The sequence below is a fragment of the Larus michahellis genome, chromosome Z (assembly GCF_964199755.1).
Source record: "Larus michahellis chromosome Z, bLarMic1.1, whole genome shotgun sequence".
Classification (NCBI taxonomy): domain Eukaryota; kingdom Metazoa; phylum Chordata; class Aves; order Charadriiformes; family Laridae; genus Larus; species Larus michahellis.
This window is the reverse complement of record NC_133930.1, coordinates 68310663-68454841: the sequence shown is the minus strand read 5'-3', so window position 1 is coordinate 68454841 and position 144179 is coordinate 68310663. Positions and strand designations below refer to the sequence as shown.

Below are 144179 nucleotides of genomic sequence, written 5' to 3'. Positions count from 1 at the left end.
TAAACAATAAGATACAGAATGTGTGACAATTTCATCAGGAAACTAAACTCATGTCTCTTTTGATCCTTAAAATATAGCATCTTCCACACTTGAGGGTTTAAGCCTGACACCGGTAAAATAGGTGTCAAAAAGGTTTTACTAAGCTAAAAGCTAAGACAACGTTCTGACTCCATATATGTGGACCTAGTGAGCGGTCACTGGTAATTGGCTGCCTCAGAGAGTCAAAGACCACCACTGACTCCACAGCCGGGACTCACAGCAAGCATATATAATCCACATGGTCTTGGCAGATTGCCAGCATGCAGAGGCCCCTTGAATATTTTCCTCTTGTAATTTCTTTAAGTAACATTTAACTTTAGATACACATGGACAAATAGCAGGTTAAGAAAAATAGTGCAAACAAAACCCCACATTTTAAAAGTTGGAATAATGATAGTGAATCTATTGAAATTCTTAGAGTTGAGGACAACTGAAAAGTGTCTATTATTGTGATAATTTCATTGTTACCAAAGGAAGTAAAAACATTATTTGGGGTTGTTTATTTAGATACATTGTCCAATTTCCCAAATGATACCAGTTTTGTATTCTTCCAATCCCAATTAATAATCTAAAATTATTTATTGATTTTGAGTTCCAAGAGCATCTACTAGATGTTGTGACCAGAATGATCAAGACATATAAACATAAGATTTATAGATTTATTACAGTGAATATATACTTGGGGGGGAGGGTGGGGGGAGATTTTTTTCATGCCAAGAACACTAACTGTTAAATTCTTTAATGTCTGTGAAGTTACCACCAGAACACTGGAAAATACAGAAATACTTTTGTAGAGGTTATAGTAGAAATTAATTCTTTTCAAATTTAAACAGGAAATGGGGAAACAGAGGCCAATGTGGTTAGAGGATATAAAAAGTTAGTATAAGCAATAAGCAGGCGGCTTTTAAGTAACACAAACAATCTGGAAAGGGAAAGCATAGGGAGTTATAAAAAAGTCAAAAGGAAGCAGTGAGTGTAGAATTACCAGGGATATTTCAACCAACTATAAAGATTTCTTTGAGTAAAGTAAAGCATATTTGCAGTGAGCAGAAGGAAACTAAAATAGGCAGGAAAGTAAAAATTGACTAGTAAAATAGCTATGGAAAATCCAGCAGAAGAGACAAAGAAACGGTAGATTTCTTAATGTTGTTTTCTTTCACAAATAACAGGATAAAGCAATTGGATGTATTTAAAATCAGGATTGTTTGATCAGTACAGTCAATTGGCTAATGGGGATGCCAAGGAAAACAATCTGCAACATTAAAACCGAAGCAATAGAATTTTTATTATTTGAAAAAAATCTTCTCAAACGTCTGAACTAGATATTAGTGGACTTGTCTTTGGTCAGTGTTTGGTTGTGGTACCTGAAGATTGCACCAGAGAGGACTGTGGACAATTCCTGGCAAATCCTTTCACAGCTGAGGGGCAGTAGGAACCTTTCTCAGTACAGAGCAAGACATTTTGCTGATCCTGCCCAATCAGGGAATGAAAATATGTATTTCTAGTTCCTATTTATTGGCCAATTATTGTTAGATACTTGCATATAAACAAGCAGCCTGCCTAAAGCAGTCTGTAACAAAAATCTCCTTTTCATCATGTGATCTGACAATACTGGACTTCCTAAATGTAAATTCAGTAAGTAATTATTACTAATTATTAAATTACTGATTGCTGATTACTAAATGTAATCCTCACATGTGTGAGGACTTCTGGCACAGCTAAAGTTGTGCTGCAGCTTGTGCCGTGTGACTTCTTCTTCCCCTTTGGATTAAGTAATCTGTTAAAACAGTTTGCATAATTTAGTTTTGTGCCTACAGAGTATGCTCTAGAAATGTTATACGTTCAGGCAGTTAATTAAGCTTTCTTAAGGATATTACTCCAATTCTGAATACCTTGCTATTCAGAAACTATGCCCTCTACCAGTTTGTGTTTTCCAGATTTAATTTTCACGTGTTCTCAGTTTTCAAGTTTTTCCAGTATAACTATCCCAGTATATTCTGAACACTCTCCTAATATGATTGAAATGATCGTTTACTCCTAAATGGTTCACAGTCAAATCCCAGAAGTTGATTTGTTTGTGCGTTTGTTTGTTTAATGACTCCCATGACTAATGATACTGATGTATGTAGCTTTCACATGCACCTTTTAGACCACATGTGTCTGAGAGATATTATAATGCATTTTGGAAAAACTCAGTGAATTCGAGACATTTTTATGGAAACCAAACACGAGTATGTTTACCTGCCAAATGTCATTGCAGCTGAACGACTTTTGGATTATGAAAGGAAGAAGCTAGTTAACATGTTATGTGTAATTCTATGCAGAGCACCAAGCTTTTCAATTTCAACTTTTTCTTACTATGACTAAAGACAAACTGCCACTTCATATCTGCACATTCACTTCTGTTTGACTTACACGGGAAACTATTTCTCTTTTCTTCCCCTGTAAACATCCTCCAGAAAGGCAAATAAAAGCTTTGATATGCAAGGATTGCAATCCCTTCAAATGTACTCGGACTTTTTCCAAACAAATAATGTTATAGCTGTATCTTATGCAAGTCTACCAAACTGCAAGATACGTTGCATTATCCCCAGAATAGACATTCACCAAGTCTGTCATCTCCTGATTTAAAAAGACAATTAATTCCATATAGTTTCATGCACTGAATCATGTTTTACTTAAGAGATCTTCTTTTTTTAGAGCAACTATTAAATAAGCACAGTTTTTATGTTTTCATAATCTGGATAGTGTGATAAAATAAAAAAAAAATCTAGTCTATAAAGTAATCTGATTGATAAGCAATCTATATCGTCTTAAATCCCTCAAACACGTCACTTTAAGTGGTGATCATTTGATATGCAGGGCAGAAGAATTATGTTTAACTGACAGAAAAATCTTTCTTGCTTCTCACAGAGTGATTTAAAAGACTTTTGTACTAGGAGTAGAAGGCACACATAAGTCTCAAAATACTTCAAAACTTTTTCTGGTTTTGTCAGTTTTTTTGGTTGTATTCCTGTGCTCAATGCCAAGGCTAAGCCAAGGTTTACATACATTTTGAAAAGCATAGCAGGTTGTGTCATGTCATGAAAAAGGGACTTCACGTTCAGTGAATGTCCTAGAAACACAGGCTCCCAAGATGCAGCTCAAGCTCACAGGGCAGGGACCAGCAGCGCAGGTCTGTGCCCTGGACCGGAATTCTGCATTGTGCACTTATTTCTCCTTTGCAGCCTGGAAGGGACATTAATAACATGGGGTAAGCGCAGTAGGTTATGAGCACTCACACGGTCTGTGCTGTAAATCTCTGACTCTGTTTTTGTGTAGGGTTCACAGAACTGCAGGCTTACTCGAAATCTGACTTCAAATGTGGGAAAGGAAAAATCAGCTTTCTGGCCCCGAGGCTTGCTCCAGTGCAGCTGTACTATAAGCTAGCACAAAGCAGGTGCCTGGAGTGTACACTTGCAGCATATTGAGTCCTGCCAGGTTGAACCTGATCTGTGAAGGGATGGAGCTAAACTGCCTAGATTACAACTGTTTAGATGCCTGCTTGATACAGCAGTTGACAATAAAGTGGATTTCCTGTGACATGGATTCCTGTGACTTCTGCCAGGGGTTAAATGAGACAAATTAGTTCCGTCAAATATTACATGCTAAAGTAAGTAAACCACTGTAACTCTATTGCTAACTGATATAAGTACAGCTGGCTCTCTATGTCTTTGATTCCCTGATTTCTTGTGTTCAGATCTGTTGTGTCTGGAAGGAATACCCACTGTGCTGTTGTAAGTACAACATTTGCACAGAAACACTGAAATTAAGGCAGAATATGTTCAGAATACTTTACAAATAGGGATCCTGAGCAATCCGTCTTTGTGGTGAAAGATTTCTCTACTGTGTCTGGGAGTGTGAGAACTTTGACAATGTCGCTACATGTTTTCACCCACAGGACATAGCACAGTGCGTTCTCAGTCCTGACTCATATCTCTGCGGTTGAACTGGAACTATTTGTCACTAACAGCTGAGATACTATGTCTTTGCTTTTCTTCGAAAAATCTTCGCTGCCATGTGAAGACAAATTGCATGTCTGACCTGAGGGAAACTACCACAATGCTTTGCATAATGTCTTTCTCATCAGTTCGCTCTCATGGATGATGTGACTACCCCTAAAATCACATATTTTAGGGCAAGTCAGGGGACTCATCTGCCCTAGATAGTCAATTACTAACCATTCGATAGTGGCTTCATGTAATATTAGGAAAATAGTCATAACATGGCTTTTTTTTTTCCAAAATGTGATCCAGCATTTTCCCTGTCAAACTTACTATTTTCAATTAAGCCATCATTTTTCACCAGAAAAAAATCTTTCACAGGAGATCTTCTGGTGTTTTCTGGAAGACAGTGCCAGATGCTTTCTCTAATAGAGTATTGCACTTTACATAAAACCTTCATCAGCCTATTGGTTGGGATAACATCTTTACCCTGTAACTGTCTGTTAGTTTTATCCAATCCGTCAAAGAAACATTTGTATGCGACATGGTGCTGCTTGCAATAACTCAATCATATAACTGAAATATATCACCAATGATGAAAACAGGTGCTGGATCTGATTCATAACCCTGATAAATCTTTTTTTAAACATTGCAGAGCTGTAATATTTCATATTTCCATAGCACTTTCCATGCTGTGGGCTGTGAAGGCTAAAATTTCCCAACCAGGAAGGCAGAAAACACAAGCTAAATGAAGAATCAGAGGTGAAGTTCTCTTCAGTTTCAGTCTGGAGGAGAGTGGTTACTTCTGTGTATATTATTAAAAAAAATCACTGTATGATAGCCTAATTACCATTTTTATCATGTTTAAATGTAAAGTTTCAATAGTCTTGGTGGCAGTGGAGTCTGGATCATTATATGTGGAAAAGTACAATTTCCTGTAAAATATTGCTTGATTTGACGTTGTCTAGAAAGCAGTTTTTTCATATTCTTACATAAGAAAACAAAATCTGGTTTACTTTTACAGCTTTTTTCTGCTTTCTGTTAATATGTGGAAAGAAGTCAATCATGTCTGTAAGCTTAGAAAAAATGTTTTGAATTTCACTCTGCTCCAAACAGATTTATCTCTCTCCAGTGTATACAGAAGATTTCATTATGGGTAGCTGCAGCTGTCTGTCAAAAATATCTTTATTCTAGAACTCCCTCTCCGTGTTTTTTTTTTTCTTGTTCTGTCTGGAAACAAAATAGTTAACAAAAACTATACACAAGCAAGAAGTAGTCTACTACCACTACTGTAAGGTTGTAATTCCTCTGCAGAATATTTATTGACCTAAGATTAATTTGGTGCCTTGTGTATTATTTTACTAAGATGCTAAGTTGGTTTTTAGCTCACCACAGATGATCATAATGAATTGCGCTTGTCCTGTTCCCATGCTCAGTCAGAAGTGACTTGCAGCTTACCATCCATTTCAGCAACAGGTGTCTAGATACTTTCCTAGAGGATCAGAGCTTCCTGGCTAAAAGCCAATGGTATATTCAAGTATTCTACAGGAAGAAAAAAAAAATTAAAAAAAAGCTAATTCAGAGGCCATTTTGAAGAGAGATAAAAATCCAGTCCCATGGCCTATCTCTGCAATTTCCACACTTCAAAACTTTTTTTTTGGCCAAAAAACCCCCACCCAAAACACTATAAATGAAAGTCCCCCACAGATTTTTTCCAATTTAAATATTATTATTCTGCATTAAGATGCATTTCCTAGTATATTTCCATGTATATTTCAATGTCTATTTCAGTCTGTCTAATAGCATGCAATAGTAAAAGAACAGGGTCAACATGTTATTACATAATAACTTTAAAATATTCTTTTATATTTGAGATGGATAGAATCTATCCACAGCTTTGAGCATTTCCATGTGACATGTCTGTCAAAATTAGAAAAGTTTCTTTTTATTGATATTAGTTTATTATTTGGCTAGGCTGGAGTGTTACTAACGCTGGAGTGTACTCACACTGGAGTGTTAGTACCACGTCATGTTTTCATCTCTTTTTAACAACCGTGAATATCAAAGACAGCATATTACACAAGGAGAAAGGACCAACATCCTTCAGATCAGTGAAGCCTCCTCTCTATTTCATGGTCATGGCATTTATTGCACTGCTGAAGCTTACCTAGCTTATGTGCAAAGACAGCATGCTAATATACTGTCTTTTAGGTCAGCATCAAGTAAAAAGTATCAGACTTGGAAAGATTAAAATTTTCCCAGCCTAGTCAATATGTGCATATGATTCTGGGGCAATAAAATAGACAGTTTATTCTCCAACTGTACGAACAATCTGTATTAGTGTAATTATTCACTAATTCTACCAGACTACTTGCTGAGTAATCATTAGTGTCTTGCCAAAGATTCACAAGTTTGAAACGCACATTAAGCTGAGTATAAATACTTTCTCAGAAAAGTTAATCTCTTTACCCAACCCCACTGCTTGAAACACTTGCAGCAACACGGGTAGATGTGTTAAGAAAAATAACAAAGGCAGACAGATTATACAACCTGTTGACAAATAAACAACCTTATTTTTCTTCCCCATTCTATAAATTCCCTAGTGCTCAGGCTCAAGAATAAATGACCACTGATTTCCATTTGACATCATCTCTTCCCTAACAGACTGCTGCTGTTTGCCTTTTTCATACCCAGCAATTGAACAGAAGTCGTGTGTTTTCTACTCCAAAGCAGAAACAGAGAAACGAATACTTCATTTGGAGTCACAGAGATTCCTTAAAGACAAAAAATGGGCAGTCTCTTGGAAGCACGGCTGCTTTTGAGAATGCAAGAATTCAAACTTTATCCTGAAAATTGTTGGTGATGGATGGTTTGGGGTTTTGTTTTGTTTTTTTTTACATTGTAAGTATTTTTCTCCTGAGCCTCTTCCTTTTAGATTAGATTTAATCTTGCCAGTGCTCTCCATTGCTTAAATTCTAATATAATTCCTTCTCTCTCTAGAGGCTATAAAAATCAAAGTAACCTTCTAGCTTCAGAAAGATTTTTTTAATGGAATTTAGACTAAAGGGGAGAAGAAAGGAAGGAACAGTACAACAGTCTCTCCTCAGCACAGGAGTGTTTAATTCTAAAGACTGTGCTGATGGGAAAAAAGCCATACTACAGACTCAGTAACTGTAATTTCTGTTTGAGCAAAGACATATGTAACTAAGACAGAGACAAGAGCGCTCTATTTCACTCCGTCTGTGATTCAAACTCAGTGCTGATTCTGGGGACTATGCAAAAAACCTTCCCATTTTTTCAGTCAGTATCTATGGCAGACAGGATCACAAAAGCTTCAGTTTCTGATAAAAAAGGAGGGGAGGGAGACAGATGTTGATATTGGCTGTTGATATTCTTTTCCTAATTTGATTTTTTTTTTCTATTTCATTTCAAGTGTGTGGATTTTATTAATCATAATGATATGTGTGGCTCGAGATTGTTGACTTTCGTATGTTATTTTGTATTACACTTAGAGAAAAAAAAATCAAAACAGGGATTACAATAAGCATTTGTAAGATACAGGAAAACTGCAAAACCTAAAGTTAGGGGGTAATGTTAAGCTGTATGAAGTCCCAAAACATTAAATTTCCACTATTGAGGCATAAGGGAAGCAACTTGTATTTGAATGTGAATTTTCTGTCAATTTGTAGCCTGTCCCAAGAAAGGTTTCACTCTTTCTTTTTTTATTTCCATTTACAGCGGAAGGAGAGAAAATATGTCTAGTAGGGAAGCATTGAGAATTTTATTCTTTGTGATAAGCAAGTCTTTGCTTTCTCCCAGCTCTCAATCTGCCTACCTGACTAACTGGTGTGACACTGAAGAGGTCTTAAGACAAACAGATTATGAACCTACTTCAAAGATACTAAAATTGGAATGGGAAAAAGGGACAGAATCTGCTTTTGATTTCTGGTACTAAAGGATGAATTCAAGAAAACAACAAAGAAATTAATGGGTTTGAATTCTCTTGAGTTGTGGGGTATTTCTTTATAACGAAACTTCCAATGGGAAGAAATTTCCGTTTTTCATTCATCTCTAGCATTCAAGTACTTACTGAGATTCTAAAAGATACTGACATCTCTAACTTTCATTTCCTGCAATGTTAATTCTTTTTCTCAATGTATACGAGTATTTCTTGAGTCATCGATTTGTTTTTTGAATATCTAAATATCTTTTAAAACTGGCCCAGTAACACATGTAACCGTGTATTATCCCTTGATGTTTAAAAGGCCTTGAGGTACATCCATTATTTGGATGCCTGTTCATCAGTGTGATTAAACTTCCATATTGTGCTCATAGTATTATATTTCTGAGGAACACAATGCACTGTGAAAACAAACATGAATATTTGACAATTGACAAATTTGAATATTGACAAACACCAATATGTGATGCCACTGATGTGACAGCATGTTTGAAGAGATCAGTCTTGACAAGAGCCAGTAATAGTGGTCTGGGAAGGTGGGAGCTGTGACTACTGAAAAACTAGCTAGTGAAATGTATCCCTTCAGTCTGTGTGAGAGCAAGGTAAATATGAACGCATTTTACTTGTTCATAAGTTGAGTCAAATAATATTCATATTCTAGAGTTAGTCTAAAAGAGGAGGGAAAGCTATAATGGAAGGTGTACATCTAAGTGGGTCTGTCTAAAGAAGCTGGGCTCTGCGGTGTGGCCAGATCAATGCTGATACTATGGGAAGTTATATGAAACAGGAACTTATGAGATGAAGCATTTCTGAGAGATGAAGCGAGAGGGGAAAGAAAATTATGTCTGGCAAGTTTTTAAAAGCAGCAGGTGAGCTGCTGGCTAGTGAGGAACCTGAGTGCAGAGTGCCTGCAGGTCAGAGCTTGGATTCAAACAGGGCTGAAAGGAGAAACCTGCTCTGGGGACATCAGAAGTTGTCACAGTAAATGACTTTCATTTGAATTCCAGTTACTTTTGCTGAGCATCACTACTGATGGTTGTTATGCTGTGGTGTTTCCACCAACCGTCCTTCCATAGTCTTGGAAGGAATTCTGGGGAACGCTGTTGGTAACTAAAGCTCCGAGTGGAAAATCCCGTGACGGAAAAGCCAAGGCCGTGGCGGTATGTTTTCCTTTTGTTCTGTGTGATGCCGCTGTGAGATACATAGCATAGCTTAAACCAGATTTAGTGAGGATGAAATACATTGCAGAAAACAAATCTCAGTTCTACCCTTAAGAAGACACATATGTGTGTTCACACACAGGGATGTTTGACTGGAGTTGGGGGCTGGTTGTTTTCTGGAACTGTTAAACTCTTCGGGAATTTTAAAACACTTGCTCTCTTCCTTCTGCTCCCAGTCCTTTCACTCCCTCTCTGACTTTTGTGGTCGCAATAATGCCATTATGCTAGTTTCCAGTAAGTACGACAAACTGTTCTAATTAAGTCATTTAAAACAACAGTTTTATTGCAAACATATGTGAAACCAAATGTGTTCTTAAATTAATTTTCCACTGCTCTTTTGTGCAAATTAGATGGCTTCAATCATTGTAAGTGTGATTTAGGAAAGCTGGAGTTGTTGGAACTCACTGTTTTGTGACAAGAGGATGCATTCCTTGTTTATTGAAATATATGTGCTAGTAATATGTGTTTACAAAGAATACATTCAGTTTCTTGAAGTTTAATTCAACTAACATAAATATTTTACATAATACTGCTTAAAATACTTTAACTTAAGGAAGTAGATAACCTGTGACTTTCAAATGTAAAAGATCTTGCCTTGTTAATTCAAGAATTAAAAATATTTCTTCAATTTGTATTTATGGCATGACACAGCTATTGTATTACTGTATTACAAGTATTAATGTAAAAACTTACTAATGCTTGCAGTATTATTTTTTTAACACATTTTTAATTTAACCTCATATTTGAGATAATCTGTTTAAATCTGCTTAGTAAATATTTCACTTCTGTAAGTACAGTGTTTGGTGATATAGCTGTCTGCAATCAAGATTCTAGACATAAAAAGCAAGGTTTTATCTAAACAAAAGCTTGTTTAAGTATCAATTGGAAGTTCAGGAGGTCTGCAAAAACAATTTAACCTCAGCATGGCAAAAAATTAATGGAAGGCTCCTAACTCTGCCATAGAAACCACTGGTTTGGGTTCGGTGTTCAAAATCCCTATTCAATATTTAGGCACAGGGAAGCATTTGTGAGGCTGGTACTCAACAGTTCATTTGCTAAATTGGGAGGCGTTTAGTCTTCATCTGTACTTCTCTCTATTAATTCAGCGATTTGCTCCAGCCTACACTTCTCTCAAACAGGAATTCAAAATCTGAACTCTTTTCGAAGAAAGGCATACAAGCAAGATGCTTATCCCACTTTCATTCACGCAGAGATATGAGAAGCCTCTTTCATTCAAACTGTCTCTCTGCCTGAGGATACTTAAACCCAACCTGTCCTTCTGGGGCAGGTGTTGGAAGCCAGGTCTTTCAATTTCTTGAGTGAATGTGAATGATCCTTGTGCTGGGTTTCTAAAGAGTTTACAGCAGTTATGTTCTCAAATCCCTAGCTGAAATGGGTCTAATTTTGTGTGATATAAACAGCACAGGGAGAATTCCTTGTCCAAAATCAGTGTGGTAGTGAATGGAGGACATTAGTGACAGGAAAGAGGGATTTGGTCTCTCCTCTTACTTTAAAGTGAACCACAGCCACTTGCAGCCCCAGAAATGGCAGTACTTGCTTTCACAAAGCAACTCTATCGGAGCTCATAATAGCGTCTTTTCCCCTGCCCTCCTCAGCACTCACATCAGAGCCTGTGGCAAATTCTCCTCCTTCAAGCCCCAAAGTGCCACAGTATCCTGACAGATCTTCACGGGAGGCCCCCAGGGTGCACCTGCAACCTTCCAGCTGCTGTTTGCAGAAACACAGAATGAGGATACAGTACGTGCCTCCAGATCTTCTCATCTGGGTTGTAAGCACACTCCCTGGCTGCTGGCACTTACTGCCACTTTATCCATGGCCACGGAGGTCAACTAAGCCAGCTTTTTAACCTGCAACTTGATGTGCTTACTGGCTCTCCCCACAGTAGCCAAATTCTATCTTCTTTTCCTGGCAAGAATTGAAAAAAAAACCTCAGGCACCAGCCTAACCTGTTAAAGAGCTGTCAGAGGGCAAAAACCAAGGATATGTCTAAAAAGATAAATGCACCATCTTAGGAAGAACTATATATTCTTGCACTTGTTGAAAACAAGAATGTCTTTAGAAAGGTTGAGAACCACTAGTAATTAAACTGTATCTTCACTTCTGTCTTTTCGTAATACCCATCACTCTGCTCAATGCACATACGCTACATGTAACATGTTCACAAAATAACATTTACTTTACCTGTTAACTCAGTTTTATTAGTTTTTGTGTCTTTAAATCTTGGGTATGGGTTAAATACACTTGCTTAAATCATTTGTGTGTAACTTAACAGCTAGGGCAATTGAGTGTGTAAAAGATGAGATCTCTGTTCAAGTCCTGTCTGGTTAAGAAAAATATTTCTAAGAGGTGGAGGCTTCTCTGCAAATAAATGCTTTTATCATTACGCATGTGTGATTCTCAGTCCTGGATTTTCTCTCTAGATAACAAATATAATTATTCTAAGTGTTCAGACAGTTTTAACAGAAAAGACTGATTTCCATAGGTTTCAAAGATCAGTGGTATGTAGTGTCCACCGGCACAACAGTACATACAATTTGTTATGCCACCCCTGTCTGGACAGGCACAAACTGCAGTTGGAAGAACTCCTTTGGCAGCTCATCTGTCGCTAGACTCCTGGAGATTATGGGTCTGTCCCTCCCAGTGATGCAACTCACATCTTGTGACTGTTGTGCCTTGCTGGAGCATTGTTGGGCTTGCCCAAAACATCAACCAAATTAGGTACCATAACACTGTGACTGATACATCTCTTATAGAAGAACAGGCCAACAATGTTATACGGATTGTACAAGCTCTGCAGTCCTGCCAAAAAGAGAACAAGGGAGATAAGATTATTTAATATTTGCTATTAATGCTAAGAGAGCAGTAGTATGTGAACATCCGTACCAGACTGCAAGTATAATCTAAGTGACAATATTACAATCATTAATAGCACACAACAATAATTATTGTGGGAAAGAATTAATGAAACCTGAAACAAGATGGCAGATGGGAACGAGCTACCAGAAACAGAACATTTTCTCTGATTTGCAGCCAGTCTACAGCTCGTGTCTAAAAAAGGAGGAGACCAAAAACGGGCAGCCCTAGTGTTTCTGTCTATACTGGCACGTTACTGAGGATCTTTAACATGTGCATGATGTAGAAAAATGAAGTAAATGCTTGTAACAGGTTGACTGAGAAATGTTGACTATATTGTACGTACAGTGCATCACCAATTCCCCACCTGCAGTACACTTGGCCTGTATCTTCAGGGCATAAAGTTTACTGTTTGTTTCACCCACAAATTTATCCATGAGAGATTCTGTGGCTTGAAATGGAAGAAAGCTTGAGGACTACAACATCAAGTCAGAAATTTCCAGATATGTCCAACAGTGGAGTGTCCAATCAACTTTAACATTGGGAAGTCAGACAAACGTGCAACAACAGCTGTTTTCTGAAGCCCTTCTGATAATCTAACAGCAGACCTGAAACTTGCATGTACATGACAGTCAACAGCTTATCTGATATATTTTAATGCCTTAATGGGGTTTCACCTCTACGGACTTTAAGGCAACTTTGCTCCATCAAGACAGATTCCAAAGACATTCCTGATCTGTTTTCATCTGAGTACCCTTCGATATGGGTAGTGAGACAGAGCACAGGTCAGAAAACTATTCTGATAATTGTTGCTTCTCCTCAGCTTCTATCTTTCTCCCTTGCGACAGAATAGACCTACCCAATAATGCTGCTAAACATATGTCTAACTCCTGAGAAAAATGTGAAGCAACAAAAGTTTGAGCATTGTGACATTAAATACAAGATATCTCTGTGGAAGGGAGACCAGAAGTCACTGTGAATTGCAGGGGGATTCTTCTGTGTTTCACAGAGAAAAAACATATAACCATGCTCCCAGAAGAGCTACGGGCTAACCGAAAGGAAATACTAAGGACAGGGCTGTGTCCCACGAAAATAACAAATAGGAGCTACCATCTGCTGGAGAACCACTCAAGAAGGTATGCCATTGTGTCTGCCTATCAAAGAGCAATGCAGGACCATTAGGATTTAAAACATTGCTAGACATGGTGAGCTGTTGCATATTTTGGCTACGAGTGTTCAGAGAACTCACTCAAGATGTTGAAGACCATAAAGTCTTCCTGACTAAATTCAGATTAACACTTTTTTGCCTCATATGGAAATATCCTAAGGAATCGGGGAAGGAAGACGTGACATTGGGCAGAAAAAAAACCAAGATTCATAAGGTCATAAGGAGGAGATATTAGTATGATTTCAGGTCCTGCAGAGAAGGGCAATGACCTGCTCCTCATTGTCAAAGGACTGTTCTGTATGTTATTCTATATTTGATATAACATATTCATAGATTGCCAATAATTTTGATTTAAAGTATATGCTTTTATTCAATAGAGTTTTTAAAGATTATAGCTTAGTCATTGCGGTTGTATGAATTCAATTTTAGTGTAGATTAAAATTTATACCTGTGATCAATCTTGATTTTTTTCTCGATGTGTTACCTCATCTCAACCAAAGATAATTGTAACAGGTTCTTTTTTGGAGAGATTCCAATGTACAAACTGGAGCCCACACAAATTAAAAAAAAAGGTTAACTCTGCTTTATTGTGAAACCTTGCTACAGAGAAAAAAACCAGTGAACTAAGCTTTATTGTGAAGCCTTGCAAAGTGGATCCCAAATGCCCCAAAAGTTACTTGAAAGAGTCTTACCAACCCAGTAGACCGTAGTAGCACTGCCGAGCAGCAGGATAACGAGGAGACACATCGGTACGGCAGAGGGAGGCAGGCACAGCACTTCAGGGCATCCCCTGTTTATCTTCAAAGTGCGCTCACGTCTCTCCCTCCCTCCAGCCCGAGACACCCCCCCTGTATCCTGCACTGGATTGAGTGGAAAAGTACAGGCTAGCATTGCTGCACGCGTGGCCAGTGCATGCAGCGAGCCTCACCAGACTCATGATCCAGCTTTGCTAGCAGCAGCTGTCTGATACCTGACTACATTGTTGTACTCCTTTCCTGTTACCTTCTTCTTTGAAGATCTCATGGATACACACATAGTCTTTGCAGCAACAGAACTGAGGTCCTTTTTCTCGGCATGTATACTGGGTTTGGTTCAACTAGTAGTTTTCCATTGTGTCTCACTCGGACCATCCTCTGTTCTCCCTTACACAATAATGTATAAAAAGTCTCAAAAATTATTACAATGTGGACACACGCAACCTCAAGGCTTATTATTCTTCTTAAGGACTGAAAATTCTGGATGAGAATCAAGTCAAAAGGAAAAAAAATGGATAAATAAAATAATTTTGGAAGACAGTAGTACTGTCCTAAGAGCTAAACAAAAAGTGACCCTGTGTCTGATGCAAGAAAACTTTATACACTTACTGAGTAAACCTTTTCAGGTCTTGACTGTGGCAGGAGTATGCTACATGCCAGCTGGAATAAAACACGAGTACTTTGGACATATTCCAAAGAATTATGTGCCAGGATATTGAAAGTTCCAAGTATCCCATCTTGCTACACAATTGAGCCAACACTTTTTCCCCTCAACTCACCATTTTGTATCTAAGAGAAACAGAAATTTAAGAATGGAAGTGAGTCTGGTCTTAGCCAAAAGTGATGTCTATGTGTTTAGGTCCTCATATGGTTCCTATCACTTAGTATTGAGTGCCAACCAAATATTTAAGAATACTGATTGGACTGGCAGACCTTCTTCTCACTTTAGAGACTGTTCCTCTCAACTTTTGAACCTATCAGAGTATGGCAATAGTATCTGAAATGTTTGACAAATGACAAAAAAACAGACTATCTTTTTAGTTTCATACAGCTCCATTTCTCATTATCCAGTTTTAAGAATTAAACAATTTTTGAAAGATGCTTCCTTCTTGCATGAATTTAAGAGAAGCCAGGTCTTTAAAAGACAAATTCACCAAGCACTGGATTGTTCACCCACTAATAGGGGATGTGAGTTGGGCTAGACCATCATGAGACAGGTTAGTTTTACCCTTCTGATGTGTTGTGGAAAAACAAATTTTGGGCTTTTGCATAGGTTGCAATTTTTAAATCCAACATTTCAGAAATTTTAACCACTGAAGCTAAGGGAAAATAGATCAACAAGAATGTAAATATTCACTTCCACTTATTTCCACATATAATAATATATATTTCCTTTTGCCAGGTGCCAGCCAAATGTGGGTCTGTTGAGTCTCAAAGATCTGTACTTGCTCAGAAGCCTCACACCAGACGGTGGAATTGGTATCATTAGGCAACTGCTTCCTGCTCGAGCCCTGCCTTCGAGCACAGCACACCTCCTGAGGCCAACAGACACGTAGCATGTAAATGCATGTAGCAATAGAGGACTACTATGTCCCTTCTTTTTTCTGGTGGTCTAAGACAGCCTTATGCCTCACTGAATACTAGAGCAGATCCTCTGTCTCAGTGGATTCAGCACATGGTTTCTGTGTGAGAAGGCCTACTCACAAGTCCAAAGTGCACTTTTCAGTAGACTGGAGGACTGAGCAGTGTTTAGGCTGTCTTGAAACTTTCTAAATTTCTAAACTGGGATTTCTAAATATCAGTTTCCAGTTTGTAAACCTTAGTTAAATAGGCATTCACAGCTTGCGTGAGTTTGATCGTATAGATCAGAATTTCTTGCTAGGAGTGGAAAATCTGGTGTCTGATAGAAACAGGGAGTAGTCCAATGGCTAAAACACAGCTATGGTAGTAAATATGTTAACAAATACTAAGTAAAAGCAACAGTAAATACAAGAACTTAAAACTCTGAATCTCATGGCTTATCATGTTTATCTTTTATAAGATAAAAAGTAAACAGAAACTGAGTTACCAAGCCTTCTAAGGCTTGATTTGGCAGTGCTGCAGAAAAACAAAGCTGAGTCACCTTACTCCAAACGATACATAAGCAAGCCACGGCAGTTAATTCTGCACAGAACCTTTTTGTACCATTATTTGGGATTCTTGCTTTTGTATCCATATGTGTATGAAGTCCTGTAAAAGACAATGCCAAATCAAAGAGATGATTTTTTTATGTTTACCTCTGATTATTCTATAGCTTATACTCACCTTTTACTTCTTAGCTTGGTGAGTGCAAGGATTTAGAATCTGTGGCACGCTAAAAATATTTCATCTTTAATAATCTGCTGTACTGCATCAACAGACTCTAAGTAATCAGAAAGTCTACCAACTTCAAAAGACATCACATAAAAGGCGAGGTTTGATAAAAACTTCAACACTTTAGAATAATTGATCATTGGAGAGGATTCTGGAAGTGGGGATGCATTTTTCCCCACTTCAATAAACATCCAGAATAATTGCATCCTTCCTGCTGCAGAAAACAGAATCAAATGTCAAAAATCTCAAACAAGGCAAAAGTCACAAGTTTCTGTTTCTCTCCCTACTGATTGAAATTACATAGATGAATTGACTTCCTTACATAACCTGCACAACAGTCAAAGGACTTCTGTCTTGACTTGGGGGTGCTCTGTGAGAACAAAGCAGTATCTAAGTATGCCCCTTCTACAAATCTGGAGAAAGGATGGTTCATCTGATGGACCTTGAGACCTCAGGTCACCCTTTGGCTCCTATGCAAACAGGATTGAGGATATAAACCCAATCTTTTTAAAGGAATCTCTCCTCTGAATTTAGATTACTTGCTTTGTACAGTAGCAAATCATTAAGAAAGCACTAAATGTTTGGATCCCAGAATGACAAATGCAAGTAATAAATCCAGCAATTTCTGTAAAACTTGGATTTACATGTGAAATTAAGAAAAGGCATAATCACATGGAAATTCAGGAATGGGATTATAGATTCCGGAGCCTGTTAAAGCAAGAAGACAACTCCCTTGAACTTCACCAAGAAAGATGAGATGCTTTCAGTAGTAGGCTAAGGCAGGCCAAACTAGCTATAAAACAGCTGAACTGCTGGCTTGATTTTCCATTTTATCAGATTACATAGGTTTAGGATTGTATTTGCTTTCGGTGCCTCTAGTTTAAGCATCTTCCAAAGTAGAAGGTTAGTGCTGTAAAGTATTTATGGAAACTTTAATCAACACTTCACTCCAAACAATCTGCAAAATTGAATAGAGTTTTAAGAAGTTTTAAGAATTTTCTAGAATCCTTTGTAACTCTTCCTTTGTTGTTTGGTTGATTGGTTGATTGGTTTTTTAATTCAACTACTGACAAGGTTGTTGAAGTCCCAAATTTACAAAGGTAAATTATACTAAATGGGGCTTGTTGGGTTTGTCAGGCACACTAGTGATGCATTATTTTTCAAGAGCAGAAAAAAGAATGGAAATTATCAGAGGCAAACAAATGAACATGTTTATATTAAGCCTTCAGATCTTTCCTGTTTTATCTCTATGTGAAATCTGAGTTAAAGAAACTTCAAAATGGTGCTAACCATGCAAATAAGGTATCTTCAAATGTTAAGTGCCTGAGCAATAGCAAGAGCAAAAGAAAATTTTTCCTTTAGTAATCTCTGGATATCAGAGCACCCTAGGTTTGGTGTTCCTATACAAAATAATGCATATTTTAAAGCAAGGGACAAAAAATTGGATTTTCCCACCTTTCAGACTGTAAATGATATGTGGGAATATCTTTTCATTCACTGTGCTAACACTTTTTAAAGTTCTTTTCAGAGTAGAGTTATTCTATGTAAGATCTTCTAAAGCAAGAATATTCAATGCTAATTAAATTTAGCATTTTTCAAAGCTAAAAAAAATCAATACAGGAGATTCATATGGCAATTTACTAAATATGGTACTTGACACCTGTACCAAAAGTAATTTAGGTATAGTTATTGGCTAGATAGAAGTATTCAGCAATATAATTTTAGAGTGGCACTATAGGTTGAGACCTCAGGAACAGAAGCGCATGTGTGTTGGGTAAGGCATAAGCTCCTTCTAGCAGAGTGGCCTGTGTCTGGTATTGAATTACCACAGAACCAAATGACAGTAGCATAAAAATAACAGCACATCCCAGGGAAACTAAGATACAGAGTTTTCTTGTGATCCGACTTTCTTAGATAGAAGTTATGTATTTCTGCTAAAAGATAAGATTGGATATACTGAAGAGGTGCCACAAAACAAATTTACAGATGTTTAGACCAAACTGTCTCACTTTTTAAAGGAGGCTTGTATACTGTGGGTCAAGCCTTCAGGTAATATAAGTCAAGCATGTTAGTTATAAGTTTAATTATGGGAGCTTTTCTGAAAGTAGAACTGGCCTCGTTTTCTCCTTATATGTTACCTACTTAATAAAGTATTTAATGGCCTGGCTTGTCAAAAAAACAGCCGGTATTAGAATGGAAAAATTCAGTCTGATCTGTATTCTGTTCCTAAGCTTTTACAACATTACATCTTGTTAAAAAATAAAAACAAAGAAATCATAAAAAAGAGTAAGGGAGAACTTCTTTTTGCTGTCACCTGAGTGCTACTAATTTTTCCTGATGCTTGCTAAAAAGATCAGAAACTATTCCACTGTTTTGAAAGAAAAGAGACATTCAAGGTCATGAAAAAAATAAAGATCTATCGCTATGTTGGTTTTGTACCTTTCAGCTGGGATTACTGTCCAGAGTGCATAGGCTCTAGAGCTCCTTTTTCTGAACAAGCAGCTAAAAATGGAATGGTGGTAATTACCAAGGAAGCAAATGGCACGCACTTGATTCTGAAGATTTCTGTTAGTAATAGTTCTTACCTAGGGAGAAGGGAAGTTGCGAGTTTTCCCTCCACAGCTGCACAGAACTGCAAATTCTCCAGAACAAATTCAAAGCTGAGGTAAGCAAGAACATCCACTTTGAATTACTGGTGGATGAGACATTTGGATATCCACTGAAAATATTACTTCCTTGAAAATACCTGGCATCACTTCTCAAAGAAGCATTAGATGAAATGCACAAACTGGAATGAGTCACTGTGCAACTGACGTTTTAAAGACAGGTCATAGGTCCTGACAGACTGCTAGAAATGATGTGACTGATTCCAGGTAAATTGTGGGAATTTGCAAGGAGGTGGTTTCATAGAAAATATTGTTTAAAATAAAAAAAAAAGCATAGTGGAAAAGCAATGATGTCCAAATTAATAATAGAAGACATTAACGTTACATAATAATTAGTGAACACTGAATAATGAAGAGATCGCATATTTTCAATTATAATTACCTGAATTTAGGAGTGGAATATGGGAATATTTTTCTACAGTTTGTAAGATTCTGACTGGTGCCCCTGGGTGCTTGGGTCTGTAATGTTATGGGCCCAGTTCAGCAAACCATGGACAGACCAGTGTGTTCTCACGCCATCACTTGGAGCACAGTCAGTACCTCAAGGGACTACTTGGCACTCACACAATCCAGTCATATGTCCATCAGTGAGTAATGGATTCTTCCCGTTTATGTTTCTGGCTTCTTTCTCTAAGTTTGTACCATGGCTTTTAACATAATTTGAATCTGGGGAGTAGGGGAGGAAGTGGCAGAGATTCATTGTCTGTCGATACGTTCATCAGTCTAAAATGAAAGCCTTGAACGTGCTAATGTTCACCTTTGCTTTACAGTGTATGACACAGAAAAAATAGTTTTTTAATTGCAGTAGCTGGAGCAGGCTTTGAGATAGAGGCTGTATAAATCCACTGTAGGCCTGCAAGAATTGCATTTTTTACCTTTGTATTCTTGCTACTGCTCTCTAGTTATTTTCCATGTTTGGGTTGCTCATTTAATCTGGCAGTTCTCTTGCTCAGACTATTCTGATTGAGGTGCTTTAGGAAAGAATCTAGACTGTTTTTCTTGTGTGCTCCAGATGTTTGCAATAACATACTACTGAGGTGAATGCCAGCAGTAAAGGGATATTCCTCCACAGGAAATACTTCGCATCTGACACCAACCAATAGCTCCTTAGGGAAAAAAAAGGCACCAATTTGTTAGCTGACAGTTAACCAGTAAACAAAAAAAGTAATCTTGGTAAAATTAGATGAATTATGTAACTTCCAGTAACTGAGTTTGAAAAACAAGCATAAGAAATGACTAATACAAACTATTGCTTCAGGATTACTGCAGAAACATATTCGGTCACCATCCTCCTTTCAGTCTTACCACCTGTTTGCTTTTCAGTTTTGAAGAGAAAGAAACTTCTACTCTTTCCAAGCAATTATGGAGAACATATTCAACAGAGAAAAAAACCCCAATTATCTCCCATTATTCCTATACTTTAAAAACATGTTGATGGATATTTGCAAGAGAGATGCAATTAGCACTGTATAATCGTGTTTTTCCTTCCCTGACCCATTCCCTATTTATTTTTTGTCATATATAATGTTCTATCAATTTGCATTAAGACAGCCATTTTAGTTTATTCTCTCCACCAAGAGTGGACATTGAACTGCGTGTTTGCTGTGAAAGCGAATACATTTCTGCATCTTTCAAGGATGCGTATGCATATAGTTCAGTTTTCTTATTCTCCCACATTAAATTAATAGATTTTTTTTTTGCTTGCCTAGCCAGTGGGTCATTGTCCATTGTCGAGTCAAAGCATTGCACAGGAAATTATTTATGCAATGTTAGAAGCCATTGTATAATATAAATGGACAAAGTTCACATAACTTGGTCAAAGTTCATAATATCACATCACTTCCGTGTACTTGTATTCTGACTGAATTTGGTTTTATTATCCTGTCTTAGTAAATCCATAGGCTGTATTGTGGTGAATTTTACACTGAAAACTGAATCTTTCTTGAATTAAAACAAGTCACAGATATAACTGATACTCATATTGTTTTAGGAAGATGCTCCGTTTCTTTCTCTAGGTTTTGAGGGACTAGTGTGCAGAAAATAAATAATTTAATTGCTTTCTCTTGTGTACTTTTCATAGCTTTTGACATTTTTGGAGAAATATCACTTGTTAAAATCTGACAGAAAAAAGCCCACTGCAATTTCGTGCCTGGGGAATATCCCAGATAGAGGATGGTTCATTTGCTACAGTTGTTTTACAGCTCACCAAAGAAGCCTAATAGAACACAAGTGGTTCAAAGAGGACTTAGTTTCAGCAAGTTTATCTTCCAGCTTGGTAGTATTTCTTATTACCCTGTGAAGCAGTAATAAATCTTGGGAGTTGGCATTCCAATACAGAGCCATTATACAGATTTTTCTTTGAACTGTGTTAACTAATGTGACGCTCCATCCTGAGCAGATTGATGGAACTGAACGTGAGTTATGCATGGGAGACATTTTATTCATATTTAATAGAGAAATTCTTGCATATATTTTTTAAGTTAGGACAAAATAACTAAGTAATGTCTCTCCACAACATCACTCAACAAAGGATTTGCCAGATAAATAACTTTTATGGCCATCCTGAACAGACACATGACGAACAACATGCAATGAAAACAGATTTGGATTCCATAAAACTCTTCTTTACTTTTACTTCTAAAGGAGAAAAACATACTCTAAGCTGTCTATTCACTTTCTTAAAAGCTTAGCTCCACACTTAGAGTTCTGCTCTACAAATAATCAGCTCTGTACCGTCTTTACCAGTATGTAAATCTTTATGAAAAATATGCGCGGATTGTGCATTTGATTGAAAGCACAATATAACTAGTTTCATACATATGGTATGCCTAATTTTAAATCAGTATCAAGAAGAAAAAGGTTGGAGAAGACAGACAAGAACTTGCTGCAAAAAGTGACTTTGCCTTAATCCCGACATCCATTATGTCTGCTAGTTACCGTCTGGAAATGAGACAATTTAATTCAGAAGTAGGTAGTTTATTTTTTGAGATCCTGTGTTTCTTTTTAAGGGAATAACTTGTTGTTTTTAAAGAAGTGAAAGAACATAATGGAATTTAATTATACCACACTTCAGAAAGTGTTTTTAATTTTTCCCTTTAACTGAAGAGTCTTTCAGCCTCTTTCCAAATGAACACCAACTCTATAGTTAGGAGCATACACAGCCAGAGTGACTTCCTCAGCACAACTGTTAAAGAATTGTTTAAGAATTAAGAAAAGAACACCATATTCAGTTAAATATGGGAGCATTTTGGAAAGAGATTAACCCACTATTCTTTTAGGACAGAAAAGATAAAAGATGAAAACCTGTGTTTAACAAGTACCTGGAATGTATGTTAGTGCCATTGTACTGTAGCTTAACCCATTGATTTAATTTTACTTACGATCAATTTTGAAGATTTCAATGGCTATTTTAACTAGCACATGTCCAATATGCAAGCCTGTGGCAATTGAATTAAGCTTTCTTCCACAATTTCATTTTTGGATGAAAAAGACATGTTTACTGTTTCTGTGCTTCCCTGTCTTGTATGTGGAATATTTCCTTTAGAGAGAAATTCAGAAGAGGTTTTTTATCATTCCCCAAATTAGTCAGTTCAGCTAGGTATCTTTTTCCTTTGCAAATTCTTTAATTTTGTTTGGAGAGTTTAAAAATTTTGAAAATAAATAAAAAACATTCAGATTTTTTTTTTTACCTAGGTGACTTTGTTCAACTTTTACCTTTGATAAATAACACAAATCCTAAAAAAAATACCTTCAACAGGCCACCACAAATTAATTTTTAATTAATCTGTCTGAAATACTAATGACTTGGAGAAAGTGGGATGTAGTTCTACATATATAATTTGTAAAGTGCTCATTTGGTTTCTATTCTCATATAAGAATAGGTATGAAAGTTTCATAGTACTGTATCAGCCCCTCCCAGGTAGGTAAGCATCTGGGGCTTTTCTTGGTGGGTTTTTTTTGGTTGTGTTTTTGTTTGGGTTTTTTTGGTGTTTTTTTTTTTTTTTTTTAAATAAGAGAGATGTTACTAAATTTAAATTTCTGTATTTCTGATATGACTGGTCTGGCTGATTCTCATGAAAAATTATTTCTGTGATTCAAGTACATTTTATGATTACTTATGATTTCCTGCATAGTTTCCAACTCTCTTTGTGACTCCACACATTAAAAAAAAATAGCATAAATAAAACAGCATGATAAAATCGCTGCTTTGTGTGTGTGTGTGTTCAGTTCATTCTATTTGTAACACTGGGCTGAGATATAGGATATTTTTTTCCAAAAGGAAAAGTGCCATCTACTGAATCACCAAAACAAAATTTTGCAGCATCTTGAGAGATTTTACTGCGAGATGTCCTTTCCAATTACTGATCAGGCCAATCCTTGCTCAACTTGTGAGCTCTAATGAGATCACAGCTGGCAATGGTATGGTTGAGTGCCACATTACTTCACTAAGTATTCATTTAATGTGTGTTTTGTTTTTGTTTGGGTGCTTCTTTTTCTGGATTAAAAAGCGTTAGTGGAAGATCAGTGAACTGCACTTTGAAGGTCTTAAGCTTTCACTTCCGAAATAACTTTCTCCCCCAAGATTTCTGGGGAGGTTTCTTGTGCATCTTCTGTATCTTCTTAATGGCCTACAGGGGTCAGATTTACAGTATGAAGTTACTCATCTTTGCCCTGGTTGGTCACTTCAGGTTTGGTAAAGGTATACACAGAAAGACTTCAAAAAGAATAAACTGGTAAATAGAGACAGAGACAGAAGACAGAAACAAAAGAAACACAACAACTAGTAAATAACTTTGCTATGGGACACTGCCTGCTAGTTAACTGAGACATCGTTTAGCAAGGTATAGCACATTTTTTAGAGGTATAAAATTGCTTTCAAGACCAATAGGACAATGAACTTTACTCAGGACTTAGAAGAGCTGTCAGTTTTTTTCAGGAATAAGCAATAGATATTGCTTATAGATACATCAGATGAACCTGATGTATCTATAATGTACAAAAATTATACTATAAATATATAATATTATTAATATAAAACATTGATTATAATTTAAATTAGAATAAAAATAAAATACATGTGCCATACTTAATCCTGCATAGCTTTTAGAAGTTTCACCACAAACGTGGAAGGATTGGTGAAGACAATTTATATCTTCAAAAATTTGGGAAATTATCAAACATGGTCACAGGATTAAGGAAACTGGATAATCACAGGATGATGGGTAAAGTCCTGTCACGATTTAAAACTAACTGATGAGATAGAACAGGAATCGATTTTTCCTCCTTAAAGTAAAATTTATCAGTGAGAGGTGCCAAGGCTTTATACAGAAAGAAGAAAAAATAAGCAATTGTGTAGGAAAAATATGTCTAATCATGAATGCTCAATTAGGCCAGACAAAATTTGGAGAGTCTGTAGCAAATCTGGTATTAATTTTGTGACAATGTTGATGATTTCTACAAAAACGTAGTAGAAACTATCCCTTACTTATTTATGTTATACATTATCCTTAACTTCTGACAGAAAATAGACTTTTTTTTTAATTCTAAACTGGATATGTGCTGGCTTCTGCATGGATAATTTCACTGATAGCTCTTCATAAATGTTTTCTTTTTTTCTGTTCACACAATGCCTTGGAGGGATGGTATTCGAACATATTAATTAAAACTTACTCAACAACTTGTGGGTTGCTTTCTTCCTAATTTAGTGGTGACTGCAGTTGGGAAATTCAGACTGTATTACTTAGCCTGCTTCAAAAATCATATGATGATGTTGCTCATACAGAAACTGTTAAGCAAAAATAACCAGCTGGAATACTTTTAAAAGTCAATGTTGGAAGGGCTTTTGCTTTGGTGAGATGAAAAAAAATCTACCATGAGACTTGAGGAAAGTCAAGAGGAAAGACATGGGATTTTCTTCAACGTGGCCTCCTTGAAATTGTTTACAAGGTCTGTGAGACACTTGGGGGAAAAAAAACCCCAACAACAATATATTCCCACTAACAGGTTATTTCAGCCAAACGCAGCAGGTTGCGTAGTGGTAAAAAGTGGGAAGTTAATTACACCTAACCCAAGACCGTAAGAGGTGCTGTCAGCACCTGTCTATTCATATCCCAGTCCCACACCATTCCCAGAGACAACTGCTTGTCACCAAGTCAGATTTTTACCCCGTGCAGACACACCGCTCTGGGCAAGGTTTCTGCTTGTCCCCTCCTGCTTTAGCTAGGTTAAAACATCTCAGGCTGCCAAAACTCTCAGAAGCATTTACAGCATCAAAAGTCAGTTGCAGCCATGCAGGGCGATCCTCGAAGCGGGGCTTGGCTGCGTGCCCTCTTCTTGCTGTTCATAGCGAGTGGGAGGTAGAAATACCCAAACCAATCCCTTTTACCTGAACGTGCCACCTTTTTGCAGTGAGATGAAACACCACCAGAGGTGAGCGGTACCTAGAAACCTCTTCCTTTTGCCCCGCAGGTCCGATCTCTGAATAAGGCTGTGAGTTCAAAAGCAGCACTGGCCTGGACTTCAGAGAAAGAGCCTGGTAGCATATTCCTAAGAGCTATTCTGGCTCCTGTGCAATTTTATTTCTATCTGATGAGACGCACAACCTCTGCTTCCCGACTCGGACAGGGTCGGCTGATCACCTGTGTTTGCCGGGCAGTATAGGGGTGGGTAAAGGCGTCTAACTGCCTTTTACCAATTCGGTGCCATTAACGCAACACCGTCCTTCCCACAGCCTCCTTACAGCAGCAGAGTCCAACAGGAGCGTGCTGCACCCCAGAGGAGCCAGAACGGTTACCTTACAGTGCAGAGGTGTGCGAGTGTCACCTCCCAATTATCACTTTTTTCCCCACCAGAAACGGGCATCATCGATGTTTCCTTCGACAGGAATTTCGCAGCGAGCCAGCCGCGACGAGCCGCTTCCCTTTTTTTCGGGCGCTGTTTTGGCGGGTAAATATTTCTCTCCGGCAGAGGTGGTGCCACCAGCCCCCGTGCGCGGCGACCACCGAGGTTGGGGTGGGGACACACACGACACTCCGGGGTGACACCGCGCCGTGCCCTCTCCCCTTCCCCTTGCCCCCCCCCAGGTCTGCCGGGCAGGGACGAGGAGGGGGATGCTGCTCTTCCAGAGGAGCCGCCCGGCCTCCCCCGCCCCCCGGGGAGCGCGGGCGGGGGCGATGCCGCGGGCGGCGGGCGCTCCTCCCCCGGCCCCTCTCCCCGGCCGGAGCCGGAGCCGGAGCTGGAGCCGGAGTCGGGGCGGGCGGGGCGAGGCGCAGGCGCGGCGCACGGCGGGCTGCAGCCGGGCCCCCGCGCCGCTCCCGAGAGCCGATGGCAGCTGCACAGCGCGGCCGCCCGGCGGAGCGCGGCGCGGCTCGGCGCCCCCGGCGCGGGATGCGCGGGCGGGCAGGCGGCGGCGGCGGCGGCGTCGGCGGCGGCGGCGGCGGCAGCGGCTGCGGCAGCTCCGGGAGCCGGAGGGACGGGGCCGGGCGGCCGGCGGCCGCCGCGCTCGCCTGACCTGCTGGCCCCACTGGCCGTGCCGGGCTGCCCCGAAGGATGTCCGCCCAGTCCAAGGGGACCGCATCCTCCTCCTCGTCGCCGTCTGAGGGGCCGCCGGCAGCCTCCAAAGCCAAGGTGAAGGAGCAGATCAAGATCATCGTGGAGGATTTGGAATTAGTGCTGGGGGATCTGAAAGACGTGGCCAAGGAACTTAAGGAGGTGAGAAGCGGAGGGCTGCGCGGGCGGACCCTCGCTCTGCCCCGTGTGGGGCGAGCACCCCTCGGCCCGCTCCCCCCGGGGCTCTGCTGACGCCCCCGGGCTCCTTTAACCACTTCTTCACGGCGGGTCGAGCAACTGGTGTCCGGGCTTGGGCACGGGGCGAGCCCCCGGCCGTGCCCCGGGGCGGGCGGCTGTGCCTCGCCGCGGCGCCCGGCGATCGGGAACGGGACGGGGCGGCGCGGCTGGAGCCCCGTGTCCTGGCCGCGGTGCGCCACCGGCGCCCGTCGGGCTCCCCCGGACTGCGAGGCGGCTCTGCCCGGGGACTTCCCACCTCGGCGCCCCCTTCGGAGGTGTTTTTTTTTTTTTTCCTGGGAGGCCGGGGGTGCCTCTCCTGCGGGAGGAGAGGAGAGTGTTTGGGAGAGCTGCGGGAGCCGCAGCCCTGCCCGATGCCGGGCCGGCATCCCGACGGTGGGAGAGGTGTCAGGAGCGGCTCCACTCCCGCTCCAGCGGGTTTAACTTTTCGGCTGCACGGCAGCCCCATATTCACCCCCAGGCAGCATCCCGTCGCGGATCTCCCGGCCGGTGAGGGCTGGGGAGGGTCCCGGACCCCGCGCACCCACCGCCCCGGCGGAAGGGTCGCTGCCCGGCTCGGCGGTACCGGCGCGGCGAAGTCTGCTCCTGCCTCTGCAGGCAGCCTCCCCGAGAGCTGAGCGCCCTGTTTATCTCGCCTATCTGGCAGGATTGCCTTCGCAATCTTTCTTTTGCCGATGGCGAGTGTCGTCTGCCCTCGGTTAATCTGCAGGCAGAGTGCGATTACCGCCGGCATGTTCATCAGCAGGGAAACGCTGAAGGAAGAGAATTTGGCTGTCCTTTTGGAGATTTCGACGTTATCTTGCTTTTGCTACACAACTGGTCGACAGATGGTTGGATTATGCACTGAAATTCAAGTCCAGAATCTCTGTGCATTGCTTTGTAATCCTGTATTTGACATTTATAACAGGCTGTGTTTTTTTGCTATCAAATATTAGTTTTCTATTTTAACAACATTGTCAACAAGTTTCATTCAACAGACTTTTGCCATCTGAGGGAGTCTGAAATTCACCCGGTTCTTCGTATAATCTTGAAAGATGTATAAACACACGGCTCACTAATCACAGCTGTTAGACTTCTTTCTCACCCGCAATTCCAGATTTCTCCTTTTTTGAAAATATATCTATGGTTTCTCTTTTCCTTAATGTGCTGCTGTCCCTGCTTTCTAATTTTTTGAGGTATTTTGAAGTGGAAATAAACATTATTTGTAGGGCAGTTCTTTCAACGTTTTAAAGACTGATAGAGCAAACTGGCTTCTGTTGCTGCAGAAGCACATTTTCAGGACCTGGAGAGGATGTACTCATATCTGTCCCATGAATGTAAATCATTCTCTGCACATAATCAGTCCTAGCTTTCCTTTAGTGAGCAAACAAGATCACTGTAGGTGGAGGTCGTATGTCATCATTTACTGTGGCATGTTTTAGCTAAGCAAACTTGCCTGTTCTGGTTGACTGCATCTATGAAAGAGAGCTGGATTTACCTCTGCTTGATGGGGAAATGGCTTGTGTGGAACTCCTTTTGCCAACTAGAGTGAAATGTAAAAGGGAAGTTGTAGAGAAATGGTGCGGTAACTCTGTTAAGTACTGTGTACCTGTTGAAGGGTGGAAGGATTGCCAAGAGCATCCATTTTGAGAAAATAAAAGTATTTTTTGTAAAAAGGATAGTCAAATCTTGTTCGTAACCACACATGAGCTTTTGAGTAATGCTTTTCTCTAAATATGTCTTACAGACATGATACCTGCGATACTCTGACAAACAAGGGTTGCATATGCAATTGTCTGCTTGCTTGCGGTATTATCATTATGTGTTAAACACACTTTGCAATATTATCATTATGTGTTAAATACACTTTGTATGACATTTATTTTGAAAAGTCCGCAGAAGTTTGCCATCTGGGTACCTCCAGTTGTCCGTCTATGGACTAAATCTGTACAAGATCTATTGACGCATCTGCAATGTATACCTTTTTATGTGAAAATGATTTAATTGATGATACTGTAAGCTAGTGATCAGTCACTTTCATAGAGGGAATGTTAGAAAGCATTGACGGTTCTTTCATTAAAGCACATAGGAGGTTGTTCTATAGTCAGTTTTGGTGTATTACACGCAGAAATATACTTGTACTTCATTTGTGGTTCCTTGCTGTAGGACCAGGCAAAGTAATAAACTAGAGGATGTAAGTTTGCGCTTTCCATTTTCACTACGAATTGTGTTTTTCTGGAAATGTTTTGGCTCCCCTTTTATTTTCACTGGGTGTTTGCTATAACCTTTCCTGTCGTTTGTTCCTCTTTTTTTTTTTTAATTAGGAATATAGTACCTGAAAACAGGTTTTCATTCGTTTTATTACTGTTATGTTAAAAAAGACTAAAATTCTGCTACAGTGCTAGGGTATGAGGGCTTTTTTTTTGTGCAGCTACAGTAATATTTAGTTTTGGTATTGAAAATACAGCATTTGTAGAACACTTTTTTTTTTCTATTTATGTCTACCTATTTGTTACCCTTAAGTATAAATGATTTATTTATTAGATTGTACTTAATGTAGCACTTCAGGTATTGGGATAGACTGGTTGTCCTCTCCTAGCGTCTTTCAGTCTTCTTGTGTAAGATTTTATGTTCAAAGTACTGTCAAGTTGAAAGATGGTTTCATTGCTTCGAAGTGAACTGTTCTATAGCAGTACGGAGTATGGCTGTACAAGACTTGTATGTCTTGTTATATTTAGCTTGTTATAGTTCACTTACATTAATGTATTTGCCTCTGCCCTTTGTTCCAATGCTTTTTCTAATTGATACTTCAGCATTTTCTTTATTCAAAAGAGGGGAAGGGAGAAGTGGGAAGAGGATGGGGTGTTAAATCCAGATGCACAAACCATGGAGGTTATAAATTTTCTGTAAAAACACATGACCAAATCATGTGGATGAAAACAAGTACTGTTAGGAGTAGGAGTTACCGTGTCTCAGAAGTGGAACATCTGTCTCTTTTTTTGTCTCTTATTTATTGGTCTGGTCTGGTTAGGCGAATGTAACCACAAAAGACTAAGGATGGAGAAGGGGGGTGACTGAGAGACGTGTTAGGATGGAGTGGTGCTAGGTCCAGAGTCTGAGCTCATGTGTGGCTAATCCTCTCTTGGGTGCAGTTAACTTAGGAGAGACTTGGCCACTTTTGTCTCCTTGCTAAAAAGAAACGCGGGGTGGGTGTGTACCAACAGTAGGATGTGTTTCATGCTGGAAGAAATTAATGGATTTAAAATGGGTTGAGTGGCTGTTATTTGATGAATATTCCAAAGAAAAATCAAAGGGGTGCCAGAGGATTGAGCAACACTGTCTGTTTCTTTAGTCCAGGCTATTTCAAAATAAAGTTGGTGAAGCCTTAAGCTTTGATTCTCCTCCAGAGGATTGGATAAAAGACCTTTTTCTCTGGAGTCCCTCTAGAAAGATGTTTATTATTAAGTCTTGCTTTGCAGATGATATTTATCTGTCTGGTACATAAATAATGAGGTGATGAACACTACTGGAAACCAGAACACATGTGGTAATTAAAATATTTTGATTCTAAAATGCATGAGGTAGCCCTAATTTTCTGATGACTTCAGAAAGGATGGTAGGGGGTGTGCATGCACACCTGTGGACAGCAGGGCACAGAGATCTGCATCGTCTTAATATTGATATTATAATTTTTAAGACTTCCCTGTTTCACATTTTATGATAATGTTGCACATTTCTGTAGCCTTGCACTTGTTTACATTAAGGAAATACTTAACTAAATCATTTGATAAATACTTTTTGTACTAATAAAAATTCATCATGCGGAACAAATTCCTGGAAGTTATGTGTGAAACATTTGCATAGCTTTTAATTGGCTAAGTATGTTTCAACTTTTTATCGAAAGGAAGCAGCTGTGTAGCTATCGCCAGTGTTTAGAATAATCCAAAATGGAGGTACAGGAGGAGCAGAAGCCCCCGTAGGCACATGCATCAGTAAATTTCCAGTCTTTCCGAGTCTACCTCCTCTGCTTCAAATCCTGCAAAAATGTCTTGCTGACAGAATGAGTGAATAATCCTCCCTCATCTAGCTGACGTGTTTATTTGCCATGAAGATGTCATCTATAAAATTTGGGCGTGACTTAACATGTAATGTTTTCTAAAGGATGATGGAACCATCAAATGCCAACCCCCCCCACCCCCACCCCAAACATCACGACAAAGTTTGTTATGGAGTAGATGACCTGATTCTGTTACCATGCCAGTCGTCATTCTTTTAAATGGAGGGTGGTCGTGTATTCCATGGTCTTCAGTTCTGGATCAGGCCTGCAGGAGCATATTACAATTACGACAATAATGTTTTCCATTCCGTTTTTGTTTTTGTGTTCAGGTAATGATCCAGGTGGCAGGAAGGCGCTTCAGGTTGTTGCCAGTTAGTCCAGAAACTAGGGAGCTGCAGTTTGTATCCACCAAGAGGATTAGAGCAGCAGCAATCAATTGTGTTATCAGTATCTCTGATGTGCAGGCAGCAATACAAACAAATACAAAAAATGTTTTGGGTTCATATTGCTGCATGAAGGTGAGGTGGAGGAGGTATTACAGCACAGGTGTATAATATACTATGTAGAAACCTAAAGGTAAGCAGAACAATAACAAAACATTTTAATCCGTTCCTTATTCTCCTGCTGATCCCTGCCTCTTCTCCTTTTTGGTCTCTCTCTAGATGTCAAGGGCTTGCTGCTCCTTTTGCTAGATAGTGGCAGTCGAAGGAGGAGGTTTTTGAGCATACTTGTTCCTACTGTTAGGAATCCAGTAAATGCAGATGCCCTTCTTATGCATGGCTTCTGGATGCTGGCCCTCCTGGAGTCTCGCTTCAGTGGAGGCACTCTCTGTGTATGCAGATCTGGTCAGTGAGACGTGAGAGGGACTGAAGCTTTCTTGTGATTTTTATTACTGTACCTGGGATTGTGGTCCGGTTCAGTCACCAGGACCAAGGCATTATATGACTAATGGCATTGCCCATTCCAAAACTTGCTAATCTCTCCGGCAGCAGGCTTTTTTTTTTTTCTGATTTCTTATTGCAGTCCTTAATGACAAATGCAATCATGAACTCTACCTCCTGGATGTTTATTGTAAGTGCAGAGTATGATCCATTATGTAAGAGCAGTACAGTGTATGTACACTGCACAGCAGCTGTATTGTGATGTGCCCAGGGGTCCAGATAAGGCCATAAATAGTCATTACAGGTAACTGAATCATAATTTTCCTTTCCTTTTATTTCTTGTGGTCTGTGAAGCATTTTTACAGTTACACACAACAAAAAAGTGCAAATGCATTAAGATAAAATTCTTACGCTGGTAGTGTCAACAAAGCTAATTGAGCTAAAAGGGAACTGTGAACCTTAAAAAAACAGCCATGTGTTAAGGTTTCCAGGAACATCTTAAATGCTGATATACGACAAGTTAAGGTTGCTCCACAACTGATTTGTAACCAAAGCTACCAAGAGTTAGTAATTGTATTGTGTAACACAATGAGAAGAATAACTAGTGTACATGTAGAACATTGCTTGTTCATATCAAGAGGCTTGACAGAGGGAGGCACACTGTCAATTTATGCTAGCTATTTTGTTTTTGTAAACACTCATGTCAGCTACTTCATTCCTTTTATGCAATACTAAGCTCCTGATAGTAATGTGTATTGTGCAACCATGAGCTAAATAGAGCATATATAAATTCAGTTTTCAAATAAAAACAGTACCACAGTGCAAATACGTATTTTTGTGCTAAAGTTTGGACTTCATACAGTCTGTGCACTTCTGACCGTGATACAGAAAACAAAAGTAGTGAGGCACGAAATTCAATCTGTTGCAGTCAGATTTTTCCATTGACTTCAGTAGGACCAAAAGTAAGTTCAGGGGTGACAGAAGTTAGATTTGGGCTACTTCATTTTTATTAAAACTTCAGAATTCAGAGAAATCGGTTGCTGCCATGTGTAGGTATAAATGTGTCATACAAAAACAATGACTTGGTTGAGCACTGTCATTGAAGTTTTGCAGATTTTTACCAGTTTCCTCTGGAAATGAAGCAATGCTTCTGTTCCCATTACTCACATTGGACAAAGTTTTGGAATAGCCTTCCCACTTCCAGTCCAAAACCTCCATCCAAATTAGTACTCACAGTCAATTTGTACACAACTAATTAATAATCCTCTTGGGGGAGGTGCAGGAGAGGTGCAAATGTTGTCCCCGAGTTTTAAAGAGTATCTCAATGAAGAGCATCACTATCCTCTCTAGTTTTCATTTCTTTTAAGGCTGCAAAGTATTGGTGGCTTATAGTAGTCTCTGCGTATTATAACTGTTATTTGAGAGGCAGGTGAACAGAATGGTCAGTGACCTCCTAGGTAGCTCATGTGTATCCTGCCCAGATGTCCCCATTTTTTTTAATTCAGTAGAGGTTGTTGCTGTGAGGCAGACAGAGTGAAGGGGTCGAGTTTGCGTATGGACGGCTGTCCTTGCCACGTAACCTGTGGGTGACATTCACCCATGCAGGTTAACACTAGCTTAATTACCTTTACATAGATAGGGCTTTGTTTTATTCTATCAGTAGTCAGGCTTTTTGTTTTGGTTTGGTGTTCTAGTTGTTTTTTTGTTTGTGGTTTGGTGGTGCTTCTTTTTCATAGCAGCTAATGTATGTTGTTTTCTTAACGTACATTACTGAGGTAGCGTTTCGTTCAAATTTCAATGTAGGGTGCATGTTTTCTGTTTTACTGGATCTTTACCATGTTAGCCATGAATGTATGGTACGGGCTTCAGCCTGTACATGCCTCCTTCTGTCGCAGCTCATGTCCAGCTCTGCACATCATTAACTCTGGTCATTCTTGCTGCAGCTACCTGCAATGCTTCAGAATGCCCTTTCTTATTGTACATGGGGGAAGAAGAAAAGCAGAGCCTGCTTTCACAGTGGAAGGGCTGAGAAAATCCTCTCAGTACAGCTTCCCTGTGTCAGGTCGTGTGTGTGTGTGTTGAATGTCCGGGGTGGGAGGGCTTGGTGGCTGAGCACTCGCTTTGGTTTAGAACTGTTGTACTACAGCTGATGGGAGCAGTGAGGAGCGATTGCCTGCAAACAGGAGTAGTACCGTCAGTTGTTGCTTTTGCAAAAATTGTAGTATGTTCCTGTGTCTTTAAAGGTTAACAAACTCATCCGTTGTCTTATGCAGCATGTGCCACATTGCATTATGAAGACTGAGAGCACTGATGTTGAGTCATTTCCAGATTTCATTGCAGATTATTTCTCAGTAATCTGGAAAATCCTGCAATTTTAAAACACTTTCAGGTTTTTCTCCTTAAATCTTTCTTGTTAGATCTGCAGTAATTATTTTAGTCTCTCACCCACGATGGTATTATATTCTTCTGTTTGTTGTGGTCTGTTTACAGTTCTTTCAGTGAACACCTTCAAGGTAGAAGCAGAGTAAGAAATTCTTACTTGCACTGTAATCGTTTGTGTTGTAAGTAGGAGAAGATGATAATTTAATACTTCTGAAAATAGTTTAAGAAGTTTAGTATTTGTTTAAAGTGAGACCATCAGCATGGGGCTCCAGGACTTTGATGGGGAACCAAAAACTAGATTTGGGCTTTCCATCCAACTGCAGAAAGTGAGGTAAGTGCTTAAAGTATGCAAAATTTTGGTATCTAACAACATTTTATATTTTACTGGAGATGGCACTGTGTTAAAGCAGGCAGCTTATGTGGCCTGAAAGATGCAGATTTTATAAACAAGCAAACTGAAAATATTAACAAATGAACAGTTTGCACTTGCTTCTCTGTTACAATTCTTTGGTTTATACCCATGTAAGTGTGTCCTTTCTGTATAAAATTAATGTGAAAATGTGAAAAATCAAGGTCGTTATGTTTCTTCTTTACTGTGGCGTAACAAAACCCAAGTATAACTCTGCCTTTGCGTGCTTTGTGATTGAGATTCTCTTCTTTTTTTTTTCTGGTATGCCTTCAGCTTTTTCTTGTCTTTTTGATGAAACTGGGCTAAAAGAACACTTTTTCAGTGTTAGTTCTCTGAATTCTTGTCAGGGCACATACTAATGAGAGAGTAATTGTCCAGCTAATTTAACTGCTGAAAGTTCAGTAGTTATGGGACAAATATTTGGAACAAATATATTTATTTTAAATATAGAATCACAGGCTGGTTGAGGATGAAAAGGACCCCTGGAAATTGTCCAACTCATTTAAGTGTCTACCAGAGCAGGTTGCTTAGGATCTTGTTCTTGAATATCATCAAGGATGGTGACTCCACAACCTTTTTGAACTGCCTATTGCAACGTTGAATCACCCTTACAGTAAAAATGTTTTGTCTTTTGTTTAAGTAGAATTTCCTGTATTTCAGTTAGTGCCTGTTGCCTGTTCTCTAGTTTAGCACCACTGAGAAGCGTCTGTCTTCGTATTTATACACATTGGGATAAGATTGCACTGAGCCTTCTCCTTTCCAGGCTAAACAATCCCAGTTCTCTCAGCGGCTCCTCATATAACAGATGCTCCAACCCCTTAGTCATCTTCCCAAACTTTTTCTGGATTAGCTCCAGTATGTTAGTATCTGTCTTGCACTGGGGAGCCCAGAACTGCGCACAGTACTCTAGAAGTGGCAGCAAAAAATCAGGTATATATTCAGTAAAAATGCTATGTTGCAAACATTAGCTTCCCTCAATAAATATTTCTTTATCTGAAATTTTCAAATCAGCTGAAAAACGCATTATCTACTTTTTCATTAAAGTTGCAGTAATAAATGGTTATGAACTTCTCACTGCCTGTGATCTGAATCTGGATGTCACTTACTTTCAGACAGAAGAATAAGTAACAGATTTGCAGTATAACTCCCTATATGAGTATAATGGATGCATACAGCAAGGGTGTGGAGCTGGTGTTCGTAAGTGAGTGCAGGCACTGGATGTGACAGTAGGGATGATGGGAAGGGAGGGCTGCAGTTTCTTCTGCTTGCACAGGAATGCCACTCTTCTGTAACATCTCTCCATGGAATTGTGGTACATCCTTTTCTTCACCTCCTAATGAAATTGTCCTGGCAAACCCAATGTAATTATTCAAATTAATTTTGTGAAACATTCAGATCAAGTTTGCCCCTCTGCTCCAACCTCTGCAAATGTCAGTTTCCACTTTGATTTGTCATCTGCTGTTGCATCATACTGATCCCTCCACTTCTGTGAGGCTTTTTGTTTTCTTTTTCTAGCCCTTTTCCTCTTTTCTGTCATAACAGCTTCTGGTGCTTCGGCAGCTTTAACTACCTCTCTGCTAGTGGCTATCAAAAGGACATCTGATTGTTAAAAGAGAATGCTTGTCTCTCCATTCTTGAATGTTGACTCCGGAAAGTCAACAGCAAAGTTTTAAGATTGGTCTTAAGAATTTCAGGTGACTCTGGCATTCATCTTAGTAACACAGTTGTTCTCCTCATGCATATTTTGCATGCCAACAGGAGATTCTCCTATGTAGGATCTGGAAGCATTGTTAGTATGTTTTTCTAGCTCAGTTTCCAATCCGGTATAGCAACTGAAAGCTGTGGTGTTTGGATTCCAGAGTTACCTGGGTTGTTATTACAAGCAAAAGCTTTTTGTTTAAAGTCCATGATAGGTTAAGTTAACATTGTTTTCCAGCTTTCCGGTTCAGCATCCAGAATATTTAAAATTCACTCCATCTTTTCTCAAAATACTACAGTGCTTCTTTCTTAAATAAATTATTTTCAGTTACTGACTGGAGTGTACTTTATTCTGTAGGTGTTTTTACAGATGATTGCAGAGACCATTTGAATGGGATGAGTCTATGACAGCGGGTAGTCTCTGCTAATGCTACTGAGTTTTATCTATGATAACTGGAGTGGTACAGTCTAGGCTTATTTGACTTTCATTGCTTATAGGTAATTTTATGGGGCTGTTTTAAGGATCCGTAAAACTGTGGCGTTTGGAAAAAGAAATGTCCCATGTATGGACACAGTGTCTGTTGTGTAATTTATTAAGGCTATGCTACCATACAAGCATACATACCTCTCCTGAAGTAATAACTTTTATTTCTTTCAGTCAAAGTACAGCTGCTCTGGTGAACCTTTAAGGCTTACAGAAAACTGGTATTTGACCAAACTGGGAGGTTTATGCTGAGGCAAGAGGATGAGGAGGTTGTGGTTCTTAGGTTTTGTTGTTACGTGTTGACAGTTGATTTGCATGTGCTTGTTTTTCAGATGGTGGTTATTTGATTCTGTCTATTAGAAAAAATCATAAAATTTGAATGGTTGGATTTAGGTACTTTAAATCATGTGCAAACACTTCAGTTAATTATTTTCATTAGCTGCTTTAAATCTTCACATGCAGAGCGTTTGCTGATGTGATACAGTGTAACCATTAAGGTGTTTGACTAAGCTGAGACTTTAAATTGACTTGATGAGTATCATGGAAAATACAGTGTACCACTAAGAAATATGAGACAACATAGCTGCGCAAAAAAACCCCAACCCCCAAGCCAGCATATTGCTACACATCGTAATCTTTAAAGTAGGGGTGGATGGTTGGATGGTTGGATGGATGGATGGGTGGATGGATGGATGCGACGGGTTGCACAACAAAAAGTCATAGTACTTCAGGTGCTGAAGATGCTGAACTAGGAAAAAAAATCTACTGTAGAGGAGTGAAAACTTTCTTTTTAGTACAGACTTACATAGGTCTGTTTCTTTCTTCCAATTAAAACAGTAACAAGGCAGAAAAACTGAAAATACTCAAGTTTTGTCTTTGAGGAAAGTTTGAAGGGTAAACTAAAACTGAGGACACTGTAATACAATTAGAACAGTGGCTTGAATGGCATTTTTCCACCTATTTCTAGGGGAGTGTAGACTGAATAAACTTAATTTGACTTTGATAGAGCTGTGCCATCTTGTGTTAGCTTGTCTTGTCCTTAAGCGGTGCCAGTCATTCTGGAGGTTTGAGATGTGTGTGTGAAGTTGCTGTCCGACACACGTGATTCATGTTCTTCATTTCAGGAGAAATTAGAACCCCGGCACTTGTATAGACAGTAATGTGTATGAATTGCATTGAAGAGGTTCCAGTTCTTTTATCTAAGGTTTAAGTTCATTGCATACTAAGGAATTACAGTCTAAGATTGATTAAAGCTAGACATACATAGGAATTTTACATTTAATGTTAGGCAGCTGATGGAAATGTCTTTTAAAAATCTCTAAAAATGTGTTCTAAAATCGTAGAAGTCCTTAAAAGGACGTTTAAAATGTGTTCACTAGTCAGTCTTCTCTGAGTTTTTGTTGCAAGACTGTAAGTATTACAGGTAGCATCCTAGAAGAAAACCTGACTGCATCTTAATGAATGACTGCTGTATACTATTTCTAGATGAACACTAAGCTAGCATTGTGAATCTCTAATTCGAGTTTCTTATGAATTAAAAAAAAATAATCAGCTCTATCGAAGTCAAAGATAAGTGTACATCAAAGTGTACATCTTAGAAACAGGGACCACTTTTATAATACTTTGAACAGAATATTAGATGTACATAGTCAGTTATTTTCTCCGTAATTTGGTAGCCTGATGCAAACTTACATCTGTTTTAGAATAGAAATTATTTCTGAGATTGAATGTTTAACAGATTTTAGTCAAACAAGAGCATAAAATAAAATTCTAAAAGAAAAAGTTAATAAATAACCGTCTGGACAACTTCTTTGTGAAAAATGTGAACAACCTTGACTTCATGCTTTGTGTTGTGGAGTCAGGTGTAGTTAGTAATAATCTATTATGAAAAGAAGGAAGGACTTACATTTCTGTAGATCTTGTGGATCTTTTGCTAAATGTGAAGCATTTAGTTTTCCCCACTTCTGACAACGACATCTCATGATATAGCATTAATGTCCTGGGATTATGTGACAGCTTTTCAAATGATTTTTTGTTTCTTTTATAGCTATCTTTTGAAAGAGTGGCAAGGCTCAGAGGGAATTTGAAACATTATTGAGCCTTAATTTTCTAAAGATCAAGTTCTTGTTTTCATAACTGCATGTTTTGTACATGCCTGTACTTCTCACATGTTCATCTATTATTTCTCAGCTTAATTTATTAATCAAGAATGAGGCATCATTGTTATCACTGTGAATTACAGCTATGATATGTCTTCCCTCCATGCATGGTTTCTTGTACATAATGACACAAAGTTGTCTGTTACATAAATGCTAATATACTGCAATTAAATCTTGATCAAGTGCCTTTTATGGTAATTAAATATCTATTTTGAACAGATTAAATTGTTGCCTTGCTATTTGTACAGTAGCTGTAGTCTTGCAGCACTTCATTACAATTTTTCATTGAGGAACTTTGTGTTAGACTGTGTTAGACTTAGACTCTAGCCTGTATGGCTAGAGGACAAGATGTCAGTACCTTGCTTTCTTCTGACATAGAACAGTAGCAAGTGTCTGTGTCTGTAAAGTTTTCTTCCAGTGAAGGAGATGTTCTTGGGAGTCTTCACGTGCTTCCTACTGCAGACTGCCATGTAGTACAGACATAGGAATTATAGTACAATGCTTTCGTGAATGGAACCTGTTTAATCTAGGCAAAAAATCCCAACAGGCAAAGAAATGAACAGTGACAATAAAATTTTCTTAAAATTTTAGTAGTAGTATGATTAGGAAGAGGTTTATCACGAAGTCTTTTTCCCTTAGCGGTACCCTTATCTTTGATTTCCTTCTGCTTCTGGTTTTTGTATGGCATTTATTTGAGATGCAAAATATATGTATGCTAAATTAACATACACAGAGCACTGTGTTGTTGTGGCTAGACTACTTGCAGAACTTGTCCCCTGTGACATAGACATGACATAATTTTCTCTGTTCATGCATGTGTGTCCTCTAGCGGAAGTGATTGCAGATAATACACGAGGCATCCTCCTTTGTTTTAGGAAGCACATCCTGTTTCTAGCTCTATAGAAGGAGATTTATCTGAAGTAGTGATTTTCTTTAAGGACATCAAAGGGGAACAAATTACCTTAGTGTTTTCTGAACCACATCTGAGGAATAATGAAACTGTAAAAGCTCTGTAGAGACTCACAGGCTAAGTAGAAGTATTCGCAGGATGAGATAGCGGTGTGGGCCGCTCTATCATTGCAGTGTGTGTTATCAGGAAGGAAATCTTGAAAATGAATAGTCTACTTTCCTAAATGAGAAGGCAAACACGTTGCATTAAATGCAGCAAGAATTTAACAGTTTCCGTTTTAGAAAGGTTCTGCGTTGTTATTCTCCGAGGAATATGTCCTGGATGAATGTTGACACAGTGTTATCATCTTAATTTGCAGGCTGCTCTTGTCCTTTTCTGCTCATCCTTGCCTTGTGTAACAAGATTGGTAATTTTCACTAGAAGTGTGAAGAAAATCGTAACTATAGAAAGTAGGAATAAGAATTATTTGTGAATTTTTTTAATTCTTGGCAAAACCTCAGGATGTCACAGGTGCTGGAACTGTTGACATAGAATGAAGAACTTGGAGAAAATTCAGGGAGAAAGAAAGGAAGAAAAAGAAAGGCAGATGGTGGGGAAAAAAACCTTTGCCTGACAGTTTTTTAAGTTAGAAAAGGAAGATGAAACTGGAGTAAAAGACATTCCAGCCTTAAGCTCAGTTTATATTATCTGAAATGTCATGACTTCTCTGTGTGGTGGTCTATGTTTTATTGAAGAATAGATGACTGGAAAGCGCAAACTATGTCTCTGAATCCAAGACCTTTCTATTGGAGGCAGATCACATGTTTCTTTGTGAGTTTATCTAGCTCCATTTTAAATATATAAATTTTAAATTTAAATCAATTTTAAATATAAATATATATAAATTATATAAACATAATTTAAATCTATCAATTTCTTTTGTTTATCTCTTCTTCCCACTGTTCCCATTGGAATATTTTTTTATAACAATTGATGTAACAACTCAGAATAGTTTAAATTTTTTTTTTAATTTTTTTTTTTAAACACTCAGGCTTATTTTGCTAGTTTTGCCACTCAGCTAAGGTAGCTCTTGAATATCTCCCTTACCTGTACTTGTATTGGTACATGAGTAAAGAAAGTCTCACTTCCTTTATTAATTTAATAGACTCTCCATTTGATGAAACAGAGAGCTGGAACTATCCCTTTCGCTGCATCCTGAAGTTGCATTTCCATTTTTGTGTCAGATTGGCAGCTGACAGCCATGCTGTGATCACCTTGTACACAGGGGGTCTTTTCCGCATAGGTCTATGAATTAATTTAATGAACTTCCAGTCTGTAGCACAAAGCTATTTAGTTTGTTCTCATGGTTATGATCTTGCATATTGCGCAATGGGAATTTTATTCCGTTCCTAAGTGTCTGTGAGATTTATTTCATCCCCTGTGTATTGCCTCCTAGCTCTGCTGGATCAGCAGATTTCCTCAGAGCATTTACAACATTTTGACAGGGTAATTAATAAAAATATTGTATGACAATAGCCAAAGTCTGGTTAAGGAGTTTCATTGCTTTTTCCTCCTGACCCAAACTACTGCTGTCTGTGTATCTAGAAAACCAGTAAACTATAAAGTCATCAGCAATCCACCTGGAGGTGGGTTTTCAAATAGTATGTACTTAAGTTGTGGAATATCTTGCTGCTATACTTTATGGAGAATATGAGTTTTCAGGCGTTGAAGATGATAGTGGACAAAATTAATGAGAGGGAGCTCTCTAAATGCACAGAAAACCCTAGAAGCCAACTAAATGTATAGAATGAAGCACACGTCTCAGGGAAAACCCCAGGCCCCAGGTGGTTGTAGCCTGGAGAGTGCTTAAAGAGACTACTTATTGTGCTCTTCAGCATCTGTTTTTGATCAGTGTCGGAAACAAGATGATAGGCTAAATAGAGGCTTGATCTCATCCAGTATGGCCATTTTTATGCAGTTTGATTATCATAGCTTAGCCAGTTTTATTTACTGTCTTTATTTCTTTCTCACAGGCATTCCAAAGTTAAGGGATTTCATTTTAGATTTATCAGCCTGTAACTGCCATTCTTCCATTTAAATATAAATATAAAAGTAATATAATACTTTTTCTCCACCACTTGGTATCTCATTTGACTGTCAAGATTAAAAAGTCTTGCTACTGGCCCTGGAGATAACTCTGCTAGCATTTCTGTAGAAGCCCAGCTGAGCTCATCCCACGCTGCTCACCTCAGCACGTTGAGTTTCTGGGCTTTTATTTCTGTCTCTGATGCTTGGAGTTTAATTTCCATTGTCCGTGTTGCTGCTGGATAGGCATAACTGATATTCAGTGTAGGAATAAAAGCCAAATAGTTCAACCAGCACTCTTGTAAGCTAATACAAATTCAAATTTGAAGGCCGCCTGCCTTTAAAGTATACTGGCAACCATATTCCTTACTTTTCTTTAGCAAATTTCAAGAATCTTTCAATACGTGCAGTTGCAAAGTCTAATTCAGGTTGTTAATTATCTCTTTAACAATAAATTCTTCCTTACAATTCTTAGTTTCATGAAGTTTTGGTGGATTGTTTATTTTTGTGTGCTTTTGGGGGTAATTTCTTACCAAATGAGTTTTGGAAGTGAAGGGCTATGATACTTCTGATTGGTTTTGTACTTTTACTTGAATAAATTGTACTCCTCTGTATCCAGATTCATGAGCTTAGTTAGTCTTGTTAGTAAGGCCCTTGTATTCTCTCAACATCTGTCTTTTTCAAATTCAAGACCTAGGTCTGTCTGTTTGTTTATTTATTTATTTATTTTAAACTAAGTTTGTTAATCTGCTGTCATTATAGGCAGGGTTATTTCCATGATTGCTGTTTCTACAGGGTCTGAAAGGTCTGAAATGGTATAATCTCCTGCTGAAATCGTGACTATCTGAAAAGGATGTTTCTGGTTTCACCCTTAGGGATACTTGTGTATGACCATTAGTGATCGCAAAGTTGCACGTATTGTTGGACATCCTTGAGTCAGGAGGAGACGGGAAGTGCAAGTGCCAGCAAATGAGTAGTTTGCTGGACAATGAAGTAGATTCTGTGGGTTTAGTTTGCCCGATAGGTTCAAAGCTAATAGTTACCAACCATTTTTGTGAAACAATGGTTACACCACTGTAGTGTTACTAAATTATTGTTACAATAATTTAAATGACAGAATTTGAGACTGCAAAGACAAGAGCTGAAAAAGACAAGACGCAGTGAAGGAAACTGTTGTTGGTCTTCAGAGTCTGAGTAATGTCTGTGCAGTCTGGCAAGGAAATCTGAAATGTCAGGAATACAACCTCAGGAGGAATTTTCCCTGAAATTTATTCTGTCCTTTTTTCCCACCTCCTAGAAAAGCTTCCTCTTAGTCACCTTAAATTGCAGCTCTTACTTGCATGAAGGAGTATGTCCACTGTGACTTTTTCCACAGTGGCAGTCTCCGGTTGTTATTTATAGACTTAAGCATGTTTCCATTTCTCTTGGGATTTTTTTTTCCTTGGATGTTAGAAAATCATAGTATTTTTGTATTGTGCTTGATTCAGAAAGCATATGTTGTGGTTCTTTTTTTTGTATCTGTCTGTTTTCTCAATTTTTTCCCAAACACGATTATTTCCCAAACACATACTTTGAAATATCTTTTCCTCTTCTTCTCTGTTATTTCATTTTACAGGAAATGAAGGCTATTTACATCATTAAATTCTGTCCTTGTTCTAAGACAAAGTGATGCTTCTAATAAACTACCTTAGGTATGCTGGCCTGTTTTGTCTTGTGCAAACCCACTGATTCTCTCAGCGGTGGAGTGAACTTTCTGAATGTTTCCAGTCTTCCTTGAGGGTTAGGTTTCATCTTTTGTGAAACCGTGGCCAAGGAGTAACACCTCATTGGAACTGGAGAGTCCTACCTAGCGGATTTTTCCTCCTCCCCGCTCTCCAGTTAGTAGCCTGTTTTTTCAGGCTCTGGGAAATGTTGTATCAAGATACCCAATTAAAAGCAAGAGCAATAGTAGCTGAAGACAGCAATTTAAGTGGTGTTCTTTTATGAAGGAGTGACATTAAGCATTTGTCTTTGCATGTTGTTACAAACCTACTCAATCAGTGAAGTAAAATAATGTCTGGAGGACAAATTTGCTATAGCACGCTATATATTAATGTAAAAGGAGCACTTTCCAAAATGGCTGGGTACATTTTCAAAGGCACAAAATGCCATTCTGAAGAGTTTACTTGGTTTTATTCATTTAATTTTGCTTTGTTTTGCTTTGCAGACAAAAATAATTTACAGATTGTGTAACACATCACTGTCTTGCCAGGTGCTTCCCATTATAAAATACCATCTTCAGTTATTTGTAACTTTTTTGTTAATGCCAGATAGTTCAGACAGAGAATTTCAGTGCTGAGTTCTGCATCATGCTGGCATTATTTTTTTTTAAAGCTTTATTTTAGACTAAGTGGTTGATCTGCTTCAGAGCAATAAGCATGGGAAAAGTTCATTGTTTTGATCACAGAATCATAAAATCATAGAATTGCCTAGGTCGGAAGAGACCTTTCAGACCATCTAGTCCAACCAACAACCTAACTCTGACAAAACCCATCACTAAACTACATCTCTAAGCACTATGTCTACCCATCTTTTAAATACCTTCAGGTATGGTGACTCAGCCACTTCCCTGGGCAGCCTGTTCCAATGCATAATAACCCTTTCAGTGTCAAAATTTTTCCTGCTATCCTGTCTAAACCTCCTCCAGCATGACTTGAGGCTGTTTCCTCTTGTCCTATTGCCTGTTACCTGGGAGAAGAGACCAAGCCCCACCTGGCTACAACCTCCTTTCACGTAGTTGTAGAGAGCGATAAGGTCTCCCCTCAGCTGTCATGCTTTCCGTCTTCATGCTTGAAAGCTTTTTTCCCCCTTTCCTTTCTTTACTTTTGCAAAGGAGTCTAGCCTTTGCTAGCCTTTGCTATCGTTTGTTGTTGTTTCTTTTTTATCATGGAAGCCTGTACGACATGACCAATGAATGTAGATGCCCCATCTGAGCTGCTATAGCAAGTCTGAGTCCAGGACTTCCAACTTGTGAGGGAGGAGGATTTATTTTTTTTTCCTCCTTCCCTGAGTAAACCATGCCACTCTGCTGACCTGACTTGGTGGAGAGATGCATGCCTGAAGCGAAAGGAGAAGGTTAAATAATAGGTCGAAGGTAAACTGGGGTGAGGATGCTGCGATGCACATAAACTGCATGTACAATTTACCTTTGCATAAGGAAGGGTTGGCAGAGGGAGATGGGAAAATGACTGTAAATGAAAAACTGTTATGATGATAAGGCTGTGATCAGAGATATGCTCTGGGAAGAAGATGTCAAGTTTGAGAGTTTTGAGAGAATCCGTGTACTGAAGTCCTTTTTCTTCAGAGCGCTGAGTGAAAAGGATCCCAGGATCTTGGACTCTCTCAAACCTTGATCTGGAAATGTGTGAAACCCTCTAGTGAAAGGTCCATTGCTCTCTCAGATCCTTCATATCGTGTCTTGTCAATTATCTTTTTTCTTTGTGTACCAGTAGTCATAATGATCTACATGACTCAACTATCAGTATGGTGCCAAATGATAGAGTTGATCTGTTTTAGATTGCTTTTAAACTAGGAGATGCAATGTAAACTTAGGGTGTCTGTTCTTAAAATGTTTTCCTTATTGGTTTTGATGCAGTTTTCAGTGTCATTCCCATAACTGTTTTACGTGAGACTCTGCCTTGCTTAGATCATGTTGTGATGGTTCATGCTTGCTATATAATTAGCTGTGTGATACTATGTCGTTGTAATTATTTGGTGCGGTAGCCCATGCGTTATACATAGCATGATATTCAGAGCTTTTCTGAATGAAGAATTAATTTCCTATTGGGCTTTTCTGTGATAAGCGTCATTATGGTCCTGGAAAGTCTCATAAATGTTTAATGAATTTACTTTCATAATACATTTACGAGGTGAGGCAGTATCTCCAGTTCACAGATACAAGACTGGAGGGTGCCAAATACAAACCAGTAGAAACCTCATTTTTCAGTGTATTAAGGACTTTATAGCTCCACTGACTTCAGCTGTAATAGGTTTATCTTTGGCAAATCAGAGATGAGTATTTCAGTTCAGAAAATAAGGAATATACATCTGCATGGTAGGTTAATTTTGACGGCAGTATTGCCAAGCTGTGTGGCAGAGGCAGGGGTAGAATCAGGGTATATTTGAAATTCATTTATTGAATTAGCTACTGGATCATCTCTGCTCCCAGCCCCCTGCCTTTTTTTTAAAAGTCTCTGTTGCTTCTGTACCTTCCAACACAGTAGTCCAGGGCTCTTTTACCAAATGAAATTGGTCTAGTCTCAGGCCAGCTTGACCTTTTCCATTCAGTCAGGTGGAACTTAAGTTAAAAATACTGTATAATCCAAGTCTGGACTGTAAAGTATATTTGCTAGGGGCTCCAACTAAAGTTGTAGGGGCTATTTTTTCCCAGTGACCCTAATTTTTACCCTAATTTTTAAGCTTTAGATTTTGGTAGAAAGGACACTAAAAGGGTGCAAAGTTTGTGGTAATTTATGTAATCTAGGAAAACTGAATCATATACATTGAAATGAACATCTAAAACCAGATCCCTGACTGAAATGAGGCCACTAAAAATGGTAAGTTCGGAGATGGTTTATGCAAAACGAATCAACAGCTAGCTGAAATTAACTAACTGAATTATGAAGTGTAATAGCGTGTCTATCTGTTAACTGTTTTCGGCTGAAGTGCTATTGAAATTTGCATGCATTAAAGGAGAAAATGCCCCCAAAAAGTTAAGTGGTTTTGGGAGGAGATTTCAGCCTTGTTATTTTTATGATTCTGTTTTTCTCAGAATCTCTTTTGCAGAGCCATTTGCCGCAGGATCTTCTAGTGCTCATGTAGTGCTCACTGATCACAAAGGTGTCAGGTATAAGCATCTAGCTATTTAAAAGGTATTTCAGGATCTGTGGAATCTAATCAGTCTATGGGAATATTTTTTCTTATGATTGATTAAAGCAACTGTAAACATTAATTTTAAATTTAAATTAAGTGATATGAGATATTATTTTCTCTCCTTCAGTCTAAATTTATATAGATCTGCTGGTTTAAATTTCAGTCCTGTTTTATCTCATTGCTCAAAGATAATCTAAATTATTTTCATTAAAAAATTAGTTATGCTTTTGAAGAAATGTGCACTCTTTTTACTGTGTTAGCTTGATCAATAATCACCTTTAGAGATACTGTGGCACTCAAAGAGAATCTTTTATCCCCTAACTTTCATAAGAAAGTTGTTGTTTTCTGTTGTTTGGGGTTTTTCTTTTTAAAGAAAAAAAGAAACCAAAAAGAAGAAAGTGGAATTTGCTTGCTCTTCATTATAATATGTACTGTGAAAACAGACTGGTTACATTTTTTCACTGGAATTTTAATGAAGCAAAGCCATCAAGGAACTAGGGTAGATGCTTTTTAAAATTGTAAATTGAAATCCATAAAAAAACTAAGCCTATTGCAAGAAGGAAATTCTTCCCATAGGTGAACTATGTAATACACTCTACTTTGTTTCCATGGCACATTTAACTTTTTTGTAGTGTACTTTTTATGTAGTAAAAGGACACTGAAAATGAAGATATGAATCTTTTACAACACTCACTCTTTCTATCTCTGGTGTTCCCTCATTTTTTTCACTGGATATTGTCAGCATTTTATTTCTTATTATGAAGGCAATACAGCTTCTGGCATAACACGGCATTAGGGAAGACACTGTTCAGCTACCACTCGAAAATGTTTTTCATTCCTGAATTGTGTTGCAGCATAAACCCAAAGTCAGTGATGTATTTAGTTTCACATATGTTGAAAGGCTCATCACAACTTGGAGAGGCAGGAGAGGGGAATTTTTTTGATGTTTTTGTTATATTTAGAGGTGACAAATTGCTAGGTTACATGTAGCTAAAATTATGCCTAAATCAGCAGTTGAAACTGAAAGAAGTTGATACTGGTCTTTTGTTGATTTTTATATATAGCTTGTGTGTTTTTAGGTTAAAGATTTTAAGCAAAAAAGAGTTTAGCATAATTTTTATTTGAGTATACTGCTGCCTGTTCTTTATGTACATCCGTGTACAAGTACGGTCTCTGTCTTATCTGGGTTTTTTTTGTGTTTTGGTTTGTCTTTTCTTGACGTGATTTCTTTCAGATCTTCAAGTCACCTGTCTAGATGATCATTGCAGCAGTGTTGAAGGTCTGTCATATTTGTCAACTGTCTTGATAAAGAGTTGCTGTCCTTCCATTGAATCTGCACCTGTTCAGGTGCTAGGAAGACCACCTTTGCAGTTTCAATAGCTGAATGAGAATTAGTTTTAAATTCAGTGGGAATTGGGGATTATCGTTGCAACAAACAAGCCCTGGTTCACGCTTTAAACTTGGGCTGCAGTAAAGTCTTTTTGAAAGCCATTTTAACATCTGAAATCTATTTTATATTTGAAATGAAACCCTGAAGTTAATTATTTTTCCTTGGTTGACCTAGTTGTAGGTTTTATTACAAGTATAGTGCACCTGGAAATATCTCCTGACAAAGGATTTTGAAAATGAAATGCTGTGTAACATTATAGCCTAAACTCAGCTTCATGTCTGTGCACTTGGTTTGACTGTATTTCCCTGACCTCACTTGGGTGTTGTAAAAATAACTGCACTGAAGATTGTAAAATGCCTATATATTATGGTAATAGGGGCCATGTAAGTACCTAAGATAGATGGATAGACAGATAGCATTAGTGCATTAGCGGGTTCCTTAGGAACACTAACCAGATTAAGTGCCAGTGTTCTTCTATGTAGCAATGTTAATTGCCAATTTTTGGCAGTTGCACAGGCGCTAATTACTTTTTAATAGAACCAATGGAAGAAAATTTTCCACTAAGCTTTTATGGATAATTATTGCAATTTTTTTTTCTTCCAGGAGCTTGAAAGTTTGCTCTTACAGCATCCATCAGATCTGTCTTCCAGATAAATGGTAGCATTACAGCACGTGCAAGATTGTATTCTGTAGCTTTATACCATCCCTGTCTGCTTTTTAAATGATACCATTTAGAACCTACTCCCTCACTGAACAGAGAGTTTATACAAATAACACATTAACACATTGCTTTGTCTTGTTCAAATGCATCGTGTTTCTACACAGTGCGTTACTGAACAGACACATCTGTAGGGACTGTCCACTGTACTCAGAGCTTTTGGAATGAAGCTTCATGACCGTGCTGAATAAATATACAAGAGTGCTGGAATTTAATGCACTAAATTTGCCAGTGTCTGTTTCCAAAGGTTTCCCGGATTTACTTGTATGGCTCATTCTCTCATTATGTGTTCATGTTGTGCTCAAAATGAGAAGAAGAAATTGCTGTATGAATGGTCTCAGAAAGACAAGATCCATGTAAGATGATAAACTTTAAATCATGTTAAAAGATGAGTGAGTCATTGCAGTTGGACTGAAACGGTATTGGCATCATCGTACGTTACCCTTCTGTCAAGAGTCTGTTACAGTTCATTGGGATTTTAATATAACACTCATATTTCATAATAATTCATAAACCAATATGCAATGTCTTCTCTGTGGTAATGAGTGAGGCTGAACACTAATGTTTTTGGCTGCAAACCCCACTGTGGCTTCAGTATTTCCCATTGACTACAGGGCAAAATACCAGGTCTTCAACTGTAGGGGATTCTTTGAAGGACAAGACCTGCAGATTTAAAAAGGGAATGAGGGTTTGTGTTGGTCAAATTCTGGTAGTTTATGAGAACGTCCTCAAGGTAATAGCGATATGTAAAAACAAGAGTGTTTTGGTGGGCAGTGGGCAAGTAAGGACAGTGTGCCCCAAACCACCCGCTCTGCTGGGACTGAGGCAGAGTTCACTCAGGTGTGTGTGGGTCCTACATTCACTCTTGTCCTGCGTTTGGCTCTAAAATACGCCTCGGACAAGCCTGATCCTCTTTGAAATATTACCAGAATTTGGACAAAATTTTTTCATAGTTTTTTTCTTGAGGCTTTTACTGGAATAATTATCTAACCACTAGTTAAAATAAAGAAGAAAAATGAAAATGGGAGAGCTATTGTTCAATTTGGACTGTTATTCATAAGGATTTTTTTCTTACTGTTTGTTGTATTACATGTGATTTATAACTTTGGGTGTATAGGTTGAAATTATTACATCCTGATAGGAAATGATGATTATAGAGTAAGAAACCTGTGTTTTAATTTAAAAAATAATTTAAACATCAACAATTGCTAAACCTGGTTGAAGCAATGTTTGCCTAGAGATCCATTAAAAACATCTTTCTAGTGTTTGTGTGTGTATAAGGATAATGTGTTTATAATGTAGTATATGCTCATTCTCTTCTCTAGAGCCATCAGTTGATTTGCATTAATTGCTCTCCACTGCTTCTTTCTTGCTTCTTTATGCCTGTCACTTAAAAATAAATAAGTAAATAAATTAAAATCACTCTTACCCCTCCCAAAATCACCTTTCCCTTCCAAGCCATCTCTTTCCACTGTCCTTGCGACTTGGTAATGGAATAGTCAGTATCACAAACTTTGCTTAGAATACTTCATATGGCATTCAGTCACACATTTCAAGGGGTTTAAAATTGCAGCTCCTTATGATCTTAATCATGATGAAAAATCTTGTTGTTGTACTGAAACTTAAATAAAACTGCAAGTTACAAGATTTGTTGCACTTTCTGAACTCTTCTCCAGAGTGAGGATATTTTAAACAGCTTGTATTGAAGCATTTTATTTGTTTTATAAATTAGTATTTTATGCAGGCACAGACATATGAATAGATGAGAAGGGAGAGAAGTGGCACTGGGAGAAGAGGCTTCCAGGGAAAGGAGAATGCTCTTAGCAGTTGGAATAGATGGAAGATGTCAGAAACATGTCTGTGTGAAGTTACCCTCAGCGTTGGGTGTAACTAAGTTGACTGGTTCCCTCATCTCCTAGTGGTAGAAACTACTACAGATGGTTCAAGCACATGATGTGAGTAACCTGCGCAAGACTGCTGGGAAGGTGTTTAAATCTAAAAAATGCCATTTTCCAAGACTGGGCAAACACGAAACATGGAGCAGGAAATAACCAGCACCTATCAAAACAGGCAGACGCAAGAAATCCGAGTAACATTGAGGACAAGAAATGACACTCCTTACAAGTCACTCTACATCTTACAATAACTTAATCCAGAACTCCCATTAAGGTCTGGCTGTTGGGCTACATGGCTAGCACAGAGAGCAATAATGGGATTATCTTTTCTCATAACTCGTAATTCAGTAACAGAATATTGCAGAATGCTGATATATGTAGAAATTCATTCATCAGAATGACCGTATGACTGTGCCATCATTGTCCGCAGCTGGATGTAGTCCAAGGCACTCCCTTCAGTTCCAGGCTCTCGATTCATGGACTTCATTAAATGTTAGAGCCATCCTGCTGTACGTTATCAGATCTGCTGAGGCCACTGTTCTACCACTTCTCTTGCAGTGTGTAGGGAGCAGGAGTACACCAGGAAATTTGCTATATTGACGTCCTTATTTAAGACTTTAGATGTTGATTTGCCATTAGTACACCAAGGATTTTGTGATGGGTGTGCAGAAAGTATGGCATCTCATCTATGGCAAGAAACATCGCACATGCAGAAGGGTCTTAATTGTGTACCATAGCCCTCACTGTTTCAGAAATTAGACTGTCGTTCATTTGAAGCTGGGTTCAAAGGCATTCTTAATTCAAATGGAGATATGAAATAGCTCATGGTTCTTAGCAGGAGTGATTTCTTACAGTGGTAAAATGCTGCGGTTTGTCACGCGTACAATTTTAAGCTTATAGGCAAAATCAAAGTAAGGACAGTGGGTATGTTTCAGTAATTGACGCAGTTTCTGAAATCTAAGTTTGTAAAAGCTGACTAGACCCTACTACCCCCACTGACTAGACCAAAGGCTAAATAGGTGGTGCTAAGTCTAAGGAAAGCCTAATGCTGGTTCTAGAATAGGCTGGGTTTCTGCTGATAGAGAGACTACATTCTCCTTTTCTGTACTAGTGTAAATTTATTAGGTACAAATCTGCTTTGTATTTTTTTAAATTATAATTTCAAGCAATTTGGGGACAAAATAATTAAAAATGTAATACTGTTTTACAGTCAGAAGCCATCTTTGATGGTTCAAAATCTGTGTTTCTCTGTTTGGTTTTGAAGATAACCAGAAGTTTTCTAAAGAGGTATTTACTTGTGGACTGTTCTTTAAGAGACCCTTAATTAGATTTAATCTTCCTAATTTTATCTCATTAGATGCTGAATAAGTTTGTCTCTAGTGACCACTTAACATCCTGGATGATTTAGATTTTATTCTTACTCTTTTTTGGCTCTTGCCTGAGATAAGAGAATTGCAATGGCTTTAGAGGTTTCTGATTTTTTTCATGCCGGTTCGGTTTTAAAGAAATACTAAAATTGCTTGAGTCCATGCTTTATAAAATATTTTCCCATTGAAAACACAATAATTTATTCTAGAAACCTTAATATGCTAAGAATGCTATTAAAATGTTTTTCTGTGGAGTTTCTTTTAGATATAATTGTTATGATGACAGCAAACATACTTGTCAGCAAAAGAAAACAAGCTTTGGTGGATTGACCTTGGGTGGCTGCCAGACTGCTCTATCACTCCCCCTCCTCACCAGGACAAGGGAGAAAATAAGACGAAAGAGCTTGTGGGTCTAGATGAAGACAGGGAGATCACTCAGCAATTACTGTCCCAGGCAAAACAGACTTGACTTGGGGAAATTAATTTAATTTTTTTCCAATTAAATACAGAGTAGGATGGTGAGAAACAAAGGCAAAACCTAAAACACCTTCCCCTCACCTCTCCCTTCTTCCAAGCTCAATTTCACTCCTGACAGTTCCACCACCTCCCACCAAGCAGTGCAGGTGGATGGGGCATGGGGCTTGCAGGCAGTTCCTAACGCATCATCTCTGCTGCTCCTTACTCCTCATGTTCTTACCCTGCTCCAGCGTAGGGTCCTTCCCATGGGCTGCAGTTTTTCAAGAACTGCTCCAGATTGGGTCCTCACCATGGGATACAGTCCTTCACAAGCAGACTGCTTCAGCATGGGTCCCCCATGGCTTACCGGTTCTGCCAGAAAACCTGCTCCTGCGTGGGTTCTTCTCCATTGGCCACAGCTCCTACCAGGAGCCTGCTCTGACATGGGATCTCCACTGGGTCAGAGCCTCCTTCAGGGCACATCCACTTGCTTCAACATGAGGTCCTTCACAGGCCAGGTGAATTGCACAAGTCTGATGTGTGATCAGCCTGCTATGCTGATACCCGACAGGTTCCTTCTTGCTGTGATTTAATTTTTTTTCCCTGCCCCCTTCAACTGTATTATTAGAGCATTGTTATAGCAAACTTAATCATTTTTCCCCAAATAGTTTCTTTCTTGAAATTTAATGATAAATGGTTTGTTGATTAAAATTTTAGCAATGCTTTCACTTCTTTAAAAAAAAATAAAAAAATTCATAGTGCGTTAGACATCTTAAGTGTTACGCCAGTTTCAAGTCCAAGAGGGCATTTGGTTTTAGGTTGCCATAGCTAAGGGGTAGGTTTGGGTGAATGCTTTGTTGCACCTTCAGAGGGACATTTCAAGTTTCCTTGCAGGAGCAATTTGTGGTTCTGATACTCGGTAAGAGCAGTGAATTGTCAATGCATTGTGATAGCATCTACCCTGGGAGCTAAGGGACTTCATTAGGCCATGAAGCTTATCCTGATGGTCCTGAAATGTAATCCAGTCTCCAGAAATGGAAGATTGTGTTTGTTAGTACAAAATTTTAACTATTTTAAAATTAATTAACTGTACTATTTTAACAGATCTGATAATAGCAAGCTGTTAAAGTGAATATCCTGAACAGTATCATTTTCAAAGTCTTTATAAGAAAAGAGCTGACAGCTTACAATAAAGGAAAGAGAAGCAATAGAAAATCAGTCATGTCACCCTTGTTTCCAAGAAGGTGATTTTAAAATTATTTTTGTGACCCAAAGTGAATTTGATTGTTAATTGAAGGATTTTAGAGACCCCTAATATTGGTATTGTAAGGGACGAGTATTGGGGCAGTAGAGGCGGGGAGAACTTACAGCTAAGGCACAGACAAAAAAATACAATGCAGAAATTTCAGAAATAGACAAGAAGTGGCAATTATAAACCTTTATGTATGATTCCTTGAGTCCTTTCACTTCAGAAATATGCACAAAGTATTTTATGTTGAACAAAAATGCTGTTTTTCTATTCACTGAATCAGAATCACAGAACGGTGGGGGTTGGAGGGGACCTCTGGAGATCATCTAGTCCAGCCCCCCTGCCAGAGTAGGCTCACCTAGAGCAGGTGGCACAGGAACGCGTCCAGGGGGGTTTGGAATGTCTCCAGAGTTGGAGACTCCACCACCTCTCTGGGCAGCCTGTTCCAGTGCTCTGCCACCCTGACAGGAAAGAAGTTCCTTTTGAATCTGTTTATCTTGTGAGCAGGTGGATGCTACAGCATGTCCTTGGGGGAAAGCGTCATTCTGAAGTAATGAAGTATTGCAGGGACTGGGTGGGTTGAGGAGAATAAAGTGAAATGGACTTGGCCTTTTTAAGTTCTAGATGTGAAATATTTTAGTTCATGAGGGAAAAAGCAAGACTGAAAACAGCAGCTGAGTGAGTCTGTACACAGCTGCCTAATTTTGCTTCAGGGGCAACCATAGCCTGCCACCAGGCCTCCTAAGTTTTGTGCAAGTATTTACATTGCTGCTCAGAACAAAATACCTCAGGCTGGAAAGTGTAATAGACTCAGGCAGTAGCTGGTTGGTGAAGGGAAAGAAATCCACAGGTTGCTTCCACAAGTACTTTGTGATTCAGGAGGATTTATATAATTGGGTTATGTATTGGGACCATATTGTACCAGATACTATAGAAGAATATTCCCAGTGGTTGGCGGTGTAAGGATAAGGCAAAAAACAATGAGTGAGTTTTAACTGGAAACACAGTAAAACAGTATTAATCAATATGATTAGTTCAGCTATGGGTTTTCACACATTTTGTATGAGGAGATAGAAGGGAGATAATGGTTTTCTGCAGAAGTATCTCCCCTACCTCTGTGGGATGTCATTGGAGAAAGTTCATAGATTCTCACTTGAAAATTTAATGCTGTGGGTTAATCATGGATACTCTGCTATTGCTGTTCCTGCTACAAGGCTGAGTGATGGCATACAGTGGAGGATGGGGAAGGGAAAACAAAACAGGTAATGCTTGAAAATGTGTTCTTGTGGAGAGGAACCTCTTTCGAAAGGACTTGTTAGGTTAGTCATCTTTGCAACAACATTCTGGATAGTTCAGGATGAGGCAAGTTTATCTTTCTGAAGGCTTAGGAAAAGGATGTCACAATTATCTGTACAGTTGCTGGTGACTGCTCTCTCCCTCAGCATGCACTGATGTTTTCCATAAAAATTCTACCATCAGAGCATAACAATATTTTTTGGCCTGTAATGATTATGAAAACTGTTCAGCAGGGTGTATGAGTAAGAGTGCCCGGCACAATACATGGATATTATAGATCATGGAATAACTACCTTCGTGTCCAGTTCCCCTTTCTCCATCAGTAATCACTGTCTCGAGGAATGGAAGCCTGTATTTGTCAGTGGCAGCAGAACCTGTCTCTAAGAACAAGTGATTGCAACACAGCAAGAACTGGATGCTGGAAGCGGTACGGATGACTCACCTGCTCCCAATTAATTACAGCCTTCTCTAGTGAAGCCAGAAGTCCTGGTGGACAGATGACATCACTGCCCCTTTGTTTTTTTTTGTCCCCCCACTGTTTACCCACCCACCACAAGACTATAAACTACACAAACTTGTGAGTACTTTCTCCTCTCTCAAAGCCAACCCCAAGCATGCCAGCTCCATTCCAGCACTGCTGCGCTGTCAGATTCCCCCAGTTTACCAGCTCCCACTGCAATACCATGCTTCGTGGTTCCTGTTACTTGGTTTTCTTAAAATCTCCAACCCCAGTGTTAAATGCTGGCATTCCTGACATAGTGGGTGAATACTGAGAATTTCAAGATTTCGAGCTGGTATCATTGCAGTAATACATTTGCTGCAGAGACCTGAAGGGTGTAAAGAGCTGGGAGTAAGTGTATTCAAATGCACTGCTGGAAAAATCTATTTTTTGAGCTTTGTTGTGAATTTTGGGGGTCTGGTTTCTTCATTGGTTTGGTAGGATTTTTTCGGCTCCTTATTCAGAGGTAAAGATATCCCATATGTTAGGGCAACTGGCACATTTTTGCACTGATCTCATCAGTTCCTCTTCTAGTGTAGTGCCACACTCCAGGTTTTATGGCCACTGATATCAGAAGCCCCCCGCCTTGCCGATAAACAATTCCAGCAGCTGTGAAGAGGTTTTCTGGAGGAAGAGGAACTGAGCAGCTTCAGTCAGGATAGCTTTAAGATTTTCAAAGCAGTGCCTTTGGATGAAGTTGTCAGAGTGGACGTGATCCGATGGGGCAAGGGGAGAACATGCAGCTGTGATAGTGTCGTGTGTCACGGGAATGAGTATTGCATCATCTAAGGTTTCTGTAGGTGCAACGCCCCATAATTCTTCTCCTTTCTTCCTTTCCAGGTGTGTATCAGGTTGTATGCGCTATTTCAGGAAAATTGTCTGCTGGGTTCACTTCTGTGTATGCACAGATTTGTTGCTCAAATCTGTTGCCTTTTGCAGATCGGTTTTGAGGCACGTCCTCTTTATCTGAAGGCTTTAAAAAAACAAAAGAAAACAAAAAAAACAAACTGAAATTTCCTTCTTGGACAAGCATCAGAAATGAATTATGCTGAGCTCCAGTGAATAACTAGAATTAGTGTAGGGATTAAACTGGCCATTAATTCTGTACCTTTTTTTTTCTAGACCATGCGGGCATAATTTTTTCCTATGAAATTTCTTTTAAATTCTTTAGTACTGTAAGTATGGCTTTGAGGGGAAAAGTGTTTTTCAGCATTTCAGAGTGTTTGCTGCATGACTGATGCAGCCCGATATGACTTATCACAACATGATTTGTCATCAGAAAAAAGCTGAGAAAACAAAAGTGAGTTCCTGGAAGCTGATGCAGAGAAAACCGGTGTTAAGGGCAGAGTAAGAAAAATGCATGCTTTTAAGAATGGCTTCTTTCTTCTCCTCTTACTCCCTTTCCACTTAAAGAAAAAAAGCTGTCCAACAGAAACATGGCAAGTAGTAAGCTTTTAAATAAGATCCTGGATTTGGAGGTGGTTTTCTAGTGATCAGGCAAAGGAGGGAAAAAAGAAAGAGGATATTGCTTTGACTCTTTAGGGGGGCAATTAATCTCTTAATAGGGAAGGAAGGCTAATAATTAGCAAAATAACCGTGAAGGCTGTAGATTTTAAATGCTGTTGTAGTCTGAGTGTTCACTTGCAGTAATTTGAAGGTTGGAAGCACTCATTTGCAGTAGCCTAACCTTTCAAGATTGTGTTATTAGCATTGAATTTTTATTTTTTATTATTAATTTTCTAAGTTTCTGTTCTTATGGCTGTTCTGCTCATAAACTTTGTGGAAGTCAAAAAAAAAAAAAGCACAACTCAGAATATATTCTCTATAGTCAAGTAGAAGTGTTTGATCATTTTATACATATTTTAGCATGTAAATACACTGAGGAGCATAATTAGTTTACTGAGGTTGTACAATGCTCTTGTATGGCAAGATGAGAAGACAGTGATAAAAGGATTGCTAACTGGTGTCTATATTGAGTTGAATTCTGTATTTAACTTGGTGAGTTTATCTGAATACTAATTATACTGGAGACAAATTTGGAGCTTTCAAGGCCTCCCAAGTGTTTAAGGAGAGAAGCTGAAATGCAGTCACAACCCTATGTCATCTGTTTTCATGTTTCAAAATATAGCCTGTGCCCTTGTCCTTAGTATTCAAGCATGAAAAAAGCAAACTGCTGGAAAGGAGACCTAAAGAGACATAGCATGAATTCAGTAACCAGCACTATTATATTTCTGGCATATGATCTTATTTTGTGTATCATACAGTGTGAATGTGTAAAATTTCTCTTCCTTCCAAGAGACAATGGACAAAAGGGACAAATGAGCAGCAGTTTTGGTCCAGATGACCTCTGGAGGTCCCTTCCAGCCCAAACCATTCTGTCATTCTGTGATTGCATTAGCACTTGTGGTCATTGGATCCTGAGAGAAGTTAATATCGAAAATGAAATTTTGTGCGTGTTTTTTTTTTTGTTGTTGTGGGTTTGTTGGGTTTTTTTTTATATTTTAAAAAATTAATGTGCTTGAACTTTGCTAGCATGAATTTAAAAAGAAAAATGATTTTTATTACATATCACTCACCAGCATTTTCCAACTATATATTTAACTGTAAAGTGTATAATCGCATAATATTTCTTAGTTGCCATTGAATTACAGAGGAGGAACAGCAGGAAACTTAAGACACGTCTTACAAAAAGTGCCTATATTAGAAATATTTTTCAGTTCAATTTCCTTTCTATACTGTAATTTAAATGTGTTATTTACTAGTTAGGGGAATTAAAAGAAATTGGCTTAATATTATTTTGTAATCCTTTCTCAAATAATTCAAAGTGAGTTAATATCCTAAAAGGCATGTGACTCATCGGGAAAAATTAAGAGTCAGTCACCTCTTTCAATGGATTTGATTCTTGTTCTGTAAGCATTTCTTTTGTTAGTGAAAGCTGCCAGCTGCCTACCATTTTTTAAGGAGTTCTAGTGCATTATTGGCTAATAATTGCCTTGAAGCTTTAAATAGGTTCAGAGTTATTAAGGGTAAATCTCAGACTGCTTTTACAGACGGGTCCTTTGACTTACATACTGGAAGTGTTGAATGTCAGCTCTGGAAATCTTACTGAACTGTATAAATAAATCAGGATGCATTTGGGCTAATGTTTAGCCAGTCTTCTGCAAATGAGATGGAAAATGTACCTCGAAATTTAGGTATAAGGTGTTATTGTCAATAACTTTTCAATTGGGAAGATGAAACAAATTTCGTACCAATGTCACGTGGGTATATTTTTTCATTGCTTATTAGAAGCCTGGAGAGAAGTTTCCCACTGTGGATGTATCAGAGCATGCTGAAAAAATCCCACTGATTTGTTTGTATTTCCAGTATTAGTAGAGTTTTGGGTGGTTTTTTTTTTGCAGCTGGAAGATATGTTTTATTTTGACTGTGTTGCTGCTTGTTTGGTAGTTGGCAGCTCAGAGAGTTCAGGCAGTTGCTCTTCACCCTTATGAACACATTCCTTTCTGAGCTCCCTATGACTTCTCAGTGTGGCTGTAGCCAGCTTAATTTAGTTCTGTGAAATACGCATCAGCAACATGTCAAACCAGCGACTCCTGAAGAAAAATACCTTTAAAAACCCTATTAAAAAACATAAACCTGTAAAAATGTGTCACCTAGAAATATTTATTTTTCAAGTATTTTGAAGTGTGATTGTTCTTTTTCAGATTGTGTTTTGGCTCTGTGCAAAATATATGTGTGGAAAATGTTTTTTTTTCCCCCAAAGGTTTCATCTAGCTTAAGGCGGGGATAGAAAAAGAAAGGGTAAATGGAAGAACATGACTAAAATGCAAACACAGCTTTGAAAACAACTGTAGTGGTTTTACTGGTCCAAGTGCTTTTTGCAGAGGTAAGCCTCCCTTTCCTTTTCTAGAGTTAATACATGTTATCACATGGCTGGCATCTGTTGTTTCCTCAATTACCCTTCCTCCCATCTTCCTTGCAAGTGGAGAAGAAACATTTGTTCAGGAAATACTTTTCAGCTTGCTGGAGTGATTTGACAATTTTAATATTGTAATAGGTAGTGTTTGAAAGCTCAGTTTAGGCACCATCTGCAAGTATGTAATTTATTTTCAGACAATGTAGATAAATACTCATAGAAGCTACCTATCTTATTCATTTAAACTACCATCTTAGGCTTACCACTTCCTTATTTCCATCCTTGTTTTCTTTCATGTCTGCATATCAGTTGGGCAATTTGAGAAATGCAAGATCTCTTTGGAGCGCTTAAACAATTTCTTGAATGAAACTTTTTTCTTTTTTTTTTTTGCGTGACTGACAGTGCTGAGTAACATTATTTTTTTTTCTTCATGGGATTCATGGATCCATCTCTGGTATATTGAGTCCTATCAGTTGCAAGGTCCTGTAACGAGATTATGGGAACCTGTTGGTGGTTACTGAGTTCCCTTTTTCTGTTAAAATGTCATTAATTTTTTCTGTGCTAAATTTCATTTAAATATATTAAAAAATGGAAGTCTGAAAAATGCTATATTTCTCCATTACTCAATAAAAGATAAATTATTATGATAGTTAAAACCATTTATCTTGAGGCAGAGATCCTTATGCATATGTCCTTAGCGCTCCAAGAGCAGGATTTCCAAACATGGAGTATACAAGGTGAGTAATGAGGCCTAAAGAAACAGACAGTTTTTTGAGAGGAGAAAAAGGAATCAATTTGAAATACTTTGTGTCATCCCCAAAGACAAAGCTGCGGTCTTCCAGAGAGCATTGGCTATAAGTCCTGGCTATGTTTTCCTGCTCTCCTTGTGGGACTCACTGAGGTAGGCAGCTGTAAAACATATTTCTTCTGCATCTCATGTGTCTTGTCTAAGCCTTACTGATGTTCAGTAAAGCGTGACCTGATGTTCATAAAAATAGTATTGAGGTTTTCCAGGAATTATGTTGTCCCATCCATAGGGAACTGCATGCCTACTGTTGGAGAAGATGATATTGGGTCAGGCTGGTGTTCCTGAGGCTGTCCTCTGCCTCTTACCTGCTTATCTTGGCAGTGCCCTTCAACAGCCCTAGTGGAATTTGTTCATTTGGAAAGGGTGCGATGGCATACCCGATCTGTAGGAAGTTTCACAGGGGGCTTCCTGTGTGGAATTTCTGCCTTGCAAACCAAATAAAAGAGCAGACAGACCTTGCACAACATATGTCATGGTGGGTTCCAGGTCTCCTGGGCAGCCTGCCCTTTTCTCAACACAACTGCAAGCATTGTAGTTTTCCATCCTCACAGTGTAAGTGGTTTTGGCAGAAATACTCCAAACAGCACCAAACATGCACATAAGTAGGTTCTGCTTAGCCTTCAGTTTGCTCCCTGGTCCTGCCAGAGCGCTTCGTTTGAGAGTTTACCCAAAACTGCTGCTCTTCATAGAGGTTTGCGTGGAAATCCTGGCAACCACCTCTTCTTGCTTAGCTCTAATGATGAGTTATAAACCAGTGAGGAGTGTGTTGTCATTCATGGAGTGCTGTTTTTTGGGGGGGTGGGTCGATCCTTTTAGCAACTGAAGTAGAATGAAAATGACAAAAATTCCAGATGATACCACTGATTCTTTAATTCATACCTTGTAGAGTATGTGCAAGCAGGATGATGGTGAAGGAAAATGTGCTTACGCATATATTTCTCTTTCACAGATATGACTAGAGGCAGGTTAGCAGATACAAACTGAAGGACATCTGTCTGTGCTATCCATGTATGCCTAACTATTTAATCTCTTTACAAAGTATTGCAGATGTTCAGTGCTTGATTTAGAAGGTTAGAGAGGAAAAGGATAGCAGCAATAATTAAAAAGGATTTATTCTCTGAACATTGTTTTTATTTCTTCATTTCCTTCCCTTGACCTTATGTCAAGGATGCTGAATACCTTCAGTTTCCTATTAAGCAAAATGGAGGCATCTTCCAGATGCTCAGTATTTCTCAAAGCTAGCTATGCATGATTTGCCTTCGTTTTTTTAATGATACGTGATGGTGGTAGTTTCTGAGATAGAAATGTTAATAGTAATTTTGGAAAAGAAGTTGTTTGTTCTTAGGTTAATAAGCATTTTAGGGCTAGTGACCTGGTGTATTTCACCAAAGGTATTGAGAAAAAAAAAGGTTTTTAATGCCTGAATGCCTGGAGACTGGTTTTGTTGTGGGGTATTTTCTTTTAAGGTTTAGAAAACTTGAGATGGCTTTCATTGAGTTGCCTTTACATCATCATCATTCTCATGACATTTTAGCAAAACCTTTTTGTTATTTAAAAAAAAACAAAAACAAAATAAACTTGCTCATCTTACTTCAGCGAATGACATTTACCTTAACTAGATGTCAAAAGACATAAAACTATGGAACCTAGATAAAGTAACCTTTTACTCCCTCCCTTCCCTATTCTTTTCTTGGAGCATGGGTCAATACAATCTAAAATTCACAGATATTTAAAGATCAGAAGTGTTCTGAAGTCAATATAGTCTGTGAGCAAATCCTTCTTCTTTTTGTAGAGTTCATGCTAGAAGGAAGAACTGCGGGGCTCCATTGGTCCCAAGGCTCTTTGGGCCTGGGTGATGGTAATGGCTTAATGTAGGGACTAATCTCCCACTTGCCAGTTGGCTGCATGTTGAAGATGAAACAAGAAGTGTCTTAACAGAGGGTCGTCCTAAATGAAAAGACATTTTTAATCCCTGACTGTGGTGGCTTGGCCTTAGCTGTCTGTTAGGTGCCCATCAAGCAGCTCTATCACTTCCCCTTCTCAACAGAACAGGTGGAGAAAATACAACAAAAGGTTTCTGGATTGAGATAAGGACAGGGAGATCACACAGCAATTACCATCATGGGCAAAACAGGCTTGTCCTGTGGAAAATTAATTTAATTTGTTGCCAGTTTGTTACTTAACTGGCATAACAGAGTATGATAGTGAGCAATAAAAACAAAATAAAAACTAAAACCACCTTTCACCTGCCCTGTCTTCCCAGGCTCAACTTCACGCCCAACTCGTCTACCTGCTGTCTGTGAGTGGTGAATGGGGGTTGTGCTCAGTTCATAACACTTTGTCTCTGCTGTTCCTTCCTCCTCACACTTTTCCCCTGCTCCAATGTGGTGTCCCTCCCACGGGATACAGTTCTTCAAGAACTGCTCCAGTATGTGTCGTTTCCGTGGGCTGCGCTCCTTCAGGTACAGACTGCTCCAGCATGGGTCCCCTGTGGGGTCACAGGTCCTTCCAGAAAACCTGCTCCTGCATGGGCTCTCCACGGGGTCACAGTTTCCTTTAGGGCACATCCACCTGCTCTGTTACGTTGCCTTCCATGAGTTGCAGGGTGGATATCTGCTCTGGTGTGATCCTCCATGGGCCGCAAGGGGACAACCTGCTTCACCTGGTCGTCTTCTTGAACTGCTGTAGAATCTCTGCTCCAGCATCTGGAGCACCTCCTCCCCCTCCTTCACCAACCCTGGTGTCCGCAGGGCTGACATTTTCTTACTCTTTCCTCCCAGCTGCTCTTGCACGGTGTTTTTTACCCCTTCTTAAATACGTAATCACAGAGGTGCTATCAGTGTTGCTGATGGGCTCAGCTTTGGCTGGTAGCGGGTCTGTCGTGGAGCCAGCTGGAACTGGCTGTGTCTGACTTGGGGGCACCTTCTGCTGTCTGCTCACAGAAGCCACCTCTGCAGCCCCCCCTGCTACCAAAACGTTGCCATGTAAAACCGATACACCGAAAAAACGCATCACAAAAGTAACGAAACTTCCTTTTTGGTAGCAAGTCAGTTGCTTAGAGCATCCTTTACGCTGTGACTCAGTGGGGAAATAAACATTTTGGTTCGTGGTATGAGAGCAAAATTCTACTTTAGAAAAAACTATTATACATTCCAATTAGATACTAAAGTTTTCCTTTGTCCTCTTTTTGTCTTATTTTAAAAGTTTATTGTAAAAGACTATCGTGTTAAAAAAACCCCACAATTTCAATCTTCTGTCTTGCAAATTAAATAAACGAGGTGAAATTTGGTAGATTTTAATCATCTGGCAAGGAGGACACTAGGACTGTCAAACCTGGGAGCTTATTAAATCATTATTTGTAACACTTTCAACACTGGGTCATTAACATTTTGGTGCAGAAAAGCTCTTCCGCAGACTAGTAAACTGTCGGTATATATTCTAATGCAAGTTTAAAGTCATGACAATCCATGTGAATTCTAACACGGAAGAGGCTGTGTGAGAGGTTGATACGTCTTCCTTCCACAACTTGTTCGTGGAGGGGAGCTGCTGAATGGTCGTACATCATTGTCTGGGTATGCGCAAGAACGGTCTGCGCACTCTCGGGAGTAAAGCAGTTGTCGTGTCATTTAGCAGAGCTAATGAGATTTTTGATGACTGACCCATTTTCTCTTGTCATACAAAAATGGATGATTTGGATATTTTATTGATATGGATAATTTACAGCCATTTTCAGATTTCAGTTGGATCTAGAAACAACATTTAGCTAGCTCTATATATACCATCACTAGAGCTGTGTTAAACAGTGAAAAGTTAGTGCAAGTATAGGTGGGAAAGGTTACAGTGAATTTTTAAGAGGCGGGGAGGAAAGAGGAAACTATTTTGCTGTTTTATAGCAGTGCACATTCTAGAGGAAATTTTTTTGTGGGAAGCCCTGGGACTTGTCTGTGGTGGCAGTGTCATTCATTCTGCACCACCCATTGTAAGCAATGCAGTATTTCCCCTTCCATTTTTCTCTATTTCAAGATGGGAAGTCAGGAGGGAGGAGGCTGGTATTCAGACTGTAGGTTATTAAACAATTTTTTGACTTACTTTGTGTTTTTTTCATAACCTGCGTATCTTTATTAGAAGGTAACCATAAGTAGCATTCATTGTTGTAATTTACTTCCCTCATACTCTGCTTTGCTTCTTCAGGCAGCTTTTTTTTCTCTCTCCTAGCTCTAAAATGGGTACAGACTTCGTAATTGCACGTTTTTTCTTTTTTTTTAATAGGAGATGAGATCTGTAAATAACTAAAGTACTGTTTCTTTCTTCTGGAAAGATAATATGGTTTCACTTTAATGGTTTTGTAATATAAATGGGCAAACCAAAATGCCATTTGCAAAATATTTTAAATTCTCTGTTCAGGGTTTGTTTGACACCCATAATACAGATCCAACTTTGCAGATAGATTCCAGTACCTACCACCCATCTTACTCAGCAGATATATTTGTGAATTTATTTCATTACTGTTTCTTACTTTTCATGTCTCGTTTGGCATGTTACATTCTTTAGAAAAATCTGTAAACAAAAACATTTTGCTGGAGTATTTGTGTGAAAAGACAAAGTATCAAGCCTTTTTAGTGAAGTATTCAGTCCCATTTGTTTTTTATAAGGCAAGACAGTGGGAAGCTTGGCAAACAAACATAACTTAATTTGCTTTCCAAGATGTGAATGCCTCTTGAAGTGAAAAGACCCACTCTGTTGCAAATCTAAAATTAGATTACATATAATACATTCAAAGCTGACAAAATAAAATTGCTCCATGATGAATGTCATTTTGTTGATATGAAACTTATTTTTAAATCCTTTTTATGTGGGCTTTTTTGTTTAAGTTTAAGCTGGGATTGACTACCTCAGACCTCGGAGTCCTGTTCTCTGATGGATTTATATATCTTTTTATCTTAAAATAAAATAAAAGACAGGGGAAGTGAGGATGTGACTGGAACACTTGGTGCACATTCCAGTATGTGCAAATTGCTGGATTCTTGACACAGCTTCCACAACCTTAACCCATGAAGATATTCAGACCCAGCAATGGATGAAAGAAATTACGGAGAGAGAGCAGAACTTCCTGCCTGAACCAGGCTTTTCTGTAATGAGTCTGCTCCACGTCAAACCACATGGAACATTTTTACTGATACTTGCATTTTATTTTTACTTCTGGTTTCTTTCAGGTTGGCTCATGTGGCACTAGAGATTTGGAAAAGTTGAGTCTCTTAGAACATGTTAACTGTGATGCAGGTGCCACAGGAACAAGGTCAAACCAAGTCCAAGCCAAAGCAGATAGAGCTGCGTGATGCTGCACCACTTCGCGCATCTTGTTGGCCTGCTTCTGAGCCTTCTGGGAATTTTCCAAACAAGATGTAGTGGCTCTGTAGGGTGGATCTCTTTGACACCGCTGATTTAAGAAAAATGTTGCAGTCTTTGGTTCAACATAGCCATATCTTGCATTCTCTGTACTGCACTGAAGCATAGTTTACTGGGACTGAAAGCACTTAACCTACTGAGTTAGGTAGGAGTTGAGAAAATGATAGATCTGGTGGGAGTGCACCCTAATTCAGGCATGCCTGTATGGTGCTTGATCCAGGCTCACTATTTGTGGCAAAAGGAAGTGAAATACAAACGTGCTGTGTGGGCGATCTCACACCTACCTGTCCCATCTTTTTAGACATCTCTTCTACAATACATTTCCTTCCTGTTGATTCATCTTGCTGAGAGCTAGATTGCTGTTTCATAAAGATCCACATTATGAACATTGTTCCACTTAGCAGTGGCAAAAGACAAAGAAATTAAAAATGAACAGGTATAGTATTTTGCAACTTCCTCACTTATTGTCTTCAGCAGATACTGGTTTTGCTAATGGTCTTCTTGTTCATAATCTCATTTCCTTTAACCCTTACATCATTTATTGTAGTTTAAATCTTCATTTGACAATTTGTCTTTCCCCAGACGGTTCCCTTTATAACCTCTTTGGTATGCTCAGGCAGATATCTGAATGGATTACCCATGCCACAGCTTGAGCATGAGATTGATTTAGGGACAGAATGTGGGTCATGTCAGGCTAGCCTGAAAATTATAGTAAGGATTTAGATGACCTGCTTTACCCAGTGTTTTGTTTCGATTGTGATTTACTAAAATAATTTTTAAAATAGATACTACTCAATTTCACCTTTTCTCGAAACGATACCTTTGCCAAGACCAATATCAATTTAGAAGAATATTAATATATATATCCCCTTCCCCCCCCCCAATTTATTAAGGAGGTGAATCAGATATCTTTTCACATCTGAGAGTGATTCTCTTACTTTAATGGCTTGTGTTCAATATGTGTATTAAAATGAGGACTTTCTGCAGAAAAAAGTTCTTGTCCACTCGCAAATATACCTATTTTTATCTGGGACAGCAGTGGTGGCACACACGGTAGCACAGCAGTTACACAACCTAGCTCAGCAGACAGACTTACAGGTGTAGTTTGCAGAGCAGATGTTCCTCATTTATCAGTCGTAGAGTTCCTAAATTCTATCGTTAATTACTTTCCCATATTTACTCTAAATACAAAAAAGTATGGTTTGCACTTATTACCTAAAAATAATGATAAACCAAGCCTCAGGGAGCAGAATTGCCCATGTAATGTGTATGGAATTTATCGTTTGTATAATTACTCCATATACGTAGACATGGTATTGACTTATAAAACAATTAGTACAAATTTACAAGACTTTGTCTCAGAGATGCTATACAACAAAACAATTAGGTAAATGCTTAGCCTGTGTTACTCATTGATAAATTTTGTATTTATATAAAATCTTCCACATCAAATTTATTCAGGTAAAATCTTTATATCATGTCATATAATTGTATGCACACATATGCATAAGGCACTAAGTTCTGCCTGAAGTAATACTATTTCCCTAGCTTGTTGGTTTTCTTGTTCTTGTCAGAATGAAACTTGTGCAAATAATTTATTTGTAATTACACTGAGGCAGTGTAATTGATCTAGTTGAAGATGTCCCTGCACATTGCAGGGGGCTTGGACTAGATGACCTTTAAAGGTCCCTTCCAACCCAACACATTCTGTTATTCTGTGATTCTATAAACTACGTTGACTGTGCACTTCCTAAGCACCTAAAACCCAACAGGAAAAGCGGAGTATATTTATGCAACTTATGGGCTGTATATGCAGGCTGTGAGGTTCAAAATACTAACACAATATAATTGTAATAGAAAAAAGTTACTAATGCGTAGCCGTAGTAGAATGCATTACATGACTATAAACCTTTGGCTTCTCAGAGTTGGATCAGCCAGGGAATTTCTGTCACGTAGGTTCATGCAGACGTCTCAGAAGAGTGAATAAAGTGCTTGCTCTGTCACTTGCTTTGCACTTTAAAAAAAAAACAACAGTTAACATGAATGACAGAATTTTTAAAATATTGATTTTGGTTTAGGTGAAAGGCAGGAGGTCGCTGTCAACCTGTCTGTGCTTAAACTGGATATAAAAGAAGGTATTTGAAACTCAAATGTTTTGAGAATTAACAGCACACCAGTGCTAGTTCCCTTATTTTTCTTCTCTGCAAAGTGTAATGTAAGTTCTCTTTCTATTTGATAACAGGGAGTTGTGACCTTTGGAAAACGTAAGTTCAAGAAGAATGAAAACTTGTATTAAAAGTGGAAGGTTTGCCGCAAATACAGGGAGAAAGGCATACACTTTGAAAGCTGATGTTTATATAAAAAAGGCAAAATGTTAAGCATATGTTTATATGATAATTAATTAACATCATGCCAGGGTTAATCATAATTCAAATGTCTTGTATGTTTCCTTTCTAACTGCTGTATTCTGTTCTTTTTAGTACTTGGTGACTTCCATTTAGCCAACAGCCTTTCTGAAGATATTTTTGGCGCAATACTTGATGAAAATAGATCAGTCTTTTTTGTAGAATCCCCTTTACGTTTGTGTATTTTTTTTCCTTTTCTACATGTCTACAAAGACATTCTATAAATTATCTCAAGACTAAGTCAGTAGCATTATAAGACTTTTTTTTCTTTAATTTTTGAAGCATGTTGTGACATATTATATGTAATCTGAAGTGTATGTAAGTAGAGCTGATTTGAGGAGAGCAATGGTGCACAATCAGGTCTTTCTTGACATTAGCACATTGTTGTATTGCAAAATGGAGTGCAGTGCAGAGATTTCTGAGGCACTGGAAGCTCTAAACTCAGTTGAGTACCACAGGAGAACTCTTCCACCTAGACAAATCTCTTCATGTAATCACAGAATGCGCCTGAGTTTTATTTTATTTTATTATTTTATTTTATTTTATTTTATTTTATTTTATTTTATTTTATTTTATTTTATTTTATTTTATTTTATTTTATTTTATTTTATTTTATTTTATTTTATTTTATTTTATTTAATTTGAAGGAATGGGGTCATGCTGTCAGAGGTGGTGTACTATTTTGTAAACTGGAATGGTACTTCAGTGCCACAGTGATAAGTTTTTATTAAATGGGTAAAATAAAAACAGCCTGGGCATCACGGTATAGAGTGGAAATCCAGTATTTGTAAGGGATGTCGTTGATGCAGTTGTTCGTCCTACTCCTCAAGGCATGAAAAGATGTCAAAGGAAGCTTCTCCCTCTTGCCAGCACTGAAACAGGATTCACAAATACAGCACAACTCCATTGGGGAACAAGCTTGGGAGGTGCCTGGTGCAAGCAGTTGCTCGGAGCAGGGTCAGCCATAGGGTCAGACCAGGCTGCTCAGGGTTTCGCCCTGCTGGGGCCTGAGAAACCCCCAAGGATGCACAGCCCCCAGGAAACCTGTGCCACCACTTATCTGTTCTCCTGGGGAAGGGTTTTCCCACAGCCAGTCCTAGCCTGTCTTGTACCAGTTCCTACCAGTGTTTATGTGGCCAGTACTCTAAAGGAAAAACATAGTCTGGCAATAACGAAAATCCAGTGTTTATATTACCAAAACGAGGCTATTGCTAACTGGTCCTAATGTGTTAAATGTATTCAACAAAGGTGTTTCTTTCTGCATTGACAGCCACTTCTGTGCGTGCATCGTTCTCTGTGATGATACTGATGATATAATTGCAATAGTTACAGGGTCACTGTTCCCCGCAGTGAAAACATCACAGCTTGATCTGAGCATTAACTACATCTAGCAACAGGAGTTGACAATGCAAGTAGAATTCTGAGATGCGTTAAGAGGAAGTTTGAAACTAAAAAATGTGAAAGTGATATGTTAGAAATCATTAATTTGGAACACCGTGTCCAATTTTAGGCTGCTTTTTAAAGGGAAAAAAATAACAGTCTTAATAGGATTGGGTAAGATAGATTACGATGGCTACTGCATGGTGAGATTTACTGCATATGAAAGTGGAGATTACAAATAAATGAAAAAATACCAGGATTTGGGTAAGCATTCAAATTGTAAATGCTTATGAAAATGAATGGCTCCTTTTTCTTCTGTTGTATAAAGAAGTGAAATTATTATGGAACAGAATTATTTATGTGCACTCTCGGTCTGTAACAGCCGCTGCCGCAGTGGGTCACTGAGAAGCGATCTATGGATGCGTATTTTATTTTCAGTATTAACCCATGTGACTAGTTGCTGAAGTTTAAAACAACTAGGTTTATCAGTTTCTATGATTCATGTAATAGACTGAAGACTGTGGGGTACTCTGAAAAATTGAGGTGCTGTAAAGACAGGATTTTCCTCTTCTGTTTGTCTGGAGTTCTTCAAAACCTGCGTCTGAGAGCAGAGTATCAGGTAAAATAGTATGATCAAGTGTGGCAAGTGCAATGCACTGTGGAAGGGTAATGTTATAGACATTAAATCTTTTTTGTATATTTTATTAGCAGTGAAATCACAAATGTAAGTTTTAATTGTTATGCCGATGTTGAGCTAAGCATCTCACATTGGCCACTTCATAGGCTTGTCAGGGAATCCACTTCTGGGCTCTTGCATGTTTTTAAAACCTGTGAAGTCTGTGAAGCAACTCTGGGTGCTGCCTGTCCCTGCTGCAACCCCTGGCTGTGCCCAGGTGCCTCTGCCTCTCACCTGCAGACCCGTCTGATTGCCTTTTGCGGGGTCCCGAGATAACCCATGGGCAGGGAGCTTGGGATCTTGGGATCCCAGGAGGGTCAGCCATGGGGTCACACCAAGCTGCTCAGGGAGGGAGGGAGCCTGCACAGCCACCAGGCAGCCTGTGCCACCGCGTGCCTCTCCTTGGAAGAGATTTCTTTACAGGTTGTCCCCACCTCTGCCGTCCTTCACCCTCTTACCATGCCCCACTGAGAAGAGCTCAGCTCCCTGGCAGCCCCTCAAAGGCACTGGGGGCTGCTGTTAGGCGCCCCTGGAGCTGCCCCTCCTTCAGGCTGAACCAGCCCTGGTCCTCCAGCCTCTCCTCACAGGGTGAGTGCTACAGCCATGACCATGTTGGTGGACCTCTACTGAGCTTACTGTGGTTTATGGATGTTTTTCTCATGGTGGGAGGCCCCAAACTGGACACGATATCAAGGTGTGGTCTAATGAGTGCTAAGTAGAGGTGGGGAAATCCAGTCCTTTAATTTACTGGGCATTCTGTGCATACATCCCAAGATGAGGCTGGCCTTCACTGTCTACTGGTTAAAGCTTCAAATCCAAGCCATTGCTGAAGAACAGTCTTCCCTAGAGGTCCACTGAAGATTTACATTTCAGCTGCTAAAAGCAATGGATTTAAGCATTAGATATAATACATTATTTACCAGCACAGCATTATCTCTAGCTGATAAGAAAAATTATCATAGTGAAAATCACATATCCTAAATACAGTCCTTTTGTCCAAGATCATTATTTCCATAGGAGTCTCTGAGGTCTGCTGGAGTTTTGGGGGGTTGTCACTAGAAAGCTTCCACACAGATTGAGTTATTGAAAGAAAATAAAGAACTCAGATTTGGCAATCTTGCAACTTTGCAGGCCTTTTGTGCCAATTTGTGTGACTTCCCTTCAATTTTTCCCTTTTGTGATTATTCAAGATCCTCTGTTTTCTGTAGCTGGGTTGTGATTTCTGCTTTGGATGCTCTGATTTACAGCTGGTTAATCAGAAAGGTGCAGTACCAGTATCAGAGAGCTTAGTGACAAAAAAAAAAGCACAGAAGAAACTTGCAGAGTTGCTGTAGCAGAGATTTGATAGGGAGCCAGACCCGCTGATGGGCCAAATCCACTTTTTTTTAAACTCTCTCTAGTGCCAAGAGTCGCTAAATAAAATATCTTGGTAAACTATGAAACCCATAAGAGGCAGTTGAGAAGTTACTATTTCTGTGCTTCAAAAGCTAGCAATAAAAATGCTAAGATAGCCTTTGCTGTCTTTGTTGTTCATTTTAATCTTTAAGACATTATGGTTTTTGTGATGTTTCTTCTGAATATTAATATCTTTCCTCTGAATATTAAATACTAATATATTTAAATTGTTGAGGTGTTTATTCTGGTGGAAGGTGACTACCTCTTCTGTAGTTCCAGGAGGCTCATAACACTCATTACTTTAGATTTTTCTATGTTCAAAGTTTTTTAGAGTCATTAATTAAACAGGTAACAGAACCCTTGGTGGAGCTGGATTCAAAGTATAAATTAAATGCAAAGCTTAAAAGTAAAAAATTGGAATGTAGTGTTACAGTAGTGGCAAATTCTAATGGTTTCATTTTTCTTCTGTTGAACAGAGGCTTTACAGCCATGACAGATTCCCTAGTTTTGATTTAGTTTCCACAGGTAAAGTTGAAATTTTGAACAATTTAGTGTGCAGAGGATATTTCTAAATTTAGGCTGCCAGAACCACCTTCCCAAACTACCTTTTGTTATTTCTTTTATTGACATTAAGATCGAAGTGGTGCACTATTCTGAATGTTCCTGTGACTCACAGTAAAGAAACACGAATGTATATTTGAATATAATTTTATATGCAATGCAGTCACCTGTCTCATCTTGTGTTAGCATTTCCAGATATTGTAAAAAATGCAACATTATTTAAGTGCAGATTGGTGTGTCTGGTCTGCTTGTCATTTGTTCGAAGGCAACGCACAACTGAGTTACACATTTATAAACTAGTTCCAGTATTTCCATGTTCCACGTTCATATTCAATTCCACTTCAGTATTTCCATATTTTTTAACTTTATTATGAATTTAAAACCAGGAAGTTGAAGTATTGGGGTTTTTTTTATATAGTAAAAGATAATTTAAATTTGTTTCTGTAAACTGGAGAAGGCTGTTCTTGAGTAATTTTCAGGTAATTTTCATGTTTGTGACTGCTTGAAGTAAAACAAATCATAATGTATCTTAAAATTGTTAAATACACGTATTTCATATGGGTCATTTATACTCAGTTTGGAGGGGGACAGTGATGCATAAAGTGTGTTCATACCACATTGCAGTATTACCACTTATGAAAATATTTCATTTACGAAATAGAACATACTGGGTATTTTGAAGCTCTGATGCTTTTCCTGTGTTGGTAATCCTGATTAAAGCAACATAAGTAGGAATTGACACAGGCTCGTGTAGTCCGTTATGCCAGTAATCCATGGTTTAAGGTTCCCCAAGATATGGTACACACTGGTATGAAGGAATTTAGTAGTTTAACCGTCATGTAAGTGCTCTGCAGATAGATTTTATTTTGTCCGTTTCTGCTAAGCCTCTGTTTTGTGTCCATGGGGGAAAAAGTTTTACAGAATGATTAAAAATTTCTGTCTATAAGCAAAGCCTCTGTAAGTAACTGAAAGAAAACCAAACCAGATAAAGAATTCCTTAGGTATTTGCAACCATTAAATAAGTGCATATGATCTATTAAGAAATGTATTCTATTTTGTAAGAAATAAAGCTTTTATATTGATTAATAGACTAACAAAAATAATTGGCAGACCCTTCTTAAGACTGTCACAAACTGTTGCAGTACTTAAGCACAACAAAATGAGGGGAGGACTGTGTGAAAGTGTAACTTGTGTTAATATTTGTGATCCCTGTAACTTTACAGAAGCTAGGTGTTAAAGACACGTGGTTTAAATGTAAACCATAGCATTTACTCCTGTAATTAGCAGATGGCACTTTTAAGTTGTATAATGTATCAACATCTATGTAACTGATTACAGGTGTGGTTTGGAAGAAAAATTATCTAAGTCCTGCCATTTGTGCTCATCATCTCTTGCAGATACAAAATTCAAAAGATACTTATAAGTGATAGAGTAGGAGATAGTTGCTGAGTTTTTTGAAAATGTCAGGCTTGCGTTAGCATATGTGGCTTTTTTAAGGCAATGTTGTGACTATTTCAATCTTAAGACTTCAGTTCCTTGGACAGTTTAAAGAAAAAAAACCACTTAAAATCAGATGGATTGATTAAATCTCTGTTTATGGACTTAGCTTCATCACGTACTTTCAGCAAAGTTTTGTGATCCTTATAAAACAAGAAACTTCATGACTGAAATCTGAAGAGCATCTGTCACAGACAGCAAAGCCTGAGAAATATTTTGGTATAGTAGACACAAAGATTTAGAGAAGATATAGTGGGAGGTTTTGACTAAACCTCTGTAATATATATTCACTAGCTATGGGAAAGTAGGAAGCTGCTTGATATAAATGAGTTGGAGGTAGGCATTTCAGTGTTTTATATGCCACCATCTGAAGCCATAAAAGGCAAAACTGGTTTGCGTGTTTTATGGGCATCTGCTGATTCTGTGGTTTCACGTGACTTCTAGAACCTGGGCATCTCAATAGCTTCAGTGCCTGAAAAAAACATGTGAGTTTTCAGATGTGGTGTAGATATTGTTGTCTGTAGCTGGTTGAGCATGAGTTTTGCTGTGAATTGGCATCTAGATCAGCATCTTGATCAGTATGTACATATATGTCTAAACAGTGTGATTTAGGAATACTTCTGGTTTTCGAGGTCACGGTGAGCATGCTGGCCGTGTTTCAGTTCCTCAGCAGAGTGGGAGCAGGGTGCACGCTGCTCCTGGAGCCGTTACCCCTGGGAAGGACACCTACATGCATGGGACAGCCTGCTCTGGCTGTTGAGTGTATATGGTGGGGAAGGGAAAAGAATCAGCATCTTCCAATTCTTTTATGAGTATCTGAACTGACAGAATATTGTTACACTTCCAGATTTTTCTCGTGAAGATCCCTGAGTGGTGTTAAGATGATTTGTGTTGCTGAATTAATAACTTAAATTGCTACTTACCTCACCCTTGGTAAGAAAGTACTTACCAGTTTACTTATTTCCACAGCAATTTCTGTTGTATGAAATAGGTACCTGTATTTTGGTTTTGGGGAAATAAAGGTAAGGTGACTGATCCGAAGCTCAGTGAAGTCATGAGGCTGTTCTTGAGTTTTTGGTGACGTAGGCAAGATGACTGTGTTGCAAAGACAGGATTTAGCTAGATTTCACGTCTCAGTTCTGCTCGTAGCCGTCTCCTTCCAATGAAATAGACAAACTCCCCTGAACGGTGCAAATTCTGCTCTGAATGGCAGACAGGCTTACTGATTTTTTTCGATTCTGTGGGGTTCCCAGAAATGAGTAGCAGCACCAGGAGTGCAAGAGCTGAGAAATGCATGCCTAGAACCCAGGAATTCAAATATCCTGTTCAACTCAGAGCCTAGTGAAGTCATAACAAAGTTACTGTGTCCACATAATATACAAGGGACTGGGAAAGCAGATCCAAAAGCCCACAGTAATTTAACTCAACCCCATCTTCCCTGGTCAAGGACTTAATCATTTCACCACAGAGAATTTGTTTTTGGATAGGAGAACCAACCCTTTGCCCAGGAGAGGATGTAAAGCAACATAAATTGCTTTGAGAACCTTTTCAGCTTCCACATGCTTAACTGATAGAGTCCTAGTATGAACAGATGCTCTAACAGATGTCATACTTCTCAGAAACAAGAAAGTTGATGATTTAAGGTTTTCTTGACTGGCAAATATCGCTGCCAGAAGATGTAGAGCGTGTAATGCAATACCGTGTTAGCTGATTGCTGTTTATACCCATCTAGATTGCACTTTCAGATAGGTCATTGCCAGCAGATAGGTGATGGGCATAATTAAAAGGAGTCTAGCAGAAATGAAATGCATGAGCACCAAACACAGAATTATTCATTTCCTGATTTCAAGAGTCTTGATGTATGTAGGGTATAACACATCTCAGAAACAGAAACAAAATTAGGCCCAGGATCTGGGCTCTAAAATTCACAGCTGCAGCCAGGCGTAGAGGTACCGCACATCTTCCAAAAACTTGTCATTCTCAGTGTGCAGCTTAGGTAGTTGTAGATCCTAATCCCAGCCTGCAGATGTGAATCTTAGTAGTGGTGAGTGTCCTTCTTCTCTTAGGCTCCACTTAGTATTATTTGTGAAGCGCAGGCAATGGGAAAGATGACTTGTTCTGTCTCGTGTAACAACAGGGCATGGCCTTACAGACACAAAGCACTGCTGGCAAGAAGGAAACATAGTTTGTGGGAGGCGGGTTTTAAATAACGGATTTTCCTGCACATGAGTCTGCAGAACTGGATTGAAGGCCAATAAGCAACTCTCCATCCTAATGAAACTTCAGAAGAGGACAAAACTCACGAGTTAGGGTTGGCACTAAGGTTGGGTTCTGACTCCTTTTGACCAAATTGGAAACTATGTCAAGCATGATCAGTCTAAAATAAGCTTGCTTTTTCCCCCCCACCCTCCACCCCTAAAATGAGAAAGTATATGTTTCAGCTTCATAAATTGAATAGATTGCAAGACTTAAAGAACCCACATTATATGGTAACTGTGTCTGTCCTGGTGACTTACTTGGAGGTCCCACACAGCGCAGACCATGGGGCTACCAGGCAGAGCTGCTGTATTTTAACTAGTGGGGAAAGCTGTTTTTTTTCATCCGCTCAACTGGTGGACATGAAGCTGGAAAATGGACTGTCATCACATGAGAGCTAACAGTGCAGTGGATTTACGTTTAATAGAGATTGGGGAGTTTGTGGGGAGTTTGCTGCGATGGAGCAGGGTCTCGGGCTGTTGTTCCACTCCGTGAACTTGCTGGTAATGACAGTGAGTTCATCTCTCCAGCAGATGTGGACAATGGATGAACAGATCTCTCCAGCTTCAGGGAGGGCTGACTGAAAGGCAGTAAAAGTGACATGTAAGACCATAATGCTTGAAGGGAAGAATTCCTGTTGAGCAGCACCTAGAGGGAACAGAGGTAGTGAATTTTATGTTGTATTTATTGAGGACAAATACACCAGCGGAGTGAAACTATCATTTTGATTTACTGAATAAAGGGCAATTTCCATTTGAGAGATTATTAACTAACTTTGTTGATGGCATTTAGGACTAATGATGTAGATGTTCTGAAGCGAACAAACAAACAAACAAAACCGCTTGATTTGTTTTTGCAAACTTGAATTCCTCATAAAATGTGTAAAATGGTTGTTTTAAAATGGTTAAAGCGTGAACTGCTGTTTTAAGAAAAGAACTAAGTAAAAGTGGAGAACCTTTTTTGTTTGAATAAATGAATGCGTATTTTGCGTTTGTCAGTGAAGAAATGCAATGAACGTTTAAAGAAATGTCACCATGTTGTGTCTTTCCACCTTTAACTGATTTCCATGAGTTTAATATAGGTTTTTTTTAATTGCTGCTTTCTCAAGGCAATTCTGTTTTTTAGTACAAGTACAGATGGCATTAAACTCAATCAATTTATTTAATTCTGCCAGTCTATTACTCCTGTTCCTAAGAGCCTGCAAATCAAAGGGTTTTTTAAAAAGAAATATTGTGGCATAAAAGAGTAAATTTCCAAATTTTCTGATTGAAAATTATTTGGAATTTTAAAAATGATACACTGATATTGTAAGGAGGCAATGTGCTTGCTATATTTAAAGAACTGCAATTCATTTGGGAGACAACTGATAGGAATTCAGCTGCAGTAGCAAGGCATTTATTACTAATAACTGGGCTAATTTCTCCATGTTATTCTTTTACAGGTATATCTATGTAGAAGATTGAGTGTTTTTAAAAGAGAAATTAGTGCATTACATTTTCCTAATGAGTTATGAATGTTGAGCTGAGGTTAGCAATCCTTGCCGCAGGTATGAAATGCAGTTTTCCATGAAAATTGGCCACTGCCCTTTCTATATAGCAGAAGAGCGTTGAAGAATTTTACAAACTTATGGGAGCCCTGTCTCATTCAAGGTCTCTTCCTCCTACAAGAGTGAAATATGGAGAAAACAGGCATGTTGAGTTTCTGGCCAAACCCAAGCCGATCCTGCATCCCTAGCAGAGAATCAGCTGAACGGCAGCTCCATCAGGTGGTCACGGGCAGCACGGTTGGGTTTGAGAACTGGGGAAAATGCAGTTCTTCCGTGAACACACGCCAAAACAGGACACTAGCAAAGGGCAGTCAGAAATAATCATGATGTGGAGGAGATGATACTAGTGTAAGTCATAAATTATATCAGCAAGTTAGAAATAAATTTTCTTGGGCTGTTTTTTAGATTTTTGCTAGGGTATCCTACTTAGTTTTGATTTTATCCTTAGAGATGTCATTTTTGCCAGCAAATGGCCAGTATCTATAGGCAAATCAAGTCTGTGATGGAAATTCAGGACACCCGTTTCATACATGGAATTTTAATTTTGAACAAGTGAAACAAAAGTGTTTCCATCATTTAACACTATTCACTAAGGTCTCTCTGTTTTCTCTGAGAAGGCCTACCTGTTTTCTCTGAGACAGTCCCTTTCTCTTGGAAACCTTAATTTTCTTTATCATGCAAAGTCATTGTAATGGATACTTCTTTTTTGCATTTGCTGAAAACTCTAAGTTCAGTAAAAAGAAAATGTTTAATCCTTCCCCTCCCTCCCCAGTCCTGGAAACCAAGCTAGCAACTTTCACAAAGTTAATGAAGGGGAGAAATTTCTAATCTTTATCAACTGCTGGAGTGTGATAATGGGCACAATTTCTGGAATAAGTGAGCTTATCGACATTTGACAGCCATTTCAAACACTGTAGGTCTTTTGTATCCCTTCTTGCCAGCTTCCAGACTCTGTGTTCGGGTGCACAGTACTTTTAAGAATATAAATTGTGAAGAATAAATATTAAAGGGAAAGGAGAATGTCAGTGTCAAGGCATTTGCTAGTGCTTCATTAAAGCCCTTCCTAGTTCTAAAACTGGAACATCTAGGAAAAAAGGCATATAGTGCATGCGTGCACCTGAGGTGTGGCTTTAGCTGGAACAATATTGTTAGTTATCTGTACCAGCAGACTTATTTACTCTTCCTGCTAGACTGGCTAAAGGAGATTGAAACAGCTGCAGGAAGCTTGGCTGAGAAGGGAAGAAAGCTGAGGAGAAAAGCTGCTTGCTCAAGCCGGGAGGGAAGGGGTTTGGCTTTTTATTTTTAGCACAGGAGGAAAACTGCTGTGTGTCATTGCCTCACTTCAACCTGAGTGAGCAAATTGTCCCTGATCAGTAAACACTTAAACAGCTACGGGCATCGTAGTGGTCTCTGTATTGAATAAGATTTAAAGATAAGGAAATAAAAATGTTTCATATCTTGCTCAAGTTAACACTGATAGTCAAGATGAGTCAAATTCTATTACAGTAAAACTTAAAGGGAAAACATTATTTAGAATTTAGGCTTCTGTTCTCATAGATAGAACATACTTAATATTTGGAAGGTGGAAGATGCTTAATATTTGATTTCTACCTTTAAAAATAAATAATTTGAGATTCTGAATTTGACGGGGAGAGAGGTTTATGTACACTAATGCATATTTCTCTCTGTAGGCATGATGTCATGATTCTCTTCTGTTGTTCTTTGTTACTCTTGATCAACCGTTTGATTAACACGGTTCTGTTCAAAGAGCATTGGTATTATCTGTCATTTGACTGATGACGGAAGGGAAAAAATGGTGCCACAGACTATGATTTGAAAAGGCGTCTCAGTTAATTTTGACAATGAAGTTGATACTGGCTATAAACCTCTCAATTTTTCTTCTTTTTTTTTTTTTTCTCTTTTCTATTTGGTGGTATGACCATCTAAACACATTCCACTGTTTGCGATTTTAAAATGAAAATGTTAAGTTGTTCTTTACATTTTATTGTCTCTTGAGATGTTCTGCCAATGCACGCGAGCATTTGTCTTTGCAGATGTGGTATAGATGCAACTTCAATGAGTTAAGGATATAGGCATTAAAGATGTCACAGATGTAGAGACCTGCGCTCACCATGGTTTGCTGTATGAGGTCTGGCAACAATTTATTTTTGTTCATCTGACTGTTGCTGAAGTGTAAGCCTTGATCTCAGCTTTTGTCATGTCGTGTGAAGAAGCAGGGCTTGTACGTGTGCAAGGAGCCTCAGGATCTCTGCGTTCTGCACCGCTACACAGTGCAGACAGAAGATGCTGCAGCACAGAAGAAACCACAGACCTGAGTACATAAGCTCCTTGTGTAACAATTCAGGAGATTTAGGTGCATTTAACCAGGGACTGCAGCAATCAACAGGCAGGACAGGGCAGCTGAACTTGTGCAGGAGAAAATGGTTTTGACGCTGCATGTGTTTTAATCTTGCCTCTGATCACAGGTTGGGTGTCCAGCTCCTTCCTGGTGTGAGTGCTTCCTTTCATGAACAGCAGAGGCATCACTTTGTTATAGAAAATGTCAGGAAGTGTATGGGGGGTGGTGTCTAAAAATAACAGTGATAATTGCTTTCTGCTGGTGGGAGGTTTTATTTTGGAACACAGTGAAAGGAGGAAAGAATGGAAAGGCTGCAGCCAAGGGAAACCACAGCAGGCTTTAGCCTCCATTTGGTGTTACCTCTCGGCTATTGCAGATATTTTCTGTGCTGTCTGCTTATGTGCACACTTGGTGTAAAGTTTCTTAGCGCAGATAGCTGACCAGCATCTGATGAGACGTTTGTTCCATTCTTGGTTGGAATCGCCACTCTCCCTTGGCCACTGAGCCAGTGCTAGTTGGCGGGGAGGCAGCTTGCTGTCGGGTGCTGAGCAACAGCCTGTGCAAAACCCCCAAACGGTACTGGGGAATCCGGGCACGTTTATGGGAAATGCTGCGGGGGGAGAGTAGGTGGAACATTGGTAGATCAGGAGATACGTGTCCCATTTTAGTCTGCAGGATTACAGGGCAAACAGTTGAGACTAATCTGCACGACTCCAGTGCTAGGAGTAGACAAGATTACAGACAGAGAGCTGTGTGTCTTGTTGATGTTTAAGGATCATTGAAACAGCAAAGCATTTCTTTTCGTATTGTTAAAGATAAGTATCTGTTACTGTTCTTCTTTTTCTTAGTTCTTAGTACTTTAAGATGTTGCAGATATGTGTATTATCAATGTCAAACTGTATTTACCAAAACTAGATGTGCTCAAGTTTGTAAGATACACTTGTTATAACACTTGCAGTCACACACATACCCACAAAGTGTTAAAATGCATAGCATAGGTAGCAAGATGCAAAATTGTAGGCTTTTTCAATTTTCTCTTTTTTTTTTTTTAAAAAAAGAGCTTTCTGCTACTCTAAACTGATTTTCTCAGATCCATTCTGCCTAAGTAATTAAATAATGTAGCTTCCCAATCCTGAAATCAAAAAGGAAATTAAGAGATGATCCTTTCCCATTTCTGTGCTCTAAGTCTGGAACAAAATAGTATCTTCTAATCTCAAATGATGGAGATTACACAAAATTCCTGGTTGATGCGGTCCAGTGCTCCACTGTCCTTACTGTTACAAAGGTTTTCTTAATGGAGTCCTCTTTGCTGTGTTTTAAACTGATTACTTTTTCTTTACTTCTTTGATGTATGGAGCACTTCTTCACTCCAGCTTTCTTTGCAGGGACATCTTGCAGCAACATTGGAAAACTGTTCTCGAACGTTCGGATCGCTTTTTCTATTTTTCAGTGTGCTGCACTGGGACTATGCAAGACTGGTAGGAAAGAGAGTCATAGAAAACAAAAAAAATATGCAGCAGAAAAACATAAAGAAAATGGTGAGATAAAGATTACAATATTACTGGGGTTAGTGATTGATCATTCAGCGTGAAGGATTGGTAGTTTGGATGACATCTAGGTTAATACAGATTGGAAATTGTTATCTCGAGCTTTAGTGTGTCATGGTTTCAGGTGGGATGGGGTTGATTTTCTTGCTAGCAGCTGGTGTGCCGTGTTTTGGATTTGGGATGAGAATAGTGTTGGTAGCGCACTGATGTTTCTGGTTGTTGCTAAGCAGTCAAAGCCTTTTCTGCTCCTCACACCGCCCCACCAGCGAGGAGGCTGGGGGTGCACAAAAAGTTGTGAGGAGACACAGCTGGGACAGCTGACCCCAACTGACCAAAGGGATATTCCATACCATCAGTACATAAAGGTGGGGGAAGAGGGGACAAGTTTGGAGTTACTGCATTTGTCTTCCCAAGTAACTATTACGTGTGATGGAGCCCGGCTTTCCTGGAGATGGCTGAACACCTGCCTGCCCATGGGGAGCAGTGAATGAATTCCTTGTTTTGCTTCGCTTATATGTGCGGCTTTTGCTTTACCTATTAAGCTGTCTTTATCTCAATCCACAAGTTTTCTCTCACTTTTCTGATTTTCTCCCCCATCCCAACTGGGTGGAGTGAGAAAGCGGCTGTGTGCTCCTAGTTGCCATCTGAGGTTAAACCATAACAGTGAAACAGCCTAATGATTTTTGCTCAGTTTATTTTGGACAGATGGCTGTATTTGAGAGTTTGGTCCTTTTTTGGTAAAAATTTGTTCCCCGTTTGGCAATTTTAATGAAGATACCAAAGAATTGCAGATTAAAGACTGAATTGGCCTCTCCATAGGTACGACTGAAGTAGATTAGCAGTGAAATTTCTAGGGCACATCTTCTGTCAGCATCAAACTTGTATTGGGCAGAAATACAATATTGTTTCTGGATCTGTCAGTCATGCAGCTTTCAGAGGTAATGAAATGCAAGACACGTTCTTCTGAATTAGGTTCTATTCTGACACTCATCCCACTTTTGAAATTTTACTGCTGATGTAGAAGTGCCCTGTTTCTTTTCTAAGATGGAATGTCAGATTTTTCCTTCATTTTTGCTATGTTGCTTTAATAAAGGTGGTGAAGGGTCCAGAGCACAAGTCCTATGAGGAGCTGCTCAGGGAACTGTGGTTGTTTAGCCTGGAGAAAAGGAGGCTGAGGGGAGATCTTATGGCTCTCTACAACCACCTGAAAGGAGGTTGTAGCGAGGTAGGGGTTGGCCTCTTCTGCCAAGTAACACGTGACGGAACAAGAGTAAATGGCCTCAAGTTGCACCAGGGGAGGTTTGGATTGGATATTAGGAGAAATTTCTTCACCGAAAGGGTTATCAAACATTGGAACAGGCTGCCCAGAGGAGTGGTTGAGTCACCATCCCTGGAGGTATGTAAAAGACGGGTAGGTGTGGTGCTGAGGGACATGGTTTAGTGGCGGACTTGGCAGTGTTAGGTTAGCGGTTGGACTCAATCTTAAATGTCTTTTCCAACCTAAACAATTTATGGTTTGTTGTTAGACTACTGTTAACTGTTCATGTTATTAACTCTTTTAACATAACATGTAGTATGCAGACAGCCAAAACAGAAGGATGTATCTCCAGTAGCTGCTTCATTTTGACCCCTCCAAATGTGTGCTTGTTTTATTTTTCAGTGATTTAAAAAAAATGTTTTCTTTAGCAGATGTGTAATGCAAAATCACAGGAGCTGACTTCAGTCTATGAAAGGATCAAGTCTCTTTTTATCATTAAATCTTCATGTGTTTTTCCCATCTTGTTAGTTAAAAAAGGTCACAAATCAAGAAAAGACACAGATGAAAAAGGGTACTCCACATTAAACACAATTATTTGAGACAGCATGTAGTTACTGATTACATGAGACTCAGGAAAAATAATCATATAGACATTTTAAAAATTGTTTAAATAAGTCTTATTTTAGTTTTTAATTTTGATAGCTCTGCCTCTGATCTGGAAATATTTCTTTTTCCCTCTAACAATCTCAGAAGTTACATGAGTGTGGTTTTTTTGTAAGGATGTCAATCTTCCCTGGCTTTGAAAATGTAGTATTCTGATAATGTCATTGTGGAGGTTGTGTATACAGACATGCAAGGCAACAGTGTTCTGTTTGTGAGGTGTTGACATGAGAATGTACTTTTACATCCATTCCCTTCTTATATTCAAACAAAATTACAGCTCATGCAAATGCCTAAACAAAATCAGTTTCTTATCTACAAAATCTCAGGTATCTCCTTTCCTATTCTGGATTTGGAACAGGGATATAGCAGCACCAAAAGCATTATGCCCTACTTTCTGCAGAATTAGTAAGCACAACATTAGCATCAAGAGCAGAAAGTTGCGTTTCAGGTGTGGCCTCTGCAGCTCACCTTGACTTCTGTGAGGAGGAGCCCCCCAACACAGACCTGCTTCTGGAATATATTAATCAATGCTGGCATCAGTCCCCTTTGCTGCTCTGTGTGTGCAGGAGCGTTGGACAAAGCACGGTGATTGCGCTCTGTGTGAGGCTACTCGGTGGCAAAAATTACAAAAATTGTTCGCTATGTCTGCTAAACCATTGTCTGCACTGAGCATAATATGACTCAGGCGGTGTTTTTTGACACTGTGGGAGTATGCCAGCTACACAGCAACTCATGGCACTCCCATGCTCGAAGGGAGGCTCCTGTCCCCTTCTGTTTCAAACGAAAACAAAGTCAGCCAAATGAAAATTAGGTTTTATTTTACTGTTTCAGTCCGTGCAACACACTTCCACCTTTTCATTGCGAACTCTTTCAGCTGTGCCGCTGTGATGCTGTACATCCTGTGACCCTCTAAGTAAGCTCTTTCTACCCATCTGCCCTGCCTCACATCTGGTGTCTCTGAATTTAGCCAAGAGTCTCCTAGATTGTTTTGAGATTTATTTTTTTTCAGCAAATCTTCTAGAGCTCTCTGCATATAGACAATGTCAATCTGCAGTTAACAAGGTCAGATAAGATAAAATGTTGATATTTCTCTTGGCTTGAAATTTGCAACAGGGTTCAAGTGTCCCTGAGGTGTTTTCAGGAAACAAGAATTTCCGAAGATTAGTACAGAAATTGTTTTAACTCTTTAATCTACCAGGGTAGTCTACCAGGGTAAGGTAATCTCAGCAGAAGACAAAATATCCTAGGACAAGACGTCTTAGGGAACTATTTTAGTTGGTCTGACTTACTGTGTATCAGATATAGTGACTATGCAGCGGAGAGAAATTTTTTCTTTGATACAGCATGGCTATATGTCAAAATTTCTTGTAGCAGTTTAATGGTGTAGTGTCTTTAAGCACTGGTGAACGCTTGTTGCACCTAAAAGTTGGTTAGGCTGTGAGGTAGCTGAAGGTAGCTGTTTCTGTAAACATCTGGGGATTGCCAGATGTATCTTCTGTGTCTTACTGTGGAAACAGAAATTTAAAAAATTGTATGTACTTTTCATAGATAAAGAGACACCATATTTCTGCATAAATTTTCTAGTAGCTGTGCACTACATTCAGTCCTGGTTTTGCTCCAGTGTCACCTTCTGTGAAATACAAATATTTATTCTTTTGCTGAATCTCCTGTCCACTTCAATGTATTATAATTGCTGAAGGCAGAGGTTTTGGGGGTGGGGTGGGTACTTGTGGGGGTTGTCCTATGAAGGTGGAGCTTCAAGAACTGGTGACAAGTAGTTTTTTAAAGGCATTGGTAACCTGGCTAGCATTAGGAACTGGGAAAGAATTTTTCAAAAAAGTTGAATCCATTGAGCTGCTGTAGCTTTGATGAAATCTTGTGCATTGTTAGTGGCGACACTTTTTGTTGTAGCCTCTTTCTGATATGTTGGGAATTTTGGAGAGGTTTGTGTTTTTTTGGTTGCATTTTGTAAAAAAATGCTTTGATGACTAATATATGATTTACTGTGGATCCAAGATCCTTTCTTCAGATTGAGCTGGTTCTTCCCCATCTTGTATTTGTCCAGCTGAGTGTATTCTTATCTAGAGGCAGCATGTCATTGGCTTGCATCCTGTCTATTTCAGATCAGGTCTCAAGCTTGTGGTTTGAATTCTAATCCTCTTCTACAAAATAGCCAAGTTGTCAGTGTCTGCGAACTTAAAAAGGATATTCTCCCTTTCTCTAAGTTATTAGTAAAAATGCTAATGATCGTTTTCCCAGGTCTGTCTGGTATTCCAGCTTATCCTACATTTCAGCTTGTCGGGCAGCAGGGGTGAGTGGGGAGGATTTTTTTAAGGCAGTAGGATTGTGGCGGTATTTCTGACACGGAGAAACCTTCATGTCTTATGCCTCTTACTTTGGGCTCCAGCCTCTGAAATGGGAGGCCTGCATTGAAGACCTGGAATACTGGGGAGAAGACCATAGACGTAACTCAGGGGCTTACAGGGTCAGTATCAAGTGGGTATTCATGACCTTGATGCATTGTGCAGGCAAAAATCATGCAGAACAACTGTACCACTGGGTGTTTTGCAACACATGTCGCAGTGCCATGCAGTAGACATTATCTGTAGATTTCTTTTCCAAAAATATCCTAGTCTCCCTCTTCCTTGGTTAATGAAAAAATATTTTTGTGTTCCTTTATTAGTCGAGTCCCAAATAGGCACATGTGGGGAGAAAAGAAATAAAACTTAGCTGTATCTGTTGCAGCCTGTGTTTTCCTAACTAGTTTAGGAGGATGACACATAAGGGAAAAGCCAAGAGTTATTGCATCCTTGTGTCTTTCCTATCCATTATTCCTGGTACTGTGTCACAGAATCAAATTAGATTTGTTTTGACATAGCTTGCTCTTGACAAGCCAGCACTGGCTATTACTAATCTCCCTGTTGATTTGTCTGTGTTTACAAGTAGTTGGTTTGACTGTTTCTTCCAGTACTTTTTTGGGAGTTGGAGGGGTTTCAGTAATTCCTTGGATTGCTGTTCTGTACATTTTTAAAGGTAGGTATTCTTTTTGTGCTCTTCTAGTCATCTTGGATCACAAATTTTCAAGACAGTCATTAAATGGCTATGTCATTAGTTCAGGCAATTCCTTAAATGTTCTAGAGTGATTTTCCATCATGCTCAGGTAACTCAGAAAACTTTAGTTCAGCTGAGTAGACTGCAGACTCTCTAGCTAGTCTAAATTGGATTCTTACTCCTCGGATGTTCTTTTTTTTCTGTTTATTTAATTAAATTTATTAAGAATGAAGTATGCTAGCTTTCTCAGGGTCACATGTTTCTAATTTCTTTTGCTACTGACTAATAAATAAAGTATTTCCTTGGTCCATATGTTAGTGTTCTCCAGGAATTAATTTCTCATTCTATTTACTGTATCCTACAGTTGTGGATTTTTTAATTTAATTTTTTTTTTAATCTTTGGCCTGTGTGATTTTACCCATATACTTCTTTTGCTATAGCTTTCATACTTATACATAATCATTTGCTCTATTTTTCACATTTTAACAGGGATTTTTTGAGTTTCAGCTGAATAAAAGGATCATGTTCTAGTCCATTTGATTTCCCTTTATAAATTGCTTGCTTGCATTGGGATAGATTGTGCTTGTATCTTTTATATTGTTTAAGAAATTAGAATATTTTTTTCTTTAATCCGTTTTTCCCATGAGATCTTGCTTATCAGTTCTTTGAGTTCATAGAAGCTTATTTGCTGAAGATGATTGTCTTTATGCTTAACTCCCCCCCAAACCAAACAAACAAACAAACCAAAACCAACCCGAAACAAAGAAAAAAGATCTGAAAGGCCTGTGGAGGTCATTCAGTCTAACTTCTGGCTCTAAACAGATCTAGTTTCAAAGTTCAGTCAGGTTTCTCATATGACGTTATTTCTTTTCCTAAGAAACATGTTCCCTGTTCTGTGAGCTGCCATTTACATTTTGACCAGCTCTTCCCTTTTATTTAGAGTTAAATCTCACAAAGCAATTCTAACTTTTATTTTCAGTCTCATGTATCAAAAATTTCCAGGAAGATGCTGGATGTGCATTGTGCACTGCCATGTTCTTTTTGAAAAGGTGTCATTAAATGGTTAAAGCCAAGTCCCGCGGTCCAGAGTGTTCTATCTGTGGCCCCAGAAAAGCCTTTTCTGTGACATCTCCCCACTTGCTGGGCTGGCTGCAAGTCACTGCTGGACGGTGCTCTTTTTCTTCTCTTCTGTCCAGAGATTTGGGTATTGAGCATGCAAAAGCATGAACATGCTCTTGAATGTGCTCCGTCCTTCTGTATGGATTTCCAGACATGCTAATAATCTCATCTGTTACTGTCACACTGCCTAAATTACCCAGGTAGCAGGTTTCTAGCGTGCTATAAAGCACTGCCCTCACCATACCGTAAGGTTCAACCAACTCAGCAGATCGAACGTACCCACCTACAGTGATCTGGGATTCATGTACTCCTGCTAGAAAATACAGTTCTTCATTCTTCCGTGTTCCTCGGGTTCCTGTTTACTGCCGCTTGTTTGCTACTAACAGCATGTTTGCAGTGGCAGCCTTACAGAAGGGGAAGAAAATACAGCAAAGTGCCATAGACAGCTGTATGTTGCTGTATTATTTATTTCTAGTCAAGAAAGATTAAGTTATAATTCATGAGAGTCAAGACACCAGTGTCAGACTTTTCTCAGCAGAAAAATATTGTGGGTTATATATGGTTGTCCACCATTTTTGGCAGTAACTACTACTTACCAAGCCAGCTGTTATATTCTTTGTTTTGTCACTTCAGTTCATGCTGAGAATTTTTTGAATGTGAAATTGCTGATGTTTTGTGTCAAGGATGAAAAATCCCCCAAACCAACCCAGAATAAGGAATTACGGTCTGGGCTTCAAACACCTCAGAGTCCTTACACCTGTACAGAAGTCATTAATGCAACTGCATGATTATACATATATTCAGCTGCACAAGTCTGATGTTTCATGGCTAACTGATCTTTTAAAGTAAGGATCCAGTTGGTTGTTAAAATACTTATTTTATATACAACTGTTTCACCCTTGAGTTGAAAATATAACCACAGAAGTAGACCGTAGGTTTTCCAGATGGAAAACGGTTTTCTGTACAACCAGTATCCTTGTATCCCAATTGACACATAATGCCTCAGAAGTTATTTTAACACAAGGTGGGAGCTGGCACCAGCACGGTTGGCAATTTAATGTCGGTGGTGGTACCTGAGTAATAGCTGTCTGATAACTTCTGCTGTAGCAGTTTGCATTCTTAGCCTGTGGACTGTTAGGATCAGACCAAAAAGCTTACAATTAAGCTGAAGAGTTTCTAGGCTCTCAGCCAGGTAGTTAAGAGGTCTGGCTCCAGTTCTTCAGCTTCATACCTTTACTCTGTCTTGTATTTGAACTGTTGAACTAAAACAGCTTGATAGTCTTACAAAAATACATAAATTAGTTTCCAAGAAACTAGAAGAAACTGTAGTTTTTCTGAGATGGACTGAAAACTTTTTCACAATTCTGATTTCAGAAAAAGGGAAAATTCCAGATTTCATTCAGCTCTGAAACCAAGCACTGTTGTTGACAATGTTAATGAGTAATGTTTATTGTATAAAACAATAAGCATGCCTGCTTCCTACAAAAAAAAAATAAAAAAGAATAGATTTATCTAGGCAGACAGTTCAGTTTTGAAAATTGTTTTCAGCCTTTTTGGTATGTTCTACAAATTTCCTTCAAAGGTTCTTAAGTTGTACTAATCCACAGTGCTGTCAACTTGTTATGTATTTAATAACTAATATTTTTGGGTTTTCTTCTCCAAAGTCATAGTTTTCTATGTGAAGGTGAAATGTGAAAGTCAAAATAATTTTGGATTAATGATTTTCTAAAGACCAGCTAACTGACAAGCTGTGGATGTACTGATTGCTTTCTAATCTCTGTTCTTTCACTGTAGGTTCCATCATATTACCTTAAAAAAGTAGCCATAATTGATAATAGGCACGTGGGGTAATAATGTTTAATGTAAATTGCCTGAAGAAATTGTGGAAGACTGAATTAATCTCATGTGAGATTGAAGCAAATTGTACTGCTTTTGCTAGACAAAAAGGCAAGAAATGTAGCTCTTCAGTGTAAAAAAACCAAACAATCCCACAAGTAGTTTCTCCTTAGAAAATTATGTATGCTTTCTGTGACCCTCTTGTCATTCAGGTATAGACCATCTTTAAAGTGGGGGCTGTTTCTGTGTGTCTGCAGCACACGCACTCTTCTGGGGGGAGCCAAACCAGCCTTTTTCAAGTGGTATTTCCAGTGTAACTGTTACAATTCTTATTTGGAAAATACTGTGTTCTAAAGTGATTTTGGAATTACGATTTAGCTGCTTGTTGCATAAAAATTAAATAGCTCTTTTTTTACAAGAGGGTCTGTGTCTGTGTAAAATACCATAAAACATTATTGTTTGTCTGTAATACGTTCAGATGCTTATCAAAGGTACAACACTCACATTTTTTCTAGCTGTTACAGGAGACTGATGTGTTGGCTCACGTGAGAAGAACGTGTGTTAAGCAAATGACACAATGAGAGAGGAACTGCAGTTACAACGTGTCTGTATCTGGGAAAAACACATCTTTTGTCCTCTGAGTGCAGCAAAGCTTCCAGGACAGTGAAGCTTTTTCTGTGACCTTATTCTCCAGGTGAAGCTGAAGCTTACTGCTGGAGCCAGGCGACGGTTTCTGTTGTACAAGGGCTCAGAGGGTAAGGGGAAGGTTAGGAGAGCTGGCAAATGCCCAAGATGTGGGAGGTGCAGCAGGGAACTGGGTGGTCTGGTAGCATGTGAGGCTACCACATCTGCGGCATCTGGTTACTGCATGTATGATACAGAGGAAGGAAGTTTAAGCTGGAAATGACAGTCTGAATAACTTGACAGCGTACGCCAGTCTTGGATTGCTTTCTGGTACGATCTGCAAGCAGTGGAAAAACACAGAGTGAGGCAAGACCTCGTTCTTTCCCACAGCCTCACTAGTTTCACAGGACAGCAGAGCTGCATGGCATCACCAAAAAAAAAAAAAAAAAAAGTAATGCAAAAAATACGATTTGTTTCCTTACGGTTTAAAATGCAACACCATCTAAATTCTCTGTTTTATTCTAGTAAGTGTCTAAAAAGCTTCTTGTCTTGCTCGAGCTTTAGTTTGGTCTCTGTAAGCAGCGTTGCTATACCAGCACAGAGCAGTGCAGGTGCAAAACCCACCCAAGTTTTATGTAACTGATTTATTAACCATGGAGATGGTTTGCAAAGGCTGAGCTGTGTGTTACCGTGGAGACCTTGTTAGCAACTTTACTTTAAGCTGGATTGGGTACATCCATGCGAGCTGCAGTTGCAGCAGTAACGGCGGGGAAGAATACCCTGAAGGAGAGATGATGGGATTTTTCATTTTTCTTACACTTAAGTGCAGTTTTGCTCAGCTTCTTAATGAACAGTGATAAAAGTGTTTAGCTTCAGTTCTCCCTCATGCTGGGGGGGGAGCATGTTTTGTAACAGTGTTTGTGTCCCCATAAATTCTGGAATTTCACATGAGCAGGTTGTTCTGCTCTCGGTGACAAGCTGCTGCCGCCGCCTCACCTCTGCATCTCTGTCTTGTAACGTGCTTTCCTGCGCATACCTGGTCTCTTGCACCTGCGCTGATGAAGAATAATGCTTATTGCACCGTATTTTAGCCCCTACATGGTTTTATGTCCCTGATTTCAAGACTGGCAGCAGTCGTACTGGCTCATATTCACAGACATTATTCCTACCTGCAGGGGCCTGCCCTACAACCTCTGAATTACAGCCTGAGATATACATAGGAAAGAAAGTGACCTATTTTGATTCTCCAGAGGATGCTCCCAGCCTTTTCACTAGGACTATTCTTTGCTTCTTAAAGAGAAAGTTGTTTTAGACTGCCTGTAGTGGTACACTGGAGGTAAGTTTGCTTGCCTTCTACGCAGGTAGGTGTTATCTGCAAACTCTTGACCACCTTTTAGAGACATTTGAAATGCACAGATGGAAACCAGTGTTTGAAAGGTGCAATCACTGCCGGATTTATATGGTGAGGGAGGGAGACCTACTTCAACTGTTACTGTTTTTCTGTGTTTCCAAGCAGCTTTGGGCCCATCAGTTGGTGGGATATGTGACCCAGATAGTCTCTTGGTATTATTATTGCCGTTATCTAGTCTATCAGTGGGACTCAATTGCTGGTTGTTTATGGGAGTATTCATTTTGTATGGCTGTATAGCCTTTGGCTGGGTAGTAGTCATTCTGAGTGAGTCCCTTCTTTGTTAGTGATTGTTACTACGTCTTACACACTAGCAAAAGGCTGTCTTGCTACCTTTTCTGGCAAGGATTTGCTCCACCATCTTTTAGATGTATTTTGAATAGGAAAATATCCCAGACCCAGTATGCCAGACCATGCTTTTTTGCATAATCTTTTCCTTTCTGAAGGATCACACTTATGTTTAGATTGTAACTGCAGGGTAGTTCTTAGCTGGCAAAGGGCCTCTTCCTTAGTTGTGCAGCTGTCAGATGATTAGTGAAAACCTTTTACAAAATACAGCCTTAAACTTGGCGTTGACAAGCTAGCATTTAATATTGTGATTGACAGCCTCAAAATTAATTTTCAGCCAGGCCCTCTCTTCTCCCACACACAATGCAACAATTTGGGGAGAGTTTCAGCAAGATTGGCTAAGAGCAGTAGTGTATCTGCTCTAGCGTTGCACCTGAGAACCTGAATTGTGGTTAAATTTTATATGGTAGCTTACCTGTCCAGCTGCCAGTTTTATTTAAAGCCTAACTAATTTACATCTTTCACAAACCGTACAAAGTTCTTCCCCAGTTTAAAGATTTTGGAACCAGATATCAAGAGAATGACTTCACACAAACTCTTCAAAACCCGTTGTCTTTGCAGTTAGTCCATTCAAAATCAACAAAACTGAGTCTGCAGTGTAGTAGGAGAAATAAACTTTGAGGTCTGTAGCAGGCCAGCACAGTTGACATGTATTCTTCTTAACAATACTGTTAAAATCCTTATAAAATCTCTTCCTCCTGTCTGCCCCGTTCTTTGGTGTTATGCTCAAGTTTTATCACCAGGCAGTGGGAGGTCCCTAAGGTAGTTGGCTTCAGTTTTGGGTGGGTGGTGATGGCATAAGCAAGCTGTCGGCAGGCTTGTCATGTGCCAGGAGGGGTATGGTGTTGACAGTGCAGGTTTCTTCCTCCTCTTTGCTGAGGGAAGCATGATGTTGTTGGTATCTTCTTCCTCCCTCTTATTTTCATTGATCTGTAACTTCACTTTACATTGGGATTTGATATATGTGGTGGGTTTTCTGTATGTTGTGTAGTTGTGCTTTGTTCCTTTTACTGTCCCTAAAAAAATGCTTTTCCCGGTTCCAAGCTTTTCAATGCCATTAACTGTTGGCGAGGGAGTTGCTTATAGCCATAGGATCTCCATTGTCATCCTCTACCCCCTCTTACCATATAGTGCGCATACTCCTCTGCACTTCATGCTGTGTCCCTGCTTTTGAGGCTGCTGTTGTCACACCATGCTTTTTTTTTTTGCATGTGACATCATTATGACAGGGTCATAAGTACGTAATTCTGTGCAGTCCATCCACTTGTTACTACCAGCTAGATAAAAATTAGGGTTATACCACGTGATCATGCAAAGATAATTAAAAGTAAAACAAAATAGACTGTAGACTTTTACAGCTAAACCAGCTAAAACAAATCTCTACGCAAGCCAAGACATACTCAGACAAAGCCTGACAAGTCCCAAGGCCTTTCAGAGTCAGTATGAAATCTATTACTAGCAATGGTGATGCTGTAGTCACAAGGCTACAGAGCGACAATACAAAGCATATGCAATGCATATTTCATATGATGAGTAATTTGTTGTATAACAGTCCTGAAGAATTCTTAGCAGTCAGGAGATCTTTTAAATTAGTATGAAAGCCAACTGTGAAGCAATTGAAAAACATGATGGAGGTAGGGTAATAAGAGAAGGGCTGAAAAACTGTCTCTGCCATTTTCCAGCTTGCAACCCAACTTCAAAGGCAATAGACAGAGGAGATATGCATCATCAAAGTTATGTTTTTATTAAACAGGAAGCAACCCCCCCACCCCCAATTGATATAAAAAGAAGTAGATCTAAAAAGCCTTATTAATATTGGCTCAAAAGCAGGGCACCAAGACAAAGGCAGAACAAAGAATAGAAAACTGAACACAGAGCGACTAGAAATGCTTGAAGGCAGGACAGCAGAGTGTGGGGAGTACATCGCTAGCTTTCAAGCTAGCTTTAGAACAAGGTTCAGAAAAAAACGGTAGTTATGCAGACAAAATCATAGCTCTTGTGACCGGTCCATGTCTGCTGTACCTTAGATATGAGAAAGTTGGGAGTCTTACTGCTAGAAAAATGTAGGTGAAGATTGCATTTACATGTTATTTTGTCATGCCATGTCCGCTCTTATAATTGAAGCTTAATGTTAGAACTTCGTGGAATTTCTTTGTTTTTCCTCTTTAGTATGTCTGAAACTGCAAATGAGTCCAAGTGTGATCATTATGGGTGCTCTTATTTATAGAAAATGGATCCAGAACAGAAGTGTTTCCTGCCATGTTGAAAAGTTGAATATGTGATCAGCGTTTCTGCAGTTTTAAGAAGAGTTATGTCCTGCAGTAAGAGTCTTTTGTACTGTGTGCAGGTGGCACAGAGAAAGCCTTGCAGTCGTCAGCAAACCCTCAAGTGTTATATTAGCCCTACATTTTCTAATCCTAAGTAGCCCTATCTTTTTAATACACTAGAGGGATTAAAAGTATTGATGATGGGTTTATGTGTATGTCTTCATTCATGGTGACTTTCAACATCTTAATCTTCCTTGTGTTTGGGGTTTTTTTTTGTAATTTATTTTCAGCTGCAGTCTTTTCACAAGTGTCTTAGACCAAAATTAAATTACTAGGTCTCTGGTGAAAGTAATCTTAAGTGTGTCTTGTGTAACTGTAGGCTTAATTTCTCTTTATGTACTGAAATATATAGATGCTATTATAACTCTGTGGGGAAGGAGAACCAGAGGCCTTGGAAAGAAGAGATTAGAGGTGGCATAGGAATGAGCCGGAAATTCCTGTTGAGTAGCTGTGAAATCTTGTATGCTTCTTTTGCTAAGTTAATTAGGTGTAAAATAGCAAAAACAGCTTTTTGAAAGGATCCCTGAACTTTAGAGTAGATAATGGTATCACAAGAACAAAAACAGTGCTTCATAGAATACTGTTTCCCATTTTTTATATGCTTGTGTACTCTTGAAATTGTGACTTTTTCAAGCAATAGATTTCATTTGTTTTCTTGATGCTGATTACAAACTCTCAGGATTTTGTTTTGTTTTGTTTTTTTTTTCCCTACCAATCCTTCATAACCAGGACTCCTTCAGATGTGATAAAACTTGAATCTTATTTCACCATCTGCGATATACAGAAGTTGTAAATTGTTTTCCTCCTGCTGCATCTCTAGCCCTATGTTTGGTTCCCTCCTTTTTTTCATGGAGAAGACCAGAATGAATTCTCAGAATTCTCATATTCTAAGACCAGAATCATAGAATCATAGGATCATAGGGTTGGAAGGGACCTCTGGAGATCATCTAGTCCAGCCCCCCTGCCAGAGCAGGGTCACCTAGAGCAGGTGGCACAGGAACGCGTTCAGGGGGGTTTGGAATGTCTCCAGAGTTGGAGACTCCACCACCTCTCTGGGCAGCCTGTTCCAGTGCTCTGCCACCCTCACAGGAAAGACGTTCCTCCTCATGTTTAGGTGGGACTTCCTATGCTCAAGTCTGTGCCCATTACCTCTTGTTCGGGCAATTCTCAAATGAACACAGTAATTGAAAGAGAGTGTCCTAGATCAGATAAGGCATATTTTTAAAATTACCATTTTCTGAAAGCCTTCCATGCTTTCACTAAAATAGGGCATGTCTGGTTTGGGAGGAGCTCTGTTATTATGGGACAACTTTGAGTTCAATAGTACATTAAACCTGTATTTACAGGGTAACAGTGGATCAGCTGACAGCGTGAGAAAGAGCTTATTGCCATGGGTAGGGGATCAAGGGAAAGTGACCCATGTGTTTTTTCTTTACTACAGATGAGAACCAGCTAACCAGACTGCTTTAAAGGAGTCACATTTTAGCCCAAGTGTAAATGGGGCAGACGTACTTATACAACACAGTTGGTACCACTTGAAAATAAAACTCACACCTCTCATATCTGAAAAATTCTAACCCAGAACCCTGAGTTTTTCTGTGTTTGTATTCTTTAGGCTAGCTGATGCCCTGTGAATTGAGTCTTAGTTTGTCTCCCCAGACAAGTTAGAGAGCTATACAAGAAGACAATTATGGAATAGTCTTCTTTTGTCCAAAAAATCCATGGATTCTTTTATGGGGGGCACAGGACCTTGAGTATGGGTTTGAAGAATCTCATATAGAAAACAAATTACATTAGTGAAATGCAGAAATGTTGTTCTCCGTAAGTGTTCTGCTTGTGGAGGGAAGCCTAAAGTCTCTTGACTCCTTCCTGTAAAAATGGGATGAATTCTGAAAGTCTGGCAGACGATTCGTCATGAATTTCTACAGACTGAACTCCTTTGTTCTGACTTCTCATTGCTTTTGAGACAGCAGTGTTAAGGGTTTTGCTGCTTTGACTCATGGTTTTCTTCAATAAAAACAGGAAACAGAACACAACATATTTATTTTAAAAGGGTTTCTTTTATTTATGAACACTTTCTTAAAATATTAATATGGGGACAGTGTTGGAGAACACTTACAGAAAAAGAATAACACTGAAGCTAACATTTTCTGCATGATTAGATAAATAATGTTTAGGTTTCTGAGGTGCTGGCTATAAATACGCAATTTATTTCAAGGGAAGCAGACAGTAATAACATTTAATGGTTCCTTGTCTAAGTTCAGGTAATAAAAAGCCTTGCTAGTCTTGCTGTAAGACCAAATACTGCTTCTGAAGTTAAAGACTGGTAGCTCCTAGCCTTCCTCAGGAATTCCTGTGTATTGTCTTACATTTTTCTGTCATTGTTAATTATCCAAAGTTTCAGATAAATGTGACAGAAATTGGTTAGAAAGGTTTGGAAACCACATATTAAATAAAAATCAGCTATTTAAATGATGTGAGAATATGTGTAATGGTTTTCCTAAATATCTTTAAAGGTAATTTAAACTTCAGTACCATTGTGTACAGACTATTCTGAGTGGTAGGGATAACTGTGATAGATCTCAAAATTAGGGAATGCTGGATTGGAGGTTTAAGAGAATTCAGTGGAAGTACCAGATCCCTCAATAATACTGAAATAAATTTTAAGAGTCTATCCTGCAGGTTTTATATACTCATGACATAAGTCTTTTTTCTTGAGTGTCTCAATATCAGAAAATTGGGAATAACAGAAAATGATAAATCAGAAGTGCCAAAACATGAAGAGGCCAAGGCGACCATAAACGTTCTGCGCTGAAATCAGCATCTACCAAGAAAGACTATCGAAGGCTAAAATGGGATTAATATTCTAGTTGCCATGAAAAGCCAGAGAGTTTTGGAAGGCTGATTACCTTTTAAACTCTGCATTTCACATTCTGGCTTATATCAGCTGAAAATGAAGCACGTGCATTTCAGGACGGTAGTTACCGAATCAGAGAATCACATTGGCATGGGAGAACCTGACCTTTTGTGAGAGACTCTGACTAAAGAAAGAGAGAAAGGACAGAGCATATTTCTAGTGGAAAGCATAAGGGAAGAAGTGTATCTCAGTTAATAATTTTGTATCCTACCCCATTCACAGTCATTTTATATTGCAGTATTTGCTTGAGTTTTATATGTAAAAATTCTTATTTTGAACACAGAATTTTTTGTTGCTGACCTGCTGCATTCTGCGTTTTACTGAAATTAGCCAATTTTGTGCTGCATACCAGCATCCTGTGAAGCTGTATTAATAGAATCTGTCTGAAAACCATATGCTGTTTCAACCTATCTTTTTTTTTCTTTTCCTAGGAACATAAATGGCTAGAGACCTTACAAAATGTGTCTGGCAGTCAGGAAAAAGAAATTTAGACTAACTCTCAGGGGGCATATTGAAGCTGATCTATTCAAAACTATGAATTATTTGAATGCTTAACAGTAGTACTTTTTTGCTGTAAATATTAAATGTTTTAAAGTGAAAGACATGCAGGCAGTAGAATGAGAAGCGGAAGAATCCCTTTTATTTTTTTTTGAAAAATCTCAAAGGTCACAAATGGAGGAGCTGTCAGTAACTTGTATGCATTCATATTTAAAATGTAATGAAAATACTTTTCCACTGAGGTTTTGTGGTTTGGTTGGTTTTTTTAGTGTTTGGGGTTTGTGGTGGGTTTTTTTTTTGGTATGTCAACAGTGCTAATTGTTTAAGATTGTAACTGATTCATTTTAAACATTTAGAAATTTTCAACACTTCCTGCACCCAGCAACCTTTGGCTTCTTGAAATAAAAGATTTATTTCTATCCTGAAGAACTTCTTTTAAGTGCAAAATGAAGCACAGGTGGATATTGCCATGCTGGTAGAAGTGCTTTGTCTATGACAGTACAAGACTGTACTTTGAAATTCCAGTAATAAGTATGAACTTCTCAGACAGATTTCACTGTAAATTATAGAACATGAACCAGTGTATCAGAAAGATATTTCTTAATTACTCAATACATTATTGATGTGAATTGTTAATAGCTTAGTGTCTGAAAATCTCCAGAATGTACTGAACCCAGAAAATCATACTATTGTAAAAACAAACAAACAAAAACCAAGAAACAATTTTGAAAAATGAAACATAAATAATATTACTAAAAAACCGTGAATAGAATACCAGTGTACTGATGTGTCATTCCTATCCAGGAATTTGTCTTTGTGAAATCCTTTTGTGGCTCCACTGCCCATTGATTATTGCTTTGAGTTGTTGTAGCTATCATAGAATCATAGGGTTGGAAGGGACCTCTGGAGATCATCTAGTCCAGCCCCCCTGCCAGAGCAGGCTCACCCAGAGCAGGTGGCACACGAACGCGTCCAGGGGGGTTTGGAATGTCTCCAGAGACAGACACTCCACCACCCCTCTGGGCAGCCTGTTCCAGTGCTCTGCCACCCTCACAGGAAAGACGTTCCTCCTTGTGTTTAGATGGAACTACCTATGTTCAAGTTTGTGCCCGTTACCTCTTGTCCTGTCACTGGGCACCGCTGAAAAGAGCCTGGCCCCATCCTCCTGACACCCACCCTTTAAGTGTTTATAAGCGTTGATAAGGTCCCCCCTCAGTCGTCTTTTTTCCAGACTGAAAAGACCCAAGTCCCTCAGCCTTTCCTCCTAAGAGAGATGTTCCAGTCCCCTAATCATCTTGGTAGCCCTTTGCTGTACCCTCTCCAGCAGTTCCCTGTCCTCTTTGAACCGGGGAGCCCAGAACTGGACACAGTACTCCAGATGCGGCCTCACCAGGACAGAGGAGAGGGGGGGGTGACCTCCCTCAATTTGCTTGCCACACTCTTCTTGATGCACCCCAGGATGCCATTGGCCTTTTTGGCCACAAGGGCACATTGCTGGCTCATGGTCTTCCTGTTGTCCACCAGGACTCCGAGGTCTCTTTCAGCTGAGCTGCTCTCCAGCAGCTCAGCCCATAACCTTTACTGGTGCATGGGGTTATTCCTCCCCAGGTGCAGGACCTTACACCTGCCCTTGTTGAATTTCATAAGGTTCCTCTCTGCCCAACTCTCCAGCCAGTCGAGGTCTGTCTGTATGGCGGCACAGCCTTCCAGTGTGTCAGCCAACCCCCGCAGCTTTGTGTCATCAGCGAACTTGCTGAGGGTGCACTGATCCCCTCGTCCAGGTGCAGACTATGCAGAGAAAGTTCGTTGTTTGCTCTTGAGATTATTTGTTGTATAGGTGAACCTCACTGTATGTCTTTCCAAGCTGCAGTATTTCTTAAAACATCGCCTGAACTCCACCTGTTGTTTACGGTATTGTGGTGTGCTCGAAGGTACTGAGCATGTGGCAATTAAAGGATTGTTGGGTAGTTGTACAGCATTTGAATCATATATCCCAAATGCTGGCAAAACATGTTAGAAACAATATCTAGTAAAACCATGAAAGCTACTGAGCATTTGAAATGTTTTTTGGCTTCATAATACATCTAAAGGTATTCTGTTTGGTCAGCAGCGCTCTCTGGGGTCTCTGCTCCCGAAAGCAGGTCGAAGCCGTAGGAATTCTGCTCTCGCAATCACGTCTCTTGTACCTGACGGAGGCTAAAGCTGACTGCCTCTGTAAATCACATTGGTTCTGCTGCACTTGGTATTTACTGTTGTTCTTTTTTTCCTTGACAAATGCTATGTTGATAAATTCACTTTGGCAGGCTGTTCCTTGAGGAAGAGTTTTTGTATTTATCACTCCTTTATATACATGATTTATTTTTCTCAAAATCAGCGACTGGTGTCATTCCCAGTCTCCTCTCCCACTCTATCAAATTAGTCCTGGTAACATACATCAGTTGTAACTGTTTTTTTAAACTTAATGCTGGGTTCCAGTGATAGCCAGGTATCTGAAGGGAATCTGATTTTTCAGCAGTATGAAACAGTAGAAGCTAGAAGTGGTTAGTAGCACCGCTGTGTGTGTCTGGGCTTCCCGTGTCCAGTTTACGTGCCCAAATACAAGAAAGACGTTGACAAACTGGACAGAGCCCAGAAGGCTCCCCAGGTGATTGCGCGGGGGGGTGAGGAGGGACGGGGGGAACCGTGCGCCTTTGTCCGGCGGGGAAGGCGACGGGTGAGCAGGGCGTGCCTCGTGAATGTCTTCTGGTACCTAACGGGAGGTTTCAAAGACAGTAGAGCCAGACTCTTCTCAGACACGCATAACAAAAGGATCAGGGAAAACAGGCAAATTACAAGGAGAGAAATTCTGATCAAGTGTTAGGAGAAGAAATTTTACAGCAAAGATGGCCAGACACTGGAGCAGGGCCCCAAAGACCAGGGGATACTTACAGACTTCTAAAACCTCATTTATTGGAGTGAAAAACCTAAGGAATGTCGTAATCAACCTCAAACAAGTAGTAACTTCAATTTAAAATTTAGTTTACTTAAAATTTATTTTTAATTGATCCATGGTGAGGATCTTTAACAAAGATAGTTGGACAACTTCTAGTAAAACTTTTCAGTACTTGTAGGTGTATATTTAGGTACTAAAATGGCTTATAGGTTCTGTGATTCATAGGCCATTTTAATTTTTTCATGAGGCAATAGCCTTGGTGAGGCTTTTTAATTCAGCCTGTAGAATCCATGTTCCTCCTCTCTCTTTAAAAAAAAAGTTAACATTTTTTTTATTAAACTGGGCTAGTAACTGAAACAGAATGGATTTTTTCTGTGGCTGTTGATTTTCAGTTAGGGTTATTAAGATAGTCTTTCAAAAAACTTGTATCATAGGAATCCAGTTGAATGCTTTCTGATAAGGACAAAATTCGACTATACTCACGGGAAGAGAGTATGTCTGAAAGATGTTTTTATATTATCTGCTTATAAGGATATTGGTCGTGTTAAAAACTTGTGGATATATTCCAGGCATGTTGGAGTTCCTATGCTGTGGAAATAAAATGGTAAAGAATTAAATTTCAGTATTGAGAGAATGTGATCATCTTGAGGAACAGCAGCACAAGCATGCAGTTGAAGAAGATGCTGTAGTCATCTTAAAATGTGAGTCTACAATTATTCTCCCAGACTCCCAGAGATGTTTTTTCTTTAATGTTGAACATATACATAGACTTTCAATCCACAGGGCTGAGAGATTATTTACGGCCTTCATATTAATGCTTAAATTTACTTAGAGGCTACATTACGTTTCTGTGCCAGACAACAGACGACAAATGAGTAAAATTAAAAAAAGAGAGATCAAGTCTCATCTCCAGTTGCTTTGTACAGTGTCTTGTCATTAACCTAACTGAAATAGCATTGATGTGAGAGAAAATTTGCAGGTTTGTTGGTTTTTTTTTAACTTTATTCATTAGGTAGAAAGGAATGTTGCAATCAGATTTGTGTCCATAACAAAATTTAGACCTCTTCCAGTATTTCTGGACGCCACTATGGATTGATTGTCTCTTGGGTTCTGCATAATGGTCTTAAATGAAACTAGCTTTTCTTTGTAATGAAGAAGAATCTAGCCATTGTGTAAAAGAAATGTAAAAAATAAACAATATTTTAGAAATTGGGTTAAGTCCAAGAAATGTATAGTCCAATACTGAAAATTTTCTAGGCAATTTAAGCCTTAAGCTCCTTCCAGTCCATCAGGATGATTTTTGGCAGTTTTGGTTGGTTAAGGAGTGATTAGGTTTACGATTGACTTTAGATGCTGAGTACTTCAGCACTCCAGAGATGCCTGTCAGATTAACTTGAAACACCTATTGAATCTAGAGGGTGTGATATGTCTGATCTGGCAATGATGTCATTTTTATCCAAAATTATAACCCAAATTTTATCCAAATTCAATGAATTCTAAATTGATATATAACAGCTGTGCTGGCTAAGGCTATATTCAACTCAAGAACCTTCCTCCATTGCCAGTCAACAGTGGGTGTGTAGAAAAGTGACATTTGCATAAAATTAGGTGAGATTCATTGATTTTTGTTATGACATTAAAAGATCTTTCAGATACTGTCTATTTGTACAAAATGCTGTGAGTGTTCTCCTCTCAGTTGTTCAGAGAGCAAGGCACTGCCATAATACCGTATTTGTCTGATGTGCCTGATGAGTCTGATGTAGCGAGACTCAGTCAGCCATGCCTAAACCTTGCCAGCCTTTCTGCTGGTAACTTCGTCTCTTCTCACTATCGTATAAATGAAGCCTAGGCTTGTCTCCAGCTATCTTTACTGACCTTTCCTCTTGAGTTTTCCTCTCTGATATTCAGTATCAGAGCTGGTTAGGATCATGTGTGAAATGGCACACTGGATCTAGGTTGCTTTCACCCTACTGCAATGTATGTAAAGAAAGGATGTACATATAATGACATGGGACATGTTGCTTCTAGCAGTACTGCAGCACAGGACCTTCAGCCGAAGCTTACATGGGAACCCTTGCATTTACCAGCACTGCTTCTTGAACATTTACTGTTAATAGTAATATTTAAACTTGATTTAGAAGAATGAAGCTTTTAACAGAATTATTTTTTAACAATCTTGTATTCTTACAGCTGAAACACTTAGAATTTCATCACTTGCCAAGTTACTCTTCAACCAGGCAGCATCTCCTGCCGTGTTGATATGAATCCTTTGCAATAACAGTTAAGCAAAACAAAACAAAAACACACAGAAAGACCCACTGTCTTGTACTGGGGAGTCCAGCACTGGGCCCTAAACTCCAGATGTACGTCACCAGTGCTGAGTAGAGGGGAAGGATCACCTCCCCAGAGGCTGATGGCTTTCTTTGTTGTAAGGACACACTGCTTGGTCATGGTCAGCTTGGTGTCCACCAAGACCACCGAGTCCTTCTCTGCAAAGCTGCTCTCCAGTCGCTTAGCCACCCGGTGCCAGAAGTACTGAGCTTCTAGCCTGCTTTCTCGTGGGACTCCTACCTGGATAATCTTGGACTTGCCCGCTCCTCCTTTGGTACCTCCTTTGGAGGTTCGGGCCTGCGAAGCCACAGGGGCTTGGAAGAGAAACGGTCCATCTCTGTCTTCCCACCTCAGATGCTGTCCAGGCTGCTGGCTTCCTCTGTGGCACAGATGGTCCACCAGTGCACACCTCCTGCAGGCGCTCTGATGATAAAACTTCCCTGTGGTCTTCGCCTCCTAGGAGGCTGGGACTGATACTGGTATTTCACACTAGTTTGAAGAAAGGTGAAAGATGTGTTTAAGACCCTTTACCTGAAATTTCAAGTGTTCTCCCATGTTCTTACATTTGCCTTTTGACTGCATGTTTAGCCTTGTGTTTTGTCATGAGCAACAATAGCAAATGCATCTTTGCAAAATTAATTAGGTTCTTTATGATTTTGGGACTTTCTCCATTTGTCAGTCTGTGAACTTGGTTGGATGCACTAGTTCTTCATTTTCTGTCTTCAGCTGAAATTTCACAGATTTCACAAAAAGTTGCTAAATTTTATTCATTTTCTCTGCAGCTAGAAGCGCTGTTGGTCACAATGCTGGCTACTGTGCAGGCCAAGAAGGTTTTCGAATTTAAAGGCTCCTTTCTCAGATGGGTAGCTAAGTAACAGGTTGTTGGATGTGAGAAAATATCAGTTATTCCACCACAGCAAAGCAGCCCCGTGGCTATGAGCTGAGGGGAGATCTACTATAGCTTGAAAATAAGCTCCCCCACTTATGTAGAATTAAACATCAGCAAATAGTAAATAATCTGAATTTATATTACAGCATGTTTTCCTGTGGCATCTGGCTGAAATTAGGTTCTACTCTTCTAAATCCATTTGTTAGGGTAGCCTGCAGCGATGAGGAGAAATTAGAGTTCTTTAATGCTATTTGATGAGAAGTTCATGCGTTTAATTCCAGAAACTGGAATAGCTGACCTCTCTGTAGAGGTCAAATAATACATAATGCCAAATCATAAATTATATCAAGGATGATAATTGCTATCAGCTCCCGTTTATAAATATATGTGCTCGCTAACATCACTAGAAATTTTTAAATTAGAAAAGCCTTTTCAGTAAAGGGTTTCATGAGGCATTTTATTTCCATGCATGAGAAATTAATTGGGTAATTTCACAATGGCATATAAAGACTGTTGATTCTAACGTAAGCTAAGAATTCTTGGCTTTTGCAGTTAGGTTGTAGTGTTTAATATACTCAAAATTACAGCTATCCATTTTTGTACTCCTGTTTGGTCTGATAGTCCTTTGCTTGGATATCCACATTTCTGAATGCACAGCCAGCTTCTGAGAAAAGGCTGCGCTCCTGAGAGGCTCTTTAGCCTACTTCCCAATCAGTATTATTTTGGAAGCCTGAGTTCAAGTACATTCTTTTTAAAAGATGTAAAGAAAAAAATAAAAAATCTTGCCTTCTTTCACAGCTATATAAGGAAAGCAATGCCACAGGCAAACTAGGACAATAGGGAAAGACCAGCTCTTTCTTGGGAGGTTTCAGCCATGCAGACATCACATTTGTTATCTTAAAATCAACATGATGTGAATAAGGAGTAAGATGCGCATAAATTCAGTCAGTCCATCTAAGCGAAGATTGTACTGTTTGAAGTTATCTCTTCTATTTATTTGAGTACTTCAAATAGCATGATCTTCGTATTATTGAACATGTCACGTTTTTGCTGCTACAGACCACGATGGTTGAAATACCAGCCTCCAAGTGTATTAAATGCTGTGTTTCTTTTCCTCAAGCTGTCGTGGTATTTGCTTTCAGGCATAGTTTGGGTATCAGTGATACTCACTGCATGTTTCCCAAACATGGAGGAAAGTACATGTTAAAGAAATATTAAAATGCAATATTTTAAAGTTTCTTCTTCCATATGAGAGGCAGAGGGACTTCATAATTAAAATGTGGATGTTTTTACTTTGATTGCCTTGTAATCTGAATCATCTTTAGGGATAATTCCTGTACACTGGGGCCAAGGCACCCCTGTTCTTTTTTTCATGAAGAAGTTTCCCAGAAGATAGTATTACTTAATTATAGCATTTAAAATAGAGATGAATATTTTTTTTTCTCAAAAGCTAGTTTGCAAAGCGTTTACTAATTCAGAACAAGTTAGGCGAGTAAGGGCATAATATACAATTGTGAAAAGAATCTTTAGGCTTAGCTGATGTGAATTCAGGGTTAAAGGAACCGGCAATTGAGATCACTTATTTTCTTTTTTTCTCTTGCCAAAGGTACATAGATAAATTTTCAGGAGGAACGCGTTTCTTCCCCTCTGCTGCCTAAAGGGGAAGTGGAAGCAGTACAGAAATCGTGTATATAGAACTGTTACTGTTCTCTGGAAAGGGTAGCTTGAAACTCACCAGCTGTAAGATGAAGTCTAGGAAATTATTGCCCTTTCAGCCAAAGTGTATAAGACACCCAGGAGAGAAGATTAAATGTACTTGATGCTTACAATGTCTTTATCTTTTCATGTCATCAGCCTGTGTTTCATCAAGTTTTATAAAATAGCAGTTTTCCAGTAGTGTCTCGAAAGTCTCACCACATGATCCCAGGCCACATTACGAGCTCTCTAAACGATCCTTGGTCCTTGTATCCTCAACCTGTAGACCTCCAGCATTAAAAAATGCCCACAATGAAAATATAGAGGAGCAAACTGGGGTGGATGCTCCCTTGATCTTCCCTAGGCACCTCCTCATTACTATTCAGCTTTGCTATTTTTACTTTTTCATTCAGATGCATTAGGAAATAAGCAATTATAGCACTGACATCCTTTCTGTCACAAAATCTAACAAGGAAAGAATTACAATAAAACTTAGCTCATCTCTAAAACTCTTCTGTAAGTTCCAGTGTGGCAGGTGCGTTATTAAATCCAGTAAATTCAGTATGGTTCATAAGTTTGAGATAGCAGAAGATGCTGCTGACTTGTCAGCCTTCCCTCTCACAGCTGAAACTGGCCCTACTTTGTAGTTACTATTGGCTAAATGGGAAACTACATGGATTTCCACAAATATCTTATGCAATATACGTGCAAGAACATGCTTTCATTAACACTTTTGGAGCTTGATTTGTGTGAATTAAAATCCCAAGATATTAACTCAAGATTAAGCATGCTGTATTTCCGTCGATATTTTTAGATACAGGGAATACGTAATCACAAAGGGTAAAAGTCCAAAAAAATATTATTGTATAGGATGCCTTCCTGTGTTTTCTTTTTAAAATCAGCCCTCGTACAATATTTCCTTTCAATATTTCTAAGTAAGTTTTTTTCCTCAACTGTTACAACCTGATATTTGTTTCAAGCAACGCTAAAATTTTTAAGGCCTCTTCCTTAACATGCATGAGCTCCATCAAATATTCTGTTGTTACTCAGGGAGTAGTACCAGTTGATTGTTTCTTGGAATTGAATCCACAAGGGAGCTGCCACACTGCTTTTGCCCACCCTTATAAAAGCAATGGTTGTTAATGCACCTGCGTGTGTTGTTTTAGTTTCTTCATGGAAGAAGAAAAAGTAATTTTGTATTGCTTTGAAAGAAACAGGTAAATAGCTGATGCTTTAAGGTTAATATGGGGGCTGGGTTTGTCTAATTATGAGAGATCCACAGAGATGAGATTTTTCAGTGGTAGAGGGTTCTGTGTTTGCATCGCCTTGGGGTAGAGTACAACATTGCATAAAATAATCTCCAGATTGATGTTGTCTGAAGTCTGTTTGAATTTCAGGCAAAGGGTGTACTATGCAGAGTTAAAGGCTCTGAAATTGGACTCATTTGATTTCATTCAACCGGGACATTCTATTTTTAAATATTTCCCTTCATCAAATAAGAGCTGTCTGAGTGTGATGAGCACAGTGCCTTGGATTTAGATTTCCAGTTTTCAGTTGTTCTGAGGCCTGTTTTTGTATTTAAAGTCTTCCGAGAGACATGGAAAATTAGAAACCTGAAAGGAAAGTGCATAGGGATTTAAGATACGTTCCGAAGGCAGCATGTACAGAAGTATGTATATCTTAAATTTTGATATTCAGTATTTAACAACTTGCTGGCTTTTTAAGTAAAATACTCTTTCACTATTTTATTCTTTCCATTTCCTTCTTTCCATTAGAGAAAAAGAAAAAGGCAAGAAAATAGTATGTTTTGTGCTAGGAAGTAACTTATTCTGAAGGCAGTCAATCAAAAGTATGTAAAAAAATAAAAGCATATGCTCACCTCTCTCTGTTAACCCAGAATAATTGTATTGCCTTGAGACGTGACTTAATTTACATGAGTGATGTTAAAATAAATAAAGCAACGTGCTATAAGTAGTGCTGTTTTTGCATCTGAATGGTGTTTTTTTTAAGTATTTATATACTGTGTTTTTCTGACTGTGCTGATACTGCAGATGTACTGAAATGGCACACAACTTCATCGCGATGAGCTGCTTGTATCTCATTGTGTCTGAAGAAAAGTAGAATATCAGTTGGTGGTTTTAAATTTCATGCAAATATATTTGATTCTTCAATTGTAACATCTGATAAATATCCATTTATCGTGGTGGTCATCTGTCTCTAGGCTGCATGTGCCCAGGGGGAGTTGCTGGTAGGGCCTGTTTGACACACCAGTTAAATCAGTTAGTGTCCTAACGTCGTCTTATCTCTTGACAATGCAGTTTATTTTTTTTCTTTGGTTGGAAAATGCCAAAGGGATGTAATCTTGGAAAGGTACTCCTCTGCAATTCATCCTAGCTATCTGCATTTACGTTCCCTCTTCATGTTTCATTAATCCCTCCTGTTGCAAGTTTTTACAGTTATCCACATAAGAGGATTGTGTGACTCTACCACTCTTAGATCAAGCTTTGGCTTGTACGTCCTTAATTAGATGTCCTTAATTACTCCAAATACCCAGCTTTATTCTGTAACTCATGCTTCTTCCTTTTCGAGGAGAGAGAACAGGGAGAGGTGCATGATCGGAAGTGACCAGGGAAGCCTAACAGTTTCCTTAAATCATAATACTGTGCATGTCTTTTTTTTTTTTTTCCCCGCCTAGAAACCATTTACTGCTGGAGAACATATACTCTATTGAAAACATTCAGGTCCTGGTTCAACTTTTTTAAAGGATTTTCTGAACTGTAGAGGAGTGTAGGAAATATAAAAGAATGACTGATTTCAGCCAAGGTGAGAGTTCCAGTTATGCTGTGTCTTGAAATTGCATCTTGATAGTTTCATTTAGTGCTCTTTAAGTTTTGCATTATGAGAGTGAATGACTAATCTTTACCTTGGTAGTGGTGAATAGGAAAAAGATTAGTCAGTCATACTAAGGTGTTGGTGAATAGCAGTTTACGATTTGAATATATCTTCCTTCAGCTGTTGCTTTTCCCAGCTGAAGAATCTTGGTCAATTTAGTGTTTTCCTTTTTTTTTTTTTTTTTTTCTGTGCAAAAGCCATTTCATTGCCTTTGTTGCCCTTTTGTCTATCTTTTCAAGTTCCACTGTGTCATCTGTAGGATGAGGGACCAGAACTGAGCACATCAGTCCAAATACAGTACATTTTTTATTTATTCACTGGCCTCCTGCTGCCAGTAACTAAATTCTTGTTGCAGCTAGACTTCTGTACCTTGTTAGCTCACTCGGTTTGGGGATTTGCTTATCCTGTGCTGGGAGCCTCCCTGCTGGATTTCTAACATGTCCTTTTCAGTGACAGAGAAAGGCGGAGAAGAAAGGAAAGCAGAAAAGGGGTAAACGTGCATTTCAGCTTCGTGCAGTCATGCTGAAGCATTCAGGGAGTTTAGTGTTCTCTGTCACATGTACGGTTAGAGTTTATTTGGAAAATAGTTACTGCAATAATGAGCTTATTCATCTCAAAACAAAAAGTGGTGGGGGGTGTTCCTCTGATTCTGATTTAAAATCTCGCTGAAGAAAAAATAGAAGCAGCATGGTGCCTTTTATCACATAACAACTGTTGACATCTTATTGATCTTTTTCTTTACCTGTTCTGGGAAGATGCCAGGCATTGTTGAATGTTCCTAGGGGTAAAAAAAAAAAAAAATAAAAAAAAGAAGAAAAATAAATATGAGAGAAGTTATAAGGGAAGATTCCACCCTTAGCAAGCTTCTAACACAAGACCTGCCACATCATGCTAAGCAGTTTTGTGTGGAGGTATGTCTTAATGTAAAACTTACTGATTTTCTAACAAATTGGTGTTGTAACCTATCATTCTAGCTGGAAAGTGGCAATAAGAAACACCAAGAGTAAATACAAGATTAGTCTGAGTTAGCTTTCTCATGGTGGGCAATAATCTGTCATTGATTCTGAGCATCAAAGGAATTTTATTCTGGATTTGCAAGATGAGTGTTTATAGGAAAGTTTATGTACTGATATCCTTAGTATTTCTAGAGATGAATGCATTGGATCTTCTTTTCCTAAACTTTCCTGAGTAAATAGGTCATTTATAATCACAAGTACTTATGAATGAATAAATGCCTATTTGTGAATTCAGTGTACTGATCTAAACATGGAATCGCAGTAATTTATGCTGTTACCATAAAAGTAGTCATATAATAATCAACACTGAACTCTGACCTCAGCCTATGGAAATCAGGCTTATTAAGTCATTTGTGATGTTCCTGCATAAAATTTTACTGCATAAGATCTTGTTAATGCTTTGTCAAGCTTATTTTTTAAATGCCCCAATCTGCTGTGCTTTTTACAAGCATTCCTCTCGGCTGACCTCGCTGCATACACTTTTAATGTTTTCTGTATGAAGAGATCCACAGAAAACTCTCTGATTTTCTTAGCTCTTCTCCAGAGCAGGGGACTTTCGTTCCCATTTTCCCGTTTCCTGGGCTGGAACTGCCCACGTTCCTCTCATCTCTTCACAGTACCCGATTCCTCCCACCTCACTCCCTCCTTTTCTGTTAAAATTTGAAAAGCACGGTGGGATTTTTTGTTTTCTGGTGATTATTTAGGTTCATGGTGGTGTCTGCCTTGGCATATGCTTGGGGAACCTCTGCAGGTGGTACAGGTGGCGCATGTGAAAGCCTGGTTGTCCTCCCCAGAGCAGTTGCTGCTCCAGCCATTTCAATATCCCGTGCTCTCCCACCACCTCGTTCTCTCCAAATCTGCTTATGCTTTCGTTGGGCTCGTCCAACTGCCTAGATACTTACAGATAAGATCTGGGCATCAGACCTGGGGTGCCTTATATAAGCAGATACTTAGATCTGTTTGGTGCCTTAATAATTTAAAGACTTTTCAGAAGCTATTCCTGTCTAAAAACAACTTGGGTGATCTCAAATGATTTAATCTGATGCCTCATTGAGCACATTATACATGTGCTATACTCTGAAAAGAGTTTGCATCTTCAAAAGAGGGGTTTTTATTTTATTTTTCATTAATGAAGTAAAATAATTTCTGGGAGACCATATGTTCCCCACCACTATCACCAACTGAATTTCTGCTTATGTTTCATTCTCTATTAATTGGCATAGTTATATGCATTTTATGCTTCTGTAGAGTATTATTTTTCTAGTACTTGTATGAAATTAACAGAATACTTCATGTGTTTATATATGTCTGTGTGAACGTTTATAATTTTATATATATATATATATATATATATATAATGTGTGTAAATTGAAAAATAAGCCTGTGTTAAGGCGAAGTGCATTTGTCATACACAGGAGTAATATGCTATGTGTTAATGTTTTTGAGATGAGGCAGCACAGTCATAGGATGAAATACTCTAAATGGCCTATTCCCACTTTTCTCGAATTTGAAAGCAGTTAAAATTCCCGGGATTTGACAGACAGCCAGTCAACACATCCTTAGCCATGGGGCCTATTTGGTGGAACAGGTTTTGAGCCTTGTGGCAGCACCCTGATGCTCCTGTGAATTGCCTGGATCTGCAGTTATCATATGAGATGTGGGAGTTGCACTGGGAGACTGTGGTGTACAGGCAGTCCTGATGATGTTCGTCCCTGCAGCTTTTGCCATGTCCTCCTAGGGTGTTAAAGTCAGGAATATAGGGTATGCTGTGAATCAGTGGGGGATCATTCATCCTTGGGGGATTAAGTTGTCTTTTGGGCCAAGCATACTGAACCAGAGGTCCAGGTCTTTTCTTTGTAAATGTCAGTTGCTTAATTTGGGGATTCAGAGTAAACAACTGGTCTGTTTTTTTCAAAACAGTCCTCACTTTTTTATCATCTGGGATAATTCAAGCATGAAGAGTGAATGGCAATTTTAATAATTTTTTTCTGTAAACAGGATAATCACTTCTAGTCACCTCACAAGTGCTATTTGACCAATGAAATGTATTAAAAAGCAAACTTGATTTTGGATATATATTCTCAAAGGAAACAGTAATCACTGTTCTGAGTACTCTTTAGTCTTGTTCATGCAAATCTTCTCTGACGCATAAGAAGCTTTGCAGAGAAATAAACACAGATCATAATATTTTCCAATATAGTACTAGGCCATCATTTCTAGGAGTAGAAGTGCAATATTCTATTGATAATTTTTCTTTCATTCTCTAAGAAAAGTACCTAGCCAAACACTTACATTGACAAAATAAATATTTTCAATGATGTGTGAACTTGCATAATTCTGTGGCGTCGTTATGGGCCTTGAAGGTGTATAAAAATAATCCAAGTAATGTGTTACCTAAAACCTTTTACATGGTGCAGCCAATGTTGTAGAGCCATCTTTTCTACCTACAGAAAATATCCCTAAAATGTATTTACTAGCTTGCTTTCTGTAATGTAGTATCACTCCCAGCACACCACATTCTCATTAAACTTGGTATACACTTAAAAAGCAAATTTATGCAGCAGTAGGAAAAATGACAAGCAATTACAAGCAAGAAGAGACATTTTATGGTTTGGGGTTTTTTTTTTGTGGAGTTTGTGTAGTCAGTCAAAAAATTAGTATCTCATCAGAAATAGTACTTAGTGCAAATATATCTGATGAAGAGAAATCAGAAACAATATTAAATTTGAACCCAGTAAACCAAGATAAAGGAAATACATCTGCTTCTCTCTTCAGGAAAGTAAGAAAAGATATTTTATATGTTAAACACAACTGTAGTTGTACAAATTCTTTGATGACTATTCATCAAACCTATATACCCTGTGTTTTCATAGAACCATAGAATGGTTCGGGTTGGAAGGGACCTTAAAGATCGTCTAGTTCCAACCCCCCTGCCCTGGGCAGGGACACCTCCCACTAGACCAGGCTGCTCAAAGCCCCATCCAGCCTGGCCTTGAACACTTCCAGGGATGGGGCATCCATACAGTCTAATTTTTTAGGACATTAAAAAAAATCAGAGCAGAAAACCTACTTACTATTTTCAGTACTGACCATATTTTTTCTTACCCTTAAATAGATAGTTCTGTCATTCCAGGCAGCCAGATTCTTTTCTGCAGGTTTAGGATTCAGAAGTTAGTAAAAACCGTGTTCACAGAATCCTTCCTCAGAACAAATTCTGGGTTTGAGCTATGGGATTGTAAGGGACAAAGTAACTTCTTATTCACTGTTCTGATGCAAGAGAAGATGGTGTTCTTCCTCGATAGGGTACCAGTTGTTAAGAGATAACCAGTTCCACCTCCCAGGTATCTCAGGAGAACTAAGGGAAAACACAGGATGGTGGACAGAGCTGGGGCTTCCAGGATCAAGGGCAAAAGTCTACAACCATTACGTTACTCTTGCTGATCCAGCATGAACTTTGGAGACTGGAGATTTTGCCTATTTACATTTCAGTTTCTGCAGATTGCTTTTTGGTATCTGAAGTTGCTCCAAAACTACAGTAAAGTCTCCTGCCTTCTTTATGTCCGGTGTCTTGATGGCCGCAGAGACTTCTCTAGTGCAGTTACAGCATAGGCCAAGGGAGGAGGCTTTTCTGGAGGCATGGCTGCGCACCCTGCGCAGCAGAGACCGCAGGGCAACAGGAGCTCCCTTTGGCTGGAACGGTGCAGCTTGCTCCGTGGCTTTGCTGGCAGAGGAGGTCAGCGCGGGGGAGACTTGTCCTCAAGGTCTAGGTAATCTGTTTAGGCCAGCAAAACTTTATAGCATGCAGCTGGTCTGAAACGTGGTGCCTAACATTACACCGTTGGCCGCAGGGTGGGCAGCTCAGGGAGAGCAGTCAGGCATTGTGCCGGTCTCCATGGTGGTGCCTGAGAGATGTACCAAGTGCTGCTACAGGAGCAGTGAATAAGATAAGGTGGAGGTTTTGGTCCGTGAGGGCTGCACGGTATGTTTCACAGCCACTTTACATTCAGGCAGTGAACAGTTTTTTTCCATTTCTAACCGTAATGGATTCCTAAATCCTCAGGAGAGTTTTTGTTAAGTTATATTTAAAGATTAACATGTCTTGCAGAAGTTTTGCTCTTCAAAGTCTTCCTTCTATCATCTTGTTGGTAATGTACTAGCAAAAGTGAGAAAGAGATTATAAGGATATATGGTTAACTGGCTGATTTGTGTAGTATCATCACTTTCAGATGGCTGTAATCACTGTATGACAGTTTTCTCCCTTCAATCACTCCGCGAATTTCAGTGTTTCTAGGTGTCAGACACCCAAGAGAAGCAGGTACGTTACACTCTTCCGTGCGAAGAAGCATTCTTGTGTATTCTTACTGTCACTTTGACGCATGGAGCAGTGTTAGGACAGTCAGCATATTTCTTCTTAGAGTTGTGTACTGGTGATGATTACTAAGCTTTGAGGAATCTGAATTTTTCTTACACTTTTACTTGCTATGTGGATGTTGCACGTGCATGGTACTATTGAATATGAAAATTTTAACAGCTAGTTTAACATTATCAGTGCTGTGGCTTTGGTACCTCACAGTGGTGCAATCTGGAATACTGATGTCTTGGCAACTGTAGCAATTAGCAAATCTCCATGTTCAGATTTTATGAACATGAACACAGTAGCCTGTGCCAGGAACCAGAACAGGAGCTCAATGGAAAAAGAGTTAATTTTCTTTTATTACTGCATATTAATGAAGTGATTTTTATTCAGTTTAGCTATAGCTGCTTTAAAAGTTGACCAATGTAAATGTCAGTTAGGCTTTGAGCTAACATGGTTTACTTTTGCTTTGGCTCAAATGTTAAATATTTTGTAGTGGACCCGTGACTGCAGGGAAGTTGTTTGAGAAAAGATAACAGTGAAAGATCTGAAGAGCAAATAGGTGTGTGAAATGTCAGATACCAAGATCATGAAAACCGTGTTTAATTTTGTTCACATGTTTAATCAAAACAAGGTGGAGGATTAAAAATAGTGTGATACAAGTGAATACTGTAATGGACAGTTGCAATATCTGCAAATAATATATTTCAAAAGATTTGACAAGGCAATATGAGTTAACAGAAAATAGAATTTAATTTGATTTTCATTGAATGTTGCTTCTTTGATCAAAATATTTCATAGCTCATGGATTAAAGACAGCTATGTCTTCATTTTTCATCATGAAAAGAAATGATTTCTCCCCTGACTTCTAAGATCACAAGAATTAATTTTCACCTCCTATTTTGGTAGAATGCACAAAATGAAAAGTTGGAGCATAGTGCCTGGTTTTAGTAAAGAATTTGAATAAGCCAATCTGCTTTTTTTTCCTCTTTGTTTTTCAAAGTTTTCATTTTATTGAGAGAAGGAAGTAGATGTATAAAGGAGTTAAACTGGGTAGCAAGCTGGAAAGAAGTGAAACCTAAAATCCTTTTTGTTTTTTTTTTTTTTTTTTCTTACTTAGAAAAGATCTTGTGTGTTTGAAAGCCAGAGTGCTTTGTTCCAGCCATCAGCTGGTCTTATAAAGATATTACTGCTTGCTGCTTTTTGTAAGTAAACACATTAATCTGAGAGTGACATGCACTTGGGTGTCTAGCTAAGCTGAGGGGTTTTTTTTAAGTTAAAGTCTAATGTTTAGCTTTCTGTAAACTTTCCTGGTTTATCATGAATACAACAAATAATTGTAGCCTGCCTTAAATAAGTATTCTTCAGAAGATTAATTCCCGCAGCTTGGATTTATTTATTTGTATGTTCATTGATTCTCCTATCTAAACTCTGCCCTTAGAGAGAAGGATTAAAGGTAACTCTGCTGCTGTTAGTACCAATGGAAAGAACTGTATTATTGGTGGTTTTTTCCAATTAGGATTCACCCCTTACTAGAACACAGTGAGGAAAAAAATGCAGATTCTTATGCTCTGCAGTCCTCTCTTCCACTCCATCAGTAAAAGCTGTCAGCATGAATGAACATGTTGTGTATCTCCACCGACATCTTGGCTTATGGATTCCCCTTGTTATTGCCTCTTTTATATCATCCTGATGTTTTCTTTATTCTCTTTCTCTTTCTTTAGGTAACACTGCTAACATTTCAGATTGTACTTATTGGTTGTGAGGATCCTAGTTTTATCTGTGGAGTGAGAATCTGATGTCAGCGAATAGAAACACATTGATTTAATTAACAAGGGAACTAAGTCCTTATTTCATTATCTGTAATGTGGGTGTACTTTTTTACAGAAATCATACTACAGTCGCAATACTCAGAAGTTTCAATCTTTTAGCTGTCAGGACTCTATTCTGCCTATTAACTCCATTTACCCTAATAATTTTAGGAAGCCTATAAACTGCAATTAGATAGTCTGAACATAACTGTGCTTTGTCCTTGCTAAGCTTCTGAAAGACCTGAATATTGGCTGCCTCACAAAAGAACGAACATTCTTACTGCTTACCTCAATCACTTTTATTCTTTAAAAAAATATATATTAAAAAAAAATTAAAAGAAAAGAACAAAAAACCTAAAACTCTGTCTTACATTCACTGCTTATTGGGTACTACCATGCCTACCTAGATCTGCAGGCTGTCCTTTTTCAGTCTCAGACTATTGCATACATTAATGTCGTATTGTTACATGTCCCTGAAGTAGTGAGTCTATCTTTTTTTTTCAACCACGTCTATCCCAAAGATGCAAAGTTAATTATTTTCCTATTTCATAGTGAAGCTGCTCTACTTAAAGGTCTAAGTGAAAAATCCCACAGCTAATGCTTCTTGGCACCCAGTTTTCAATTGCTTTTTTATATTTGTTTTTAATACAAACAGAAAATGGTTTTCTTGTTTTGGAAGTAGCACTGTAGCATTTTTCTTTTACGGCACATTAAATTATCCTGGTTCTGGGATTTATATTTTTGTATGTCAGAGGTGTTAGAAATTTTGAATTCTTTATATACCTGTGCATAAGGCAGTGCACACAATGCAAGCTTATGAATAAACTGAGCAATTTTTATGCTTCGTTTGCTTCATTACCTTTCTGCTGTGACTGTTTGTATATATGGGTGCAACATATTTGTATTTTTCATAATAGTCGACGTAATATCTGCTTGGAAATGAATGCATGTTTGTGCAGCATGTCATTGTTTCTGCTAGTCACTGAGACACCATACTGCTGTTTATTTTTGTTCAGTGGAAAAAATGGTCACTACAAATTATGATAGTCCTTTGTGGGGAAAAAGTAGTATTTTTATAATGACTTAAAAACAGCTAATTAAGTTAGAGCTGCATCATCTGTGTGCTGTGTAACCAATGAGTGGTTACCCCAAATATGGGTCTCAGTGCATCTTGGAACTCAGTGCCAGAAGCTGAATGATGTGTGAGAATAGCTGTGGGTGCTTAAATGGGTGAGATTGTATTGGTTAACATGTAAGGAAGAGCTTACTTGATGGAGAATTTGTGAAGAATATTATGTCAAGGGATAATTATGTTTATGTTACTCCTGGTTTATTAACAGTTACGCATACCAGAGAGCCTTCACAGTTTTCTGAGAGCTAGGAACACGCAAGGCCAGAGAATTCATAGTGTATAATTTAGGTAACCTTGCAAATGGGTAATGAAGTGGGTATAGAGACATGAGAGCTTCAGAAAGTCAGAGTGATTTTGACAGAAATTCTATATCCCTTTATTAATTTGCTGATTAACTTGCTTGTACTGCATGGAAACTTGGAGCACCAAGCCAGACGCTAACAAAGCAGAAGCAGCCTGGGGGACTGATAGAAAACATTAAAAGTTTGGTGATGGGGACTTCTGCAGTCTCACACTTTGCTGTCGTCGTCCATTAAAGCATGGTGATTTTGAGATGGGTAGGCCTATGAAAGCTGAAGCCTGAAATTCGGAAACTTGATCAGAAAGTTTTATCTTTCAGTACCAAAGAGAACGTGTCTCAACTGCTAAGACAGGTCACTGCTGCTTTGCTGTTACTTCATGTAGCTTTTTGTCACCCCATATCCATCTTTTGTAACAGGTTTTATAGGCTCTCTTCCTGCGTGAACTTCAACTCAACTCATGCACTGTAGTATTTCACCTGTCTTTCATATAACGTATGTATTTACTTTGGATTTTTTTTTTTTGTCAATAACTATCATTGCTTTCTTCTTGAAATTTGGGTTCTGGGACAAAGTTTAAATCACTCCTTGAGAGATTAGGCAGCTGTGAGTAGCATTTGAATGGGAGCAAGATCTAAGACCCCAAGTAGTGCTATGAGTGAACATGGCTTAGTGGTCAGGGGTGGTGCATCATGTTCATAGTCACCATGGGGACATTTAGCGTTATGTAGACTAATAAGGTCATTTACTTACACCTTGCTCTTGAAAATACGTAATTTCCACAACTACTTAAAAGAGCTGGTATCTAAAACATAATTTCCACAATATATAGTCAGATGAATTGAATTTGGAGTGTTTTTTTCAATAAATGTTCTAGTGCATGCATTGCAAGGAAATGTTAACGAAAGAGGTATTCGGATTTTGAAACATCTCTACACTTGAAACTTGACTATAAGTGTTTTATTTATCCTGCTGTAGAGAGAACCTATTAGACAAAAAGAATTAGCCAACAAGATTAGCCAGCAATGTTCTGCTCTGAAACGGTGTTGAAGAATAATAGTAACAAGTAGCACATATTTTGTGGGGAGGGTTGCACACAAGAGCAATGTTACTCTTGTTCCAGAGTGTGCAGTCGAAATGGATGAGAGCTAAAGATAAGGAGAAAAACAGTGCCACATAAAGATAAAGCACCTTTCTTGAGTTAACACCGCAGTTATGTCAACAGCAGAGCTAGAAATCAGAAACCACTGGGCACAGATCTATTTCCTGTGATCTCTTTCAAAGTTGTCTGTAGATTACACATTATTTGAATAGGTAACAGCTACATTCAAAACAACTGTGACTTTTCTTCTCTGTCACAAACAGAAAAAGAGATTAAAAACATGTTAACAATTAGTCCTTCTGCTGCAGTACCTGTGATGTGATAGGAGCATGTACAATGACTTAATGGCGCGGTTTTGTAATATCATCATGTTGTTTTTACACTTCTTGATCTGGAAGAGGGGGAAATTTTGACTTAAAAATTATTAAGGATGTAAAATCAAGAGCCACAAAACTGCCTGCTATAATCATGAGGAGAGGAATCATCAGTGGACACCTCTTTTTTTTTATCATGGTTCTATCAATGCGAAAACGCCGCTATCATAACTGTTAGTCTAAAAATGTAATTCAGCCCTTCTGTGTTACTAAGCTAGTGAAAAGAACAAACAAAATACATTGATCACCAGGTTAACCAGATATATTGTAAATATTTTATAGCAAGTGTAAAATATGCATATTTACATTTAACAATACTTGTATAATAATGCATATAAAAGAAGAGTTGGGAAAACGTAAACCCTTAACAGTGTTTGTGATGTTTTGCAGATCTGCTTTTGTCTTAACTGTTCTGATGTTATGAATAGTAGAAGTAAATATGATCCTTTTTTGTACTTTCAGGTTTTGTTTTTTTTATCTCCTGACAAGTACTGTCAAGAAGGTAGCTGGCTTGTGTCACAATCATGCTGCACAGAAATAAATGATTAAATCAGACACAGATATTAAATAGCAGAATTTTGTACATAGTACTAATGTCTTATCAATAATTAACTAGTAGTAATTTAAATATAAAAAAATATAGTCTCTAAAAGATAAATTAAATTTAAATGTTATTTAATGTTAATTTTTCTTTCTCACCAAATTCTCATTTTTAATACATTGTTTCTAGCCCAAAAGAAACATCTTAACTTCTACCAGGAAGATGCCTAATGTGTCAGATCTTACACTGTTAACTTAAAATAAATATAATTGTTTTGAGTAAAACTAATAACCTCTGTTAAGCGTTTTAAAAAACTAAATACAATTCCATAGTGTTTTAAGTAATTTTCATTTAAAACTTTAAAGTAATTTGCAGAACTTGCTTTTTTTTAGGCATTTCAGAATTGCTTTATTTTTCAAACACAGATGATATTTTTGATGGAGTTTGCAGCACTTTCTTGTATTAGACATATAAACTCTTTGCCTTTTTATGAGGCCTGTTTTATGAGTCTGAACCCCAAGTATCTGCATTTACAGCTTATATATGATTTGCTAAAAGGGCAAATCTTGGCTTTAAAATTCTAGGCCTCAGTATTAAAGTATGAATTACAGCTATAAAGCTTAGCTATATAATTTTCTTTTCACTAATAGCCCAGAAAACAAAATGATTATTTGTTCAGTGCTGTTTGTTTATGTTGTATACAGCAATAGCTGTATACAATGTCTGTTGTACGTAACATCTTTTCTTCTCACCAGTCATGTTCTGTTGAATAGTAGGGCTGCATTTTTATTTGAAATAAAGTAAACCAAGATGACCTCCATAGGATAGCAGCAGAAATAGGCACTTGGTCTGTCTTCCTCGTGCTTCTCTGTGCATCCCACCAGCAGCACTGGAAAAATTCCACACTTTACATCTAAGACCACTTCAACATAATAGGCACAAAACCATTTCATTCCTGCTGCCACAAGTGCAGCAATTATCAGAAAGGGATTGGGAATTATAAGGACAGGATGTGAGGACTCTTCAAAGTGGTTAGTAATGTGGGTGGCAATCAAAGAAATGATTTAGTACTTGAAGGATTGCATAATTAACCTGAGCAGAAGTTGTGCTGCTTGCCTATAATATATTTTAAAAAGAGGGGGAAAAATAAAAGGGAGAGGAAAAAGTATTCATGTCTTGTAAATTCCAGAAGACAGTGTGAAAGGAGGGTTCAGCCAACAGCGAAAACTGCTTTATTTCTCTTCTCTCCATAAGGTTTCAGTCAGATTTTCCTCATATTCTCTTAGTCACCAGAGAAGTAATTATTAATATGCATAACTTTAAAATAAATATTCTGTAGCTTTTTTATCAACGTACTAACTCAATTGAAAATGCTTTGTAGGGAAGCCAAAACCAGAGAAAAGCTTCAAAGGCTAAGTCTCAACAATTCGTTTCAAGGACTGAATCATTTTGACCTTACCTTTGGTTGGAAATTTGGGGTAGCTGTGCTGAATTTTGGCTGCCGTTTGCTGCCCTGCACGGCCGAGGCAGGGGGTTGCTCCCCGACCCCGCAAACCACTGTGTTTTGCAGACCTGTTTGGAAATGGTTTTCTACTCTCTGCATCAATGCAGTCTACTGCCGCAGCTTCCTGCTGTAGTGCAACTGTTCATCTACTGAGGGAAACAGACCTCTTGAGTTTCACTTTCAGCTTTTAATTAATACTTCTGGTAAGTCATGCCTCTCTCTTGCATTAAAAATAGCAAAACTACACCCAACGGAAACCTGTGTCACAGAAGCAGAGGCATCTGAACGGAATACACAGGAGAGGGACTGGACCACAAGCAGTAACAGTACGGTGTTGTGGTACTGGGTACAACACTGCATACCACATGAGATGGTCAAATTCTCTTTGAAGAGTTCAGTCGTGCTGGGAGTGCAGGTGTATTACAGGCATAACAGGCCCAGCTTCTTCGCAGATTGCGCAAAAGCAAAAAAAATGCTTTCTTTTTTCTTATGTTATAAGCTACCTGATGTTAACCAGAAATAGAATTGGAACAGTAGGTAATAATGCCAAAAACATGAGCTAATGGTCTTATAAGGACAAAAATTTAGTAGTCGTTGCTTGAAAAAACGTACATGGTTTTGTGTTTTGGCACACTCTGAAATAATTACCTCCTTCAAAAGTGCTGGAAATATCTGAGCTACAGATTTCCTGATTTTTTTCTGTTGCGGTGATTAAGAGTACAAATACTAGATTTAAAAACAGAAGACTTCCTAAATCTTACAGATATCTTAAAGATGTTAGTTAGATGTTATAAAGATATCTTAAAGACGTTGTTAGCATTTTTAAGGCTCAGCAAATAGAGTGTGTCTCTCATTGCAGACATTAACTGTAAACTCTGCTCCTTCATCTTTGCTCCCCGTGCATCATTAATTGGTGGGATTTATTAAATTTTTTTGACTGGAAGGCAGTTAAAAAGCTTTTTTTCAAGCTCTGAAATAAGTGATTTTTGATTAAATTCATCTTTAACTATAAAGTAAGTGAACATCTATGTAAAAGTATAACATTATTTATGTTGTATTTTTTTAAACAGCTGTCTTGGCGATGTCACATGCTGGTGTGAATACTGTAATTATTGCTAAATCATTAAATTATATTATTAATTTTAAAAAAGCCTTAGCTACAGTTTGCTTTTATTCACTGTTTAAAATATATATAGACTGTAGTAATGACTTGAAGGGATCAGGTTTATGTATCTGCCTAAGGGAACAAAAGTTTTGACTAGATTATATTGTTGTTAGCTTTCTTCAGATAATTAGCATATTGAATCAAAAATATGGTTCAGGCCAAAGCCATGGAGAGCTGAGACTCAGTAAACTTTTATAGCATTTGGACATGTATAATGTATGCAGAATCAAGGATGAGATAAAACTCCTTATTTTTATATTTCCCTTGTGCTCATGTAGCCTTTTATTTAAAGGAATCTGAAAAAAAATGTTATCAATAAATTTTAAGACAGAATATTCTGTGACTTTTAATTAAATTCCTTAAATATGTTGTGATGCAGTGTGAGCAGAAGTCATTTTACTTGGAGCAACTAATAATTAAAAGGCAACCAAGTATTCATTTCAAACCTACATGGTTCATAGCAATTACTCTCTCTAGTAGCAGGGTTTGGCTGATTCATTACTATTATTTATTAGTGGTGCAAGCTCACCAAGGACTATCTCCTGTTATGTATTCTGCGCAGTACATCCAGATGGAAAAAGTCAAATTGAGTCCCAGGAAGCCTTCAGTACGGTCAATATTACAACATCTTTTTTGTTCCATCGTTCTTGGAACGATGTCTACAGCACACTTAATTCCAGATGTCGCCAGCAGCTCATTGGGAGAACAAGATGGAGAAGGCAGCTTACCCACTTTAAGACCTCTCAGCTGAAGGAGTTATGCAGCATTTTAATAATAATCATCATTATTAATAACATTATTTTTATTCAGGCAGATAGTTCAACCTATTGTGTAAACAGAAGCTTTTTCTTTCAATGAAGCCACATCAACAGAAAGAGCACTGCAGGTATAGCTGAAGGAAAAAAGCCTTCTACTGCCTGTTTTCACTGTAAAAAACAGATGATGCTGTTACTTCATCTAAAATTCGCTTTGAACTTTGGATTTGTTCAAACTTTTAATTAGAATCAGACTTAATGGATTGTGCAATTTTGGGTCATGTTTTGAAGCCAAAAGGTCTGGTTTGAAATGTGTCTACTAAGCTAAACCCTCCAGCTCTGTTCAGCTCTGTTGAAACTGTGTTGTAATAAGTGTCCAACAGGCTTGGAATTAGTACTTCCAGATTAATGCAAATTCATTGCACATTTCATTTGGGCTTAAATGTGGCTTTCGAGCTGTAACAGAAATGGTGCTGAAATATTAAAATAATGGAGGCTGTCTAAACTCAGAGTAGTATTTCACTAATAAAACCCTTTCAATCAAAAAATCCACCAGCCCAACATGTGGTCTCCCAAAAGATATACTGGCTTTTCTTGGGGAACTTCTCTTTGGTTTTAGAACAAAAGGATGTTCAACAATTATTTCTGGAGTCTCTTTTAGACTGTCAGAGGAAAAGAAAGGATGGTGGTTAATATCGTGCCTAGTGAGGTGGTTTATTTAAGATCAGAGAAGTATACCTAGTGCTTAAGACTGGTGTTAACACAAAAGAATTGCAATAGAGTTGTTTACCAGCTTCTCAGAAAATTCTTTTGGGTGTGCTAAATATTTTAAATTCTTTTTCGGAGCAATAATGTTATGAGTTGTTTCCTTTTTCACAATAGGTGTGATTAAAGTATTTGAAGAGTGTACCTAGGAAACTATTTATGTGCTTAGTGGAGCATTTTATTCTAATCCTACAGGGGCACTTTCCATCTCCATGGTAAGCATTACTAGCTTGGGGATGCACATAGTTTAAGGAACTTCTACGTGCTGTTCACATTAATAGTTAAGAGCTTAGGTAAATATTTATCATACATTTAAATTACTGCGATGTGTGATTAGGCAAATCACTGTATTTGTAGTCATTATGAGCCAATGTTTATAGCAAATGTTGTTATATAGGGACGAAAATCTCCAGCAATTTACAGTACTGCATTTTCAGCTGGTTTACAACACTTTTATTTAGAAAACACTAGAAATAATGAGAATGCACAGACTAACCATTCCTTGTTTTTTGTCAACAGGCAGCCATTTTCAATTTTGTTACCTGTTTTGTGAGAGAAAAGCAGTAGTAAGCTGCAGATTCTAAAATGCTGATTTTGAAAGATACATTTGATTCAGAAGACAGAACAAAGGCTCATAGCTCTGGTATTTTCTGGCCTTTTTATATTAGGCAAAAGAGGTCCACTGAGAGAGAGCATTACTGAAACGTGTACACAAGGGTTCCACGTTCTCTTTAAGTTTTTTACAGGGAAGCCTTTTTACTTGCATGTACGTGTGCATTTAAGCATTGAATGCTGATTAGCAATTTGTCTGATTTGTGCCAATGAATTAAAAAGTTATGTATGCAGAAATAGTTATCGAGTGCATATGTACCGTGTCAAGCTTCATCCTTTTCAATGTTTTGTCTTTTCTTATCTTAGTGGCATATAAATAGAGGTCTGCAATCTTCGTGTTTCCAAATAATGTAGTTTATAATTCTGCAAATTTAGGAGAAAAACCCAAATAATAAAGTAGCTGTATAGTTGTACACTCTCCTATGTTACAGTCTTTCATTATCTATTTTCAGAGGTAGGATAAAAAATAGATTTCAGTGTGCCCAGAAAGAAAATTAAAATTGTTCTATTACTTTCATGAGCTTAAATAGTCACACAGGCTATATCTACACTGTCAAACCTAAACTCAAAGAGTTTAAAGAAAAAAAAAGGCGTAACTGACATCAGTATAACAATAAAGGGAAAATGGGGAAAATTGCTGACTTCCCGTCAAGTTTCAGTTTTCTTTGTGAGTCATATGAAATTAAACTTTCTTTATATTTTGTTATGTAGTCCTTGTTCGTTTCTCCAGTACTTAAACCCCCTTTTTTCTAGTTGTACATCTTCTTGATGTTCAGAACAAGCTGTGCCAGATTCACTTGCTGCTCTTGGAATCTGTTCTTGAACAGCTCTCAGTTAAAACTGCTGCCCATAGAGTTACGCATCCTGCGTGTTATTTCAAGTATGTGGATTGATTTGCTGTGCTTACACAGTTTTGGTGACTGCGTCATTATGGGCAAGAGAGGGGCGCAAAGGAAAAGCATGGCTGATAACTCAGAGTGGAAGTTCTTTTTTAGTGTTTAGTCTGAGTTGCAGCTTGGCTTTCAGCCTGGGTAATAGTTACGTGTGAAATCACTGCACTCCCTTACCAGAGTTAATACAAGCGTCATCTCTCTGTGTCTGTATATGTGACATAAAAACAGATTTAATCCCGTTTACATTTGCGAAATTAATTACTTTCCTATATTGCCAAATAGGAGATAATGTGAATATTTCACTGCAAGTGTGAAATTCTGTTACCATTCATAAGGAATACTGACTTATTTCAGTTAATAGTTTAGAACAGCAATTTTTTTGCTACAAATATTCTTTGAACTTGCTTTTCTAGAAAGGGATTTTTGTTTGGTTGTTTGGTTGGGGTTTTTTTTGCTTTATTTTCTCAGGGTTTCTGTTTGTTTATCATAATTTTATAAGGGTTCTTTTGTGTGTGACAGGAACTATAATTATACTATTCTTCATGCTATGAATACCTGCCACATACTTGCCTTCGTGTGTCTTGATCTTCCAAGCAGCTTCCCTAGCAAACTTCATCCAAAAGGGTAGACAGAGAAATTACAATAGCTACGTTAAGTTCTTAAAGGGGAACACATAGAACAGCTTACTGCCTTTTCTATTTATTTTTATTATTATTATTCCTTCATGGAAAAGAAGCCTTTTTCCTTTAAGATTTTGTATATGGGCTTCCCAGTTTCCTCTCCCTGAAATGCTAAGTCAGGATGATGATACTGAGCTTTCATGGACTTGTTGCATTCCCGAGAGTCCAGCATATTCTTAAATTTCTATTTATACATTTACATCCGATCTAACTTGGTATTCAGTCTACTTCTAAATGTCAGAGTACAGTTTAGTAAAGCCTGTAGTTGAAAATAATGTATTTCTGAATTCATTTATGTATAGAGACCAAGGTTGGATCAACAGCTGTACAATGTACTCCAAAGGGTAATACTAGTTTGCTGAAGCTACTGGCATATTCTTTAGCAAAAACTTTCTGGTGGCAAGAACTGCATGTGGGTGTTTTTCTTTTATTTATCGAGTTGGGATGTGTCTAAGTTTTCTTAGGATGGTGTTGGTCTTTTAGATACCTTAACGCTGGCAGGTCTCACACTAACCTTGCCCTTCGCTGGTGCTGCAGGGTGGGTGACAGCTCTCTGATGTGCTGCCGTAAGAGTCCTGTCCTGCAAGCTGAATTTGAATCCACCTGGAAGCGTGTATTAACTCAAATATCGTATTCATCCATAGTGTTGTGCGACAGTGTCTTAGCATAAACAGACACCTTCAGATACAAAGACGCTGCTGGATTCACTGTAAAACTTTTATTATAACTTATTAGTGGTGGCAAAAGGACTGCGGGACGTAGCTAGTGATTTGAGTCTTTGTTTCCTTGTGTAAGGTTATTACTCTTTGTTCTACAGAGATTTATCATGTATTTGATGCAAAACAGAAAACAAACTCCAAGCCTGAGAGGGCTTGTATAGCTGTGGTTTTACAAAATAGCTACAGCTTAAGTATTATGCAAGTCCATGAAGCATTTTTCTATAAAAGCTTCTGTGTTTTTTCTCAAGCAGAAAGAGGAGTAGGTGGTATATCCGTATAATGAAAGTGGGTAACTGCAGGATATTACGTATGCTAAAAGCTTATACGAGTTCAAGCAGAAATAGGCATGTTCATGGCAGATAAATATGTCAAGATCTACTTAATGCAAAATCTATTAAGAAGTCCTTGAGTTAGAAATTGTTTGAGACTGGGATAAGATTCTGCAGAAATATTTTTGTGTGACTTTTCTATTCTTGTGTTTTTGCCTGGGCACCTGCTTTTTGTAATTTTTCACAATATTGTGCTAAGTAGACCACTCCTAGTACAGCTCTTCTTTTGGTTTCTATTTGCAATTTTTTGGCTTATGCAACTTTATAAACATGTTTCTAGTTTAAATTTGGTTCCACTTCTCCTCAGCCTGGAAGCTATATTCACTGGGGATGGCAGGGGAGGCAGTGTAGAGAAGTTGGCTGTGGCAAATGCAAAAGATATGAGCATGGATGACTGAAGCTGTAATGTAAGCACCTGACAACAGGGTGAATTCTGCTGTTATGCAGCTTAAAATGTAGAGGGAAATACTGACTCTCTCACTGTTAATAAGGACCTCCCTTTCATTTGTTGTTAGCTCTCTGGTGGTTCAGGACTTACAGGCAAAGACCTGTCAGGGAAAAAACTTGTGTCCTTAGTTATATCGAATGCTCACTTCTGCCAACAAAGAACTAGCAACTCTACGGGAAATAAAGAGCTAAGATGACAGGAAGGTAAATAGTTTGGCAGCCTGTCTTAAAGATTCCTGTAGTAATTATAGCAAGTGAAAAATTTCTTGTAGGATTACAGATTCAATCATAAGGTACTAGAACTACTGACATAGCATATTTGCCAGTTCCTTACTTAAAGGTAAGAGTAGCCTCTGTGTGATGGAGCTGTTGCTGTTTTATGATAAATAGATGGTTCTTCTTCTGGCTTGTCACGCCATTAATTTTTGGATGTATAGTGCAAAATTTATCCAGTTTTCTGGAATTGCTTCAAAAATAATGAAATTAAGACATTTTGATTGTGCTTATCTGTAATTAAACGATACCACCTATTTTTGTTCCTTTCCCAGCAATTTTTTTAGTTCAAAGTAAGAGAGGAAAAACTTCTGCTAGTCTCATGACTTGATCTTAGTTGATTTAAAATCAAAATCAATATCTGTATGTAATTATTCATTTTGTAGAAAACTTCCAGCAAACTGCTAAATTGAATCTCATAGCTGTATGCTGCCATGGTGTAGTACTGAACAGTAATATATGGATTATAACTATTCCATCTCAGAAGTAATATCACAGCTAAGTACCATTTCCATTTTGCATATGCAGCTTTTTTGAGAGGTACTAGCCTGTACAGAAGAAGAAAGTAATTTTAAAAAAAGCAATCTTACTCATAAATCCACATGAAAGTTTGAAGAACATTTGAATCAGTGAAAATATTAGGAAAACATATGAACGTCTTAGGAAAAATTATAATTTTGAAGTTCTGCAAACTTAAAAGTATATGAATCTGTAAAACTATATTACTTTTCCTTCTGAAAAGCAATTTGCTTCTTTATTCAAGAGTTGAAAAAAAGGCACAACAATTGTCTCTGGTGGATTGAGTGCAGCTAGTGCTTTATATATTCATTGAACATCAGTACCTTACTGCCTTCTTTCCCACTGCTGCCTTTAAACAGGAGAAAAAAGAAACCTGGTGAAACATTTGTTGTAAGGAGATAATAAAAATGCCAATAGATTACATGCGCATTGGTTGACGTGTGTTGTGTAATCACACAAAGAGAAGCACTGCAAAAAGTGTTTGTGACTAATTGTAGTTAACTTTTTTTCAGAGAAGTTTAGAGATACAATGAAGAAGTAAAAGAAACTTACTTTCTGTGTCATGTGCTTTAGTCTTATTTTTGCCAAGTTAGATTGTTATAGTGAGATCCTGGCATTCAGTAAGAAATAGGAGTTTCGAGTATTGGTCTAAAAGAGTTAGGATATTCACCCACAGAAGTTCCTTTGCAGAGGAGGTAAAAACCAGGCAAAAGTTATATGTACAATTTAAACAGTGGAAATACTCGGCCAGCATAGGCTGCTTTTGATAATCACAAGACATTTTCTTGGATGAGATTCTCAGATACTTTAAACAGGGACTACAGTTTGACCTCAGTGGAAAAGCAATACTTTATGCTACCTTTATATTTTTAAGCAATTTAATATGAGTTGGATGGCATTGAGAGGTGGGGTTAATTTTAGGATATCTCTGGATTGCACTTCAAGGTGTTCCTTTGTTTTTCTGATTATTATTTTTTTTTTTTAATTGGAGGTGGGTAGTATTTATGTCCATTTGACCTCCTTACTTTGGTAGTACCAATTAATTCTCCATACACTGGTGGTTGCAGCACAGAATTTCTGAGTCTAAAATCACACCAGTAAGATTTTTTTCAGTAGTACGTAACTTAATCTTACCTGTGCTTACCGCAAGGAGCTTTACATTTTCTCTAACAGCTTTACAGTTTCTCTAATGCTCCCAGAGACAACAGGGAGGAAAGCTGTCTCCAAATAATAATCTTTAGTCTCGTTTTACTTAGGGTTCTGTCTTACAAATGTCACACAAATTGTATTCATGTTTAATCTTAGTAAAGCGGGGATAAAAACCTCATGTAATGTTACAGTAGATCATACATCACCACATAAATTTAAAAGTTATATGTACAACTTTCTGCATGCAGTCTTTCTCACAAATGCGCCGGCAACTTTAGCCATTAACTCAAATGTTTTGTCAGCTCCTTGTGAGATGTGCTTTTACATGCTGCCTTTTCTTTCCTATCTTCCGTTACAGTATTCTTTTGCTCTCAGGAATCATGTTTACAACATTCATCCGCTGATTCATTTTGGCTTCTTCAACTTCTATGCTGTATTGCTCAATCCAGAGCGCAACCACTATTTTATTTTTCACTCCCATCTTAAAATCTAGTGATCTGGCCTCATTGCCTGCTCTTAGTAACTACTACCTGGCAAACTGTCAGTATCAAGCAATCCTTGGTTACTTCATTTTTGCTTTTTTTCTTCCCAATGGCTGCTTGTCATCTCCTGCACAGGTACTTTATTTAATTTCTGTCCTCTCTGGGGTGTGGAGTTTTCCCTTCCACTTGTCCTCTTTGGTGAACCTCTAGCATTTCTTTGTTGTTGTTTTCACTGTACTTCTTTTGTGGATACTACTCATAGCATTTATTTAGCAGAAAATTAAGATTAAAATTATCTACCAAACTTAAGCACAAATTTCAGATTTAATCACAGATCTGTCCTTTTCCTTTTGGCTTCTTTTTATTCTCATGCTCTAGTTTTCTGTGTCTAATCCAAACCTGAAAGCTTTTGAAGCAGAGAGAAATGTGTTCTTTTGCTTGTCTGTAAAACATCTCAAGCATCTATGGCATTCTGTAAAGATTTGGATTTTGCTGGTATGACGGAAGTACCCCTGATTACTTCCTACCATCTTTTCAATCATATATTTCTAAACTCTTTTAATATTCAGGTTATTAGTTTGGATATCTTGAGAAAACCTTTTGAAATAGAGATTTAAAAAAAAAAGTTTAAAAAATAAAAGTATTGAAAGTTAGTGCATTGACAGGCAAGAACTTGACAGCAGTAGTATGCATTTGCTTTAGCAAAGATCTGTGATCATCCTACAGTCATACAACACTGAATTTTCTCCTTGAAGCGGTTCTTGTAGTTAGGTACTCAGCAAGGACACAGTTTACAAGAGGCGTTAGTCAGCCCCTCTGAGTTAAGGGATTTCGGGGCAGTGGTGCATTTGAGCGCTTGTCAGTTTCCTAATTAGAATGTTCATAATTAACATTTTTTTTCCCAAATCTATTCGAAGTGTTGAGTGTCTATATAAAAATTCAAAAGAACAAGAAAAAGCAAAATAATTTTGAATTATAACTCTAATTCTACTTTTGTTGATTTCTTTTTTTTTTTTTTAATTTGGTAAATTGCTGTTAGCTAGTGTTGGTTTTTAAACGTACCGGTGCTGTTTTGAGTTTAGGTTGTGATGAGATTTAATTCACATCAACTAATTGCTGGTTCTACGTGATGATTATAAATTCTTATGTACATGTTTTACAGGTGGTGGTGTTGATCTTCTGTCTAGTTTGAGCATTACTGGAAAGAAAGGCTTGAGTGTCTACATAAAAATTTAAAAGGACAAGAAAATGAAAAATAATTTGCAATCAGTAAACTGGAGGTGAAGGATAAATGTAAAATCTACATTAAGTTTGCTTTATGCAAGCAATTGATTTTTCTGTTCATTGTGTGGTAAAGATACCCAGTTGTCAAAATAAAAAACGAAACAAAACAAAACAAAAGCATCCAAAAGCTCCACGCGTATTTCTAATGATAAAGTGAAACTATAAGCAGAGATTTGACGTGTTGGATGATTTAGATTTCAGAATAAAATATTTTGGCTCTGTACATATGTTAACAGACTTTGGTTAATATTTTGGAGTCGGCTAGAGAAATGTAACTCCGTCCTTGCTGGACACCTAATACTGTTGTCCATGAACAACCCAGAAAGGGTGTAGGAATGAGCTGATGTCCTGATTCATTCAGGAGTGTCACACCGGATCCTACAGAGCTTGAAGCCTCAGGCAGGGGAGAAGTGGGCATCTCTGCAGAGCTCAAATCTGTTTAATGGCTAAGGAGCTCCTCAGGCTATAAAAGAATGTCTCCCCCATGCTTGTACATGTGAATCAAGTCCTGTTTTATTCTAGAACTGAAAAACGGACAGATTCTGCACAACCAGAGCAGCTTTTTTGTTTCTAAATATTCTCTTACTTCCACAGGAAGTGTGTTGTGAAATGGAGGCTATTTTTTTCAACCCACTTTTATTTTTTATTTCTTTTTTTAACTACATCGGTTTCACTGTGTTAGTCACTGGTTCTATGTTACTCTTTCATCTTACTTGAATTTTTTCCTTCTGCGACGAAAAAAGCAAAATAAAATAACAGTAAACAGAATCACAACTGGTGGGGGGAATGAATCTGCACAGATAGACTACGTTGTTCTGTCAGAGCCATTTTGTGCTGGTTTTACGTTTTACAAATTCGTAGGTGACAAAATAATTCCGATGTGTACTACACATTTGCCCAGAGGGCAAGAGTTAAACTCCGTCGTCATTTAAATTCAAGGACAGTTCATAACAGACTCTCCTGTTACTCTTGAGAAAGTGTTTGCGCTGTCAGAAGGACTGTTTGAATGGACACAAATTTTCTTATCACCAGGGTCTGCCATTTTAGGACATACGTGCGCTGCATAATTACAGCTATATCCTCACAGCACCAGTGGAATATCATCTTTAATGTGACTCTCTCAAAATAATAAACACCAGGTTTTGTTTCTCTAGAATTACATTGCATGGACTACATTTATTTTGTTCACTATGGAACAGGGATGATCTTTGTTGCATACAAGGCCTAAAGCAAAGAAGCCATCATTTGTGACTGGTTCTGCAGAAAAAAAATACATTAAGTTATTAGAATTTTGTGTATATCTTAAAGTAACATTAAAATGGATTTTCGTTATTTTGTTTTCTTCTGTGGAAGTTGTGAGTGAATTTTATTAAGGTAAGGAGGATTTAATATATTATTTGGATAATCTCCATGAGATTTATCCATAACTGATGGTGCAATAACCACATCAGTAGTCCGTGGCTTTTTCCTCACATGTGCAATGGTGGTTTCTAAGTTCCTGTATGATTATAGGTACCCTTTGAGGGGGGCTGTCGTGGTAGAAAAGAGAGGAAAAGAAAAATTAGGTTTTGTTGGAATAAAGCAGCTGGAAAAGAAACCTATTTTTGTTCTTGGCTTTTTAATATAGCTTTTATTGAGCAATGTAAAGCAACCAAATGTTATCACTTAGCATTATCTAATAACTGTAATATAGACCAATGCTGTCACATGCACAAGCTATCCAGTGCTCCTGTGTGGAGCATCCTTAAGGATATGTCTTTCCTTTCTCTCCTGTCTGCAGCTATCTGAAACTTTTTTTTGTTTCTTTGCTTGCCAAGAAGTTTCTTTAGTCTATGTTGCATCAATACATTCTGTAGCTGTTACAGTTTATTAGAAGATTACGTGTTGGATTCCAGGAGAGCATTCAATAATATATTTAGCTATATACAGGCAGACCCTAATATTTGCACAAATCCATACTAAACTTGCAGAGGGATGCTTGGATTTCAGGCTTAGTGCCTGGAACATAACTGTCTTTTCTTTGTTCCTTTAGATTGAGTGTTTCATTTTGAGAAGTTCTCTCTGCCCGTGTTTGCATATGTAAAGTAAGGTGATAATGTGAGTTCTTTCTCCTGTAAACTGTCCTTCTTGCTATGAATTTTGCATTGTCTTAGTACAGATGTGGTTTATCTGCCTTTGCTCTGGAATTTCCAAGAGTAGTAATATGCTGTACGTTGGAGGAGATGTTTGGGATCTGACAGTTACCAGAGTTCAACTATACCTTTTGACTTCTAGGCTAGTATTTTAAAACCCGATTATTTGGCGGAATTCACGTCTGTCTTTTAAGGGTTTAATATTATTTATACTATATTGGAATATCCTTTATTTTAGCATTATTCCAATTTTAGCATTGGAAAATGCTAAAAGAGAAAGTGAAATGCAACATAGTGTTGGGCTTTGAACAGTGAGTAAATGAGTAGTTGCTTTGGTCTTTGAGAGAAAAGGTATTGTAAATTTTTTTCAAAAATGTTTGAAAGCTGTCTTTTTGAATCTTGGTTATCTGCGTGTTTGCTGTTTTTAGGAGAAGGCAGGCGCTGAACTGAATTGTTGCATATGAATTTTTATGAATTTTGTATTACACGACTCTTAGCTACAGTATGAGCTGTGGAAGCTAAAGTGCTCTTTCATTCTATAGCGGTTTTACTTTCATTATTTACTGTTTACCACTGGGCACATAAGTGAGTTACTGGTTTGACCGAATAAAGAGTCACTGCCTTCAGTAATGACTTTCACTTTCTTTGCAGTTCATATATGGCTTATATTTCTCAACAACAGGCTTACTTTGAAATCAATAGTATTAGGAAGGAATTATTGAAAGCAGGAAGTACAAGTCTCAAAAGAATAAGAAGGATTGATTCAGTGGCACAAGTGGAGGCATCTCGTTTCATTTCAGATATACTTGGGTGCCCCCTCCAGTTCTCCCTCCAGAACGTCACAGATCTCACATAAGGACCGCAAGCAACGGCATAAGCTTTTTATTCATACACCAAGCTTAGCTAATAACATTTCAGCTACTGATTACTTTATGTGTATCCTGTGAAGGATCCTGTAAAGGTTAAAGATCAGTTTTTAAGTGTGTACTTACGTCCCGTGGTGTGTGTTGTAGTTACCTGTAGATTATAACTACAGTTGTTGAGCTAGGCACCGAGTGAAATGCAGCTTTCAGGAAGGACTTTTAATTGTCATATGACAAATTTTCACTACCTAGTAAAGGCACCATCAGTTGCTTGTCCTAGAAAAAATTGAGTAGAAGAAGAAGCCTGGAAGACTAGAAGAGATCTAACGCTATAGAAACTACAAACAGAAATATGGGAGGTAGAGGAAATCTTGGAATAAAATGCATGAGTTAATAAATTCCTGTAACTTTGGAAACCAAGATACTTCTCCTCTTTTCTTGCAGCAAATGCTATTTCAGGATTGCTTCGGAGGATCTCAGATCTTAAGGAAAATATTCATAAAGGGAGATAATGCAGTTGCATTATCACAAGAGGGCAGTTGCTTCTCAGTACCTTATTTATGCTAAAAAACTCTCAGGAAAGAGTGCACCAAAGTTATGATTGTAGGTATATAATATCATCTGTACAGAGATGCATATTTAGATCTAGACTGTGTGAAAGGTCAGAGCTAAAAGGTACTCTGCACAAGATTTGGATTCAGAAGCTGTGATGTAGAAGCTAAAGTTAAATAATTCAGTCTCCTCCTGCACTGGAAGGCAAAGCGTAATATTGAAGGATTACAGTTCACTTACAATGATATTACCAACTAAACCCTAGAGGGAAAGAAAAAGAATTTCATTCCAGAGTGTTTCAAGTTATATTTTTTTTTGTATTGAGGTGATGAGCTAGCAAACTAGCCATCCCTATTACTATTATTATCATTATTAGTAGTAGGTTGGTTGGTTGGTTGGTTGGTTGGTTGGTTGGTTGGTTGGTTTCTATTATGTTGGCAAGAAGAAAGAAATAATGGTTTAAAAAGAATTGATGCTTCAGTCCTGGGAATGACAGAACTGATAGTGGAGAGTGCTTCTGTTTTTCCATGCTTTCACTGGGGCAAGTTTTTCTCACTGTTTTCACTCTGGCTGTTGTGCAGGTGGTTGACCAGATTGACACCCTGACGTCCGACCTGCAGCTGGAGGATGAGATGACAGACAGTTCCAAAACGGACACGCTCAACAGCAGCTCCAGCAGCACAACAGCTTCCAGCTTGGAGAAAGTCAAGGTGAGGGGCAGTGCACCCCTCATCAAGCCGCCCGCACACCCCTCCGCTATCCTCACCGTGCTGCGGAAGCCGAATCCGCCCCCGCCTCCACCGCGACTGACGCCCGTCAAGTGTGACGAGCCTCCGAGGCTGCCTCCGTCGGCCAACCCTGTCAAGACTAATGGTACCCTGCTGCGAAACGGGGGCTTGCCAGTCGGGCTCAACCGCATCCCCAACGGAGATATATGCTGTACACCGAACAGTAACTTGGAGAAAGTTGCGATGCAGCCTCTGATGCACAGAGCTGAGAAAGAGCGGTGTCCTCAGCCGGGAGCAAGGGAACGGGTACGATTTAGCGAAAAAGTGCAGTACCACGGCTATTGCCCCGACTGTGATGTTCGGTATAACATTAAAAACAGGGAGGTGCACTTGCACAGTGAGCCTGCCCGCGTTGTGGGAAAGCTGCCGCACCAGTGCCCTCCTCTGCCGCCTCCACCACCTCCACTGCCTCCGTTTCCTCTGGAAAATGGAGGGTTAGGAATAAGTCCCAGTAATAGCTTTCCTCCTCCAAGACCTGCAACTGTGCCTCCACAAACTGCACCAAAACCCCAGAAGACCATCCTGAGGAAATCAACCACAACAACAGTGTGATGTATGCCACTTGAAACAACTCTTTGTTTTTTTTTCCTATATATAAACATAAATAGGTAATGAGCACTTTCTACTTGAGCAATAAAAAGACCCAATGTATTACTCCCAGTGTCCAGTGAAGTGGCATAAAAATCACATGGTAAGTACAAAGAGGAATGCTTGTTGATCTTACTTGTACTCACCCAAAAATGTCATTATGGCAAAGGATGCTGAAAAAATACTCATGCTTTACCTTATAGGTTGTAAGCATCTATTGCAGTTTTATATCTGTAGCGTGGTTTAAAAGACAGTGAAAAGAAAGTTCAGTTTTAAAATACTGAGTGGCGATTTGTGATAGATTTTGTTCTGTCTGACATAGGATCACAGAATCACAACATAAGGGAATAGCTGTTGCTCCTGGGTTATGGGAAACCTCCCGTTTCTAGCAAGTACCTTTTAAAATGTCATTTAACGAAGCAAATTGGAGTACCAGAAAACAGCATTTGACTGAATTCTAGTAAATGCATTTTTCTCCGCCTGACTGCTTGAGCAAAGACATTGTATGCGGAGCAGTGCAATAGGAGGTAATCATCAGACTTTCAGGAAGCTTGATCTTTGGTGGGGAGGTAAAGAAATAGTTGAAAGGTATGTTGACCTGGCTTTGGGAAACTGAATTATCTTGCATTTTGTTTCTCAGTTGTACAATGTGCCACAGCCAAGGCGAAGTATAGAATGTTTAGGTGAGCAGGAGTAGTCCCATTCAGTTCCCCCCTATTTCCACTGCTCAATCTGCAAAATGGTAGTAATATTTTATCTCACGTGTGATGGTGGTAGATTAAAGGAACAAAGCGCAGTCCTGTGTTTTTCACAAAGCTTTTTGTCTGGTGCAAATCTCTTTTTGAAGCCAAAGAAAATTTTGCCTAAGGCCTGCAGGGACATCCACTTAATTCATGTAAAGAGCTTTGAAGTTGAAAAGCTCTGTGCAATTATGGAGCATTAACATGCAAAACAAGATATTTTACATGTTATCACATACTGATGCTGAACCCAATTAATATTCTTACTAGTTGAAAAAAAGTCCTCCGTGTTTTTAATTATTTTATGAAAAGAAGATTCTTTTATTCTCACAAAGAGAATTGTTGGGACCTAGAGTTAAAAAACATCTGATCAGTGAAGAAAATCTGATAATAAATCTGTTATTTACAAAAGTTGTGCCAAATTAATCTCAAAAGGCCCGACAGCAGGTGCTATATAAAAGCAGTATGCTTTTTTCAGCTGAAGTGTGAAACATACTCTATGGTAAAGCGGACAAAACTAGACAAAACAAATTTTTAATTTAAATTTTCATTTACATGCAGTAATAAGTATTAAACTGAAAACTAATCTTCAAGCAGTTTCCCTGTATACACATTATAGTACACTTATAATATTTAAACCAAAATAATAAGAATAATCATAACAGAAATTCTAACCGATAACTACCCTTTGAAAACCTTTGCAGTAAACAAGGATCATATTTTGTGCAACTACACATTTAGGGTCTAAAGCTTCATGTTGTATTCATTGCATAAAAGTTGCAAAGTAAAGAAGTTGCCTTAAATGCATAATCATGCTTTCCCCAGATGCTCCTCATGTGCTTTTTCACATTGCACTTTACATTTTGTATTTTTGACTATACTTAATCTCACGAGAGCTGTTGCCAGGTGAAGTCCTAGTGCTTGCAGCAGGAGGCAGTAACTCGTTCTGTGTTGTGCAAGATTTTTGCTCCCCAAATGAAGCTTCTGTCAGGTGGGTTCTGCTCACACCCTGGGACTCCACAGCACCTCCCTTGCTCACGCGTTGAAAATTACCTTTAAAATCACAGGAGCAATGTGTGGATATGTCCACACTGTGTATCTAGAGTTTTTCTTTTAAAAAGAAAACTTTTGCTGTCTTGTTGACTTTATCGCTACTGTGGAGGTCATGTACCAACTGTTATAAGCTAGTTTAATATTTATTTCCTTCTTAAAAAGCTACTGTGTACAAGAAATGATAGAATAATGCAAATCAAACATGGCATAAAACATTTCTGTTTCATCTTAAATTTAAGAAAGTAACACTGAATAATTTTAGAGGGGAGGGTCTGCTGCACATGTCTTTCCTCACTTGGCTCAATTTTTCGGGTGTAAACTCATCTCTGGTAGCAGAGCACAATATTGCTCCTCTGGATTCTGTCCCCGGGCTGGTCAGAGTCTCATGAATACGTCAGCACCTCCAAATAAGATGCTGTGCTCTACGGATGTGCACTGATATATGTGTAAATTTCAGTTTTATTGCAGTGTTACGTTTACAGTTCTCAGCTCTGGAAAGTTTAAGGGGCATCTGACTTTCAACATTTCATGTTCAGTTTTGATACCCAACTTCTTCTATCTTACACATTTGTCCTCTCTTTCAGAGTCACTTTCTTGTCTCTTTCCCCACGCCTCCTGAGTACCCTTTCACAAACTACTGCCCTTCCTTGTACATTTTCAAGGGGGAAAAGTGCTGAAAAGATGCAGCTTTTCAAATGAAATGCTGCTTTTGTCCAGAAATGCAGTTTCCAAATGTGAAGGAAATACATTGTTTTTCTGCAGTTTGCTAACCCAGGCTTTCTTTAATGCACGAAAGTTTTCCAGGGTCTCTGTTAAAGCATGCAGTGAACAATGAATCAGTTCTTCCGTTTTAATGAGCACGTCTCTGGCCTGTGTCCTATTGCAAGGTACTTTTATCAGTATAACTTTCACAAAATTAACATGAATAAAATTCATGAATAACTGAATAAATAGAAACAGAATTACAGAAATAACAATAAAATTCAGGTTAAACCAGGTAAACTTGAAAAGTATGGGAAACAACTAATTTCAAGCTTTGCAGAACTGTCTGGAAACTTCTAATAAAAATGGCGTAAGAAAGAATGCAATACTATATTCAGCCAGCAGTGTTTTTTACATTTAAATTAGGTATACAGTCTCTGTGAAGCATTTTTTAAAACCAATAGCAGCCTATTTCACACCTTACTGAGGAAAACACAAGAGATTAACCAGAAGCGGGCAGGAATCGTCTGCCTTTGAAACATAAATGTGATCTTTGAGATTATACTTAATGTTTTGCAAAGATGTTAATACCTGAAAAATTGAAAGGCCAGTAACAGTACTCAGAGCTTTATTTCAACATTTGCCGTCATTTCAGACTGCTGCTTAGTTTTGATTCCCCAAAGGTATATTAAAGTGTGAATTGTCCAGATCTAGACTTCTCAAATGCAAATGGAAGGAGAAGATGGTTTCTGTCAAATTAATGAAGAGGACGAGCTTAGGAAAATGGAAATAAACAATGAAAATTACTTAGTTTGTAATAATGACATTGATTAATAAAAGCTAGCATATGGGTCCTTTATAAGAAAGGAACACTAGGAGAATGAAATCCAATAACAAACCTTTTTAAGGACATAAAGAATCTTCAAAAAGATTGTGGATCTTTTTAACACCTAATGAAAGTCGCTGTTCTTCCTTCTCTATTGTCTTCTGGAGTTGTTACAGCTTTTATCATACCTTTTATCCCATCATCCATTGTACATAGAAACAAGAAAAGATTGCAAATCTTCATCTTCCTCTGTTATTATTAAATCAATATTTTATTTAAAATGTTATGTAAAGTAAGGGAAGTAGATTACAGCTCTCGTTAACTTCCTTCAGGTAACTTGATTATTGGTTTTGAAGCAGACAGAGTTCAGTGTGAATTCTTTAATTAGCTTAGGGAGTTGTGTTCCTGATCTTAAATGATTTGAGGTCCAGGTACCTCATGTTGGTCAAAAAGCACTTTTGTTAGCTGAGACTGGAGCTGCTGGGATAAACGGACCTGACCAGGTATCCTGCTGCAGGAGAGCGGCCCATGCTCTTGTCAACCTGTACAAATCTGCATCTGTTTTCTGTTTTTTTTTCACATTTGTTCATGTATGGCAAAGTCCCCATGTTACTTCATAGTTGGAGGATTTTGTTAAGGAATTGCACCATGCGCTGTATCTGTTAGATGGGCTGCATTATTTCATTGGTGTAAGCAGGTGGGACCATGGTATTTAGGTCGCCCAGTCTTTTGTGATGATGAATCTTTGGAAATTTTGAGGCAGAGTTTTCTTGTTGTTGAGATATTCAGTCTCCTGTCAGATATGAAAATAGATGACAATCTCTTGTGCAGATATGACGAAGAGAAACTAGAACCTTGCTTTTTTTTGCAGAATTGTTTTTGTTATTGCGGGACTATGTATCTTTTGTGGTGTGAAAATGTTTTTTATAGATAGATGAGAAAAAAGTCAGGTCTGATCCAGAAAAAGAAGTAGAGCATAAATTGCATGCGATAGCCAGCCAACATAAGCGCTTCGAACAATGAGTAAGACCAGGTTCTTTCTGCTGCTATGCTTGGTGAAGATAAAGAGCAGAGCTCCAGAAATTGATGTCTCTTTTCCTCAAGAGAAGAGCTTTTTTCTTTCATCCTGAAATATTGGATTTGTATTCTAAGACTCTTTAAGGAACTGAGCACAGTCTGCTTCACTCTTGGTTGTAAATTATGTTCATAATAAGAAATTATATTTTTATAAGAGTTTTCTGATCTCATGTCTGTCCCTTTATGTTGTTTTCCTGATCCTTTGACTGACTTCTTTTGAAATCTTGCAAGCACTAATGGAAAAAAATAATTTACATAAGAAGGGAAAAGTAATAGGTAAATTATGAAAAAAAACCAAAACAAAACAAAAAAAGGAACTTTGAACAAATATGTTTAAGTATATTCTTCATCAGTGCTTGCATGATGATGCCTACATCAGTCCCAGAGTTTGTTTTTCTTCAAGTAGCGTTGTTATCATTACTTTAAACTTAATCTTGTATCTCTTTAAGCATATAAGAGCAAGAAACAAGTGAGGCCATGGCAGAATTTTTCATAGAAGTGTTTATTTCCTTTACAGTTCAATTTGACTTTGCTAAGTAAAAGTTATTAATGCATGTCAGTCTCCTTCCTGTATAAATTAGCATGCGAAAAACAGAACGTGGTGATGATGATAATATCTTTTTCTATAAATCTCTAATGCCTGCAGAATATTTGGGGTTTCATTTTTTGCAAATACAGTGATGATTGTAACTGGAGCTACAAATTACATTATCTTCTGTCACCAAGGAGTAACTAACATGCTGTAATTTTCATGGATGACGGTTTTCCTTCAGTTTCACAATTTCAACCTGATTAGTTGGTTCAACTTTATAATGTTGATTTTGGGCTTCAGACCCACGTGAGACAAAATATTGTGTTTAGCAGTCATTAAGATGAACTACAGCCAACACCAGTGGAAGCTGACTTTTGAAACAAATCCAGTGTATTTTTTCACAATTCCGCAAAAGGATTTGTTGCAGAATCTTTCTGCTATTACATAAAAAGCTGTTTGTATGTCTCTATGTTCCAGTTTCTTCCTTATTTGTAAAAAACATTCCACAGTGACATCTACTTCGGTAAATGTTAGATTTGCAAATATTCAATATTAGGAAATACTGATTCATTGAAGATAATACAAAGCAAAAGAAAAACCTTGTTGATTCTCACAATATCATGTATTTACTCTTCATAGAATCATCACAGAATTACAGAATGATTCGGGTTGGAAGGGACCTTAAAGATCATCTAGTTCCAACCCCCCTGCCCTGGGCAGGGACACCTCCCACTAGACCAGGCTGCTCAAAGCCCCATCCAGCCTGGCCTTGAACACTTCCAGGGATGGGGCATCTACAGCTTACCTGGGCAGCCTGTTCCAGTGTCTCACCACCCTCACAGTAAAGAATTTATTCCTAATATCTGATTTAAATCTACCTTCTTTCAGCTTAAAACTGTTACCCCTCATCCTGTCACTCCACTCCCTCATAAAGAGTCCCTCCCCACCTTTCCTGTAGCCCACCTTTAGGTACTGGAAGGCTGCTATAAGGTCTCCCTGGAGCCTTCTCTTCTCCAGGCTGAACAACCCCAGCTCTCTCAGCCTGTCCTCATAGCAGAGGTGCTCCAGCCCTCTGATCATCTTCATGGCCCTTCTCTGGACCTGTTCCAACAGGTCCACGTCCTTCTTATGTTGGGGACTCCAGAGCTGGACGCAGTACTCCAGGTGGGTTCTCACCAGAGCGCAGTACAGGGGTAGAATCACCTCCCATATCATATCATATCATATCATATCATATCATATCATATCATATCATATCATATCATATCATATCATATATCATATCATATCATAATCATATCATATCCCACGTCATAATAGTAAATCTATCAAAAAAATGAAATAAAACACTTCTTTCCTGAAACAATTTAAATGGTATATTTGTTTCAATGAATTTTGTAATAACTCTGTTGTTCTGCAGTGAAATAAAACTTCTATCAAAATGCTATAATTCCATACCAATAGAAATACTCCTAGCTTGTGTCCAGACAATTCTTTCAGATAGTATATGTCATGGACAAGAAAGTCTTACAGAATGACTGCTGCAAATGTAAGAACAGTCATGTGTATGTGTGTTTAGTGAAGCATAGGATTGCTTGCTGCTCTTGTATCAGCTCAGCCCTTATTTCCCCAATGGACGTTAACAGGATATTGTGTACAGATTTGGAATTGCAGTTTTCTTTTTGTACTGGAAATCAAACCCATGTTTTTATAATATTCAGTGTGTGTCTCATGCCAAGCAGTAAAATGCAGGAAAGCAAGCTTTGCATCCTCCAAATGTCCAAATATATGGTCAACAAATATCCCCTAAAATATATTCACTGATAGGGCTTAAACATTCCTAGAACTTCCCTTGAATGAAAACTAGGAATCCGGTTTTTAAAATGTCCTAACTCTGCTATTTTAAAATGGATGGAAAAAAATACTGAGGTTCTTTCATTCAGCAAGGTCTGCACTTTCCAAGTTTTAACCTCTAAGTGTATAATACTCCTGATAGAAATGGGTAATGACAGTCTCTGCCTCTAGAGAATTTCCTAGTCTAGATTCAGGAAGTACCTGATGCCATCAAGCTAATTTTGTACTAGCTGACTAAGGAACAAGAAGGTATTAAAACTGGATGGACTGTATAGAGTGCGGTCCTCTGGTAAAATACATTTTTAGTTTAGATGGACCAAAAGGAATAAAAGGATACTAAAAAGATACAGTACAGACTTCTTACATTTAGCTATGTATACAATGTTTTTAAAGCTCAGTTTTCATTGATACTGAGGCAAAATCAAGTGCTTTGGAGGACAAGCTGATTAATGAATGCTGCTGAATAGTTGTCAAAAGTGGTAAGAAAAAGTAAAAGCAACATAAAAACATTTTACCAACTGGCAAAAATACACATTTTATTTTAGCTTCGCAGCAGTAATGTGTTAAAAATAAAAAAGGTTTGTATTTTAGTGCAAGATAGATGGTAGAGGTAGACATACATATTGTGGTCAACCCTGTGCAACAGAAGTAGGTGAAGGAGCTGAAAGGGAGTGGTACCTCTTGTCTTCCCTGGGTTTTTCCTTGGGGATAGGTGTTGCTCATTTCGCTGTCAATCCATGATTGTTTGTAGTTGATGTGCATCTGCCAGGCAGCTTTGCAGCTGTACAGCCTTAGTGTGGTGTAGGTATGTAGGCCTGGTGACATTTCAGTTGAATTAGTCCGTGTTTCTGGGTGTCTGTGTCATCTTCATCAATGGCATAGACAGTGGGATCAAGTACACCCTCAGCGAATTTGCAGATGACACCAAGTGAGTGGTGCTGTTGACATGTCTTAGAGACAGGATTGCCATTCAGAGCGTCCTGGACAAGCTCGAGAAGTGGGCCCATGTGAACCTCATAAGGTTCAACAAGGCCAAGTGCAAGGTCCTGCGTCTGGGTCAGGGCAACCCCCTGTATCAATGTAGGCTGGGGGATGAATGGATTGAGGGCAGCCCCGAGGAGAAAGACTCAGCATGAGCTCTCAATGTGCGCTCTCAGCCCAGAAGGCCAATGGCATCCTGTACTACATCAAAAGAAGCGTGGCCAGCCGGTCAAGGGAGGTGATCCAACCCCTCTACTCTGCTCTCGTGAGACCTCAAATGGAGTACTGCATCCAGCTCCAGTACAGAAGAGACATGAACCTTCTGGAGCGAGTCCAGAGGAGGGTCACAAAGACGATCAGAAGGCTAGAACACCTCTCTTACGAGGAAAGGCTGAGAGAGTTGGGGTTGTTCAGGCTGGAGAAGAGAAAGATCTGTGAACATTTATCAAGGCCTTTCAATACTTAAAGGGGGGCTGCAAGAAAGAGGGGGACAGACATTTTAGTAGTACCTGCAGCAATAGGACAAGGGGTCATGGTTTTAAACTGAAAGTGCGTAGAATCAGGGCAGATATAAGGAAGAAATTTTTTACAATAAGAGTGGTGAAACACCGGAAGAGGTTGCCCAGAGAGGTGGTAGATGCACCTTCCCTGGAAATGTTCATGGTCAGGTTAGATGGGTTTCTGATCCACCTGGTCTAGTTGACCATGTGCCTGCTCATTGCAGGGGGGTTGGACAGGATGACCTTTAAAGGTCCCTTCCAGCACAAGCCATTCTATGGTTCTGTGATACTGTCCTCTTGGCCTACGCATGTCCCTAAGGATGGACTGTATAATTCTCATGCCTCACAAAGCAAGGACTTGATTAGATGCTGCTAAAAGTATTTAGTCGCATCAGCACTTTTTACCTGATGTGTGATGACAGGAGAGGCAGTTAAATTGTGATTAAGAACCTTGAAAAACATAGCAGAGTGCAGGGAGGATCAGTTTGGTGCAGAGGCCTGAAGAAATGAAGAAATGAGCTTCTGTGGACATAGTATATATGTTCCCCTGGCTCATGTCCCTGAACAGGTGTGAATGGTCCCTCTTCAGAGTCTTTTAGATGATCACTCAAAGATGTATTG

At 38.6% G+C, this 144179-nt stretch overlaps 1 protein-coding gene across 1 annotated transcript; it reads left to right on the top strand.

Annotated features, from left to right (window-relative positions):
• The first annotated feature begins 26190 nt into the window (after positions 1-26190).
• PRR16 (proline rich 16) lies at positions 26191-135390 on the top strand. The gene is given in 3 exon segments (XM_074570692.1): positions 26191-26532; positions 26534-26728; positions 134499-135390. Coding segments are annotated over 3 exon segments (1296 nt in total). The 3' UTR covers positions 135258-135390.
• Positions 135391-144179: the final 8789 nt, after the last annotated feature.